This window comes from Podarcis cretensis (genome assembly GCF_951804945.1).
Source record: "Podarcis cretensis genome assembly, chromosome: 10".
NCBI classification, from domain to species: domain Eukaryota; kingdom Metazoa; phylum Chordata; class Lepidosauria; order Squamata; family Lacertidae; genus Podarcis; species Podarcis cretensis.
In genome coordinates, this window is record NC_137179.1 from 21,286,299 (window position 1) to 21,430,477 (window position 144,179).

The following is a 144,179-nucleotide window of genomic DNA, read 5'->3' on the forward strand; positions in this document are numbered from 1 at the left end:
GCCCTGTGGAACTCCCTACCTGTAGAGGTTCAATGAGAACCATCCCTACTTTCTTTCGGATGTCTCTTGAAGACTTCCTTGTCTGGACAGGCCTTTGGACCATGAATTTTCTTTTTAACCCAGTCATAATTCAACAATGTTTTTTAAACTATGTTCTTATGGATATCTTTGCTGGTTTTGTTTTTGTATGTTGTGTTCCACCATATTTTCTCCCGTGTCCCTACCAAACATGCCTATGATGGTGGCAGGGCCCAGAGAAGGGCCTCCTCTGAAGATCTCATAGAATCATAGAATTTTAGAGTTAGAAGGGACCTCAAGGGTCCAACCCTCTGCAGTGGAGGAATAACCTGGGCAGGTTCGTATGAAGGAATAGAGTCTCTCAAATAGCTTGGACCCAAGAATTCTGTACTACATGGGGTTTTGGCCCCTTTGCAATGTGCAAGGAGCAAGACGTCCTGAGATGCACCCATTGCACATACAGTGGTACCTTGGGTTACAAACACTTCGGGTTACAAACACTTCGGGTTACAGACTCCGCTAACCCGGAAGTAGTACCTCAGGTTATGAACTTTACCTAAGGATGAGAACAGAAATAGTGCGCTGGTGGCATGGCGGCAGCAGGAGGCCCCATTAGCTAAAGTGGTATCTCAGGTTAAGAATGGTTTCAGGTTAAGAACGGACCTCCAGAACAAATGAAGATCGTAACCAGAGGTACCACTGTACTGGAGATATGCCGGTGTCTGTATCACACCATTTAGATTACCAGACGAAAACATTCAACTCCACTTGCCATGACACAGTAGTATATCAAAACGGTCATGTCGTCCAGAGACACAATCATTGCCAACTCTCATCATAAGACAGATGTGGGGCTGATTGCCTCTTTGTTTACTGAAAACCGAGGATGGCAGAAGCAATGTTTTGCCATCCAAAACCTATTTCAGGCAGCAGGTGATGATCTCCACCACAAATCAAGTTGTTGTCCCTGGGGAAGCAGGAATTCATACGGAAAATTCATTTCACTGCTATCAGGTATCTGTATGAATTAGTCATCTGGAACAACTTCTCTTGATTTATCATGCACGATTCTTTTAGCTGTAACACTTGGTGCTACGGCCAGGTCCTTCAGTCCCCCTCCACCCCCCGCCCTTTACAGAAAATTTTCAGATGAGAAATTGTAAAGCTGAGGTGTGTTTGCAGCTCAATTTCCTGGTTGCCATTAGACGTTCCCACCAAACTGCTACAGTTTGAAGTAGGAGACCTCCGCTGCTTATTGGATTCCAGATCACTACAAAGGAAGGCAAGAGGGAAGTGGAAGGAGGAGGTTTTTATTTCTCATTCTTAGAAGAGAAGAGAATCGTGTATTTCATTTTTTGCATGGATGCTTCCCTCTCCCCCCTCCCCCCCGCAATTCCTTCCTCAATGCCTGATGGGATTCTTTTTAGTTTCCTTCAAAGTTATTAATGAAAAGTCAGGAAGTTAGCCTGGTCAAATGTAATTTATGACTGGGCTTTACATCTGGAGATAACAGCATGTCCAATTCGATTTGTACAAATGCCATGCACAGACCTCAGACGCCACATTATTCCCTCCTCTGCCTTCAGTTGAGCAGTGTAGGGTCACCGCCCCCCCCCAATCCAAAACAAGCGTGCAAATAGTCAGGAGTATCTGGTGCTTGTTCTCCAAATGCAAAATATTATGTTGCCAATAGGCTACAGTAAGGAAAAAATATAACTCTAAAAGCTCCAGAAATTTGACCTGCTGCAAGAGATTCTGAGACGGGAGGAGGGTTAGAAGAACACATTTTTAAAAATAGAACATCTAAATCAAAACCTTTACAGAGATGATAGATAGATGATAGATATAGATATAGATAGATAGATAGAGATAGATAGATAGATGATAGATAGATAGATGATAGATGATAGATAGATAGATAGATAGATAGATAGATAGATAGATAGATAGATGATTACAATTGATAAGCCAGGACAGAAGCAGCAAACACACCAAACATTTAAAGTGCATGACTTGCCCTAAAGAATCCTGGGGGCTTATGCTACACAGAGTTGCAATTTCAAGCACCCATAGCAAACTACAGCTCCCAGGATTCTTTGGGGCAAGTCATGTGCTTTCATTGCAGCCATAGTTAAAATGTAACTGCCTGCTGGAATGAAGCACCTACAGGTCTATCTTTCTACCTGGATCAACACAACTGCACGTTTTTAGGGTCTCTCTATGGGTGTGAGGCCATTGGAGCTGTCAGGAGGAGCTGGGCGTGCTGGAGCTAGTAATCTAAGCCGCACTCTCAGTGGAAAAGCACACTCTGCTGGAGAGCCACTGCTTCAGGAGTGCCTCCTGCCTGTCTTCTTTTTCTGGCCTAATGGTAAGCAACTGGGTGAGTCATGTACCAGCTATTAAGGTATGTTGGAGATGCCCTGCTTGTTTCCCCAGCCTTAGTTTCTCCTGGGTAAGTGGCAACATGAGGCAGGGATATCTTGGTGGTGGCCCCATGATTATGTGACATTCAGTTGCCCCATGTTGGTATCACTTAGGCATAAGGTAATAACTTTTCCATTTACCCAGGCATTTGGAACGCAACCAACCTTCTTTGATGACTCTGCTACTTTCCCTGTCTTTACTGCTTCTGTGTCGGTCCTGATTTCTTTTCTGGATCTGTTGTACTGTTAACCATTTTGTTAAAAGGACTGCTGTGTATGACATCAGGTGTGGGGCAGGTGAAGACCTAGCTCAGCCCAAAGGGAGTTGCTGTGATTAGCTGATTCACCTACCTGCAAAGGGCACATAGGATATAGCCTGGAAAAGAGAAGACTGAGAGGAGATATGATAGCCATCTTCAAATATCTAAAGGGCCAGCACATGGAAGATGGAGCAAGCTTGTTTCCTCCTGCCCTGAAGGGTAGGACCCATCTGCCATGGGTGGTTTAGCTAAGAGTCCTGCACTGGAGGGGGTTGCACTAGATGACCCCCTTCCAACTCTACAATTATGATTCATTAACTTTCTGCTCTAGAGAAGAAGTGCCCAGAGGTGGTGACTTCAATGTGTTGCACACCTTGTCAAATAGAAAAGGCATGCATGCCTGCCTCTTTAAAATAAAAGGAACCGAGTCAATATGGGAGACATCAAGTGCAAATCTGCCTTGAGTTTCTGTAATACGCTGAGTAGCTGGACTTCTTAGTAAAAGAAAGAAAGGAAAGAATTTTTTTTAAATTTGAGATGCAGAGATTACTTATTAAATGATCCCAGTGGACTAGAACTCCAAACAGCTGTGCAAAAACTTTCCAGCAGCTCTTAACATATTGTTATCTGCATGACTTTTTCTGAAATGAAAGCCAGTGAAATTGCTGTCAAAAGAGCAGGGAGCACAATATAATAATCAAGGGCTTAGCTCTGGGTTTCTGGAGAAGGACTTCGAATTCTCAGTAAGCTTTCCTTGTACACCCATTTAATATAGCCAAAGACATTCTCAAGGCAGCAATACTCTGTCTGACTACATTTTGCAGGTTTTAACCTCTGCAATAAGTCATCATGGCTTAGCTACGCTTTTCCTCGATGTCTCAGGGGAGACTCTTGACGGATCGAAGACCCTGGGCTTTTCAAGCAGATGCATCTTAATAAGGAAATACAATATTAGCTCCTCTTCTTGTCAGTCTTTGGACATGTTTACTGCTAAAAGGCGCAGTGTTTTGAAGATGTGTCTAAATATAAAAGATCCATGTTGACCTGATTGCTAGCCAAAGTGCAGACTGTAGAGAGACAGAGAAAAGAAAAGGGACGGATTTTTATTTAATATCTATTCTGTTTCTATACCACTCTTCATGCGAGGATCACAAGGCAGTTTACAATATAAAAACACAAAAACAGCAGCAATAATAATAACGTAGCAGCAATAATACTAATACTAATACTTATAATAATCGCTTCACAGTTTAAAAGACCGTAGATTGCTTAATCAGCCAAAGTCCTGGGAGAAGAGGAATGCTTTTGCCTGGTGCCTAAAGATATGTAATGAAGGCGCCAGGTGAGCTTTCCTTGGGAGAACATTGCACAAGCAGGGAGCCACCACAGGAAAGGCCCGTTCTAGTGGTGTCACCCTCTGGACCTCTCACAGAGGCAGCTTCACGCTGCAGTAATCTAACCTAGAGGTTATTAGAGCATAGACCACAGAAGTTAGGCTATCTCTGTCCAGATATGGCTGCAGCTAGACCCCCAGCCGTAGCTGATGTCAGGCACATCCTCTGCCACCAAACATAAGCAAATAAATAAATAAATAAATCTGGTTTTCAAATGGATCATGTGATTGTGCTATGCCAAAAATGGCAGAAGTAATGCCAAAGGCACATTTTGGTCTGCCAGCTTGATTTAAAATGGCGGACAGCATCCAAACATCGATGAAGACACTCCTGAAACTTGGGAACTCTTGTGCCAAGTTTGTTAAAGAGATACCCCACATTTTCCTTCTCCAGTTTGTCCCTGTTGCATTTCTCCTTCCCATTCCACAGTGTCTTATTTCCTCTTCCTTTCCATAACTCTTTCAGTGTGAATAGCTTTCTCTTGATGGGCAGACAGATGCCCAGCTTCACAGGAGAGCAGCTGCAGTCTCCAGCCAGCAAGCCTTGCTGTAAAGGTGGAGAGAGGCCGGTCAGCGGAATGGAGAAGCGTTTTGGGGAGGGGGCGAGGAAGTGGCGTCACATGAGCACTTGCCTGAATGGAGGATAGGAAAGGATGTGCATAGATGAAGGAACCACCCCAGGGAGAAGAAAGCATTGTCACAGCAAGCAAGCAGGAAGGAGGCAGGGAGGACAGTCCCAGGATTTGCGAATAAGTCCCCGGACAAATTCCATCCCCGGAATGTCCCCGGATTTCATCTAATGTCCCCAGGAAAAGCAGCAGCGGCAGTCTCAGCAGCCCAGAGCAGTTGGCTCTGGCTGGCTTCACAAGCTGCTCGGAAGTCCCCATATGATGGTGGTGCAGGGGCTCTAAGATGCAGCTTCCGGGCTGCCTCCACCTTCCCTGACCCCAGCAACTAAGCTGTGAAGGGAGGCTTCATGCTGCCTATCGGAGCAGCCTCCCAACTCCTACTTGTATACAAGCAAGAGTGGGGCAGGGATCTCTCCCTTCCCAGCTGAGGGATCCCTGCCCCCTCCTGCTTACACACAAGTAGGAATGGGATTGGGGATGCTCCGATGGCCTCACCGCTGCCGCTCTCGGCCCTCCTTCTCCCCCTTCCATGCCTGACCCACTGTGCACCGCTTCCCCACCGCCGCTACTGAAGAACCAACAACTCAGGGGCTGCCCAGGCTCATGGAGAAAGGAAATAGATGCCTCGGAGGAAGGGGAAACGTGGCAGTTGAGGTCAAGGCGGCGGCTGCCCCTCTGCCACTACCATAGCTGCAGCATCCATGTCCTGAACATGTAGTATTTATTTATTTACTTAAAGTGTCCCCGGATTCATTGAAAAAAAATCTGGTAACCTTACTCTGAGCTGTCAGTCATGTATGGTTTTGCATGAATCTTAGAAAGCAATGCTGTACAGCTGGTCAATAATAACCGATTAATTGAAACACCATAAGCAGACCAAGCTCTTTCATCCAATAAATCTACGTTGGAACAACTATTTCAGAGCAGAAGCTATTCACTGCTTTCGCAAGGGTGCAGGGGGATGTAAGGTTAGACTGAGATCATCCCAGACTTCAAAGAGTCCTTATTGATTGTTTGCAATAAGAACCAAAAGGATTTAAAAGCATGCTTGGAGCAAGACCTTTGCTTGTATATAGTAATGGCACAAAGACACTTTGACAAAGACACTTTGACTAGAAAGCAAAAAAAATAGATTCATGATGTTCATGAACGAAAGCCTGCGAGATGTGATATTCTGCATCAGTGATCCCAGACAGGCAACTGTTTTGGGTAGTATTTCTTTTTGCCATCCAGTGTGATTGCTGTGGGATTGCTACATGGTTTTATTCTAGTCCGCTGAATCCGAGTAGACATCATTTTGACAAAGATGCTTTGAGAGCGCAAAAGAATACAAGGTGGAAATAAGAGTGAGTTCTGGAATGGCTTTGAAGGCCCTTTTAACAGGGCTGCTTCCAAGCGGCTGCTTGAAATTTTGCCAACTTTTGAGAATGTGGCATCTTTTTTTCCAAATTTTGCAATTGTGAATATGGACAGTGTTATGGGATTAGGGGGCTACTCGTGCGTAAGCGTTTAAAGCCTCAAGGCTCTGCAATCAGTTTCTAAACTCTCCCTGTCCGCGGAGCCATGGGTGCATGGCTACCTCAATCGCTGGCAGAATCCGTCAGTGGGCGCTTCCGGAATTTACGCCAACATAAGAGTTCCTTAACGGAAACTCTCCTTCTGGATTCTCTGCGTGACAGTTTCCTGCGCGGAGTAGGCGTCCCCAGCAGAGGTCCTGAGACCTCCCCGCTGTGCTCACTGGAAGTATCTTGGAGCCATTCCTCCGACTGAGTTTCTGCAGGAACTCTCCCTCTCCCCCTGCTGGTTCCTTCCTCAGCATCCGAGGGTCTCCTAGCCTCCTTGAGCCCTTCCACCACCTGACTCTCCAATGGCAGTTCCCTGACATCCACCTCCCCTCCAGGATCCCCCTCACCCCCCGTTTCCCCCTCTTCTCTGGGTGGTGAGGCTGGGAACCCCCTGAAAGACTCCTCCTCATCTTCGGATGACTCGAAAACCGCTCTCCATCTACTACTGTCCCTTCTTCCCGAATACTCTTCCTCATCTGATTCTTCTTCCTCTTCCTGTCCTGATTCTGGGAACCCCTCGAACTCCTCTTCCTCGTCAGTGGTCCCAAAATGTTCCTCCCAGAACCTAGCCAAGGGCTGAGGCTTCCTTGGGAACCGGCGATGAAACGTTTCTACTAATACCTCATCATTGACCATTTCTGCCAGTAACCAGGTATTCTCAGACTCCGGTTCCCCTTCCCATGCCACTAAGTACTCCATCTGTTTACCCTTCCACCAAGAGTCGAGTATTTCTGCTACATGACTGCTGCGCTCCCTCTCTTCCACTTGCGGTGCCGCGGGAACCTCACTATCCCGTCCCAAAAATTCCCGCCCCTCCCGGTATGGTGACAGTAATGACCTATGGAATACTGGGTGCAGTTTCATGTTGTCGGGCAGCCTGAGCCTAAAGGCCACCGGATTGACCTGTTGTATAACCTCGAAGGGTCCCAGTCGTTTCGGTCTCAATTTCTTGCAACCCCCCTTGAATGGCAACCCTTGTGTTGACAACCACACCCGGTCCCCCACCCTTATGGTCTCTCCTTCCCTTCTGCTCCTATCTGCCTGCTTCTTGTATTCTTCCTTGGCCCTATCCAAATTCATCTTGAGCTGTTGATGTATTGCTTCCATTTCTTCCACAAAATGTTCCGCTGCCGGTACACTCCATCCTTCCCCTCCTTCCCCGGGAAAGGCCCTGGGGTGACACCCATAATTGGCCATGAATGGACTCATGCCTGTGGACACATTTTCTGCGTTATTGTAGGCGAATTCGGCCAGGGCCAATTTCTCTACCCAATCATTCCCTCTGTCGTTTACATAACACCTCAGATATTGTTGCAGAATACCGCCTGCCCATTAGTTTCTGGGTGTCTGGCGGTCGAGAAATTGACCTCTACGTGCAGTAGGCTCATGAGCTTCCTCCAGAACCTGGACGTAAATTGTTTCCCTCTGTCTGAGACCACCCTCAAGGGGGCGCCATGCAACCTAAAAATGTGTTTTACAAACAACCTGGCGGTTTCTTCTGCCGTGACCGCATGTGAGCAAGCAATAAAGTGGCACATCTTGGTTAACAGGTCTACCACTACCATTACCGCAGTTTTCCCCTGGGATTTTGGCAAATCCGTCATAAAATCTATGGACACTGCCTCCCATGGCCGTTCGGGGGTGGGTAATGGTTCCAGCAACCCCGCCGGTGCCGCCCTCTGTTCGATCTGGCTGGAAAACATCAAGTCCATTGCGATAAAGAATTTCCTCAAGTCCTTTAAAGCGTCATTATTCAATGCCATCAGGGGCCTCACCCAGTCTCTAGCCCCCCCTTCGAGGTGACCAATCACAAAAGCCACTCTCGATTCTTCATCGGCAAAGTCATCAAACTGCAGATTCAGGGTGTACTGCATCTCTGTTTTAAAGGATTGGTAATTCCGTGGGTCACCCCCGAATTTCTGTACCAACCCCGGTACCTTCCTTGCGATGGGGGTGGGTTTCCCCGTTGCATCCTGAGCTCTCCTTTCCTCGAGCCGCGCCGTGAGCAGTGCCAGCTGGTGTTCCAAAGCCCTGTTTCTCTCCTCCAGACTTGGACCCGCTCCAGCTCCTCCTCCTGCGCCTCCGGCTCCCTCTGGGTTGCTCATGATGCCTCTCTTTCGCACAAGCAGCGTCAAGGACTGACGGATTGCTGTTATGGGATTAGGGGGCTACTTGTGCGTAAGCGTTTAAAGCCTCAAGGCTCTGCAATCAGTTTCTAAACTCTCCCTGTCCGCGGAGCCATGGGTGCATGGCTACCTCAATCGCTGGCAGAATCCGTCAGTGGGCGCTTCCGGAATTTATGCCAACATAAGAGTTCCTTAATGGAAACTCTCCTTCTGGATTCTCTGCGTGACAGTTTCCTGCGCGGAGTAGGCGTCCCCAGCGGAGGTCCTGAGACCTCCCCGCTGTGCTCACTGGAAGTATCTTGGAGCCATTCCTCTGATTGAGTTTCTGCAGGAACTCTCCCTCTCCCCCTGCTGGTTCCTTCCTCAGCATCCGAGGGTCTCCTAGCCTCCTTGAGCCCTTCCACCACCTGACTCTCCGATGGCAGTTCCCTGACAGACAGCGAGATGAATAATGTGGTTTTTGGAGGAGGATGAACAGCAACGGAACAGAAACCATGCTGCATGCAACACATACAGAGCAGAACAGAAAATGAGGGCTTCTGACATCCCTATCAGGACCCAGAGCACAGCCACATCCTCATTTAAAGCATTATTATATCACTTTAACTGTCATGGCTTCCCCACCAGAATCCTGGGAAATGCAGTTCATTAAGGGTGCTGGGAACTGTAACTCTGTGAGCAGTCTCTGAGCATCTCTCGATACTCTTAACGAACTACAGTTCCCAGGATTTTTTGGGGGAAGCCACCACTATGGCGAATGCCCTAAATGTAGGGTGTCAATGTGACTGAAGATTCTGCTTTCATCCTTCCAAGTTTTACTTGGAAGAACCAGACAGTGACACCAGGACAACAACTGGCCCCCAAGAACAGCACTTTGGAGGGGAGAGTCAAGATGGCTCCAAATACAAGAAACACACCTGCAATTCTCATCCCTCAATGGAAACTGTTAAGTTGTGAGTGAACATATCAGACGACACAGCGATTCTCCAAACACCTCTTGTTTATTCACAGGTCGGAACAGAACTGAACTGAAGGGTTCAGCCAGCCTGCTTATATAGAGCTCCAATACAACGTAACTGTAACAACTTTCTGTAACTATCCAATCACTGAACATTACTTTCAATCCCTTATTTGCATATGTGGACCTGAACTATCTACAGTATCCCCCTGCTGGCCCAGGGTAAGAACTTCAGAACATAACACCAACAGCTCACTCAGTTTGGAATCAGGCTTTCACAATACATTTCTGAACTGTCCAATTAAAAACATGTTCTTTATGAAATGGACATTTTGTTTAATGCATTCTCAAGCTACTTTTCCTTGACCTCCCCCCCCCCTCAGTCCTGGTCTACTGTGTCTGCAAATACCGAATATTTTTGCTATCCTGCGCCAACAGATCCACATGTCCACGATGTACAAAACTACAAGTGGGTTGTTTCTTTGAATACAAGGGCATGCTTGCTTCACCAGCTGCAACTTTCCCTGTGGCTCATAATTACGATCCCATCAGAATCCTGTTGTGCATTGTTAACGTCTGCAAAGCTGCCTGCTTCCCTGCAGCCCTTTGCTCTTCCTGTCACGCTTTATTAATTAGAAGTGATTTTTTAATTACTCAGGAGTTATGAGCACATCTGGGTGATCTACACGTCTTTTCTCAAGGTAAGCAACACTGCTGCATACACAACGCATTGCCCAGGAATCAAACTATAGTCTTTTTAAATCTTTTTTTTACAAAAACTTTTTATTTTAAAAACTAAAACAAATGGTGGGTGCGAAAACGATCACAATCTCACTACAAAACAAATATGGTTGCAAAACAAATATGGGTGCCTCTGATCTTGAAGAGTGATATTCCAGTACTTAATAGATAAGATCAGTGTCTGCCAATCTTTTAACAAGGGCTGAGGAACTTTTGAACCTCCAGATGTTGTTTGACTACAACTCCCATAATTTCCAACAAATGGCCATACTGACTAGGGTCAATAGAAGGTAGCATCCAGCAACATCTGGAGAACCATAAGTTCCTCATCTCTGGTACAACATGCCAATTGTCATCCAGAGAGTCTGCTTAAAATGTCACAGTGCAAAGCACTCTCCTGTGGCTGAGGTATCATGAGTATTCCTCAGGGACATCTTCATTCCTAGGGAATGTCATAGAAATCTGACAGAAACCCAAATGGGAGTGGATAGAGCCCAGTGTTCACTGGTTTGCCCCATGTCTGGAACTCAAACCAGTGAATGTGATGGGTATTCACTGCTGTTGCTTTCGGCCTGCAAATGCTATGAAACTGATAATATTTCCCCAATTTGCATTGTGTTTTCTTTGCCATGAAAGGAATCAGATGGAATAACATAATAGCAATGTAATTTACGTTAATTCCATAATTTTGCTACGGCAGACAAATTATGTACTAGTTTGGGCAGAAGACAAACAGAAGTAGAATGGGCGAATACAGGACAAGAATGAACGTAGTTATGATGTATAAAAAGCAACCAAGAAAAATGCTCTTTTTAAAAAATATTTTTTTCTTAACATCAAAAGCAGACAAAAAACGGAAAAAGAAAAATGCACATTAACATCAAAATAATGTAAATACAACATGGAGCTGTTGATGATGGAGTCTAAAAGGCCAAAAAACCTGGAAATGAACTGGAAAAAATTATAAATGGGGTATAAAAACATAACTTGCATTATACAATGAAGGAAATGGGGGAGTGGGGAGAGAAGTTTAGGGAAATTTTTAATGTTTGAAGTTTTATTCTGTTTTTAGTGTTCTGTTTTATTATTATTATTAATAATAATAATAAAGGCCTGGCCTGTTTACAAATGCTGCCATGTAAGACCATATGCTCTTAATTCACTCAGCGGGTCGATTACTCTCTCTCTCAATCTCTTAGTCTACCACAACTCAAAAAGCTGCTCTTCATCAAATTACAGTTTGATGAAAATAGAGACATCCTAAGGATATTCCATAATCAAATCAGAAACTGGGCGGCTACTGTTCCTGGAAAATAAGGACACTCGAAGGGTGTGCCCCCTTGGGCAGCTGCTGGGACCCAAAACTAGTGACACTTGCCCCCCACCACCGCCAGTTAGGGAGGGTTGCCAAACGTCCGGAATTTCCCGGACATATCCGGAATACTGCAGCCACAAGCAGTGTCCGGGCGAAAATCACCAAAATGTCCGGGAAAATCCATATGTATGGCAGCCCATGGCAGCAGTTAGGAGGAACGTCATTTAAATTCCCCACATGTGAGCCTTCCATATCTGGATAGAACCATCCGAATGTTTGTTATCCTCAGTAGCATAGCTCATAGCTCCAAAGATTTTCATGCTGAGCCATACAGGAATGCCGCAAGTTAGATTTCCTCTGGGACATTAAATATGCCAGTCAGAAGTTAAACTGAGCTTTTCAAACATTTCCTGGTTTACTCAAACCCTTCATGATTTTTGCTCTAGCTCTTTAAATCATAAACCTCTCTCCCTTCATTTTCCACCTGGTTTGTCCTTTCCTGCACAGTGTCCCACTTGAATTACATAAATTATGATTGGTAAACTGTTCCCGAAGCCAAAATCTCACCATTTATCAAGCATTATGTGTCCTCGTTTTGTGAATCCAGCTAATTAATTCTGCTACTCAAGTTTCTCAGGGTTTTATGTGCCTTTGCCCTCTGTTTAAATATTTTCACTGGATACGATAGGCAGAAATTAATTTGGGTTTGTAGACCTGGAAGGCAAAAATGGCCTAATCTTGCCGCACTCCTGCTGGCCTCATAATTGCTATTTTTTAAGTGTAATTATATTTTATCCTCCTTCATCTTAATATCAGTATTATTTTAAGCTGTTTTGTAAGCACAGCGAGTTTGCCTTGGGTGATGAGCCTGCTCAAAACCTGCTCCGTGCTTCGGATAAGAAGAGTAAAGCTTTTGCCAGCTTAAGAACAAAGCTCAGCCTGACTTAAATGTCACCTTCGGATGTTAGAAAGGTAGCAGATTATGAAGATAATGAAAAGCTGCAGCCTGTTGCTATGTTACGAGTCACTCAGAACTGACATGTCAGGACAAACAGCAATGAAATGAATTCTTACTTAATAACCCTCCCAGGGCCTCGCGCTTAATATTCAGAGGTGTGTCAAATAAAGAAATAATTAGTTGATGTTTCTTAGAGTATGTAGCTGTAAAAATTTACATCCTCAAAGATTTTCAGTATTTCCTGAAAAAAAGTTCAGATTCAGCCAGTTCTGACAGGCTTTGCCAGTCTGGAACTCTCCAAATGCTTTGGATCACAACTCCCAGAAGCCCTGGCCGCCACCATGATGAATCATCAAGATGACACTTAGCAAAGGTTTAAAGTGACGCCACAGCACTTTTCTGATGGCTTCACCACTTTACTTGGCAAGAACAATACTCAGCTTCTGGTTCTATTACTGATGTGGAGATTTCATATTATGGTTAATTTTCACCTGTGACTCTGAGTGTGCTCGCAAACAGTGTGGATCAAATGCGTATGTACTATACATTGCCCAAATCCAGCTCATCATATTATTTCGTCTGGGAAATTGCCTAGCAATTTTTCTGAGGAAGAAAACATGTTTCTGTACAATTCTGTTGTTGTATAACAACAACAACAACAACAACATATTATTTATACCCCGCCCATCTGGCTGGGTTTCCCCAGCCACTCTGGGCGGCTTCCAGCAAAATATTAAAATACAATAATTCATCAAATATTAAAAGCTTCCCTAAACAGGGCTGCCTTCAGATGTCTTAGAAGAAGTCAGATAGTTGTATGACTGAACAAGAGACATTAGAGTGCTGTTTGGTGTATTAAGCCCTCTTTTTTCATTTTTTTATTATTATTAAAGTTTTCTTGGTTTACAAAGGTATGCGCAATGTCTCTTTTTTCAAGTTACATTTTCCATAGGTCAGTTTCATTTGTTGAGACATTAAGGTTACATTAGTAAGAAGGGGGGGGGGGGAGAGGTGAAGGGGGGAAAGACGAGTGGGGGTGGGGTAGGGAGGCGATGTTTCTAATTTGCTTAATGTATGTGTGGGGTTTTGTGTCAGGCCCTGGGTAAGCATCTGGAAACCCTGGAATCTCCCACACTCAGAGATTGGGGTGACGTGCATCAGTATAAAACCCATACATTGGGTATTAGGAAGTTATTCTGATCCCTGTCCTGCAGGTTTGAATGGAAAGACTGTATCAGTCATTGCAGCACAATTCTATACATCTCTACTCAGAAAGAATTCCTAATATATTCAATGAAGGTAACTTCCAGGTTAAATGGGTATAGGACTGCAGGTTGAAATCCTCTGCTAACTCACCTCCAGCTATAAAAAGGCATAGGATTATAGCATTGTTGTTGTTGTTTTTAAAAAACATATTCTGAGGAGCCAGGCAGGTAGGAGCCAGCTGAAGGCAGACATGTAACATATAAATTCTTCAAGATATATTGAAATAAATCAAGTACAGTCATACCTTGGTTTTTGAACAGCTTAGTTCTCGATTGTTTTGGCTCCCGAATGCCGCAAACCCGGAAGTGACTGTTCTGGTTTGTGAACTGTTTTTGGAAGCTGAACATCCGACGGGGCTTCCACGGCTTCCGATTGGCCTCGGGAGCTTCCTGCAGCCAATCAGAAGCCGCACTTTGGTTTTCAAACATTTTAGAAGTCAAACAGACTTCCGGAACGGTTTCCATTTGACTTCCAAGGTACGACTGTACCATCATCTTTGAAAATACATATCATTTTGTAAAATAGGCTTTGAAGCTAAAATCTGTACTTTTAAAATTATTATTCTTAACAAAATAATTATACCAAACTCTAACTAGCAACTACTGTGTTGTCTATTGTGTATAAATACATGGAATGGACTAATTGCTTCTTCCTATCTGCCCTGTGCCCAAGCAACCTTGAGAGAGCAGGTGCCTTTTTGTCAAAGAGAAAAAGCTTATTATTTAAGATTTATGTCATAAGAGTGGATGCCAAGTACTCTTACACAAGGTCATTCAGAGACCCATTGTTATTCCACACGTGAAAGTGTTAACTGTGCTTCATTAGGAAGGGTTTTCTCTCTCTTTTATTTGGGTTTATTTCCTATTTGCTTTGCAGCAATTAAGTATTGCCTGTCCGACCTGTGCGGAGAGATTTGTCACCCTGAGAACTATTGTGATGGGTTGGCAGGCCATATATAACTTAACAAATAAAATAATAAAACGAAACAGCCAGTAAGAGAGACAAGGCGAGCTACTAAAATTAAATCATAAATCACACCGAGTTGAATTTAGTAGGATGCAACCCAGAGTCGACCTGTTGAAATTAGCAGACATAAGTTAGGCACATCCGTTCATTTCAAGTGCTCTACTCTGAGTAGGACTAACATACTGCTACGACCCACTGTCTCCTTCATAAAACAAGAATTTCTTCAACAATTCTCAGAACACTGTTAAGTCAGCTGCATTTCTTGGGTCAAGGTGTTCTGTCATCTGAGAGCAGCCACTGAGATGGCCTCTTCCTCCTCCTCTTCTGCTCACTTGTGCTTCCGTGATTACAAATACAAAGAAAGGCTTTCCAACAGATCTTTGCAAGCAGGCAACATAATTTGGGAGAAAAGTACCTGGAATCTACGCCATTCAGGGCTTTGAAAAGTGCACACCAACAACTCTGAATTGTTCCCAGAAACAAAATGTTGAAACCTGGGATATATGCTGTTATTGTTTCATTTAGATATTTATAAACTGCACCTTCCTGTAAGCTATCGCAAGACTCAAACCACTACCTTGCAATGAAAGTGTCAGACATCTCAATAAGAGCTAGTTGGCAAAGAATCTCAGGTTCCAAAGGTCTGTCTGAATGATAGTTTTTAGGTGGCATCTGAAAATGGGCATGGATGGACCTCTATTGGCAAGGAGTTCCACAGGGTAGGACCTGCCACACTAAAGGCTCGGTCCCTGGTAAAAGCCAGGGGCCACCAATAAGTGATTTTTTCCCTGACAATTTAATATTTTTTGTTATAGCTGATCAATATGGTTGGAAGTTAAGCAAACTTCATGCTGCTGAAGATGCCTTATACCGCGTCCGGCTGCTGGTCTGTCTAGTTTAGTATTGCCCATATGGCATGGCAGCAAATCTCCAGGATTTCAGTTAGAGGACCCACCCTTTTTGCTCTATCTGGAGACATTGGGAAGTGAACACACTATGCATGCAATGCAGACTATGACTGTTCAGGTAACGATGCTTGTCAGTTAAAGGTCCATTAGGTCCAGTCGTGACCGACTCTGGGGTTGCGGCGCTCATCTCGCTTTATTGGCCGAGGGAGCCGGCGTGCACCTTCTGGGTCATGTGGCCAGCATGACTAAGCTGCTTCTGGCGAACCAGAGCAGCGCACGGAAACACCGTTTACCTTCCCGCCGGAGTGGTACCTATTTATCTATTTGCATTCTAACGTGCTTTCAAACTGCTAGGTGGGCAGGAGCAGGGACCGAGCAACGGGAGCTCACCCCGTCACGGGGATTCAAACCACCGACCTTCTGATTGGCAAGTCCTAGGCTCTGTGGTTTAACCCACAGCGCCACCCGCGTCCCTCGTCAGTCAGTTAAGATGTCACAAAAGAGCTTTTTCCTCCTGTTTGAGAGAGAAGGGCACATGCACCTCTTCTAAGATCATACGTGTCATACGTGTCATCTGTAGTTCTGTGAACGTGTGTGTGTGTGTGTACCAGATTAATCAGCGCACTTGCTTGGTCAATCAAAAGTTTTATATACATACGTCCTGATGAATCCAACTGCTAAGTGCTTAGACGATAACATATTTTGGTTAATAGAAACAGAATGATACCGAGAACACAGGGCTTCACAGTGTGATGAGAAAATTACTCAGGGGCAAGGACTTTGGAAATGTAACTCATGCTGCACAATACAATAAGGCTCATTATAAGCAGAACCCTGAATTGCACAAGGCTGTCGGGTTGTGTTGAGTGCATTTGGAAACCTGCAGTGACTTCGCACCAGGCAGCGAGCGAATGCGAAGCTCTTATGGATGCTGTGCTGCCAAAATAAAATGAAATAAAATAAAATAAAATCACAATTGAAGCCCGCTTGCTTTCATTCCGCTGATACGCAGATCTCAGTTCCCAGCTTGCTGATAATTGTGCCTAGTTTCTGCTGCATCACTAATAAATTTTCATGTTCAGTTTGAGGTTGCCCGGCTACTGTTAAAAAACCACGCACCGCCCATGGTCCCATGCGACTCCAGTGAACAAATTTCAGCCACTTGGATTATGTAGCTACTTTCCAAGCAGTTTTGCAACTTGGAGAGCATCTCCAACAATCCAGACTTGCCTTTGAAGCAGCTATAGAGGTTCCAGACTTTTCAGATCTTCTAGGAAGGCAGCAAAGCTTTGGTGAAGTTGGCTGAGTCACAGTGAGTTGGTTCTTGCAGTAACTTGACAGTATCTGTGCTCCTTTTATGTGATACTTGACTGAATTCTCTGCATCTGATGACTGGCTCTGTGGGGTCCAACATAGCTCTGAGTTGTTTAAAGAAGAATGGGAACCTTTTACATAGTACTTAAAGAAACAGCAAAATGAACTGGACTCCTGAGCAGGTTTTGAATAAATATCCACAAACTTCTTATTGTTAATATATAGATAGATAAATTAAGGATCTTTACAATTTTATAATAAGCAGTAATTAAAATGTGCTGAAAAACCAGAGAAAGGAGCTGAGGAAAGTCTGGGGGATGGGCGGGTTTTTCTTTTTTGGGAGGAGGGAGGGAAAAATGGGGGGGGGGGAATGAGGATGTTATGTTTTTGATAAATTGTTATGTTGAAATTCCTAATAAAAATATTCAAAACAACAACAACATAGCTCTGAATTGTAAAGAAAAAAATTATATCCCCCTTTTGCTGGGGAGGGGCTGCAGCTGAGTGATAGAGCTTCTACATCACATGGAGGAGGAGTTCCTAGGTTCAGTCCCCAGCATCTCCAGGCAGAACTCTTCCTTGAAATCCCAAAGAATCACTGCCAGTCAGTGTTGACAAGAATGAGCTAGATGGACCAATTGTCCAACTCTGCATAAGACAGTTTCCTGTCTTCCTATGGTTCTTCTGCATCAGATATCCACAATTCATGAACCATCTGAGCCAAACGTAGCTGAACTCCATTTTTTCCCAGTCCAAGGCAAGCAGCAAAAATGGAAAGCTTACTAGAGTGCTTTGAGGGCCACATTGAAGGTTCACTCAAGGTCCGCATGCCAGCACCTGCACACACAGTGGAGGGGAGCGCACACAAACATTGGACAGCTCTCCCTTCTGCCATAGGAGATGCTCCTTCTATGATTGGTTTTACACCCATTTATTTGCCCAGGCTTTCTCTGACCATGGAATGTGGTTGCTAAATTTGTATTCCACCCCCCCCCCTCAAAATGATATGTTTAGCAATGCTTCCCCATTGCTGTTATTCTATATTGAGATTTGTATACCGCTTAGAAACTTTGCTTGAATGTTAAGCAGGTTATAAATGAATAAACAAACTCCCCTCTGCCACACACACACACACACACACACACACACTTAGAAGCATTTTTACTTTCTAGGGCAGCGCTGGTGTAGGAAGGTCCAAAAGCAAAGCACCGTTTGTCTTTGCAAAAAGGAATAAACAGAAATCTAGCGTGGTACCATGGCTAGGAGATCTTAGAGCACTTCTTCCTGCTTCCTAAGAAGTACAGTGGTACCTTGGAAGTCAAACGGAATCGGTTCCGGAAGTCCCTTCACCTTCCAAAATGTTCAGAAACCACTCTGTGTAGAAGCCTGTAGAATCATAGAGTCATAGAATCGTAGAATTGGAGAGTTGGGGGGACCACGAGGCTCGTCTAGTCCAAACTCTGCAATGCAGGAGTCTTTTTTACAAGGACCAAACCAGGATGTAGAAACAAAGAATAATCAAGCATATAGGACAAAACATGATAGCTTGGGAAGACCACACATCTCATGCAAGGAAGTCCTTCCCAGGGACTCCTTCTCAGGCCCAGCCCTGCTGTTATGCAGAGTGAGGTAGCTACCTCAGGCAGATTTCGGGTTGCATGAAAAGGCAGGAAATAGTTTGTTTTTATTGTATTTTTCAGCTCATGGAGGGAGACAGCAAACTAAATTTAATTTTTGGCAACCATGAGCGCACACACTCTTCCTTGCTGATCCAATTGTGTGCATAATTGCATTCTCAACTGCTCCCCCCCATCCCCTGCCACAAAGCACAGTTTTAATATGCATGAGCAAAAAAAGTGTGCAGTTAAGCTGGTGGCAGAAAGAAAGAAAAAGTCAGATGAGCAAAATAAATACAAAACTGCCCGTGGCAATACCAAACCGAGAATATGGTACTTCCGAGATCAGTTATTTGCTTTGCACAGCCAGAAGAAAAGCGGTCTCTAGGACTAGTTATGTCACTGAGATGGAGGAGAACAGCGGGGACCAGTCCATTTACTATGTTGGGTCAAGCTGCAGCATCTTTGAAATGCCTGATACTGGATCTTGATGCTGGAGCAATTAAACAAATTGTAGAAGTGTACCACCCTATGCTCATAATGATTTGCTGCTGGAAAAAGGAATCTGCACACCTACCTCAGTAATGCTACATTGCCTAGCAGAGGCATATTGGTTTGTTTTTCTTTATTTTATTTCATTAACTTTATAAGCCACTGAATTGTAAAAACAAACCTCAAAGCGGTTTACAAAAAGACAAGGCAATAAAATCGAAACAGATTTTACAACCCTACTGCAAAACATACAAAAGTTAGAATACTAAAACAGATTAAAATAACCTCAGCTTTCTAAGCATCTGGGTAGGCTTGTCTAAAAGGGAATGTTTTTAGCAGGCACCGAAAAGATTATGGCGAAGGAGCCTGCTTAATCTCAATAGGCAGGGAATTCCAAAGTGCAGGGGCTGCCCAATGATCGAGTTCTTACAAATGTGGAATGAGAATTATGTGGCACCTGTAGTGCCAATTCTGTTGATCCCATCATCCCTGACCACTGGTCCTGTTAGCTAGGGATGATGGGAGTTGTAGTCCCAAAAACATCTGGAGGGCCAAGTTTGCCTATGCCTGATCTAAATGGTCAAGTGGGTACATGTAAGGTGATCTTGCACCTGGAGACATCAGGGATTGAGCCTGGGACTTTTGGCATGCAAAGCAGATGCCCTGCTCCTAAGTTACAGCCCTTCCTCTTAAATAAGGACTGATTTAAACAGGAACGCAAGATCATCTTTGGTTCATCTAGCTAAATATTACACATACTGACTGGCAGTGGGTCTCCAATGTTTCAGAGTGGGTTCTGTCCCATCCCTACCCGGAGATACTGAGACCTTCTGCATTTAAAGCATGTGCTCTACCACTGAGCCTTTCGTCCTTCTCCGCAGTTAAAGGCCAACCTGGATAAATAATTTCATAGGTGTAAGGTGAACATTGCCAATCAAATACCAGCCAAAACCAAAGTATAAAGTGTGGGGGTGGGGTGGGGTGTTTTCAGATGAATACCACCTGAGGAATTTGGAAAAATACCAAATCACTTTGCATAAGACCAGTGAAATTTCCCCAGAGGGATCTGCACATTTGCTAAATAAATCACTTCAGTGATGTGTCGCTGAATACCAGAGTTATTGATCTGCTAGGTTCAAGGAAGCCAGCAGAACAAAGTCTCCTGTTCCAGAATAAACAGAAAGTCTGGTGTGGCTTTGGGAAGGAAAGCACAACATATTTCAGCTGTTATTACACTTTACCATCCATGTATTTGAATTGCAAAACAAACAAAAAAACCCAGAACTTGAAAAAGCTGAACATGTTCCTAATTATTGTGGAGGAATGATTAAACTATTTGCAAAGGGAAACATTGCCATCTAGCTTCCATTGCCCAAAATGTCATTGTGCTAGGTTTATTTACAAAGTTTGCTTATATCAATTACTGAAGGAAATATAAGCATGAAATGAAAGGGGTTGATGGGAGTTGGAGTCCAAAAATTCCTTGAGAGTCACAGGTATATAGCTGGATGGGAAATTGTTCAAATTTGCCCCCTGTAGATTGGAGATTATTACTCCGTTTCTGTGGTCATTAAATGAATAAAGTATCTCTACTGAGAAAAATCCACTAATGTGGGTCTCTGGTGCCATCTTGTGTTTGTTTTGTAAAATTTCATTATTCAACAAACTTGAATGCATTTCTAACAGCTAAGACAAAACATGACCATTTTGATACATGAATCCCGTTTATCAGCTATAATAACAAATAACTTCCTCTGTGCCCTCCATTGACTCATTCAACTTTGTTGAAGTAGCAAGGCTACTTCCATTCAAAAATGGGAGATTTGTGGAATGTAGTGGTGGAACGAAACACACACACACACACACACACTTTATTCTGTCCTCAGCAAAATGGCATTGTTTGTCATTCTACAATTACAAAAAACTTTTATTTTTAACAAGTTCCTTGATTGGGACAGTAAAGCACATTGTTAACAGAAACACACAAACATATAATGACAGTGGTACCTCGGGTTAAGTACAGTACTTAATTCATTCCGGAGGTCCGTTCTTAACCTGAAACTGTTCTTAACCTGAAGCACCACTTTAGCTAATGGGGCCTCCTGCTGCGCCGCTGGAGCACAATTTCTGTTCTCATCCTGAAGCAAAGTTCTTAACCTGAGGTACTATTTCTGGGTTAGCGGAGTCTGTAACCTGAAGTATATGTAACCTGAAGTGTATGTAACCCGAGGTAGCACTGTATAGGATAGATTCTGAAGCTGAGGCTCCAATACTTTGGCCACCTCATGAGAAGAGAAGACTCCCTGGAAAAGACCCTGATATTGGGAAAGATGGAGGGCACAAGGAGAAGGGGACGACAGAGGACGAGATGGTTGGACAGTGTTCTCAAAGCTACCAACATGAGTTTGACCAAAATGCTGGAGGCAGCGGAAGACAGGAGAGCCTGGCGTGCTCTGGTCCATGGGGTCACAAAGAGTCGGACACGGCTAAACAACAACAGATATGCATAGGATTGCATGGCTGCAGTTCTGGTCACCTGGCTTCAAAAGGGCAGTTGTAAGAGTTGGGAAAAGTTCTGAAAATGAACCACCAAACTGATGAAGGCTGGCTCCCTGCTTGTGGAATCCTCTCCCCAGGGAGGCTCACCTGGCACCGTCTTCATTAGGCAGCAGGCAAAAACATTCCTCTTCTCCCAGCCCTTTGGCTAACTAAACCATCTATGGATTTTTAAACTGGTATGTGTGTGCGTATCATTATGATTGTTACTGTTGTGCATTTTTGTGTTTTTATATTGTAGACCTCCCTGTGACCCGCAGGTGGTGGTACTGTTGTTGTTGGTATCCGTCTGTCTCCAGAGGCGATGCCGTGCGCCTCTGGGGGGTGAAGTCAAACCACTGCGCCAGCAGCACCCAAGCAACTCCCTCCCCAGGATGCAAGCCTGGGAATTGCGTGTATGGAGGTCCTGGCCAAGCAACGTAACGGAAGCAGCTCGGTCGGCGCCGCAAACTGAGCTTAGCCAAGCGCCACCTTCGCCGCTGAATCATCAGCCTGCGCGCGCTTCCCTCCCCTCCCGGAGCTACCAGGGCGGAGAAAGGAGGAAGCGAGGCTGCCTAAGGTGCGCGCCGCCGAGAGCAAGCAGCGCCCCGGATAGGGCTCCTGAGAGGCCCGTCTAAAGGCTCAGCCAGTGAGGGAAGCCGGAGTTGGGTTGGGAGGCGGGCACCCGGAAGAGAAGATGCTCTGTGCTGCGCCTGAGGCTCTCCAACTGGAAACGGAGGGGCGGAAAAAGGCGGCTGCGCGCGGGCACCATGTTTCAGTTTTTGGTGAGTCTTTTCTCAGGGGCGCAGAGGCTGGGTTGGCTTGGAGCAGGGATGGGCAGGCGTCAGGATCGAAGGTGCCCTTAGGATCTCTCTCTCTCTCTCTCTCTCTCTCTCTCTCTTTCTATCTCTCTCTCTTGCTCAGATCCCCCAACCAGGGCCGAGCGCAAAAGAGCACATAGTTAGAATGGGCACAGATCCCCGTTTTCCGTTCCAGAACTTGAGCTCAACTCGCGGTGCTTTCAGGGTAAAGTGTCCCTCGGTTAACTGTCTTCCTTTCATTAGTTGGGAAGGTCTCTCTGTCGCTGCCGCTGTAAAACAGAGAGGGAGTCAAGAAACTCTTACCGATTTGCTGTACAGTAGTAGGCCACCCGGATTTCGACCAGTTGATCCCGCGATCTACTGAGGGCAGAGGAAGAGAGGCGAATTTGCAGTCACATTGGGCCTCTAGAAGAGAAAGAGGGTGGTTTGCCTACGAAAGACACCCCCACCTTTTAAATGAGCAGAGGAATAAATTAAGGCATCGAGAGGGGAAGCCTGTAAGTGGGAGTAAACCCCAAGAAAAGCAGTGGGGTAGGTGTGTGTAGGATTGCACCGTAAAACATTTATTTGGGAGTGTGTCCCTCTGACTTCAAACTTCTGAGTAGATACACAAAGAAGGTTGTGTTGTGAGCCTGGAAACTTATACAGTCGTACCTTGGGTTAAGAACTTAATTTCTTCCGGAGGTCCGTTCTTAACCTGAAACTGTTCTTAACCTGAGGTACCGCTTTAGCTAATGGGGCCTCCTGCTGCCGCCGTGCCACTGGAGCACGATTTCTGTTCTCATCCTGAAGCAAAGTTCTTAACCCGAGGTACTATTTCTGGGTTAGCGGAGTCTAACCTAAAGCATCTGTAACCCGAGGTACCACTGTATATCCCTTCCCATGCCCAAGGTCTGTTGTTTATTAAATTTGTTGGTCACTTTTGTCTTGCCCAGGCCAACTCAAAGCAACTTACAAACAAACAGAGACAAAAACAGAGGCGTCTAATGTTTCCCCATCCCAATTGTTCCAAGGATGAAAGCTTTCTCCTGACCCACATTTGTGGCAGCTGACAGCAGCTCAGTAATATGGCATCTATTTGGCAGTGTCTGTAAACTGCTGTTGTAATCACACTGTTCAGTATTTTCTCAGCATCATTTCACATGGGTTAAGTGCTCTTCTGTTCCACTTACGAATCATAAGGGCGGAATAACTGCTCTGAGGAAGGTCTGGCCAGCCTAATGTTTTCTTTCCATTAGTGATGTCTTTGGAAGCTCACAAGCAGGGCATCAAGATAGCAGCCATCTCCCCTTGGCTGTTCCTAGCACCTTCTTGATACATTCCTGGGCTTATTTTGTCTTTTCAAACAAATCAAGCTGCTTTCCCACACAGTCGTCTTTGTATGCCCTCTGCCTTAAGCTATCTATTTCATGCAGCCTGACAACGCTTTTCAGAGGCCGTACAACCCCTTAACATATCTCAGAAAACAACACTGGTTGTTGTTTCAAATAAGGCCATTTAAATGTGTCCTGTATATATTTTGGAACTATTGGACCTGTGGGTCTCCAGATGCTGCTGAACTTCATTTCCCATCAGCCCCAGCCAGCATGGCCAGCAGTGAGGGATGATGGGAGCTGTAGTCCCAACAATGTCTGGAGGGCTATAGATTCCCCACCTCTGCCCTGCTGGTTGCTGCAGTAGGCTAGATCATGCCTGATGTGTTCAATAGCGCATCTCAAAACTGGGTGCTCCACCATTTTAACAGTGCATTCCTCATTATTGGGGACCAACACAATTACTAAGTGCCTGTCAAATTTCCCCTTGGGATTCCCAGGACTATGATCCATTTGGGGGCCTATGCAGTTTCCTTTTAAATTGATGCAACAATATCTTTGCACCAGTTTTGCTTAAGTGTTTTGGTTTAGCGCCTGATATTTGTTAATGCATTTTGACATATTTATCCCTGTGACACAGTGAGGCAGTTTGCTGGGCCAGTGGTTGTTAGTGCCCACAACATACCAGAAGCTCCCAAGCTGTGGGTTTCCTTTTTCTTTTTCTAGCTGTCTCTAGAAAAACAAGATATCCGTACCATATCCAAAGTTCAACTCGTTTCATGCCTGATAAGGTGCATGCCTTCCACTCTTCCCCTGTTTGTTTCACCGAGCTGCTGCTGCTGCAATCCTAGACCCACGTACCTGGGAATAAACCCCATTTGAAATCAGTGGGACTGAACAGCATAATTCTGTGCATGTCGTCTCAAGTCCTTCGGGAGGGGGCTGATGTGCTCTGGTCCTGTTTGCTTGCAGGCTTCCTGCTGGCAACTGGTTGCCCACTGAGAACAGGATGACAGAGTAGATGGACCTGTGGCCAGATCCGGCAGAGTTTTTCTTATGTTTCAACCTGGATGTTGACTTAATGAAACTTCAAATTTCTAAATATTGGTTCAGAAATGTAGTCACACCCTCATGTGGATAGGTAAATCAGCCACATGTATCAGTGCACTGCAAATAATGTACAGTCATACCTTGGCTTACAGACGCTTCAGGTTGTGCGTTTTCGGGTTACGGATGCACCAAAACCCAGAAGTACCGGAACGGGTTATTTCCAGGTTTCGGCGCATGTGCAGAAGCACCAAATCGCAGCCCGCATGTGCACAAACGCGGCGCTGCGGGTTGCGAATGCTGCAGGTTGCAAACGTGCCTCCCGCACGGATCACGTTCGCAACCCGAGTGTCCACTGTATTACATATATATTAGCAAATGCAAATCTTATGCACATTGGTGTTTTCTCTTGCTGTTTTCCGTGATGCATAGTTGCTACCCTATTGCAAAGCAACTACTGCTTGCTCCAGTGCCGTGTTAAAAAGGAAAGGTGGGATGCTGGAGACGGAATGGTTTCTGGCCAGGGCATCTGCACCAAGAGCTGAACAACTTTCCAGCATTTTCAAGTGAAACATTGAGAACTGGAATCACAGACTTGTAGAGTTGGAAGGGACCATGAGGGTCATCTAGACCAACCCCCTGTGATGCAGGAATCTTTTTCCCAACGTGGGGCTGAAACCCATGACCCTGAGATTAAGAGTCTTATGCTCTACCGAATGAGCTATCCATAGTCAGTAGAAGTCTGGATGTCTGCTGGTTGGCCATTATAATCCAGGCAGGCCAGAGATTCCCTTCAATCACCTGATTACTCGCCTCCCTGTCAAGATCTTCTATAATGGCTCAGAATACTAATCCTAGCCACCCTTGAGCTGGCCACATAAGCACTTTAAAGCCATTTCTGTAGGGAGGGGTCAAGCATATGCTTAACTGTCCCATTGAAATGAACTGTCCCATTGAAATGGAAATACGTGCTTTAATTTTCCACTGGATTGTTCCTGCTGTATTCCTGGGACTCCCTTGGGCAGCTTATGACATCCCTGATTCTTACACTTCTTGAAATACAGTGCCACACAGATGTTTGCTTTCTGAGCTTTGGCTATATTTTGATCAGGCATTAGTAAGGTGCATGTAAAGTTCAGAGGTTCACATGTCTCCTTTCCAGTAAACATTAGGCCCATGGTCTCATAAACAGAGCTACTGGGTTTCTTATTGAAAGACATTCTGTGTGCTTGAACACAGATCCTGGAGTACAAGAGGCAATTGAATTGCATTGTTATTCCACCCTTCCTCCTGGGAACTCAGGACACAAAAGGCCATAGGTCAGTGGAAGAGAACATGTTTTGTATTCTGGTCTCTAGTTCAGTCTTTGGCACCTCCACATATGGTTGGGAGATACAGCCGTCTGAAACCATTGAAAGCGACTGCTGGTTAGCATAGATAGACCATACTGAGCTAGATGGACCAGTGCTCTGACTCAGTCTAAGGCAGCGTCCTATGTCCCTGCCACAATCCTGCGAGGTAGATCGGGCTGAGAGTGAGTGACTGGCCCAAGGCAACCATGAGATGAGCCTGCTGGATCAGGCCAGGGGTCCATCTAGTCCACCTTCCTGTTCTCACAGTGGCCAACCAGATGCCCAAGCAACATAATCTCAACATAACCATTAAAAAGGATTCCTGAAAATACAGGGAAGTAGAATAAAATATGTCTTAATCAGCTAAAACAGTCCGGAAATGGGGGTATAGAATGAACAGTTGGTCTGCGCCCTCCAACATCCTCTAAAATGTGCAAGAGTTCCATGGAAGACACATAGGATGGCAAACTGATGCGCAGAAGGTTTTTGAAGTTTGGGCAATCTGTGCTTTGGGTGTGGCGGCACATTCCCTTTGAAATGTGCTCCCAGTGAACATCAGACGAGTACCTACTGTATTTTTCGCTCCATAGGGTGCACCGGACCATAGGGCGCACCTAGTTTTTAGACAGGGAAATCAATAAAAAAAAATCCCTCCCCCAGCCCCAAAGAGCAGTGTACAGGCTGTGCACAACCTCTCCCTGCCTGCATTCGCTCCATAGGATGCACACACATTTCCCCTCAATTTTTGGAGTGGAAAAACTGTGTCCAATAGAGCGAAAAATACGGTAGTTACTGGCATTTAGGCACCTACTTTAAACTCATCTGTTCACCTAGGCTTTCCCTGGGAGGTGATCTTACTATCTTCTTGCAGCACAGTTTGGAAATCACAATCCTACAAATCAGCCCCCAGGCAGCACATCTCTCTGTCCAGTTTTAATAAATTTGCTCTGTGTGGAGGGTCTACATGTTAAAGTTCTGTTTTTTGTTGGGCTTTGTATGTGATGCTCCTGGTGATTGTCGCTCAGAGACATGCTTAGAGAGTCTTGCAACCTTTAAAGCTACTTTCTCTAACCAGATTCCTCCAGATGTTTTTTGGACTGCACTTGAGCATTGGTCAGGCTGGCTGGCTTTGATGAGATCTGTGGTCCCAAACATCTGGAGGATAACCAGACTAGGGAAGGCTGTTGTAAATGGCATCCTGTGTCCATATTTAATTCCAAGTCCAGACTTTTAATTAAATTATTGTGGGTGTTTGTGTAATTTTACAGTAAATCAAACTTTAATTTGTTTTTCTCTTTTATTTATACAGCTACCTAGCTCAGATGCTGATCTTTGTTGAGAGTCGGGCTTTTGTTGTTGTTGCTATTGATTTTCTTTTTTTAATGCTTCACAATCCAAAGCAAAGTCGGAATCGTTCGAAGGACGTCTCTTATTTCTCTGGCTTTGTCTCTTATTCCTTTGACAAAACGACAGATAAGACTCGCAACAGAGAGGGCATCCTTAAGTATTCTTCTTTGATGGAGTAGATGTCTGATGTTCTCTTGCGTTGCAAATCCACAATAAAAATCACTTCTGTAGAAGACTTTCTGATTAGTGTCTGAGAACCGGAAGAATGGAAGAGGGAAAAGCTGACATATTCAGCCTTGCCTTCTCCCCTGTTTTGGTAACATACAGTGTCGGGACTCGGCTCCTTCCTAGTTAAGACTGTTGTAGGCAGATAAAGGGATAATCTCATAAACGGGGCTTTTGTTTTTCAAAGACCAAAGTAACTATGTGCTTTTTTAAAGGACTATGCATAAAATTAGGATAACTGTGGGAAGCCCTATACATTCCAGCCAATGTTTTGCAGTCCTCACTTGGCATGCAAATTGCCGATTGTCAAACGGGCTGCCAGCTTTTTCCCTCCTAAGACTATTTAAATCCACTTGCAGATGCCGCAGCAAGTAAAAAGTACTTTAAAATATTGGAAGATGAGCTGTGTGTAGGCCACAGGGGGAGGGTATTTTGCTTCAGGAACTGACCTTTTATGAACTCCGAAATAAATGTGCCAGAGTACATGGTTGCCACTACCCTAAACTCAGGGTGGGATTCAGTGTTGTGCTGTGATGAACTTTCCATTTGCACAAAGCATCGCAGCTTGCCAAATAGAAACACCACCCCTTTCCCCATCTACATGCTCTGTTACCAGGCTTCACCTGACACAGAATGCCACGGAACACAGAATCAGGATGCAAGATGGCCTTAACAGAATGGAGAACTGGGCCAAAATTAACCACTGGCCTGATCTAGCTTACTATTCTTATGTTCTTAACATAAAGATAAAGGTAAAGGGACCCCTGACCGTGACTGACTCTGGGGTTGCGGTGCTCATCTCGCTTTATTGGCCAAGGGAGACGGCATACAGCTTCCGGGTCACGTGGCCAGCATGACTAAGCTGTTTCTGGCGAACCAGAGCAGCACACGGAAACGCCGTTTACCTTCCCGCCGGAGCGGTTCCTATTTATCTACTTGCACTTTGACATGCTTTCAAACTGCTAGGTGGGCAGGAGCAGGGACAGAGCAACGGGAGCTCACCCTGTCAAGGGGATTCGAACCACCGACCTTCTGATTGGCAAGTCCTAGGCTCTGTGGTTTAACCCACAGCGCCACCCGTGTCCCATCAACATGAAGATAGGTGTGTCCAAATAAACCGGATGTCAATGAACAACAATTCCCCTCTTCCCTGGCTGCTGGGAGTTGTAGTTCAGCCACATCTGGGTGGCCAAAGTTTTCCCCACGACTAAAATAGACAGAGCCAGCTGAGACCATGTTGTTCTCATATAGATATTTGATCTGTGGTTAGCTTTGCCCGTTGACATGTTCCAGCAATTGCCTCAGAGTCAATTTTTCCGACCACCAATCGATGGAATGGTGCCGGTACGCATTTTATGTTCCGTTGGCCTGAAAGCAAAAGAGTTGGGGGGGGAGGGGGAAGGAGGAGTGAGTGGGTGCGGCTTTTGAGATGCAATCTGTTTCCACACCACACCCCTCGATACCCGCAAGTACATGGCAAGCGAAGCAGGACACTGAGGTCCATAAATCTGTTTTCTAAGAGTGGAATGGTAAGCATGACTGTGTTGGAACCAAGATAAATTAGGACAGATGTACTGAAATGCTGGATGGGCAAGGAGCAGCAGTTTGGATTAAGAGTAGGGATATATATATATATATATATATATATATATATATATATGGATGGAGCTGGATCATGAAATGGAAATCTTGTTAGGATGTTAGTTAAAAGAGATACGGTGCCGATGTGAAGCATTTTTTGAGAAGAGTTGGATGCAAATGATGTCTTAGCTTCCAGCTAGACTAAATGTCTCTTGGCCTGTTTCAGGCACTGCACTATTTCAGAGCAAGGAATGCGGCAAATAACTTTGGGGTACACTGTGTGTTTTGTGACTGCACATTCATATGCAGCGGAGTCCAGCAAATCATAAACAAGGCAATGTTCTTTGTTTAATGTGACTGTAAAAAGAAGCCAGTGACTTGAAAAACAACAACCTACCGTATTTTTCGCTCTATAACACACACGTGACCATAACACGCACATAGTTTTACAGGAGGAAAACAAGAAAAAAATATTCTAAACGAAACAGTGGATGTATGATTTTTGTGGTTCATGCTGTGGCCACAGACGTGATCTGACGGTGAGTTTGGGGTAGCCCAATGCAAAAATCCTGAGGATCCATGTGGATCCATGCTTTGTAACCACGTTTTTGCGCCATTGCAGCCCCATGAAACTGGGTGCGTGTGTGTTTTTTGGTGCAGGCTGTAGCCATGGATATGCTATGTGATCTGATGGTGAACTTGGGGTGACCCAGTGCAAAAATCCTGGGCATGTTTTGGAGCGAAAATTACGGTATTTTACTTTTGAAACTCAAGAGTGTTGGTTTTGCTGTATGAAAGAGGATGGCTTTTTTTGTTTGGAAATTGGCCATTGTGTCCTGGACTGTCCTGAGACTGTGATTCGTAAGTGACCACCAGACCATGCAAGCCACTAGGGGTGTTTTTTGAGAGCTGTAGCAGGACAATCAGACTCAAGTTCTGGCACCGTCCTCAAACTGGCTTCATTCATACATATACACGCAGAGCATCTTCAAGGGTAGCAAAAGTCGCATATATGCGTAAAATAACATATTACACAATGGGACACGAGTGGTGATGTGGGTTAAACCACAGAGCCTAGGACTTGCCGATCAGAAGGTCGGCGGTTCGAATCCCCATGACGGGGTGAGCTCCCGTTGCTCGGTCCCTGCTCCTGCCGACCTAGCAGTTTGAAAGCACGTCAAAGTGCAAGTAGATAAATAGGTACCGCTCAGGCGGGAAGGTAAACGGCGTTTCTGTGCGCTGCTCTGGTTCGCCAGAAGCAGCTTAGTCATGCTGGCCACATGACCCGGAAACTGTACGCCGTCTCCCTTGGCCAATAAAGTGAGATGAGTGCCGCAACCCCAGAGTCTATCACGACTGGACTTAACAGTCGGGGGTCCCTTTACCTTTACCATATTACACAAAGTAAAATGGATGTAATACAAACTCATTTTTTAAAAAACAAGGCAGTTTTATAGGAACTTTTATCAAGCACATGGCCATGCAACCTGTTTGTTTGACTTTCAGCACTGAAATGAGTATTAGACCATGTTTATCTTTGTGTAGCGCTGAAATTAGTATTAAATACTGTTTAGCTGCATGTAGCACGTGTTAATTAATTAATATCAAAACACCCACATGGGGGGCGGGGCGGGCAGAAGCTTTGTTAGCTTTTCAAGTAAAATTTAACCCGTACAAGAAAATGCATAACAAGAATGTTGCCTGTTAATGTGCCAATTGACGAAAGTAAGTGCAACGTACCATCCTCCCGAAAAGTCATATCTTAAGTTAATAACTGATGGCATGGAAAAGTGAGCAACCAGTTTTTAATTTTCCATAGAACCTTCTTAATCAAGGTATTTCCCCCAAAAGAATGTGTTTTATGACCATGACAGAAGACGCTGGCTCTCTTTATTATTCTGTTGCGTCCTTGCTGCCTAGTAAGGTAAAGGTAAAGGTACCCCTGCCCGTACGGGCCAGTCTTGACAGACTCTGGGGTTGTGCGCCCATCTCACTTAAGAGGCCAGGGGCCAGCGCTGTCCGGAGACACTTCCGGGTCACGTGGCCAGCGTGACATCGCTGCTCTGGCCAGAGCCAGAGCCAGAGCCGCACACGGAAACGCCGTTTACCTTCCCGCTGGTAAGCGGTCCCTATTTATCTACTTGCACCCGAGGGTGCTTTCGAACTGCTAGGTTGGCAGGCGCTGGGACCGAGCAATGGGAGCGCACCCCGCCGCAGGGATTCGAACCGCCGACCTTTCGATCGGCAAGCCCTAGGCGCTGAGGCTTTAACCCACAGCGCCACCTGCGTCCCTAGTAGCCTGCTGCCTAGTAGCCGGATGTTAATTAGGAAACAAGCCATACTTAATTATTATTTCTTAAAGTTGGCATTCCGATATTGGCACACCAAGCTCCAATCCACAAGCAACTTTATGTGCAAGATTTTAAGGGTTAGGCAGATTGTTTGCTAGCAATCTGACATTTTCAAAATCTGTTCTGCCCTGAGGCATTGTTGGGAGAGGAGGCACACTTCCTGTCCCCTCCCCTTATTTCTCCTCTGACCCAAATCCTGCCTCTTGTTCTTCCACTTCTGCCAAGGACTTGGAGGATGACAATTTCATTCCTTGCTGGAAGAAATGATACTCTAGCAAGGTGGGAAGAAACCCCATTTGAAGGCAGTTTCTCCCAGGACCTAATGGCAGCAGATTAAGAAGTGGTGGCACCAGAATCTCCAGAGGGGAAGCAGCACAATGCAATCCAGTGAATGTGGGCAGAAAGAGAAGTTCCCATCTTCCTCTAGCCTAGCCTTCTCCTTCCACCCACATGTTAAGATGCTATTGCCAACCCCAATCCCTAAAATCTTGAACTAGAAGTGAGTGAGGACTTCACTGCATACTTGTTCTTCTCAGATGATGACTGGAGAGGCATTTAGGTGCCTAGCGTGAGGGTAACATGTATGCTTTATAACCTACAATTTCTTCAAGCCAATCTGGTGTAGTGGTTGAGAGTGTTGGACCAGGACCCAGATGGCCACAATTCAAAACCCCATGCAGCCATGAAGCTTACTGGATGACCTTGGACCAAAAGGGATTGTGAAACTGAGTTTTTCATGGCACACACAATCCGAAATTGGGCTTGCTCTCCTGTTGCAAGCACTAGATTGACTAGCTCCTACAAAGTGTGATATATGAATTCTCAGCTCTTGAAATAGTGTCCCCACATTTCCAAGTTTAATTGTTTAAGGCAATTTTAACTTTACTGTACGTATTTTTTTATTCCACAGCTCTTTCTACACCCAGTGGCAATAAAAATCTGCATTTCTTTTGTGGCTGAAAAATAGATCCTCTTGTGGTTAAACCAGCAACCACAGGCATTGAAATATTTTCACCACTTGGCGACACATTTATTTATCCATTTAACATTGCAAGATTTGAGGACTTTATCATCCAGATGGAGGAGGTTTACAAGGCCCAAGCTCTCAGATGCTGGACTGGGAAAAACAAAAACCCTTTTGCATAGAGTGGTCACTGCTGGGTTAGGATAAACCTTTAGTCTGTCTTAAGTCAGGGTTTTGGAATCTTTTTCAGCCTGAGGTCCACATTTCTTCATGGGTAGTCTTTTGGGGGCCATATACCAGTGGTGGTTGGGAGCGGATGCAAACGTAGAAAGAGAAGTGGATGAAACCACTGTGTGTTTCTACCACACAAAAGTCGATATGTGTACAGACACTTTTCCCCGCCTTCCTTCCAGGAAACCAAGAGACCTTGTTGGTGTTTAGTGGCACATTTCCAGCCAGGCAAAAACACTCAAGGAGGATGTGTCCCGTGAAAGACATGTGCAGCCTGGGGAGAGTTCTGAAGGCCACATTTGGCCTCTGAGTCTGTGGTTCCTCATCCTAGATCTATGACAATTTCATAGTGGGCAGGCAGTCATATTGGATCCAGTATCAGTTGTCAGGGCATGGCATGGTTGGACATCCACCAAGGTCCGTGACCTGGGAAGGGGCCCACCACAGAGACCCTGCCAGCTCTACTCCCCCTCAGTTTAATTATTGGCACCCCTTTGATCGCCTGTGCTCCAGCCCAGAGTGGATGAGTTGGTGAGAGGGAATTGCAGCAAAGAGGAAGCAGCGGCCATTGTTCACTTTCTCCTTTGCAAGCAGCAATGGCAGTAAGGAGAAGGAGGGGAAACCCCCCCCCCAATGCCTTTAGCATGTTACATAACATCACCACTCCCATGAAAAAAATCCCCTGGCGCTTGTGAAGTGCTAGGAAGTGTTTGAAATTTTTACAAAATTCCTGCATTTGTACTGAAAATCATGACTGAAGGAATTAATTACAGTATTTGCTACGTAGCTTAACTTCCGAAGTAAGCATTATGAGCAGCAGAAACCACTTGGCAAAAACCAGCAGCTGAGAATGTGACAAACACTTTAATGAGTATCAGGTTTGTTTTGAAACTGGCAAAAAGTTGTTTTTTTTTTTGTTTTTTTGTTTAAAAAAGCTTAATGGAAAAGAAGTTATATCCTCAAGCACATTCACCAGATGGGAGAAAAGTATAATCCTTGTCTATCCTTTTTATTTCTTCTTTAGGTTGGTTTTGCACTTGGCAATGTAGTTGGGATGTATCTGGCCCAGAACTATGATGTAAGTATTATTTTGCTAGTTTCCTACTGCTGAGCTTCTATTAACATTGTTTATGGGGTTGCAGTTTTATGGTAAGGCAGTTCCATGTTCTGGTTCATACCATTTTCACGTGTTCACTTAGAAATCCACTCTGTCCTGTTTCCTTGTTAATCTGATATATTTTAAAACTCAGTACCAGTTGTCTATCTGCAAATTTTGAAGCGTAAGGAGCCCATCATGACAGACCCTATATCCATACCCCTATGGAGAGTCCAAAAACGGAGTCAGCTGCATTGACTCTTATCTAACACACTTAAAAAGATAAGAAGGGCCTGCTGGATCAGGCCAGTGGTCTATGTAATGTAACATCCTGTTCTCACAGTGGCCAACCAGATGAAGCCCATAAGCAGGACCTAATGTAGGCGCTTCCCGCCTCACACAGTTGATGAAGGAAGGCATGCCCACACCATTTCATTGTGCAGTATCTTTTTCTGCCCTTTTAGAGTTGGCAGCCATTTTGTGTTTGTAGCCTCCACAGCAGCCATTTTGTAACAGGTGCCCACAGCAGTTTCTCAAAATCCCAGTGCTTCCACTGGCCCAAAAAGTTTGGCAATGTCGGACTTCCAGGTTGGCGCCATCGCCGAATGGCGGACTCCCTCCGAGCTCCGGAGGGAGTCTGCTCGGCAGGGGCTGGGTTCTACCGCGCCGGCGACGCGGGGACCCTCAAAAACCATGGGCGCTGAAACCCATGGGCATGGTGACTCGGCGGGCACCGTTTGCGCCCCCCCGACCACGTGAAGGAGCCTTTTTAAAGGCTGCGGAGCGGGTGACGGGGGGTGGTGGTGCTGTGAGTCCTCCGCTTCCCCTGCCGAGCGAAGCCGCATGCCATTTGGCGGAGAGCGCTGACTTCTTCCATTGAAAATCTGGACTTAAAAGAATAACCCGTGAGTAATTGGAACTTGGATTAAAAAGGGGAATAAATTTTTTCTTAAATTCGGAGCGAGCGGGGGAGGTATAAAAAGGAAGTCAACCTCCCCCCTGTTGTAGAGGAGCTAAAGCAAAGGACCTGACAACTAAGATCGAGTGCAACCTTTTTTTTTGATAAAGATATTAATTTCGCGATGGAAAACTATAAGCTGGGCTGGAGGAGAAGAGTGGAATGTGAATTAAAATACACCCCCCCCCCGGAAACCCCGGGAGCGATCCATGAGAGCGCCTGGAGAGGAGAAATAGAGGTTTTGACAGCTGTCAAAGGAGCTGCCAAAACTGAAGAACAAAAAGAGAACTTTGTTACGAGGACTTTGCTGGTTACATTTGTTATAAATTGGATATAAACTGTTTAAAACAAGGAATACTAAGTTACTTTGACTGGTGGGTGAGATCAGGAATGAAACTGAGTTACTATAATCCCTCTAGAGGAGCTGTGGGTTATTACAAGTATCGCTGGCATGGAATTTGAATCGGACTTTTTATCTCCAGGGAAACTGCAGAAATGGAACACTATTTTGTCTACAGAGGTCTACACACTAAAGGAGACAATAACAAAGCCTCTGTAGAGGAATTACAAGCTTTTTGGAATTAGAACATTTGTGCAGGAGAGCAGGGGGGAAAAAAAAAGAGGAGAAGAGAGAACAACAAGAACAACAAGAATAACAAGAACTGGACAAAGTTGGAAGATAGACCCCTTCCAAGATTGGACATTTGAAATTAAAGATGATTAAAAGATGGTAAAGACTATTAAAAAGACGGCAAAGCGGACTGGTGAAGGATTATGGCTTAGATGTGGGAGCTCCAGGAGACAGTAGATATTGATGGACATTGGGAACGCAACCGGGAAAGGGGGGAGGGAAATTTGGAATCCAAAGGGTGTTAAATTATATTTTATTCTTTTTTTAATTTTTTTATCTTAATCTGTATTTTATATTAAAGAGGGGAACTCGTGGAAGGGAACAGGTCGATTTTAGGGGATGGGAAAATATTTTTTAATTTGGGTTAATGATAATAATTTTAAAATTTGGGGTAAGAATTTGCTGAATCTATTTGAAAGAATTGGAATATAAGAGGGGGTGGGGAGGGGGAAGTCCTGGAAAGATGATATTGAAAATAAGGCCTTAAATTTGGATGCTTTTCTTTTTTTGTTATATTTGAAAATCTTTAATAAATATTATTAAAAAAAAAAAAAGGTTGGCAATGTCATTGAAATTCTACTCAACATAATCCAGAGCAGATTCCAACGTATAGTTAGCAGAGTAACAACTTAAACACGTTGCAGGATTCCCCAAAAATAGACCAGAGGCAATTGTATTTCATTCAGTAGAGTTTTACTGCTGCTGAAGGCAAATGAGCATAGTGGTCACAAATTCAATACATTCAGGATTGGCACTGTCCATAAGAAATCCAGTTGCAGCAGACTTAAACTTACAATAACTTATAATAAGTGTAAACCCTAACACTAAGCAAACTATGTATAGAACACCAGAACAAAAGAGAGATGGAAAGAGAGAGCCCTGTTGTAGGGTTTCAGAACCAAACAATAATTCTCTTCCCCCTGCCCACCCGCCAAACACCCAGCCTTTCTTACTACACAGACTGATGAAGATACCGTATTTTTCGCTCTATAAGATGCACCAGACCATAAGACGCACCTAATTTTTGGAGGAAGAAAACAATAAATAAAATATTCTGAATCTCAGAAGCCAGAACAACAAGAGGGATCGCTGCGCAGCGAAAGCAGTGATCCCTCTTGCTGTTCTGCCTTCTGGGATAGCTGTGCAGCCTGCATTCGCTCCATAAGACGCACACACATTTCCCCTTACTTTTTAGGAGGGAAAAAGTGAGTCTTAGAGAGCAAAAAAATACGGTAAATAGAAAGCTTGCTCACTGCATTGTGACATTTTGGTTGGCCTAATGATGGTATCGCCATGCTACAGACGAGGAATTCTGTGAACAGTAGAAGATTCTGATATCCTGTTCTGCTTTCAAATAGGTTCCGAACATTTCAAAGAAGATTGAAGACATCAAGAGAGACGTGGAAGCTAGAAAGAAGCCTCCGAACGACAAATGATGTTTACCTAGCCGTCTCTGTATTAAATGTAGATCATGTAGTTTTGCCACTAGGTCGCAGATGCCAAACCTTCATGTGGCTTTTCTGGATTTCCTCCAGATGTGTAGTCTTGAAAAACCAAGCTGCCCTCAGGCTGAAGTGTCACCACATCCAAGGGACCTTCTAGCACTTTCTGGATATTTGACTTCTTTTTCTTTCTTTCTTTTTACCCCATGTGTAATAAGAAAAACCATGCAGGGAGAGACTGAGAGATTGGACTATTGTTCTCAGTGTTTGTTTTCAATAATATTTTCTATTCAGTATTAATTTGATTTCGGAGTAGAGTAATGAAATTAATTATTCCAATGTGACAATCAGTAATGGTCTGGCTGTAGAAGTGACTCATGAAAGAAATTAAAATGCATCAGGAATTAGCATCCAAAGATTTTTAATGGTATTTTTAAAATTAGTTCAGTATTTTTTTGTACAACCTATTTGTAACATACTAAATAACAGATAAAAATCCTCCTCTCTTTCCCCCCTCTGAAGTGAGAGGCTTTTAAATTTTATTTTAACCTTCTTGATTCTTGTGCTGTGTATTTTCCATGCAAAAGGTCGTGTGAATTATTGAGCAAATCAGAGAACTCTGAAATAGTTTCCGGTCTTGCTTTCACCCGTTTTCTTCTCTCAGGCATTTTGTATGGTTGCTCCTTAGATTCAACATTGGTTGCTTTTTTAAAAGTCTTACGACATGCCCAATAACAAAGTTGTTCCCTGTGAAGAGGACTTGTCTCTCAAACTACTTTGAGAATTGTAACTCTGTGAGGAGAATTTGAGTCTCTTGACGACTCTGAACACTCTTAACAAAGTGCAGCTCCCAGAATGCTTTGGGGGAAGCCATGACTGTTTAAAGTGGCATAACAGTGCTTTAAATGCATGGTGTGAAAGTGGCCTAATTCTTGTTTTGTCCCTGGTCTGCTCTCTGCTGATTTCCATAAGGGAAAAACATTCCATAAGGGAATGTTTTTGCTTCCTTTCCCAGAAATGCAGAGTGTCCATTCTGTATACACTACAAGGAAAAACTGAGGGTTCCCCCTCCCCCAACCTAATTTTTAAGGTTCCTGCTTATTCAGATCTGCCAAGCAATTAACTTTCAGGCAAACAAAGCTGGTTCTAAACAAAGCCAAGAGACATTCTGATGTCAGTACCCATTAATGTGAATTGAGCGGACTTCTTACGTTTCTTTTGAGATCTGCAGTCCTTTGTACATCAGCGGCAATGGCTTTCGAAAGTCACTAATGGGTTTCTGAAGTGCCAGAACTATTTGGGAAGGGCACCCTGGTCCGTGGTGCTGACATAATTATGAAGGTTCAAGTAGTAGCAAACACAGACCAGGATTAGCATAAACCTCCATCTACTTCCATGCCTGCAGGCAGAGATTCTCCCAACCCTTGGTCCATCTAGCTCAATATTGTCTACACTGACTGACAGCAGCTCTCCAGGGTTTCAGGCAGGGGGCATTCCCAGCGCTACCTGGACATGCCAAGAACTGAACCTGGGCTCTATAGAGTAGGTGCTCTTAATGTTATCAGTTTCGTTGAAGAGTGGTTCCACATTGCTCCTCATTGCAAGAAAACAAACAAAATTGTAATACCAGGGATGTTTGTCTACTTAGAAATCCGAAATAGGTATGCTTCTCTTCTAGTCTATTGGCAATGCCCATTTCTATGAAAAGGGAGGCAATGGAGATGTAAAATGTCAGTGCTGAATTTGTGGCTGAAATCACTTATGCATTCAAAGCAAGAAAGGGAGCAGGCAGGGTTGAGGATATGTATGTTGTTATACTTTTTTTAAAAAAAATAAGTGAAGATAATTATAAAATAAAATAAATGTAGGTCGATACGAACACCAGTTTTTCCCATGCTGTGATTTTTCATCTGTGAGGGTCTAGCAAATGTAGCATCTTGAGCAATGCTTGCAAGAGGTATTGATAGATACAGTATTTTATAGCAATACTCAGGACAGCTGTATAATGTAAGAAAAGAGGATACTTGGCTGTATGAAGGTTCTTTTTCTGCTGTCTTTGACCAAGATTCAGGAGTGTATTTGTGAATCCGTAAAATAGCCCACAGTCACTGCTAATGTTGGAAAGGTTCTGGCTCGGTGTGCTTTCTGCGAAGAAGGTTCCAGGTTCAGTTTCTGGCATTTCCAGGTAAGGATGAGAAAGAACTCTGTCTGAAATCCTGAAGAACATCCACTACCAAGAAGTGTAGACATGGCTGACTAGACGGGCCAGTAGTCTAACTCAGGGTATTGGCAACTTCCTATCAGCCTCTGTTCCTAAAACACTGCAAATCCCAGGCCTGAATGCTTCTATCTGTACTGCCATATCCAGGTTACTTCTTTGCATGTTTTATCAATGCATCTGAATGAGGAAAAGATACCAGTGAAGCTGAAGGACTTGGAAGCTGTAGCAAACTGAGGCACTTCAATTCTAGAATTCATGTTAGGAGAAGAAGGTAAAAAGGTAAAGGTACCCCTGCCCGTACGGGCCAGTCTTGACAGACTCTGGGGTTGTGCGCCCATCTCACTTAAGAGGCCAGGGGCCAGCGCTGTCCGGAGACACTTCCGGGTCACGTGGCCAGCGTGACGAAGCGGCTCTGGCCAGAGCCAGAGCCACACACGGAAACGCCGTTTACCTTCCCGCTGGTAAACGGTCCCTATTTATCTACTTGCACTCGGAGGTGCTTTCGAACTGCTAGGTTGGCAGGCGCTGGGATCGAGCAGCGGGAGCGCACCCCGCCGCAGGGATTCGAACCGCCGACCTTTCGATCGGCAAGCCCTATGCGCTGAGGCTTTAACCCACAGCGCCACCTGCGTCCCAAGGAGAAGAAAGAGCAGAGCAAATCAGAGAATTAACTAGCTTATGGGTGGAGAAGTTGTGGCCCCCTAGATGCTGTTGGATGACCATTTCCCCCCCTCATATTAATTGACTCACTGGGGCTGGTGGGAGAGATTCCTTCATCTTTGAACTAAATGGAATGGGATAGATCATCTTGTTCCTGCCGCACTCCAAACATCAGATAAAAACTTGCTGTTTTAATGGAGCTGTGGCGTTCTCTACAATCAATAACTTACAGTTGTCACACTGAAGCTAATTTGGTGCTCAAATTCAGTTTTCTCTCTCTTTTAGCAGAATGGTAAAATTATTTCAGATGCACTTAATAGAACGTATATATTTGGGCAACAATGGTGGCATTCTCTGTCCAGCTGGGACAGGACTTTTGAATCTGGAAATGGTTTGCCCTGGAATTGCCTCTTTAACTTTGGGATAATCAAAACAAGTGTCCTAATAAATTACCCAAGGCAATTCTAATTCAGTTGCTTTCCTGTATATTGCTCAAGACATTACTAGTTTAGCTGTTTTCCATTTTGTTGTTGTTGTTTGTTTGCAACTTGGTCTATATGTGCAGAGAATTTTCTTTGTTGTCAATCATCCACTTAAATTAACAACTCAGTGGGTGACCACTTCTACTTCTCTCATCATGACTGCCAACTCCCTTCTGGTCACAGACATGCCATAGACCAACAGAATGAATCTTACAGCCCCGATTGGGGAACCCTTGACCTACTGAGTGTGCTCATGCCTGAGTGGCCATTTAAACCGGGGTCTCTCTGGTGCTAGTACTACATGCTGCTGGAATAGTGTGGGAAGAAGTCACTGTAGGGGAAGTGGATCCCAAGATGATGAGGTGAAGTGTGAACTGGGTCTCCGTCACTTGCCAAGCCATCCATCTCTACATGTGGAGGCTTGTGGCACTGCTATGTCATCTCCACAGAGGGCCTTAGAGCAGTGCTCCCCCCAAGTGGGTACAAGATGGTACGCAGTACCGGCACCTTTCTTTTTTGTTTTGTTAAAAAGTTTGGCACTTACTGTGTAACAGCTTCACGGTGAATACCGGCACCTATTTTTCTAGGGGGAAAAGCACTGCCGCAGAGTACTCACTCAGGCTTTCAACATCTCCATTAATATGTCTACAGATCACAATAATTTCCGAAGCTTGAATAATTTATTTTATTCACAAGCAATTTCTACAGCATAGACATTTTTATTAGCATCAGAGGAACCCTCCCCCTTTAATAGGGAACCCTTCCCACAAAAAAACTGATCCTAGTACAGTTACTGTGGTTAACAAAGGCTCTATTTATTTCTGTACACATCCAAGAGTTTCTGGTTACATCAGTTATTAAAATAATATGCCTATTGTAGAGGCCTGGTATTTAGTTTGGGAGAGATTCAGGTGTCAAGTGTTCTCTCTGGGAGTCTGGTTTGCCACCTCAAGGCTGCCCCCGTAGTGTAGTGTAGTGGAAGGAGAACAGAGATCTAGGAATGTATATATATTTAGAACAGGAATGATGCATCATCTGCAAGAGTGCCAGGCATCTGAAGGACGCTCCTTGCTCTGGCAAGTGAATGTGGTATTGATGAGGCTTTCAAGTTTTACTTGAAAAAACATCATCTGCCACAGAAGGCAGATAAGCATCAAAGTTGGAGAATGTGGTAAATAATTAGCCAGAGGCTGGATATCTGCCTCCCCAGCTTTCTCTATCACTGGGTTCCTTCTTCATGCTAACAGTTTGGTAACACTCCATTGCAAGAGTGCATAATGCAGCCTGATGCCCTCTGGCTGTTTTTGTTTAATTTATTATAACATTTATGCCCTGCCTTTCTTTCAAGGAGCTCCAGGTGGCCTATATGGTTCTTTCCCCTCTTTGTTTTATCATTGCAGGAACCCTTTTAAGTTAGACCGAGAGACAATGACCGGCCCAAGATTACTCAGTGAGCTTCACAGCTGAGGTGGGATTGGAAGCCTTGTCTACCATGGACCTGGTCTTCTCCCTGGACCAAAGGGCATCTGTGCAGATAACCCTCTGGCCTTGAGCAATTGGCTGATCAAATTGGTTCTTCCTTGTTACCAAATAAATAACTCCACATACAACTTTTTACTTTTTCTTTTTAAAAAATGTTCTATAGATATATACATATAGATACAGTCTTCAAAACACACTTTGGATGTTAGGACTGTAGGCACTGTGATTTATGTATACTTCATCAAGTAAAGAAGACAAATTGACTGAGTGTTTTGTAGAACAAAAATGGGTTTTCTGTGGAAAAGATGGGGGTGGGGGATCAAAGCAATTCCATGGTATTGCTGAAAGACAAGAATAATGCATGCTTTCCCCAACCCCTTCAGTACTAGATGGTGGAGACATGATGATCGTTAGGGAAACCTCCAACAGAGTTACTTCTTACTTAGTTCAGGTTAATGGAACAAATATACACTCAAGTGTTTTCCTTTCTTAACAGCTGTGCAAATATTTTGCTCCCAACTTGCTGTGAGCCAGCAAGTTCTGTGGATGCTGACTATGATGGACCAGTGACATTGCTGGTTGTTGCCCAGTCTGGAAACTTATCCAAGTGAAAGAGTCTAATTCCCCAAGTATTTATTGCCACTGTAACAACCACTAGACCAATCAGATTGACACCAAAGCCAGCTTTGATCTATGAATGAAAAAAACAAGGGAAACAGACCACATTAATTGTCATCAGTTAAGGCAGGACTTCTCCTCTCAAGGTAGCAAGGGGTACAGGTAGACATGCCTTCAATGAAATTATGAGATTAATCATTTTTTAAAAATGTTCTGGACAAAATCCTCAACGTTAGCAAGGGGTGGTGAGATTTCAGTTCATCCTAGAGCAGGTGAGAAATCTCTTTTGTATTGTGGTTGTTTTCCACATTTTAACACAAGCGCATCCACAACCACACCTTCCTTTGGCCCTTCACCATCTGATCCAGTCTGCTTGTAAATTGTGCTATCAACTTCATTGATGAATCTGCTGATAATGGGGCAGGGTAATTCTCTTGGTTTTGCCTTTGTGCCATAGCCAGGTAACTCATTCTACACAACACCTGGCTGAGAACCTGACTCTAATTTTTGCCTTAATTCAGGAAACCTCAGACCCAAGGTAAAAGGTATGCATGCATTTAAACCAACACATGCCTGTCTCTATGCTACTGTTTTTGTTGCTCTCGTAGAAGTGCGTGTTGGCATCATGGGCATGTGGGTTCCGACATACACATGTAACAGAACTGGGATAATATCTGAATGGAGGGTGGAGGGGGGGTGCATGCATAGAAACCTTTGGCACTTGTGTAAAATTATTTACCCTATTGTACAGAGGTAAGAGGCTCTTCCTTGGTCCCCAGTCAAGATTCCTCAAGCACATTCCTTGTGCAATTTACAGAAATGTTGACATCCAATCTGAACTCACAATTGAAATAATAGATGCTATCCAGTTTCAAATTTGGGGGGAAACCATCATTTAAGCACCACAACCAAACAGTTGCAGTGTTAAGTGATTATTATCACTGCCCCTTATCTAACCAATTTGATCACTGATCATTCTGGATGCATCACTCTTGGTACTTACCATATCTTTGATCTGGCAGTGCCCATAATTGAAGACAATGGCATTTGGGGGGTTGCCCACTGGCAGCATCACCGCAAAAGAGATGCACATGGTGACAGGGATCAGGGTGTACAGAGGGTTGATTTGTAGGGTTTCCGACTGGAAAGAGAAAGGGGAGATATGAGCATTTGTAGTCAAAAAAAGTAGTAGACTACCAAAACCTATTCCTTGCAGGAAACCATTGTTTTTCAGAGCCAATGTCAGGTAGTAGATAAAATAAGGTAAAAGGTAAGGGACCCCTGGACGGTCAAAGGCAACTATGGGGTTGTGGTGCTCATCTCGCTTTCAGGCCAAGGGAGCCGGCATTTGTCCACAGACAGCTTTCTGGGTCATGTGGCCAGCATGAGCAAACTGCTTCTGGCGCAATGGAAACCAGAGCGCACAGAAATGTTGTTTAACTTCCTGCCGCAGCAGTACCTATTTATCTACTTGCACTGGTGTGCTTTCGACCTGCTAGGTTGGCAGGAGCTGCGACAGAGCAACGGGAGCTCACCCATCACGGTGATTCGAGCTGCTGACCTTCTGATCGGCAAGCCCAAGAAGCTCAGTGGTTTAGACCACAGCGCCACCCGCATCCCTTAGTGGATAGAGTATTAGATCAAGGCCTCCAAAGTGGCACCTGTAGGCACCACTGCACCCAAGTCGCCTTGTCCTTTCATTTTTAAAATTTGGGCTGGTGGGGGTGCAGGTTCTGATTGTTTGCCCTGGGGGAGGTGTTGCATTAGGTTGGGGGCAGAACATTACTTTTTTTTGGTCTGTGTTTTATTTCTTTTGTGGGAGGGGACTTGGAGTTTTGCCTTCTATTTGGGAGGGGCAGTTGAGCACCATTTATTTTTCTTCTGTGAAATTGATATTTTGTAGTGTCCACAACAGTTTCTGGGTCCTAAAGGGTTGCTGACTCCAGGACTAAGGCAGCAATCTTATATCCATTTACCTGAGAGCGCTTACTTTTAGGTATGCATGTGTAGGATTACTCTGCAGTAATATGTTTGTTTCTGCAAGTTTTAGGGTCTTCGTTTTGTATTGTTTCCAAACTTATTTTCAGTTGCATTTGTACTGCTTTAAAAACCATTTTAGCTGTTTTTAAGACATGTCTGCAAGTTGCCTTGAAACATATCTGTAACTAGGTGATTGATTGATAATAAATTGATCCAAAGTCTGTACTCACCATGCTGCATAAAATAGGTAGGAAGATGGTTATAGTTGCTGGGTTACTGACAAACTCTGTTACTATGGAGACCAGGACGCAGGCCAACAGACTGACAGCCCAAGAGGGAAGGCTACTGAGGGATAACATTTGTCGCCCAATCCATGTGGAAAGGCCGGAAGTCTGTGGGGGAAAGACATTGGGTGAAAAAAACTGGTCGGACATCTCCAGTCCATCAGTATCTTTTCAAGACATCAGTCCCACTACTCTGCAGGAATACAGAATGGGCTGGTCACTACACTGAGCTGAGCACACATAACTGAATACAGTGGTACCTCGGGTTACAGATGCTTCAGGTTACAGACACTTAAGGTTACAGACTCTGCTAACCCAGAAATAGTACCTCGGGTTAAGAAGTTTACTTCAGGATGAGAACAGAAATCGTGCAGCGGCGGCGTGGCGGCAGCAGGAGGTTCCATTAGCTAAAGTGGTACTTCAGGTTAAGAACGTTTTCAGGTTAAGAATAGACCTCCAAAATGAATTAAGTTATTAACCCGAGGTACCACTGTACCAAGCTGGGCTATGTGGCCTGGGTTCAGCTAAATTAGCAGAAGATAGCACAAGGACCCTCAATAACACAATGGGGCTTTCCCTCATCTCTGCCCCCACCTTCCAAATGCCCTGCTTGGAGATACTTTCTCCGACATCTTCCTGTCACGGAGCAGGTGGAGGCAGTGGGCTTGATGTGTGGTGGAGAAACTTCAGAGAGTTTACATGGGCCAGAAGCCAGAGAAAAGACATTGGTTACTATAGTTTTCTTAATAATTGCAGCAATGATTATATTTAGATTAAAATGCTCACAAGAACTTTTGTTCCCTAAGTAGGTTTTCCTCATAAATTTAAGATGACCCTACAATTCTGATTTGGCAATCCCTGTACAGTAATCAATTTCTGCAAAACTGTATGTGTGTTCTTAGTATAGTGCACTCTTGCATTTTTTATTTTTAAAAAAGTGGTTCAGAATAGTGAGTGGGGGATCTCTCATCCTAACGGGAGATTGCTGAAAGAAATGATCTTCATGTTGCTTCCACTTCAGTATGCTTATGTTAACCTTGCCTTCAGAGTAGAGTAGGGAAGCGGGGGGTTTTGTTTTGCTGTTTAGTTTTAGCTATTTACTTGTTTTTATCCTGTATTTTATTCTGTGAATCGCCCTAAGATCGTATGATGGGTGGTATATAAATCTAATAAGTAAAATAAAGAATAAATAAAAATAAAACTAAGGATTGAGCCTGGGGCCTTCCTGCAGCCACCAGGAATTCTTTGGCTTCATGCTTTTGATCTATTGTGATTTTACTAACTGGGTTGCATTAACATTCATTTATAATTTTTGCTCAATGCATTTTTATGTATTGCTGGAAACCATCCTGGAGATCAGGTCAACATGGTGAAGGACAGTCTACAAATTAATAGAAATAAATCAATGTTTTTGACCCACTCCTAAATTCAGGAGGGACCGAGGGTCTCAGAATGGGGTGAGGGTTTCTAGCTGCAGGGAATTCTCTGCAATGCTGAATTCACTTCATCTCTAACTTTGACTAGGCCCCAATATTACAATGAAAGTCATCCAGCCATCAGTCTTCAGAGTATAATTTCAGTCCAGTGTCATGGGGACATGTGTAGAACAGGAAGGAGAAAAAGAGAGAGGGAGGAAGCTCAAGGAATAGTAACTTAGGGGGCACCAGAGAGAGTGAAACTGAGTGAATAGGGTGTGTGTGACCTGAGATAAAACAGCATTCTCTTGAAGAGAGATGCATCATTGTTAAAGAGCTCTGACATGTGCGGATCCCAGTTTTATAGCACAGGGGGTTATCTGGGGATAATGGTGTTACCTTGCATCCAGCTGCTAAAGCATAACCTCCTCCAACCAAGACCACAATCTCCCAGGGCATGGTTTTCTCAAAGTCCTTCCAGGTGATTATTGGTTCCCCTGCGTTAACATTGGTGGAATTTGGAACATCTCCTGCATCAAAGAAAAACACACATAGAAAAATAAAACTGTCATTTCCCCAGGTTCCTTTGCAAACTCAGATTGGCGTGGAACACATTGTCAGGAAATGTTCACAAAGAAACACAGAGTCCTGGAACAGGACTGGCAGGAATGAAGACATCCTCCCTCTGCATTGGTTGCTTGCTCTGAACTTTTTTTAAAAAAAACAAAACCCACAAATCTTGTTAGAAACTGAAGCCTATATGAATCATAGAATCATAGAGTTGGAAGAGACCACAAGGGCCATCGAGTCCAACCCCCTGCCAAGCAGGAAACACCATCAGAGCACTCCTGACATATGGTTGTCAAGCCTCTGCTTAAAGACCTCCAAAGAAGGAGACTCCACCACACTCCTTGGCAGCAAATTCCACTGTCGAACAGCTCTTACTGTCAGGAAGTTCTTCCTAATGTTTAGGTGGAATCTTCTTTCTTGTAGTTTGGAACCATTGCTCCGTGTCCACTTCTCTGGAGCAGCAGAAAACAACCTTTCTCCCTCCTCTATGTGACATCCTTTTATATATTTGAACATGGCTATCATATCACCCCTTAACCTCCTCTTCTCCAGGCTAAACATGCCCAGCTCCCTTAGCCGTTCCTCATAAGGCATCGTTTCCAGGCCTTTGACCATTTTGGTTGCCCTCCTCTGGACACGTTCCAGTTTGTCAGTGTCCTTCTTGAACTGTGGTGCCCAGAACTGGACACAGTACTCCAGGTGAGGTCTGACCAGAGCAGAATACAGTGGCACTATTACTTCCCTTGATCTAGATGCTATACTCCTATTGATGCAGCCCAGAATTGCATTGGCTTTTTTAGCTGCCGCGTCACACTGTTGGCTCATGTGAAGTTTGTGGCCAACCAAGACTCCTAGATCCTTTTCACATGTACTGCTCTCAAGCCAGGTGTCACATGAAACCACTTACACTGAGGATGTGCCGAAAAAGAAGGCTTGGGTTAAAAGTAGTCTCACTTAGCAGTCGCAAAAGGCCAACATTTTCTTTCGAGGGGCAAATTGTTGTCCCTGTTCTGCTTTTAATTTGTTGAAGTGAGTGTGTGAAGCAAACTGTGATCATGCCCAGTTGAAACAAGCCTAGAGAATGAGGTAAGGAAGAGGCAGCCCCTAAATTGTGGAATCTCCCCCCACCACCAAAAGGTTTGTTTAGACATTTAGCTTCTGCAATATGCTGAAGATACACCTCTTTAACCTGGCCTTTGATGCTATATATTGGGAAGGGAGGTTGATGGGAGAAAAGAGCTGAGAAAATGGAAGCTGACCCCAGCCAGAGTCTAGTGAAAAGAAAAGCTTCAGGGAAAGAAGTCTGGCCCTCCTATAAAAAGTAAGAATTTATTAATCTAGCAGAAGACCATTGCCTTCTTTTACAGCAGCCTTACCCAACGTTTTGGACTACAACTCCCATATAGCTTAGCCAGCATGGTTGTGTGATGCTGGGGTTGATGGGAGTTGTAGTCCCAAACATAAGGAGGGCATCATCTTAGGGAAGGCCAGTTTACAGGAAAGCCTCAGATTTCACAAGCAAACTGGAATGTGAACGGCTGGAATTGCCCACATGTGGTAAATCATCGTACAGTGGTACCTCGGGTTAAGCACTTAATTCATTCCAGAGGTCCGTTCTTAACCTGAAACTGTTCTTAACCTGAAGCACCACTTTAGCTAATGGGGCCTCCCGCTGCCGCCGCGCCGCCAGAACACAATTTCTGTTGTCATCCTGAAGCAAAGTTCTTAACCCAAGGTACTATTTCTGGGTTAGCGGAGTCTGTAACCTGAAGCGTATATAACCTGAAGCATATGTAACTCGAGGTGCCACTGTACATCATTGCCTCCTACCTATGTATGTTATGCAAATGCTCCCAATGGAAGCCAGTCTGGAAACAAGCATTATCTGAAGCTCACTGTTGTGACTGATTTGAATGTGTGAACTCCTCTGCAGGTACTTTGTGTGTGGCTGGAGACCAAAAGGAGCTAATACAAGATGTGTCGAGTGCTCTTATGTTTGAGTCCCTCATACCTTTCCCCTTCTTTCCAAAGCATGGCTTCTTTGCTGGAATCAAGAAGAGGAGGAACCCAAGGAAAACAGAGACTGTGGCATCGGTCCGATAGCCTTTCCTAGGGAAGAGACATGGGAGTTGTTTTATAGAAGGAAGGCAAAACAGGCAGCAGAGATCTGTGTGGCTCCTCCTGTTTCCTCTTAATGGCTTGTTGCAAGTTCTACTGGCATGCTGCTCATGTTCTTCCAGTTCTTAGACTCCATGTTACATCCCCAAAACACCATGCCATATTTGTTATACATGTTATAGGAACAGTAACACCAGGGTGGGTCCTAATATATATCTCAAGTGTCAAAGGCCATAACAAAGAGATGTGTCTTCAAAATGCTAGGAAAACTACAAAATGAAGGTGCCAAATCTACCTCTGTGGGGAGGGGATTCTACAGAATGGGGGCAGCCGCAGAACTTGCCCTCTCCTGAGTTGTCATCCCTCAAATCTCTGAAGGTGGTACAACAACAAAGGTGGTCTCAAATCTTACAACCTGAGAGGGTCTGGAGGGAAGGAGATGGTCCTTCAGATATTTGGGGCTGAAGCTTCACATATGTATCCTCAGAGAAAACTGAAAAACTAAAACTATGCTTGTAAACTGTGGCAGCGCATTTATCACTATAAATGGCTTAAGTGTAGCACAGACAGAAGGACTTGCTCACAAATTTATTGACAGCTGCACACATTATTATAGCTGGGAAGTGGAAGGGCCAAGCATAATTTAAATGGAAGAATGGCATCCCAAGGGGTGTGGGATATAGCTACTGATGATAAATTAACATGTGCCATTAAGGCAGGCCTCCTCAACCTTGGCCCTCCAGATTTTTTTGGCCTACAACTCCCTTAGTCAGGGATGATGGGAATTGTAGTCTCAAAACATCTGTAGTTCCGAGGTTGAGGAAGCCTGCATTAAGGTAAGATGGGGAATATGCAGGAGAAATGATTTTGAGGTGATATGAAGTTATGGAGGCTGCTTGTAAAATTTCTACTATTAAAATGGAAAGGGGTCAAACCATCACAAGAGGTGTTGAAATTTTGGGAGGTTGGATAGTTACAATGGAATGGTCTCAGTGGTGGTGGGGCGTTCGCCTGACATCAGATGTGGCGCAGGAGGCCTCATTGACATTTCAGTATTAAATATGGTGCCAAATATCACACAGGTCCTTCTCGCCCACTCTGCCCCTCCCAACTCCACTTGGAAAAGTTATTGCTACGAACTAGGAACTTACTTTCCAAAGAAGGATGACCAGCCTGGGACAAATCCAGGCTCCCTTGTAAACCAGAGCAAAGTCATCAAGATGAAAAAGAACGCTGTCACCCACTCTGGATAACTAGAAAGGAAATGGGACAAGGGGAAGCATTTAATACTAGAGAGGTCAATAAAGAAAAGTTTTACCGATTAGCAGTTAGCTCTTTTTTTTTAATTTAGTTTTTTTTTAAAAAAAACCTCAGCTCCTCGGTTGACAGCTGTGCATGAGTAGCAATGGGCAATTTTTCCATCCTCTCAGTTTCTCATCTTCCCAATCTTAAATTCTCCACATTTGTTTATGATTTTTTCAAAGTAAAGAGCCTGCCTGAAAATTCACCAGAATTTATTCTAATATGCGCCTTTTTGTAAGCAATTCTTTTCTAGTATGATTGTTTCTGCAAAGCAGGTTCCCCTAATATAATGCCTTTTTGTATGTCATGTTCACTAACATTTATTATATGCATTTCTAGGTGCACTCTAACTTGATATATGCATTTCTGCTCGGCTGGAGAACTGTACTGCAAAATTCAGAGAAGCGTGAATTTCAAAGAACATCTGAGTTTCGCTTCATGCAATGTTCTAGAAAGTACGAATTATGTAACTTTGCCTTTGAATGCAAATTGAATCAAATCCTCCCATGCCTATGCGTGAGAAGCAAAACCTATACATTTCTTCAAATATTTAAAGGACTAGAAGACGGAACAGAGGCAGTTTCTGTATACCTAGCCAGACCATTGGTTCATTGAACACAGTATTTTCTACGCTACTTGGCAATGGCTTTCCAAGGTTCCAAACAAGGAAAATGCTCAGTCCTACCTAGAGATGCTGGGGATTGAACCTGGGACCTTCTGCATGCAAAGCAGGTGCTTTACCACTGAGCTACAGCCCTTCCCCTTGGGTGGAAAGGGAAGGGAAGCAGATTATGGCTGAAGCTCAAGAGAAACTTCCTACTGATAGGAGCTGTTTGACAGACTGACTCGGGAGGTGGTGGATCTCTCCTTTGCTGTAGGTATTTAAGCAGAAACTTGACAGGATGCTGTGAGTGCTGAACTTGGTGATGTTTAATGTCCCTTCCAAAGCTATGATTTTACCTAATATTTCCCAGTTTCTCATATTCTTCCTGGATTCTCTTCTCAGACATCTCTTCCCGTCTGGTCTTCTTCTTCTTGCTTAGTGAACATGTCTCTTTAAAACTGAAAATAACGTGAGGCATGGAAACAGAAAGCAATTAGAAGCTTGGTTTGCACAAAATATTCTCTATTTTCATTACTCAACTTGAAACCCATATACTGGATACAGATGAGCCAATTATAATCCCTCTCCCCAACCTACCCTTGGTTTTGTACCATTTTTGGGTGATAGTGAAAATAAACAGGAGTAGATCCTTCTGCATAAGTTTCCACTGAAATGTGGTTTCTCTTCACAGGTGGGGAACCAGTGGCCTTCCAGAAGTTGCTGGACTACAACTCCCATCAGCCTTAGCCAATGTGCCCAAAAGTCAGGGATCATGGGCATGTAAGGAAAAACTGTAACTGTAAGTAAACTAAGAAAATCTCCTGCAGATATCCCACAGAAATAAATGGGATTTGCAGAGCAGTGTGCAATATACAGTGTACATTTACACAAAGACTATCACATCCCCAAAGTGAAACATGGATGACAACACTTCTGTAGCTCATCTGCACAAAATAAGGCAGGGGTTTTTGCTGCTAGCAAACTTTAATTTGTTTGTTTGCTCATTCCCAATATTTCAGGGCAAGCCCTCCTGATGTATCTCTCACACGTGATGAAAAACATAAAATACACCTAAAATCATATTTTAACAATTACAAATCTAAAACAGAAGTCTGTAGACCAGCATAATAAAACTGATTTGAAAAAATTAAAACAGAGATAACCATTTAAACCAGGGGTAGTCAATGTGTTGCCTTTCAGATGTTTTTGGACTCCCAGCTCTCAGCCAGTCTGACCAAAGGTTAGGAATAATGGGAGTTGTGGTCCAGCATGACCAATCCAGCCCCTTATATTACATGTATTTGCATGACTAGCAACCAAAGGATGATGGGAGTTGTAGTTCAACAACATCTAACAGGCACCATGTTGGCTATCAATAATTTAAGTCAGGCTTCCTCAACCTCGGCCCTCCAGATGTTTTGAGACTACAATTCCCATCGTCCCTGACCACTGGTCCTGCTAGCTAGGGATCATGGGAGTTGTAGGCCAAAAACATCTGGAGGGCCAAGATTGAAAAAGCCCGATTTAAGTGATTAAAATACCCAGTCCAGCATCTTAACTAAAAGCAAACCGAAACAGAGATGGCTTTTCAGATGTTTTTGGAGTCCAGCTCCCACCAGCTGCCGACACAGCTGCCGATAGTCAGCAATGAAGGCAGTGCATCCAATATCATCTGGAGGGCCAGAGATTCCTCACCTCTGAGCTAAAATGAGCTGGCCCCTACATCTCTACCACCTGTGTTTTACAAGAAATGGTTCTGAATACAGCATGAAAAGCTGGTGCAATCTGCACCTGAGCAAAGAGCATATCACTGTAAGCGCCACAGCACTCAGGTCAGGACTCTAGCAACAAGACTCTACCGCAGCAGTAGCAGCTTATCGGATGAAAGTACATCAAGCCAACTGGCTGACGTTCTTGAATACTGCTGGTGCAGCTGGCCAAAAGGCAGAACTTCAAACATAATGCTGCTGTTATTCTCCAAACTCCACTGACTCAGCAATCGGTCAGATGGCTCACGGAATCGACAATGCTTCTCCATTCATGATAAACCTGTTCCTGCTCTTTAGCCTCCTCAGGAAAGGGGCAGCTCAGTAGCAGGGCACATGTTTTGCATGCAGAAACCCCCCAAGTTTGATTTCCACTTAAATGGTCAGGGAGCAGACAATGAGAAGGACCCTCAAGAGCCACTGCTGGTCAGAGCAAACAGCAAAGGGCTAGAGCAGGGATAGCCAACATGGTCCTTCCCAGAAACTGTCAGACTCCAACTGCCATTAGCCTCAGCCAGCATAGTCAATGGTCAGAGATGATGGGAGTTGCAGTCCATCTGTCTGGAGGAAACCATGTTGGCTACCACTGAGCAACAACTTGGGATGACACAGCTTCATGTGTCCTTCTTTCTGAGCGCACAACTTATTGGGAAACAAGGCATCCTTTGGGAGAGCCAAGACATTCTATCTCCCAGCCTCTGACTCACTCACCCTCAGTCAGTGAGTCTGTCATCACAGCCAGAAAATATATATTCATTTCTCTGAATCAACAGCACCAGGGAATCAAGTCTTGGCTAGTTCTGAAGCTTCAATGGAGCGACCGTCTTTACAGGGTAGCTTCCTCCTCTGGCGCTTCTTTGTTTTTGTACTTCTCCAAGCAGGAGAAGCTCCTGCTCCTCCATGCTGCAAAGAGCAGCTGGAACCAAGGAAAAGTTGCCCTTGATGCAGCCTCCCACAAAGTTGCCTAATTTTGTGGAACCAAGTGCTGACATCCAGTTACACAAAGTACCTGGGGACAAGGACACAGGAACATAAAAAGAAGCTGCTGGATCAGACTATGGGCCAATCTAGTTCAGCATCCTGTTCTCACAGTGATCCACCAGATACCCTAATGTGCAAGCAGGAAGCGAGCACAACAGGGCTCTCTTCACCTGTGATTCCCAGGAAATGGTACCCAGAGGCCTACTGCGTCCAACAATGGAAGCAGAACCTAGCCATCATGTCTAGTAGACTCCAGTAGCCTTATCCTCCATGAATTTGTCTAATCCTTTTTTAAAATTACCCAAGTTGGTGGCCATTACATATCACTTATAGGTGCAAAATCTGTAGTTTAATTATGTGGTTCTCAGCAGGGTGAGTGACCTACTCAAATGGGGCTCATCATCTTCAATTTTGGGCATTGCCATGCAAGGTTCAGGTTTCTTCTTTCTTTCTCTGGGTGCCAGGTGAATCAAGCAGGGCATCCCAGCCTTCTTTCTCCTAACCTGCCTAGCCTGACTTCTTCTTGTGCTGCATTCACTCTCTCTTGCCTCCTGCTCTTCAGTATCCCTTTCCTCTTTAAGGGGGTCTGGCCCCACCTCTGGCTCTGCCTCATCCTTGTCTACATCCTTGTGACAATTCCAAAGCCTCTTGTTGTTATCAAAGTCAATCTGAGGTAGGAATGAGCGGATCTGTCAATTCTGGTTTCACTCAGTTTCTCATTTTCCTAGCCTTAAATTTAGTTTTCCCCATGAGTTTGCAAATTCTTTTTTTTAAAGTTCTCCTGAAGAGTTATACACATTTCTTCTCCTAGACACATTTTTTGCAAGCAATTTCCCTTAATATAATGCACATTTGTACATATGCACAATTTTTTATACCCAGTTTACCCAGCATATGCATTTTTGTATATGTGTACCTGACTGGAGAACTGCATTGCAATATTCAGAGAAGGGCAAATTTTTAAGGATGACTATGAAATAGGTCGATTCACATTTGAATGTGAACTGGATTGAATTTCTTCCCCATCCCTGGTCTGCGTATGATGTCACTCATAAATGACAGTGCCCACAGCCACACTGAGTTGATGCTGGCAATGCCAGGATGGCAGAGGGGCATCTCACCAAACCCTAACACTGTCACGATAAGAATCAAGCTTCTGCTCAAACAAACCCTGTTCCAGAGGACCTTCTTGTCCCCATCTTCTCCCTTGCTTTGTCCTACACATTTGACCCACTTGTCTAGGTCAGAAAGAACAGTCTTTGGTGTCTTCACATATTCCCTCCTCTTGGACTATTGCAGCATCAGGTTTCCAGGGGAATATATTCCTGAATGAACTGCAGTAAGCAGGAGTCAGAGATTAATGAGCCTCAGAATCCACTAATGTTTCATAATAGGTTGCTAACGCTTTAATTCTCTTACGGATTTTTTAAAAAACCAACCCTTGTTAGAAAGAATATTTGGAACTGTAATGTGGAATGCAAATGCTCTTTGTGAAAGAACTGTGGATCATGTTAGGACTTGTCGTAGGATTATAAATTATTTCTGATTTACTATAGCCTCCCCCCTTTTTTGCTAGGGAACAGACAACTTATGGGACTGAATGGTAAAGCACATGGAACAGATTCATATTTAATGCCAGAAAAAGCCAGTGGCAACCAGAGGTTTTTAACATCTTCCAGCTATTCATGTACTAGCATGAAAACTATTTCTTTATTTAGCATAGTTTTCAGTGTGACTTGAAGAACAGAAGGCTCTGGTTTTTTTTTTAAATAAAACCTCCAAATATAATTGATTAATAAACTCAGGGTCATGAGCCCCACACTGGGCAAAAGATTCCTCAATTGCAGGGGCCTCGTGGTCCCTTCCAACTCTACAAATGCTATGGTTCTATGGGAAATCTTCACCTGCCAGCAACATAAGGACATTGAAGTTGCTAGGTAGATATCCCTTGGCAAAGAATTTCAAAGAGTGGGTGCCAAAGCAGACAAGGTCCTACCTTAGATGCTATCCAATCTTTCATCTGAGGAGTAAGGATGCATGAGCATCTCAAGAGTCAACCAGAACAAAGCTGCACTTTTGCAAGCACATGGTGCCCATGGAAAGCCCACAAGCAGGACCTGGGAACAACAGCATGCTTCCCTCCTGCGATTCCTAGCAACTGGTATTTAGAGGCATACTGTCTCTGACAGTGGACCAGAGCTTAGCCTCCATCATGGCTAGTAGCCATCAAAAGCCCTCTCCTCCATGAATTTGTCTAATCCTCTTTTAAAGCAAGCTAAGTTAGTGGCAGGGACGCAGGTGGCGCTGTGGGTTAAAGCCTCAGCGCCTAGGACTTGCCGATCGAAAGGTCGGCGGTTCGAACCCCTGCGGCGGGGTGCGCTCCCGCTGCTCGGTCCCAGCGCCTGCCAACCTAGCAGTTCGAAAGCACCTCCGGGTGCAAGTAGATAAATAGGGACCGCTTACCAGCGGGAAGGTAAACGGCGTTTCCGTGTGCGGCTCTGGCTCGCCAGATGCGGCTTTGTCACGCTGGCCACGTGACCCGGAAGTGTCTCCGGACAGCGCTGGCCCCTGGCCTCTTGAGTGAGATGGGCGCACAACCCCAGAGTCTGTCAAGACTGGCCCGTACAGGCAGGGGTACCTTTACCTTTACCTTTAAGTTAGTGGCTGTCATGGGCCAGGAGTCACCTTCACCTGCTGAGCAGCAGCTTGAAGGAGCAGAAGGCAAAGTGACTCCACCTGCTACTGATCAGCCTTCTTGCTCCTGATATTATTATTATTATTATTATTATTATTATTACTACTATTATTATTATTATTATTATTTATTTTTATACCCCGCCCTCCCCAGCCAAGGCCGGGCTCAGAGCGGCTTACAAGCAATAATAAAAACAAGTTGAATGATTGCAACTTAAAAACAAAATTAAAATACAACATTAAAATACTGAAAGATTAAAATATTAAAATGTAGCCTCATCGCAGGAGGAGAAGGAAAAGAAAAAAGAAAGAGAGGGAGGGAATCAAATTGGCTCCAAGCCAAAGGCCAGGCAGAACAACTCTGTCTTACAGGCCCTGCGGAAAGAAATCAGATCCTGCAGGGCCCTGGTCTCATGAGGCAGAGCGTTCCACCAGGCCGGAGCAAGAGTTGAAAAGCCCCTGGCTCTGGTTGAAGCCAATCTAACTTCCTTAGGGCCCGGGACCTCTAGGGTGTTGCTATTTATGGACCTTGAGGCTCTCCATGGGGCATACTGGGAGAGGCGGTCCCGTAGGTACAAGGGTCCTAGGCCGTGAAGGGCTTTAAAGGTCTAAAGCAGCAACTTAAATCTGACCCTGTACCCCACCGGGAGCCAGTGCAGCTTGAAAAGCACTGGGTGAATATGCTCCCATGACAGAGACCCCGTGAGGAGCCTCGCTGCAGTATTCTGCACCCGCTGGAGTTTCTGGGACAGCTTCAAGGGCAGCCCTGCGTAGAGCGAATTACAGTAGTCAAGCCTGGAGATGACCGTCGCATGGATCACTGTGGCCAGGTCGGGGCGGGAAAGGTAAGGGACCAACTGCTTGATGCAGCAAAGATGGAAAAATGTCGCCTTGGCTGTTGCTGTAACTTGCGCCTCCATGGAAAGGGAGGCGTCAAAGATTACACCCAAACTCTTAATGGAAGGCAATGGCACTAATTGGGCCCCCGCAAGAGAAGGGAGTTGGTCCCTCATTCCCATGCCATCCCGACCCAGCCATAGGACCTCTGTCTTCAAAGGATTTAGTTTCAATCAGCTCCCACCCGCTGGCTCCAGCTTTCTTAAGCAGGTTTTCCAGCCTCTGTCAGTTGCTGAAAACAACATTTGTCATTACTGGCCAAACCTTGCTGCTTCTTGCTTCTCGTGACCTTGGACCCTCGGCTTTCTTGACCCCTGGACTACATCAGCCTTTTTCAACCTGTGGGTCCCCAGATGTTGTTGAACTACAACTCCCATCACCCCTAGCTAGCAAGGGCAGAGCTCAGGGATGATAGGAGTTGTAGTCCAACAACATCTGGGGACCCACAGGTTGAGAACCACTGGACTACATGAATTGAGATACTCCTGACCTTAGGACTGGACTGGACCTTGTATACGGACTCTGCCTTCAGGCAAGTTCCCCCCAGAGACTCAGATGGTCGGCTGGTTTCTCTCTCCACTGAGCTCTGCCGTGGCTGGCAGCACAGGACTACGACGGTGGCTATTACTGCCTCCTGTGGGAGTGAGTTCCATGGTTTAAGTATGCATGAATCTCCCAACATTCAGCTCCGTTAGATGTCTTCCCATGACAAAAGTATTGGACATCCAATGATGCAAAATGGTGGATGTTTCTGTGAGCTTCTGCATGCAAAACATATTCTCTACTGCTGAGCTGTGCTGAGCTCTTATGAAGATCTTGCAGACCCCACTTACTTGCATCCAAGGAAAAGCCAATGCATCCAAAACCAGGTCAGCACCAGCATGATGAGGGAGATGGGTAAGCTGAGTAAGAACCAGGTTCCAAAATTCACCACTTCAGCATTGGGATAATGGCTGTAAGGAAATAAAAAACAGGTCTCTCACAGCCACTTTGTAGGATGCTTTTTCAGGCAGCATCAGAGACCTATATGATGCTTTTCCCTTTTCAAGTTCACCTTGTGTACTGCCTGCTTCAGGATGCCCTTAAAAAACCAAGTAAACGAATGACCCCCACAAAAAGATTAGTATAGCTCAGTTGGTTAGAGCATGGTGCTAATAGCACCAAGGTTGCAGGTTTGATTCCCATATGGGACAGCTGCATTGCAGGGGGTCGGACTAGGCGATCCTCAGGGTCCCTTCCCACTCTACAATTCTATTATGCTATGAAAAGTCTTCACCTGCCAGCATCAGAAGGATCAGGATGTTGCTATGCAGAACTCCCTTGACATAAGTTCTATGATAGACAAGTCAGAGCATTAGTTAATTTTGCTCCGTATTGGTGACCCTGACTCTCCACAAATCTTTCCCAGTCCTACCTGGATTGAACCTGGCTCCTTTTGCATGCCAAGCATGGGCCATAACACCGAGTTTCAGCCTTGGATGTGTAATCTGTGAAATGGCCTTCAGGGTAACCTGAGAGATAGCAAGTTTTGGCTCTTTGGTTGGCTGAGCAAACACAATGGGTTCTATTGTGGAGATCTTGAGGGGGCGGGGGGAATTCAGAGCACCGTCCTTAAATTCTGTTTTCCCCTCTCAGGCATTTTATTCCCTCCCCCTCTCTCCCTCCCCTCTTGCTAATCGTTAAACAGTAAATTTGCATGAAAATATTCATAAAATCAGATCGTTTTTCTTTTGAAGTAGTTTAGGCATGCCTTTGGCTTCATTAATTTCCCATCTATTGTTAACATAATTTGCTACATTAAAAAGCATAATGATGTTGCACTTGGAAGATTATTACTTTGCAGGGGGAACAAATCACTAGAACAGATGGAGCCGTCCCAGAAACAAAAAGATTCCCCCCTCCCTGCCGCCACCTCCCCTTCAATTCCAGAGCCTGTAGTGATAAAGAATTAGAGAAGAGCGTAAATAGAAATGAAAAAAGAAGCCTGTTCTGTCTAGGGTACGGTTAAAAAAGCGGTGACAAAGTCCGCCGGTTCAAATGTGTACTTCAGCGAGAACTCACTCTCTCTTGAGGAGCCTGAAGCAGGTCACTATTTCTCAGTCTTTGCTCACCATCTGTTATACGAGGACTGTCTTTGCTTCCTTTCAGGGCTCTTATAAGGGTCACCAGGAACCAGCTCCATGGTGAAGGAATGACCGCTGGGTGTGGAGCACACTTCCATCCGCAGACAAGCCATAGCTGTCTGAACACCATGCCCTCTATTTAACCTTTGCTCTTTTGGTGGTCTGCCATGCCCTGTCTGTGAGCTTTGTCTCCTTCATCATACATTGTTCAAGGGGAAAATGACGCAGTGGAAACAGGTGCCAAAATAACTTTGTACCACCCCACGATCTCGGGATTGGAAGATGTGTAAAGGTCACAGTCCAAAATGTATCTGACTGGTTTTGCATATTGTGCTAATAAAAAGAGCCTCAGCAGAGCTAGCTGGCAGCTTGCTTGTGCACAGCTCACCTGCATTACCAACTCCTGCCATTCACTTCACATGGCTTGTAACCACACCAGGTTACCAGGTCTTTACACTGGTCTTGCTAAATGTGCACTGCACATGCATTACTCACTTGTTGAAATACTCCAGGAAGATGAGGTTTGTGGAGGTGCCGATGATGGTTGTGAGTCCCCCAATGGTTGCCGCATAGGAGATGCTCAACGAGAGGCACTTGCAGACCATCTGATCATGCTTGGTTGGGTACCGAGGCTTACTGCTTAGGTCTAAACTTTGAGGCTGAGGTGGCAGAACAAGGATCTGAGCCTGTAAAGAAACCACATCATTTAACACATGTCTGTATGTTGTAATTCTTGGGTGTTGTAAGCTGCTTTGAGACCTACACCGTGAAAAGCAGGGTGTAAATTTTAAAATTGAAAGCAAAATGCAGGGCGGTCCACACCAACCAGCACTGCAGAAAATCACAGGGCAGATATTGTTAAGCATAAATGGTTTAATTCACACTGAAATGGGAATGGCTATGAGTATTGGTGAAAGGGTTTAACTGGAAGTTTCTACTGAAGCTAAGTTAAGAGCAGAAAGGGCTCTCTGAGCTTCATTGATGGGTTGATAAATATGCTTTCTGTGTACCAGGATGCCTGTGTTCTGCAGGCAGCTTATTTTCTCTAAGAACTAGAAAGATTCAGAACAGGTGTCTTCTCCAGTTCCCTGAAAACTGCTTCGTCAGTGACAGAAATAAAGGCTCAACAGTAATCAGGCTGCTGAGCCACATGCAGCCTTGCGGGAAAGATTCAGTTCAGACAGGTTTTGTTAGGAGCTCATAATCCTCAAATCACGTGAGAAGTCCAGGGCAATAGTTGGCAGACTTTCCGCCTCAAATTAATCATGTCTGGAATGGTCTAGGGCAAATTGCTCTCTCATTCTCTCAATCTAACATTCATCTCTCAAATGGGACGCAATCCAAGCCTAGCCTAGCGCCACATGAGCCTCAACACTTGAGCAGGGGCTGGCATTGAAATGGGTCTCCTTTAAAATATTTTAGTCTGGTCAACACTGGGTGACCAAGTCTTTCAGCTGCCATTTTAGTTCTCCGCAACACTTAAGAGTGACACTATAGTATATGAGAGAAAAATCATCTGGTGTTGATGACTAATTAGGAACAGTGTTGCGGCCATGACGTAAGTCAAAGAAGGGTGGGGTTATCAACACAGGAGAACCCTGCAACAGGGCACTTTGTCAAGTCGGGATCCAGCACTACACACTGAGGGAAATATCACTTTATGATAGACTGTTTAATATAAAAAAATAGTAGGAGTATTATGCATATGAAAAGTAGTGGCATATCGCACCACTTTCCTGGTGGGATCAGACCAGAAATGAATGAAACTTAGGACAAGGAGCTTAGTGCTTGCCAGGGTCAAAGGGAGTCAGCAGACACCAAGAGCCCTTCCAATATCATCACCCAGGGCGGTGTCCTGCTTGAGGATACTGTCAGATGCTGGGTGTGATCTTTTTGATGTATTTCTATTCCTCTTTGGTTTTAATGTATTTATGTGGGGGGTTGTTGTCTGTTTGCTTGTTTAGAAGTCGCTTTGGGTTGCCTTGGGCAAGATAAAGTGACTAACTACTTTAAAAAATAATAATAGGGTTGGAAGAAGCAAGTTGCCCCCACTGGTTTCATCACCCTGCTTCGTACCCTGCAGGATCACCCCGAGGTCCAGAGGTCCAGGGGAAGGAAAAGAGCTGGAGAACAGAGCTGGAAGCACAGTGCTTCTCTGGCAGCATCTCAAACATTCCCGAGTCTTATGCATGAGGAGGAAGCAGGGCTCTAAAGGCACATGTTCTGGATCAGGACTCTGAAGATCATAGCTGTCAACGTTTTCCTTTTTTTAAGGGAAATTCCCTTATTTTGAATAGAATTCTTTGCAAGAAAAGGGAAAAGTTGACAGCTATGCTGAAGATAGGTCAGGTAAGGTAGGGCCACAATACAATTAAGCTGCCCAGGCACAGCCGAAGCATCGCTGAAACAACATCTGTCTTGCTGTGCTCCCTGGGGCTCTGCACTGGACAGCTCCCATGCTAAGCTGAATGTTCTTATCCTGGACCCCTGGGGACAGCTTTCGAACTGCCTAGCTGCAGTGGCAGGAACAGAGCAAGTAGGCCACAAACACAAACAGTGCCTGTCATCAAATGTTCTGCTTTTTCCAAGCAATGGTGATAAATGAACCTGGGGTTATTTATTGTCTCTCTCAATAGCGGAGAATGTTCTTACCTGAGGCAGATGCTGCCCATTGGTTTTGGAGCTCACAGTTCCAATTGTGTTGGCAATCATGTGTACGCCGTTCATGTTCTATATATAGGAAGAGAAATCCCCCTTCATTAGAAAACAACTCTTTCAGGGCCATTCCAGGACACCAGTTGGATGGAAGCCAGTTTGAAATTCCTGTGTGGATATTTCATGTTATCGGAAATATTCTGTGCAATTCACTGGTGGAGGAACGGAGGAACAGGGGTGGGGGTGGGGGAACGCACTGCCCCCTGCACCATCAGGGAGGGGGGTACCATCGCGGCCACCCCCTGGACACGTGCCACGCAGCCCCCCACTGCGCCAGGTGCCACACCCCCGGGAAGCACGCCACACCCCCTAGGACACACACCAGCCACACACCAGCCTGCTCTCTGCCCCCGGTGCTAGAGCATGCAGCTTCGCCACTGGTGCAATTACAGAAACACTATCAAAGTTGCTGCCTTATCCAGTAAAAAAATAAGTTTTGATGTAGAGTAGGTCTTTTCAAGTCAAGACAACACTTACCAAACAATTAGGGCCAAATAAAATGTTATTCTTAATGCACACCATGCAGCCACATTGACCAGGAAGTCAGTGGGTGAATCAAAGTGCATGAGAAGAGGAGGGATTGTGTGAGCGCAATAATTTTATGTAATGCATGGGTTGGCAAGACATCCCATGCTTCTGAAGGGGGCATTTTTCTCTCAGGTGTGGACAGGGCATGAGACAGCCAACATCAGAACATCCTTTCTCCACTTTTGCCCGAAATAGAAAAGGTACAAAGAAACTGACTGCTCTTCAAAAATTACTTCCTTTGCCATGCTTCAGGAGATATGTTTGCATTTTGTATTAAAATTCTACATGTGGGTTTAAATTATAACCTAAGCAGGCATCTCTACTTTTAAGCACCAAGGGATCTAGAAATGGAGTGCTAATGGGGACAGGATTAAGCCACCTTCAAGTGTTTGCTCATACAATTCTTTCGAAAATCAGCTTTTGCCAGCCCCCTCACAGAACCACTGCTTATGTAGTCACCTAATACCCAATGTTAAGTATTGTAATTATCAGGTAGTCACTTGATCATCTGAAACCTTAAACACCTGGTGACTCACAACAAGAGAGGTTCCCCTGCCCACCTCCATCTCCAAAGAGCAATCACTGCCTATGAGAAAGGAAAATGCTTCCATTTGTGGATGGTTTGGTTAGTGGATTAAAAGGATTGTTAACACATTCCCTGTACATTAGGATCAGAGGTTCAGGAGGAATCGGATTCAGGTCCCTGACCACTGGTAAATCAATCTACCCACACATTAATGCACACTGCTTGACCCAAAGGATGGGGGCATATGAAAGGTGTTACTCCCAAGTGAATGCAATGTTAGCCGGCCCAATAAAAACATTGTATAACTGGCTTTATCTCTCAAGCTTTGTGGTACCTGAAGGCTTGCTAATGAGAGCGTTTACATAACCTCAAACACGATAAATTTCAATGGGGGTAATTCGTATATTCATCTGGTAATTCATTAAGTACTAAGAGATCAAGTTTTGTATGTGAACATGGGAATTGGAAACCACCAACACATTCTAACTCCACAATGGTAGTAACACCCCATTAATCAGTTGATGCCCCCCGACCTAAAGTAAAACTGTAGCACAACCTGGGGAAGATATCAAAGCACCTAAGAAATTGCGTTAGACCAAGTCAGGTCACTGATCCTTACGGGAGGCCAGGTATGTCAGTTTTGTTCTCAAATCAAGTTGTTTCTCCCTAAAAGGCAAACAAATATCTTCTTCACCATCCCTCTCGGCCCATCTTGCTTGGTATTTTTTCCTCTATACTGATTGGCAGTCACTTTTCAGGGCTTTGGGCAGGGGTCTTTCGCAGCTCTGCCTGGAGACGATGGCGACTGCACCTGGGAGCTTTTGAATGCCAAGCAAGTGGATTCTACCATTGACCTCTGGTCTCCCCCTGATTCACACTACAGGCCTGCGCTGTGCATGCAGCCACATCAGACCTCTGTAAGCAGAGCAGAAGTGCAGCAATCCTCTAAGCATAGAATGTTGTGCTCCTCCAGACACATTAAAGGGAAGAAAACCATGCAATCCTGTGTTGCTTTCTGTAGAATCAACTTGTTATTTTACAGAGTGGATTCAGCCTACAAAAATATACCTTCGAATGCATCAGAGAGCTGAGGTCAGCAGTTGTAGCACTGCAAAAAAAAAAGAAGAGGATAATTAATGTTGATTTGCCGCTGTATAATTACATACCATGCAAATGAAATATGGCATTCTAGATGGGGTCATCCAATTCTATGCTTACAACTACCCAGTAAAGAAGGCTAGGCTGACAATAATTGGCCCAAAGGAGTTTCCTGGCAGAGTAGAAACTTGGTTCAAGCCAGATCACCACTGTGGTTCACCCAAGTGTTGTCCAGTTCTGAGAAGGTACAATGCTGGAATGGGAAACCAGTTGCTTCATGTGGAGTGGGGCTTCCAATGTTGCTGGACATGGCAGGAAGGAGTTGCCCTGCACCAGTTTCCCCACCACTGAGACTAACATCATAATAAACCCTTATACCATAGTTCCCAGGGTTCTTTGCAGAAGACCATAGCTTTATATGAACTTCCTTAGATTGGTAGGTTAGAGATATGTCCATGGCACCACCTCTTTCTTTTACAGGAAAGTCACAGGTTGAAATACAAGAGATGCCATAGCTTTGCTTCTGTTTGCCTAGCTCTGGTTCTTAGCCTGCTGCACAGAACCAGTACAGTGAGCGAGGAGCTTGCCTGGGCAAGAGAAAGGGAGAAAGGAGGACTGGTTTCATTTCTTCATTCTTCTCCTGGGCTTTCAGTGTTCCGTACGCTGATTGGTAAGTCATCTTTAAAGAGAATGGGAGAGTGGGCTTTTGGAATCAAGATAAGGCCCCTGGGAAGGGGAACCAGTGAGCTAGTACTTAGCTTCTGTGCATCTCTCAGGATTCCAACCTCCCATCTTTGGCAATCATCTGTGAGAGGTTTTAGTCCAATTGACAATTGTCCCTGTGCTCAGAGAAGCTTGACTGCAAACTGCTTCATTCTATAAGCAAACTGAGCCCTCCAAGTCATCCCACCAGCCCAGCCAATTGGTGTTTGCCACCACAAACACATAATGTATATACTGACTGTAGGCATTCATATGTATGCATTCACCACCCTGGGACCTTCTGGCAATGGGCAGACTAGAAAAGCTCGCAAATGATGTGAAAGAAAAGCAAATTACTTGGCTGCATCCACACTATACCTTTAAAGCACATTGGAAGCACATTTCCCTCCCTCAAAGAAGTCTGAGGTTTGTTAAGGGTTGCTGGGAATTGTAACTTTGTGAGGGGTGAATTACAGGGCCCAGAATGATTGTTTGGGGTGTGTGCTTTGAATGTGCTTTAAAAGTATAGTGTGTACACAGCCTTAATTTCCACTTGAAATAATAATAATAATAATAATAATAATAATAATAATAATAATAATAATTTTTGCTGTTGATTAAATGTCTATATCACCCTTCATCCAAGCATCACAGGGTGGTTTACAATACAATAAATAAAATAAAATAAAATAAAATAAAATAAAATAAAATAAAATAAAATAAAATAAAATAAAATAAAATGCATAAGGTAGTAACATACAAAAATGATACCCCCCCCCCACCCCAGTCTGAAATGCCATAGATTGTTTAATTAGCCAAAGGCTGGGGAAAAGGGGAGTGTTTTCACCTGGTGCCTAAATATATGTAACAAATGAAATGCCACTCTGCCCACAAAATTCCAGCCACCACCACTACCATGAACCATTCCTAAGTGTGTCTGCTTCATGTTATACATCCCATTATATATTCCCTTAACATCTAAAACCCCTTAAAATAAAATAAAATCTTTGTGATCATGCCATTTGCTGGTCCTGCTTTTATATTTTATCTCATTGTGACCTGAAAGGGTTCAAATGCCCATTAGAGCTGGACGGGCTTCATTCTTACTCCTCGTTGATGAAAAAGAGCTCCAGGGACGTTTGCCCGCGCTTTTCGCCGAGACCTGTAGCAGGAGAAAAAGGGGTGGAGTGGTGGCGTCTGTTTCTCCTATATGCATTTCAGAATTTTTGTACGCTAGGATTGGACTTAGCCTTCAACCCTTCCCTCCCTGCTTAAAAATGCATTTAAATAAGATAAATATAATTATGAGTTACTAAAAAAATCAAATCAAATCAAATGAACAAGAGAGTGTTAAATTATTTCAAAGATTGCTTATCCTTATATAGACCTGTTCGTTCATTTAGTTCATCTAGGGAAATTATACTCATGGCACTACACCCTACAGAATATCACAGAGTGGTGACCCCAAAATGAGCATTTCCTGCTGTTGCCCCTGCACTGTGAAATGCCCTTCCCTCTGCCATATGTGGAACAGCTCCAGACATCTTATAAAGACTTGACTTTTTGCCTGGGCTTTCCCAATTTGGATCCAGTTTTACAAGTCTCGAATCCTCTGAATTTCTGTTCTGTTTGCTTTTGTGTGGGTGTTTTTATACTGCCATTTCATTAGTTTTGCGCAGTAACACAGGAAGCTGCCTTATACCGAGTCGGACCATTGGACCACCTAGCTGAGTATCGCCCACATTGATTGGCAGAGGCCGTCCAGGGCTTCAGTCCAGGTTGTCCCTCAGCCCTACCTGGAGAGTCAGAGGGCTGAGCTTCTTGCATGGAAAACAGATGCGATGGCCCTCCCTTTGGTTGCATTATTGTTTCTGTTATAATAATATATTGCTTGTTTTTTAGACCGGCCACACACTGACTGCTTAGAGATTTTTGGAACGTGAAGCGAATTGTAAATGCTTATAAATAAATGAACAGAAGTGGGTGTCACCATCATGTACCTATAGTCTCCCGTTCTTCCAGGATGGTGTTGCCAGCGGTACCATTCATCTCGCGGTCATCTTCAGCATTCACTAACTCCTGCAGCACTGCTTCTACAATGGGCATCACCATGGCTGTGGTGGACGTGTTGGAAAGCCACATGGACAAGACAGTTGTGCAGCACATGAAGCAAAGGAGCAGCCTAGAGAACGGGAAAGGAAAGCCCTTTGGGGGAAACTGCAGATTCATGAAGGAAAGCCTAGTTTAGATGCATGTGACTTAGAATGAAATGGGGGTGGGTGGGGATTTCCGGAAGCTCTGAGTGCAATCATGCACTTTTGAACTTGCCCTGCACAACTTAAAGAGGTGTCGAAGAGGAAAGAGGCCAGGGTGGGTAGCCCTGTCCAAGTTAAGGGTTGCCCTCCCTTGTGGGTCATCCTTCGGGGGGCAAACCCAAGGGTGGGATGGGCCATAGCTAAAAGTGGTTGCAGCAACAGTTGTGGCTCTTTCCTTTGCACAGTAGGCTACACTTGAGCCATGCAAAAGTTGGAGGTCTGACACACACATCACACAAATACACGTCTCTCCATTCAGGGAAGCAAGGGACATTATCACACAGTTCAAGGGGAGCGTGGCCTGGAAAGAGTCCTGAGGGCCAGAAAGGGGAGTCTGAGGGACTACATATGACCTATGGGCTAGAAACATCATCATCTTCATCATCATCATCATCATTATTATTATTACCCTCCCCAACTGGCTGGGTTGCCCCACTCACCCTGATCTAAATGAACTGAGAGCAGAAATTAAACCAGAATCAACAAAGCAATAAGATGACGGACCAAAGAGAGAAGAAGTTGGCAGGAAGAGGAAGGGAAGGATATTTTCATCCTGTTGAAGCAGACTCCACACTTGTCCTAGTGATGTATCTGGAAACCTAGTGACTTATTTATTAAGTGTGCGCCTTGCATTCTGTCAGCCCACTGGGCTCCTGAAGCAGTGCTCTCGCTGGCTAATAAGCACCACTTGACACTTTAATGACAGTGCTGTGTCTTTCTGTTCAACTGCTCTCCCTCCCTCTCCCTCTTTGTGTCATGGGCCAGGAGTCGGCTTCACCCGCTGAGCAGCAGCCTGAAGGAGCAGAAGGCGAAGTGACTCCACCTGCTGCTGGAGGGCCCGTGACACTCTTCCTCTTTCCCTCCATGCTGTGAAAAAGCAGGTTCACTCACATGCCTGGTTTCGCTCCGGCCATCATCACCATGCGCAAGGCGATCCGTTTGTGCAGATTCCATTTCTCAACAGAGGCTGCTACACAAATTACACCCATGAGGAGCAAGGTGGTGTTCTTGATGTATTCAGCAGCCACCTGCAGAAAAGATGAGGTAAGGGTTGATAAACCTCTAGGGAGAGCTGACTGCTGGCAGAGAAACATCCCAGGAGCAGGTGTAGAAACAGCTAGAAAAAGCTTTTTCCTGTCCCTGCCTAGACTTTCAATCATTTTTATTTCCCCCCTGTCGCCTATGTCCCCTGTTCAGTCTGATTCATAAACCACAGCAGAATTAGACTTCTGTCTAGAGCTGGAGAAATCTCCTGGTTTGGGTATCTTTCAATTTCTCATTCTTCCAGTCTTAAAATCAGCTCTCCATGTTTCTGCAACAATTTCTGATTTAATTTTTTAAAGAAATCCTCAAGAAACAGGCCCCAAAGTGACCTTTATAGTCTGAATAAGCTTCCAACCCCAACCCCAATATCTAAAATGCTGCCTTTCTCCATATAAACCTGCCCAAACCCTGAAATCATCATCTGAAGCCCTTCTCTGTGAGTCACCACAAAGGGCCGTTGAAGAGAACAGGCCTTTTCTTTGGTAGCCCCCGATTTATGGAATTCTCTCTTCGGGAAGGCCTACCCAGTGCCAACTTTGTCATCATTTCGGTGCCAGCAAATATTTTTTTAATATGCATTTTCATTCCTGTATTACATTCTTGGAAACTGCTTTAGGACTTATGGAAAGTCATCCGTAAATCCAATCAGCAAATCTGCAGAGCCACCCATGCCCCAGGGACGCCCAGGCCATTGCTGGCAACGTGTGAACTGGCTACCAAATAAGGATGCTTACAATGTGTTGGCAGCTTCCCCCCCCAAAAAAAAAACTGAGGCTGCGTACACACTACACATGTAAAGTACATTGCATCCCCACACAAGAATCCTGGGACCTATTGTTTACCCCTCAGAGAGTTCCAATTCCCAGCATCCTTGTCAAACTACAGTTCCCAAGATTCTGGGGGGAAGCCATGTGCTTTAAATGTGCTCTGAAGGAAAGGTGTGGATCCAGCCTCAGCAGCCTCAGCACATGGCAGTTCCGGAAAATCAGGGCCAAGTCACTATGGTAAAATGGAAAGCATGACGAAGGTTTTCTCCCCATTCAAGCTGGAGAAACCTGCTGCCTATTGCACAGAGCCTTGTGCTTGTTAGAACATTAGTCTTTGTATCTGCCACGCTGCAAAGAAGTATGAAAGGGATAAAGTGGAATAATAAAGGCTTTTGTGCTTCTGGTTGACATGGATTCTTTTCTTTCCATTCAAGAGTACGCTTATTAAAACAATGGTTGCATGTGCTAACCAGGGGTTGGGGTGGAGGTCGGAGAGAAAGGTTATGATGCAGACACAAGCCAAGAAGAGAGAGAAAAGAACATGAAAGTGTCTGTGAGGAACCTTTTCAACTCTATTTTCATGTTGCATTTGCACATATTTTTTAAAGGAAACTCTACTCTGAGAACTTGTTGTTAATGGGAAGCATAAACATGATGTAAATAATGAATGAAGTGTTCTTTGCTCCGTCCAAAAATACAGATTAGTCAAGGAGCATGAATTTTGCAGTGCACATTACTTAGTCGTAAAAGCAGGTGTTATGTGCCGAAAAGCGACATGTGCGTGTCTGCTGCTCCCCAGTCCTAGGGAGAAAGTAATACAGTTGGCCCCAACCTTCAAATACAAAGTCACGGAATGATCCGACATAATAGAATCACAGCATTAAAGAGATCAATTAACCCAGCTCCCATGCTCAGTGCAAGATCTGCAATGCAGACTACAGGCTCAGTATTTCTACTCCCTGGTCAATGTTTAAATACCTGCAGCAGACAGCTCTTTCTCTTCCTCCTGAGGCAATTTGTTGCCCTGCCAGATAACTCAGAACATTAGGGGGTTGCTCCTAATGTTTAGCCAAAATCTGATTCCTTGCCATTTCTGCCCACTGGTTCTATCCCTGCCCAAAAGAGAGCACAGCATCTTCCTTATGTCCGCCCTGCAATTATTTGAAGGACCTGCATGCACAGGTGACTCAGGCCCCAGTAGCATGGATAAGAAAAGTACACGTAAAGTCTGACCTCGCTGGATTTCATGACTCCAAACAGTGGATAGAGGAAAGCAGGAACAAGGGCTGCTGCCCCAAGTGGCACTGCCTCTGAAACCCAGTACACTGCCGTCACGATCAGCACATAGCCACACGAGGCTTCCTGAAAGAAAGAAAGAAAGAAAGAAAGAAAGAAAGAAAGAAAGGGAGGAGCAATTGAGCTGCAGGGAAGCAATGGCATTCTCTCTCACAAAGTACAGTGATGGCTTACGCAACTTCATGGAGGAAAAGGCTATCAGTGGAAGCTAGACATGGTTTATTGATTGGTTGATTTCCAATATTTATAGAATGCTTTTCGCTATACAGTGGTACCTTGGTTCTCAAATTTAATCCCTTTTGGGAGTCCGTTCGACTCCTGAAATGGTTCAAAAATCAAGGTGCGGTTTCTGTTTGGCTATAGGAGCTTCTTGCACTCAATCAGAAGCCGTGGAAGCTGCTTCGGAGATTTGGCTTCCAAAAAACGTTCGCAAACCGGAACACCCACATCCAGGTTTGTGGTGTTTGGGAGCCAATTTGTTCTGGAGCCAAGCTGTTCAACTACCAAGGTACCACTGTAGATGGTTGCAAGTCAGTTTACACAGCAATCGATAGAATAATCCGCCAATCCAAATTATACAGTGTTTAAAAGAAACAGAAACTGCAGGTCCAAACGCAAGGACAATAAATAGACATTGCACAACCAACTGAGAGCATCCTCTAATTTATTGCTACAAGGCATTCCTATCTACTTACTCGGCATGTTTAGGGGAGTTACTTACCAGGCAAATTATTCAGGGCTGATGGTGCTGTGGATGGAAGAAGGACTGAAGATCTGTTGCAGGCAAATTGCTCAGGGGTTTTATTGTTTATTTATTTAGGTCAGTGATGGCCAAACTTGGCCCTCCAGCTGTTTTGGGACTAGAATTCCCACCATCCCTGACCACTGGTCCTGTTAGCTAGGGATGATGGGAGTTCTAGTCCCAAAACAGCTGGAGGGCCAAGTTTGGCCATCACTGATTAGGTGATTTAAATCCTGCCCCTCATCACTCAGACTTCAGGGTGGGTCACACCAATGTCAAACCCAATAAACTTGAACATCTCCATCTATTCAGTATATAACTCAAGTATCTCTTGGGCTTGGAACTGCCCACACAGAAGACCAGGTGGAAGAAGACAGTCTTCATTTGGTTGCCAAAAAGAATATACAACCTAAGTGCAGTGGGGTGTGTATTTGATAAAGGTAAAGGTACCCCTGCCCGTACGGGCCAGTCGTGTCCGACTCTAGGGTTGTGCGCTCATCTCACTTAAGAGGCCGGGAGCCAGCGCTGTCCGAAGACACTTCCGGGTCACGTGGCCAGCGTGACGAAGCTGCTCTGGTGAGCCAGCACCAGCGCAGCACACGGAAACGCCGTTTACCTTCCCGCTATAAAGCGGTACCTATTTATATACTTGCACTTAGGGGTGCTTTCGAACTGCTAGGTGGGCAGGAGCTGGGACCGAAAGACGGGAGCTCACCCCGCCGCGGGGATTCGAACCGCCAACCATACAATCGGCAAGTCCTAGGCACTGAGGTTTTACCCACAGCGCCACCCACGTCCCTTGGGTATTTGATAACTGGCTGCTATTGCTGAGAAGACCCTCCATTGAGTTACAGTTCCTTCTATGCCAGCATTGCTGAAAGATCTTCCCAAACCAACTTGAAAGCCCTGGCAGGATTATATAGGGAGAGATGCTCCTTCAGTCTGCATTGATGCAACTGTGTAGAAAGGAGAGATTCTGGTGTGCAATCCACTTGCTAAGGGGAGCCCATCTCTCCCAACATCACCACCACCTTTATCCTGGTCCAGACAGAAGAAACTGGCTTCATCGCTTGTGTAGATGAAAAACCAGGCCAGGCTGCTCTAGTGGCTGCAGCTTTAGACATGCACACAGCCACTCTTGGAAAGGTAGTATAATCTTCCATCTGTAACTTTGTTTTGGTACTTAGCCATTATGTAACTCTGATTCAAACGGTTAAGCTCTCCAGCACAGGGTCCATTATTATTCCTTCGTTAGGGGATCTGACTGTATTAAAGAACAGAGGCCATTTCTCAAGTGCCTGTAGAAGCAGAAGCAATCAGAATTGGCAGCTGCTGTGACCCAAAGCTCTGATATGCATGCATGAAATAAAAGCGTGTGAAAATCATGGGTTGCCCCCTTTTCCCCAGTTTAAGAGAATGCAGTCAATGGGCCAAACGCAATGGATGTTTAATAAACTGGCAGGAATGCCTTCTACTGATTCAGGTTATTTGTCCACTAGTCCACTATTGTTTGCTCTGACTGGCAGCTTCCCACCAGCTTGAAGCTGATCATTTGTGGACATTGTAAATAAATTGCTGTTTATTCTGTGTATTGGATGTTTTTGTTGGTTTTAGGTGTGCTTTCCTCTGCCAGCTTTTGGTAATTTTCTAGTAGTTTTGCTTTATATTTTGCAGCTGTTGGCCACCTTGAGCACCGCTTGCTGGAAATAATAATAATAATAATAATAATAATAATAATAATAATAATAATACTCTGCACATTTGGCTGGGTTTCCCCAGTCACTCTGGGGAGCTTACAGCATATATAAAAACATAGGGAGGATGGAAATTGAACAAATGAATAGGATTGTACTCAAAGTAAGGCTACGGAAATCATTCCATAACTTGGGAGTCCAAAAGTATTTGGAGGGCACCAATTTGGGAAAGGCTGATTTAAACAATTGCCATTTCACTCCAGGGCACCTGACTCTATCCTTACGGAATGCTAACCAAGGTAAGGATGTGCAGAGCATCCCTAAGATATTTCACTAGTGTCACTGAAATCCTTCCCCCCACTTTGTCTCAATAATCCTCAGAAGTTTCACAACCAAGCAGGAAATTCCAAATCCCAAATCTGCCTCACAGTTGGGCTTCAGGGCAAAACTTAGGTGGAATCTACACACGTATTTAAAAACGCTGTGAAAATGCTATATATATATGTTTTGAATTATATATTGTATTTGCCATAGCTAACCATCGCCATCTAGCGTCACATTTGTATATTGCACTTTACAATACACTTAAAATGTTTGATTTGCAGCTGTATAGCTGAGTCCTTAGTGACCATCAAGGAGCTACAGGATTCTTTCCTACTGCCCTCAAGACATTTTGCTGTTTAAGTGTCTTTGTTTCCCTCAGATTTTTCATCTGAACAGGAACCTTCAAGTCAGGGATGGGCAAGCAGTGCCCTGCCAGTATGGTCAATAGTCCGAAATGATGGGAGTCGTAGCTCAGCAGTATCTGAGAAGAGTGTGCTGGCCCATCTAGTCCAGCATTCTGTTCTCACAGTGGCCAAACTGTTGCCCTTTGCCCTCCTGCGATTTCCAGCAACTGGTATTCAGAGGCATTTCTGCCCTCAAGCACGGAGACAGGGCACAGCCACCATGACTAGTAGCCACCATTATCCTTTATCCTCCATGAATTTGTCTAATCCTCTTTTAAAGCTATCCATGTTTTCCATTTCTGGTTTAAGTGAAATTCAGTGGGAACTCCCGCTACATGTCCACAACTGATGGTGATGATACGCCATCAATGTACATCTGATGAAGATTATCCCCAAAACACACAGCAGGGAATATAAATTATTTGCTGCAGACATTTCTTCCTCTGATCTTTTGAACTCACTGCTAGCATTGATGACTTGGTTATGTGGCAGGATATTTACACTGGCTGCGATTCAGGAAAGCACATGGCTTAGAGCTGTGGATGCCACAGAATATTCTGCTTGTTTTCCAAACAGCACTCTCTGACTCTTCTGCAAAAAATTGAAATCGGAGAGGGGCTCCAGAGCAATTTGTCATATGGAGTTGAGCGATGGGATGGAGGTTCGCTGTTTGAAGAGTGAAAAAGGAAAACAAAAGAGGAACACAAAAATCTGGCCGAAGGAGCACAAGCTGACCTTAAGGCAAGCGGAAAGATATTTTGAATGTAAACAGCTTTATTCAAAAATATTCACAAGCCACCTTTGCACTGTGCAAACCGCACTAAATCAAAGCATGAAGACCAACAATGAATCAGAAGCAGGGAAGCATCTGGACCACTAGATGACAAGGGAGTGAAGGGTGTGCTAAAATAGGGCAGGGAGATTGCAGAGGAGCTGAATGAATTCTCTGCAGTTATAGTGCTGATTCTAGGAGGTGGGTGTGCATCAATACTGTGTGTCCCTCAAATAATGAGGCAAATCTGGGTGCTTCTGGGCAAACACTCACATTGCTCAGTTAGGTGGTACTGTTAGCTAGAACCATTTTGGAGGATCAGAGATTCCCCATCTTTCAAGACAATATTATTATTATTACGACAAATTAAATTCATCAGTTGCTTTTTCGCCAGAATGGACTTACAACAGATAAACAAACACATACATTGAAACTGACATAAAAGAAAAATATATAAAAGACAATCCTTTTGTTTAAAGACAGGATTAAAACATCCCACCCCCACCAGGCCATAGATAATTAAGAGCCAAAGGCCTGGCAATAAAGAAACATTTTCATGCATGGCCTCAAGCTATGTAATGATGGTGCCAGGCGAGTCTCCCCAGGGAGAACATTCCACAAGCAGGAAGCTACCACTGAGAAGGCCTTTTGTCATGTTGCCACCCTCCTGACTTTCCAAGGCATATGATACACATATGATGATTGTAAGGTCTTGGTTGGTTCACATGGGGAGAGGTGATCCTCGAAGTCTTGAATGTTGCCTCATCTCATCCCCTCACCTCCTTCTTTTCTGGGAAATGAAACTAAACTGAGTGGGGAAACGTCTAGAACTTGAGAGCAGAGGGGTGCAAAGGTGAAGGATCCATTCTCCTGCCACGCTGTTGCGGAAGCACGCCCCTGCCCCCCCCCACCCCAAAGAGGGAGGATAAGGTTGGAGGTTGAATGTGACAGAGAATGGATCAAGGGGCTCAATAAGTGGCAACAGATAATCAGGGGAGGGGAAAGATTCATTCAGCCAATGTTAATTCAGGAAAGACTTTGCAGACAAGGATTTTAAGAACAGATTTAAATGAGACTTAATGTATGCATCTTTCGTATGTAAAGAATGGATATTCTACTAGCAAAGCAGCTTATGAATGTCAAAAATGAAACAATAAACCAAAGCAAGTATCAAAGTGGCTAAACATAAGAAGACCCCTACTACCGTACTATCCAGCATAAAGTAGGGCTGCCATAGGTCCAGGATTTCAAAGGCAAAATTGACATATGGGGGGGGGTGATTTCTGAAAGGCGGTGCTTTGTCCTGGATTTTAGGCAAGTCCATTGAAAAATCTTGCTTTTTTTTTGGTGTTTTTGTAATTAATATGGCAACCCCAGCATAAAGATTCAAAACTTTTTCTATTGGTCGCCAGACGTCTAGTGATAGTATCACTGGAAATCCCAGGTGGAGCTACTTCTTGAGATGTGATTCAATAATATTTGGGATCTGGCTAGTTCAGAATGACTAACTGGGCTTAGAAGAATCGTGAATTGAAGAAACCTGGTCTTCCTTCCTTCTTTTCATAGGTAAGGGAAGAAGAAAGCAAAGCTCTCTCACCAGACTCACAAACCTGTCTGTAGAGAACCTATATGGACTGCGGGTGTTTTAAGATCATGTAAAATGACATTTGCCTGACACCTGCTTCGTATAATATAGGCAGGTGGTTTAAAGAGCTACATTTTCTCAGGTTTTAATCAACACATTGTGGCTGGTTTTTTGAGCAGCTTTAGAACTGCTATGGTTAAAGGTAACAACAACAACAACAACAACAACAACAACAACAACAACAACAACAACGAACCCTCTTACAGGGAAGGACTGAAGCTCAGTGGTAGAGTGGTCTTGCATGCAGAAGGTCCCTGGTTCTGGCACCTCCAGATTTGGGTAGGACAATTGGGAAGGACTCCTGCCTGAAACCTGGGGAAGCTGCAGTCCATCAACATAGACAATACTAGATGTGCCAGTGGTTTGACTCTGTATAAGGCAGCTTCCTACATACCTACATCAGACCAAACCATTGACCATCTCATTCCCACAGCATCTAATCAGGTTTTTCCAGGAAGCTCACAGTCAGGGCATGAGGACAATAAACCTCTCCCAGTGTCTCTTCACAGCAGCAGCTGTCCACTGCCACACTACTTTTGGACCTCAAGATGCCATGCAGACATGATGACTAACAGCCAAGGGCTGACTGGCAAGCCGTCAGGAAGAAAAGTGATTCACAACAGCCGTTTTATTAATCTCAGCTAAACCATAATCGGCCTCCGTGGGGCTATTTAATGATCAAGTAACTAGGCTATCGGATAACTGGGCTATTTAATGAAGAAGTGCTTAGAAGCCAGCTTGTCGTGAGTAGGCACTCTGTGCTAATTTCTTTCCATTCCACTTGATCCACCGAGAAAGACCGCAGGGTTTTCTTTCTGATTGAGTTACACAATGTTAAATTATTGTCTGTGCTTCGATTCTTCGTGCAGAACACAAAAGGATCAGTTTGATTAGTCATTCTAAACTGCAGCTTATGATCCTCCAGAGGGAGGGGAGCACTGCAGCTGTGTTTCGCTTCTAAAGATGGTGTTTTGGAAACCAGTGGACACATGGGATACTTGGGTGCTGGTTCGATGCCTTATCATTCGGCATGAGTGAATCTGCCGATTTCATAGAACTGTAGAGTTGGAAGGGAACCTAGTCCAACTCCCTACCATGCAGGACTCTCAACTAACGAACCCAGGGCAGATGGCCATCTGTTCATTTCAGTTTTTTCATTTCTCCCAAGTTCAGCTCTCAACATTTCTGCATCATTCTGCATTTTGTTTATTGTTTTTGTTTGTTACTATGTTGTGTATTTTTGTGTTTTTATGTTGTCAACTGCCCTGTGGTCTTTGGGTGAAATTTAATAAATAATAATACGGTAAGCAATTTCCCCTAATATACACATTTTTGCAAATCTACATAACCCCTAAGATAACACATAATATAACAGTAAGCCCTGCAGTTTATCTGGGAATTACATTCTGGGGATTGTGCCTAAAGCCAAAATCGCATATCATCAAAACATATTGGGTTCAATAATGGGTGGGATTGCCAAAGTCGTTGGCAGCCTCCTCCCCTTTAATCTTTTTTTTTTTGCCAAGCATGTAAAGCTGAATGCACACGAATTAAAGGCACGTAAGTTGTGGGTTTACTGTATATTATATTATTTATATTGTATCATCCTTTTTCCAAAGAGCATGGGACAGTTCACAACATAAAAATACAAGATAGGAACACACTGTCTCTGCCCTGCAACTTTCTCAAGTGTGTTTGTTTGGCTGGAATGTGTCCTTGAAGTATAATAATATCTCTTGCATGTCTGGATGGAGATATGAGTGGAGCTTGTAGAAAGCTCTGAGAGCAAAGCGTGCAAACATCCATCTTGTGTTTTGCTCTGTGCAAGAGAGACATGCATGGAGAAAACTGGAGAAAAACCAGGAATGGTTTAATTGAATTTTTAGGCTTTTACAAAAGAATTAAAGTGAGCAGGGAGTGAGAAAGAGAGGTACCAATGCCTATAGTTGAATTGAATCAGATCAAGCACATTTAATAGCATGATGTTTCTGACTTGAGTTACGGTTCCCAATCCTAAGGCCACCTTTTCCAACCTGGTGCCCTTCCACTCTCATCGGCACAGCTTCAGACAATTCCATGAATTCACAAAACCACAGAGAAGAGGTTTATTACCACTTCTCTGCATTGATAGCCAAAGAGAACTTCTATCTGCAGGGGCACTATATCCCTGACAACCAACTGCTGCAGCCAAAGAACAAGGGGAGGCTGAGCATTGAGCACCTCAGCCCAGAAACCTGCACTGGTTGCCAATCTGCTGCTGGGCCAAATTCAAAGGTGTTACTGCTAATATATGAAGCCTGTCACAGTTTACCTGCAGGATTGCTTTACTCCATGCATGCCCACTCAAACCCCTTTGGCACTGTTACAGGTTTCACATAATACTCATTCAGCAATTGGAAGAAATCTCTCTTTTGGTGTGGCTGCACCTGCACTTTGGAAACTGAGGCAGGCACCTTCACTGTAATCTTTTCAGCACCCGCTAAAAGCAATTATGTTTCGGCAAATCTATCCTGGCATGTGGAATGTTGGCATGTGCTTTAAGCTGGTTTTCAGCTTGTGGCTGATTTTAACTATTCTTTGAGTGTTTCAAACAGCCGTTTCCCCGCTGATCTAAAATTGTGATTTTAAGCTGTATGTGGGGCATCATGAGTGATTCGTGGGCATTAGAAGGGAAGCGTATAAATGTTTCCATGAAATAAATATATGGAATTTCCTGTTCTGTGCCTCTACGGACTAAGGTGCAGATCAGCCCATAGCAATCCACTTGATTTTGCATTTATCCAAATTTTGTGATGCAGTTCTCGGAGGTTTAAATATAGCAAAATATGCATTTAAGTCATGGTGGCCCTGTAGGCCTCTGCCTCTGTCCCTCGTAACTCTCCCAAGGCCACCAACCCCCTCTCTCTGGGCCATCCAACTTATTAGCTCTGCTTTGCACCCTGAAAGCTTTTGCCAGGCTGGAATGTGCCCTTAAGCACTGGTAATGCCCACTGCTTGTTCAGGTGGAGGAGATAGAGGGCTGGGTGAAACTAGCCTACTGTGCAAAGGTAAAATTTTCCCTGCTTGCCCCACCCACTTTTTCCTCTGGCCCCGCCTACCACTCATATGTGGCCCTCAGAACATTGCCCAGGAGGGAATGCAGCCCTTGAGCTGAAAAGGGTTTGCCACTCCCAATTTCAAAAGATATTTTCAGAGGAAAATACACATTTAAATATGAATATGAAATGCAGATTAATGCAGGAATGGAACAGAATTGTGGGCAAAAGCATGCAAAAGTAAAATGGACTGGAAGCAGACTTGCCCATCCCTTATTTAGTTCTATATTAAGTAACTACCTGCTGGCTAATTTGATTTTTTAAATTCATCATGCCGTCATCCCATCTTCATCATCGCACCAGGTCTGTAAGCTTGTAATTGCTTAACTCTTGTCAGCTCAAGAGAGGCAAAAGGAAAGGAAAAAAACCTCATTTATCTTCCTTTGCCTCGCTCTTCGTTTACTTGTTTAATGAGGTTGAAATTTGTTTTAGCTGACTTCGACTTTGCCTAATTTGCCAATTTGTTCATTTGTTCACTCCAACCCTGATAAACAAGGGGACACCATTAATTAAACAAGTTGCAAACAAATTAATCAAAAGGTGCAACTCGACTTCATTAAAACAAACACCGCCAAGTTAGCGACGCTGCCTTCCTAGAGAGCATTTGCGGCAGTGCAAATTCATTTGCAAAAGGAAACTCGTCTCCAAAATTAATGAGGAAATTTCATCTGCCTTTTCCTTCAGTTCAAATGATAATGCAACTCAGCTTCATTCTTTGATTAAGATTATCACAGGAGACCAAGGAGAACTGTTTCCCTCTCCTCATGTATTTTTGCACTCACAGCTGCATATTTAAATCTAGAATCCAAGACTGTAAACAGGACTTAATTGGAAAAAGGCACATGGCAGCTCAGTCCTGCATGTAATCACAGCATGTTTCTGGGCATGTACAGAGCACATTTTTTCTCATTACAAGTGAGTATCAGTATTGGATCTGAAATGGTTTTTATATATTTGTTTTAGCTTGTAGATGATAGATAAATAGATAGGCTGGCAGACAATGAAAGCATCAAACAACACGTCAAGCAAGTTTGCTGAACACTTCTGAGAAGCTACGGATAATGCAACAGATCCAACAACGTGGGACACATTAACACCACATGGCCTCAACCTTGAGCAGCCTTTCTCAACCTTGGGTCCCAGATGTTGTTGGACTACAACTCCCATCATCCCTGCTAGCTAGGGATGGTGGGAGTTGTAGTCCAACAACATCTGGGGAACCAAGGCTGAGAAAGGCTGGCCTAGATTATAGTACAAGCATCGCTTAGCTTCAGCGACTGAAGACCTCCTGAGCATTCCATCCTCAAAGCTCTATAACGTCTTCAAATATCTGAAGGGCTGTCACATGGATGATGGAGTAAGCTTGTTTTCTGCTTCTCCAAAGGACCTGAACCAATGGATCCAAATTACAAGAAAGGAGATTCTGACTAAACATTAGGAAGAATTTTCTGACTGTAAGAGCTGTTTGGCAGTGGAACGGACTGCCTCCTTCATTGGAGGATTCTAAACAAAGCTTGGATAGTCATCTGTCAAGGGTTCTTTGAGCCCCTTCCAACTTTACATTTCTGTGAGTCCACCCTGGAAACAGCATCATTTTCATTGGAGTAAAGCTGGAATCCAGAACAATTTGCTATAAGAATTTAATTTATATATTTAACACTGTTTTTAATTGTTTTATCTTTGCAACTGTTTTAACTCCTTTTGCACACACAATTGTCTTAGAGATGTTTTTGTTGCATTGCGAAGTTGCTTCGAGAAGTGATTCCTCAATGAAATAAATAATCAAGGCTGAGTAGCGTCCTATGGAGATCCCATGCAACGGAGGCAAAGGGGCTGCCACCTTAATGTTGCATTCAAACCCCACTTATTCAATAGGGCTTACTTCTGAGTAGAGGATTGCACCGCAACTCTCCCTGCTCGCCTGCATACACCTTCCTGGCCGCTTCCCAAGAATGCTTTGCCTAGTTGGCCTGCTAACTCTTGAGCACATTAATTTATTTATCACAGTTATAACCCACCTTTCCTACAAGAAGCTCAAGGTGGCATAAATAGTTCTCCTCTTCCCTGTTTTATCCTCAACACAACCCTGTGAAGGTAGGCTAGGCTGAGCTTGAGTGACTGGCTCCCAGGTCACCCAGTGAGTTTCATGGCTAAGAGGAAATGGGATGAATCCTGGTTCTGGTCCAGCACTCTAACCACTATACCAGGCTGGCTCCCAATCCAGTTATGGTGAAAATGAGAGGGTGGGGAAGCAAAGTACTTACACTGCTGGGATATAAGAGAGGCAAAGGAAGCAACAAGAGTGGAATCAGGATAACCAGCAACAGGTTTCTGGCACGGAGCAGCTCCTTGACTACTGTCATCCTTCTGTTCCTGGTGTATCTCCTTGATGACCCAATGGGAATCCTCAGGGTCTTCCTCCAGCCCTGGGAAAATGGTTCCTTCCTTCTACGGAAGAGTTATTGGCAGCTCTTGCTTCTTTTCTCCTTTAAGGGAACGTTGCAAAATGCATTGGAGAGTCTCTGCCTTTATGTAGGACTGACCAGTGCCTCCTCATGACCATCACACCATAAGTGTCTGAGGAACATAATGTTCTTGCTTCTGACCACCACCAGGAAAATCACCAGGCGGCCTCCGTGGAGTCCATTTTCTTTTCGCCTCGCATCACGTTTGTTTGCTTGGAGTATGAATCAGGTAGGCAGAAACCCAAATGTTTTCTTGAGCCTCGGTTTCTTCTTCTTGCAGGTATGCCCACTTTCAGGTGCACCTCAACTAAAGAGTTAGCATTCAGTTTAGCACAAATTAAAATAGGGAAGAAAATCCACAGCTTAAAAAAAAAAACTATTTTCTCTCCCTCGCTCTCCCTTTATGCTTTTTGCATTCTTTCCTGTAACATTTCTCAACTGCTTAAAGATTATCTTTCTGCTCCTTTCCCTCCCTACCCTCAGATCAGCAGTTCTCAGGGAATGCACAGAGAAGCAATTCTTACACAGATTACCTTCATCTTGAGATAAAAACTTGAGAGGAAGTCCCGACCTATTGCAGCTCACCAATGGGAGGGATGGAAAGGAGCCCAACTCCGCCTGCTAAGAGGATGGCATTGGAGGAAACCAATATCCTTCCAAGACAAGTGCTATTCCCTCCCTCCCCCCAACCCCTGGCTCCACCACCCACCTCAGCTGCTGGGCAGTGTGACTGCTTCAAGGCCAAGGAACGGCTGTGAAAAAATAAACTCCCCACTGGCAATACGAAATGATTCACTTTTTACCTCACGTTGTTCGCCAGTTGCAACTTTAGCCATTAAAACCGATAAAGCAGGCCTGTGCAAACAGTGGTGCCCATAATATTAGTCAGGGGCCGTGTCGTTCTGTAACCTTTGGCCCCTGCCTCATGTTCTCAAGCAGTTCAGTCTCTGTGGGAGATGATTATAGTAGAGAAATATTTGACGAAGGGCCACAACTCAGTGGTAGAGCACCTGCTTTCAGACCCTATTTTCCAGGGACATCCCTGATTTAGAGAAGCCATCCCAGTTTCTGATTTGATCCCGGAATGTCCCACTTTTCCTTAGGACATCCCTATTTTCATTGGAGAAATGTTGGAGGGTATGGAGTTATCTGATGCCCGAGCCATCTGAAGGCAATCCTGTACAGTGGTAGAAGAAGAAGAGGAAGAGTTTGGATTTGATATCCCGCCTTTCACTCCCCTTCAGGAGTCTCAAAGCGGCTAACATTCTCCTTTCCCTTCCTTCCCCACAACAAACACTGTGAGGTGAATGGGGCTGAGAGACTTCAGAGAAGTGTGACTGGCCCAAGGTCACCCAGCAGCTGCATGTGGAGGAGCGGAGACGCGAACCCGGTTCCCCAGATTACAAGACTACCGCTCTTAACCACTACACCACACTGGTACCTTGGGTTAAGTACTTAATTCGTTCTGGAGGTCCGTTCTTAACCTGAAACTGTTCTTAACCTGAAGCACCACTTTAGCTAATGGGGCCTCCTGCTGCTGCCGTGCCGCCGGAGCACGATTTCTGTTCTCATCCTGAAGCAAAGTTCTTAACCTGAAGCACTATTTCTGGGTTAGCGGAGTCTGTAACCTGAAGCGTATGTAACCTGAAGCGTATGTAACCCGAGGTACTACTGCATAGGGAGGTGTTTTTTAAATGGTTAATGTTTTATTATGTTTTTCTATATGTTGAAAGCTGCCCAGAGTGGCTGGGGCAAAGACGTGTGGGGTATAAATAGTAAAATTATCATTATGGAATGGGACATCCCTATTTTCAGCGGAGAAATGTTGGAGGGTGTAATGAGATAAGGGGTTGCTTGTGCGTAAGCGCTAGAACGCTCCCAGTTTTGTAGTTAGTTTTAAACTCTCCCTAACCGGACAGCCATAAGTGCGTGGCTGCCTTAATCACTGGCAGAATCCGTCAGTGGGCATTTCCTGAATTTCTTCCAACATAAAAGTTCTTTGACAGAAAGTCTCCTCCTTGATTCCCTGCGCGACAGCTTTCTGCGCAGAGTGGGCGTTCCAAGGGGAGGTCCTGAGCTCTCACCACTGGTCTCGCTTGAAACGTCTCTGAGCCTCACCTCCGACGCTGTCTCCTCCTTCCCTCCTTCTTCGGCGGAAACTCTCCCTCTCCCCCTGCTGGTTCCCTCCTCAGCATCCGAGGGTCTCCCAGCATCCGAGAGCCTCTCCACCACCCTGAGCTCCGATGGCAGTTCCCTGACAGAGGGTATGTGCTTTTGCAGGTTCATTCCCCGACATTTCCAGGTTGGGCTGGAAATGTGCCCAGCATGAAACCTTGGAGAACTGCTGCCAGCCTGTGTAGACAATACTGATCTAGATAGACCAGTGGTCTGACTCAGTATGAGAGCTTCCTATATTCCGATGGGCTTGAAAGTACGCTGAACCCTGGGGCATGGAGTCAACTGCAGTTCACCCCTTGAGGGATGGGTTTGCCTTCCTTCCAGAGCTTGAGTCCTGTTTACAAATGCTTAGTAATGCTACTGAAAAAGGCTAGCTAGCTTTTATTTTTTATTTATTTATTGGCCACACCACACTTTGCCTGTTACTCTGAAATTTACTCATTCCTAGCCTAGGTGTGGGGTGTAGGCCGGGATGGAGGAGAAATTCAATTCAGTTCACATGCAAAGGTGAATCTACCTGATTCTCTCTTTCTCTCTTTTAGAAACATAATGTGAACCGAAACACAGTCCCTGATCAAAATTTGAACTTTTCTGAATTTTGCAGGAAGACTATGCCTAGGAGAAATGTGTATATTAGAGAAAATTGCATGCAGAAATGTGTATGTGATGAGAAATTTCCACAGAAATGCTGGTGAATTTTCTTGAGAACTTTTTCTTTTTCTTTTTCTTTTTAAAAAAGCAAACTGATGTAACAAGGTGAAGAATGGAATTGAAGATTGGAAAAGTGAGAGAGTGAGAGAAACCAAAAGTGACAGATTTGCCCAGCCCTACTTGAGGGCACTTGCCATCAAAGGTCCATATAGTAAAAGCTATGGTTTTCCCAGTAGTGATGTATGGAAGTGAGAGCTGGACCATAAAGAAGGCTGATCGCCGAAGAATTGATGCTTTTGAATTATGGTGCTGGAGGAGACTCTTGAGAGTCCCATGGACTGCAAGAAGATCAAACCTATCCATTCTTTAGGAAATCAGCCCTGAGTGCTCACTGGAAGGACAGATCGTGAAGCTGAGGCTCCAAGACTTTGGCCACCTCATGAGAAGAGAAGACTCCCTGGAAAAGACCCTGATGTTGGGAAAGATGGAGGGCACAAGGAGAAGGGGACAACAGAGGATGAGATGGTTGGACAGTGTTCTCAAAGCTACCAGCATGAGTTTGACTAAACTGTGGGAGGCAGTGGAAGACAGGAGTGCCTGGCGTGCTCTGGTCCATGGGGTCACGAAGAGTCGGACACGACTAAACGACTAAACAACAACAACAACTTGAGGGCAATGACTTTCCACCTCTGGGAGCCTTTTCTGGCTGGAGAGTGGGATAAAAAATCATGTAAACAAATGCATTTATTAAATGTATAGATGCATAAATGAGACTTGCGACTCCCTTAATGGCTTCCTTCTTTGTTCATGTGCCAGAGGTTTTTAATGTACCGAAGAAGAAAGGTTTAAAAAAACAGTTCATAGCAAAAAGATGTGAAGTGGTAAACCTCCCCATTCCAAAGAGGAAAAGTACCAATATATTTTGAAAGTGGCTCCCCCACTCCCAAGCAATGAGTAGATGAGTTCATAGAGGACTGGCATTTAGTTAGAAATCAGTGAAACTTGAAATTAGGGTTGTTTTCCACTGACTGGAATTAAAAATAAAATAAAATGCTGGATGAGCTTTCTTGGTTCTGTGCTTGCTGCCAGAATTATGTGTGCAACTGCATTAATGGCCAGAATCTGGGGCACGTTGCCAATGTGTTGTTGTTTTTGAGTAAAATCGGCATCTTTTGACTGAAGGTCAGCTGCATCATTGTCATCTTGTGTGCATGCTTCTTCTCAAAGTAGGAAATCCAGAGGAACCTCCCTGAAGACCTCCAGCACTGGACAGCTCATCATCCCTCTAGGTCAGTAGTCTTTGGCCTTTTCTGACCTGGGATCCACTTTTAACCCTGAAATGCATTTGGGGATAGGGAGAGAGATGCTGCTGTTGCAACACGCCTTAGATCAGGCCATGATCTGTTAGTGGATCCACCCACTAGTCTAAGACCAATGCTTTAGATAGTCAGTTCCATTGTCAAGTGACTCTTACCATCAAGTATCTTACAACATTCAGCTGACATCTACCTTTCTGTAACTTAAGCATGCTAATGCCATTTCTGGATTTTGGACAAGATGGGCTCTGTGGAATTCCCTTCCCTAAGTTCTATATTCCCAGACCCTCCAAGTGTCCCTATTTTCCAGGGACATCCCTGATTTAGAGAAGATGTTTCTGGTTGGATTCCAGAATGTCCCACTTTTCCTTAGGACATCCCTATTTTCATTGGAGAAATGTTGGACGGGATGGAGTTATTCAACTCCTGAGCCATCTGAAGGCAATCCTGTGTAGGGAATGTTTCCCCCCCAATATTTAATATTTTGTCATGTTTTTATATATATTGGAAACTGCCCAGAGTGGCTGTGGAAACCCAATCAGTTGTGTGGGGTATAAATAGTAAAATTATCATTATGGAATGGGACTCCCCTATTTTAATTGGAGAAATGTTGGAGGGTATGCCTGCATTCCTGCTCTAAGGATATGCTTGGCGACCAGTTCATTATCTTCTGGTTGCCTCTCTAGCTTTCCTGAGCACCTGGAAAGACTTTTCTTTTAAAAAGAAAACTAAATTAGATGGTGGTGATAAGGGCTTTTAAATACCTTGTGTGCACTTTCTGCCAGCCTTGTTGCTTATCTCCACTGATAAATGTACCTTGAATCCAAGCATGCCTCAAAGCACGGGTGTTTTACATCTTCGTTAGAGATGCTTTAGTAAATAAAATAGACCTTTATGGATGTCATTCCCATATTTTGTGCTTCTGACATTACCCAGGGTAAAAGAGGAGAGTGGAAGCCAACAAAGCTCTTTTTTACAAGCAAGTAGCAGAGGGTTGTAAGAGTTATTTCTAAGGTTCATTGATCCACTGGGAGCCCGAGGGTGTTTTATGCTTTGTTTGTATATGTATTATTCAGAGAGCTAGCAACTCCGGCTCTTAAATCAACAACACTCCATTTTGACTGCGGGAGAAATCCCACTGTGCTGGGAAATGTGCTTTAGAGTTTAACAATGGCTTTCTATATAAAGAAGGGGTGATGAAGCCCAGGCCTGAAGGCCAGATGCCTCTCTCTGGACCTTGGCACTCTCCCCCTTCTTTGCCCCCCCCCCCAAGTGTTTTTGCTCAGCTGGAATGTGTCCTGGAACTTTGATAATGCCTCTTGCTTTCCTCGATGGGGGATAGAGGGGTTGTATGAGTTTAAAATATACATGTGTTGCTCGGTCTACCTTTGGCTCTGGCCCTGCCCACCACTGGCATGTGACTCCCTGTAAGATTGCCTAGAAGGGAATGGTGCTTCGCAGCCAAGGAATACACATGGCAGAGAGTTAGCTCTTTATTGTCAATGGGAACACTTGCAGTCATTTCGACACCTCTGAATTCCTACGCACAACAATCTGGCATCTAGGCAGCTAATCCCAGGTCTATGGAGCAGTTTCAGCAGAGTCAGCACCCTAGTGGTGGCGATTCTTGTATTCTGCTGACCTGGGCTGTCTGTCTCTCCTAACTGCCTTCTTCCAATGCACCACAGACAGCATGTTTAGGTAGGGCTGTTATATGTCTGGGATTTCCCAGACATTACCAGGATTTCAAAGGGGAAAGTGACACCCAGGGGGAATTTCTATTATTATTATTATTATTATTATTATTATTATTATTATTATTATTATTCAGTTTTACATTTAACATTTGCATTCACATGTAGATCATAATTATATACAAATAGGATTCTCTGAATCCCTAGACTTCCCTCTATTTCCCCTCCATGGGTTCCATAGTTATTTTCCAACTGCATCGTATGAACTCAATTCCTACCATAGTTCTTGTTAGATTGCAAGTGGTTTTTTTTAAAAAATCCTGCCAATGTTTTTCATTGCTTACAGTCTTCTTTTAAGTGACTTATAAATTTTTCCCATTCTTTATTAAATTTATTATCTGCTTGGTTTCTGATCTCCTGGTTACTTTCACCATTTCTCTGTTATCCATCCTTCTCTGGTAATCCAGTGAGAATTTCCAGAAGGCAGTGGTTTGTCCTGGATCTTCGGGAAGTAAACCGAGAAACCAAGGTGGTTTGGTGTGGTTTTTTTTGGCGTTTTTGTAAAGAAAAGCTCAACAATTTGGGTGGTTTCCTGGTTTTCACTTTTTGAAATAGGTTTAGGAAAGACCCCCCTAACCAAGTGGGCAGACAGAGGCACAATTATCCCTGGCAGGCTGTACATTCCAGCAGGCGATGTGTGAACAGCTGCATTAGTCTACTCCAGGCACATCCAAATCTATAGAGATGCGATCTACTCCCAGTACAGTGGTACCTCGGGTTAAGTACTTAATTCGTTCCGGAGGTCCGTTCTTAACCTGAAACTGTTCTTAACCTGAAGCACCACTTTAGCTAATGGGGCCTCCTGCTGCCGCTGTGCCGCCAGAGCACGATTTCTGTTCTCATCCTGAAGCAAAGTTCTTAACCTGAAGCACTATTTCTGGGTTAGTGGAGTCTGTAACCTGAAGCGTATGTAACCCGAGGTACCACTGTACAGTGGTACCTCTGGTTGCGAACGGGATCTGTTCCAGAGGCCCCTTTGCAACATGAAAAGAATGCCACCCTCAGCGGTGCGTTTGCACATGCGCAGGTTGCGACTCCTCGCTTCTGCGCATGTGCGTGACATCATTTTGCACCTCTGCGCATGCGCAAGCAGCGAAACTCAGAAGTAACCCTTTCTGATACTTCTGGGTCACTGCGGGACGTAACCTGAAAGAACGTAACATGAAGCAGACGTAACATGAGGTATGACTGTATAATAAAACTGGCAGTGATCTACCCATTGTCATTGCTCAGAGTTGTTGAGCTTTATTTAAGAAAGGGTTGCATAAAATCACTCACCAAGTAGTCCACAACCATCCCTCCTTCCCCCACTCTACCACAGATGAGGGGAATACAAGTGGCGCCAATGAAACATGGCACTGGGGGCGGGGCACGTCACGATCGCTCAGGAGCAACCAGACAATCTCTTTTTTCACTCCCACGATGGATCTGGAGAACCCTGGCGATCTACCTGGTGACCACAGTCAACTGGTTCGACATTGCTGGCCTATTCGGTGTGACACATGGTGGCAATGGCTTGTTGTTGCATTAGTTTGAGTCGACGTTAAACAGAAGCTGGTCAGAGTGGTGATGAGGGATGAGGAGTGAGAGGGCAGAGCTGTTTCTGCCTGGCACCTCCAAACTGGTATTTTACTCTCTGAGATTCATCACTGGAGTCCCGTGGCACAGATGTGGTCCTGCTACACACATGTAGTCAGATTCCTTTCCCCGCTGCATGTCAAACAAGATGAGCTGCCCGCTGTTGGTTCTCTGACTGGCTGACCAAATGCGACCTAAACTAAACTATTCATTCTGCAGGGGATGCAGCAAAATTATGACTCACACCACAGAGTTACTCAATCACAGGACAGGAACAGCCAGGAATGGTGTAATTACACAGCTAGTAGAATCTTTGATCTGCCATTGCTGAACAGATGTCTGAGCCCACACAGAGTCAGCTCTAGGCTTGGAGCCATACCAGGACGTTGACGCTGCTTGGGCCCTTTCAGTCTGACTGCGAGTGCTCTGTTTTTGGAGATATATATAAATATTAGTGTTCCTAGAAAATAAATGCTGACTCTCCACCATTTCTGTGCAAAGGGGCTTCAAAAGCCACTGTTGCTAAGGTTCCTCTTTTAATTTGCAGAAATTGTGGGATTATCTCCCCATTCCTTTAATATCATCTCCAATCGCTAAGGAAAGTGAGATCTGGATAACTCAGTCTTCATCTCTTACAGTGGGTAACTGCAAATATAATTGTGTCATCATCTCTTAACCAAGCTAAACCAAAAGTACAGTGGTGCCTCGCAAGACAAAATTAATTCATTCCGCGAGTTGCTTCGTCTTGCGATTTTTTCGTCTTGCGGAGCACGGATTCCCCGGGTATTAACGGCTTTAAGAAAAAGGAAGCAAACCCGCAAGACGTTTTCGTCTTGCAAAGCAAGCCCATAGGGAAATTCGTCTTGCGAAGCAACTCAAGAAACGAAAAACCCTTTCGTCTTGCGCGTTTTTCGTCTAGCGAGGCATTCGTCTTGCGGGGCACCACTGTATGTTCTAGGCATGTGAAGCAACCACAATATTCATTTTGTATCTGTATCTAGCAATGCGAAGGAGCCTGATCTGTTTCAGATCTGCTCTGTGTTGTTCTGGTTTGACATTTGGGTCCATATCTGACCTGTTAAGTCCAAAGCTCTGTTTAGCCCCCATTGACTAGAATGGGAAATCTAAAAGCAGCTATGACTTCTTTTCACACAAGTGGATGTAATTTGTAGGCCAAATAGCCCTTGCAGAATGGATCAAGTCTGCCAAAGTTCAAACAGATCCATCCAGGGGTTTCCATGCAGGGAACATTTCAGGTGGTTTGTTGTTTGTTTGTTGTCTGAAAGAAATAAAGTATTTAACTGTTTTATTTTATTCCAGGAGTGGATGCAAATTGCAGGCACAGTTCCCACTTCTGAAGGAACAAATACTGCCAAATTTCTGACAGCAGTTTTCCTACAAGGTCAGACTACCATTTTCAGGTGGGAAAACAAAAAAGGATCACATTCCCTCCCTTAATTTGATTCTCAATCCATTTGAGAAATGGGGACACAAGGACAGTTAAGTAACCTGTCAAAGTTCGGACAGATAGGTCCAGGGGCTATCATACTAGGTGATTTTATCTTGTTATAACAAAATGGAAAAGTCACTGTTTTTTCTCCCCACTCCTCACTTCCTAGAAGTACCCCCCTTGAAGAAAAAAGAGAGGGCACTATGATTTCTGATGGTTTGTTAGGAAAAGGGATTATTTTCTTAGACCCCAGTAGTCTAACCCTACTACTTATGCCCTGTTCTTGCAGCCAGAATATGGAGGAGAAAGGCAGACCGCATGTTTACTTCAACATTCCTCCTCTAAATCACTGACAGTGAAGTGCACTGGGAAAATAATTCACTGATTAAAAGATAATCAAAATGTCCATCAAAATGAAAGATCTCTCATCTCCCCTCTCCTATATATTCCCTCTCCTCTCAAGTGCTAGACATTTTACCATTCAACTTGATTTTATTTTTCAGGAAAGGAAAGGAAAGGAAAGGAAGGTCATGCACAGAACTTTTTTGGGATGGGGGAACCGAGGCAACTGAACTACTTCCCTGGAGATTCCCTAATTCACCTGTTAATAGCCTGATCTAACTCAGGAGCATGATACTGGGACCTGAATCACCCCAATTTGCCTCATTACTTGAGGTGCACACAGAACCAATGCATAACCCTATTATTCCCTGCTGAAAAGCTAATGAATTCATCAATGAGAATTTTATTGAATGGGTATTTTCTCCACCGTGGATCCCAAACATTCACCAGTTTTCAAGTCAGGGAAAAAAAAAATAAGGCTGCAATTCTATGCACACTTATGAGGGGCAAAGACCCATAAAATACAACAGGATGATCCTGAATAGACATGCTTAAAAATGCCCTGCAATGCTGTTTGCACAAACAACTCTGAGGCCTTTTGACCCTGGATGTATGTGTATCAAAGCAACTGCCACACTTTGTATGCACATTCACATAAACCTAGAGGGAGTAACAAGAGGGAATATCAAAGATCCAATGAGTCATTCACTTAAAGTAAAATGAAGGTACCCTAAAAGTTAACTGATCTCGATGTATAAGTCTATGGATATTAATTTTCCCTATACCGATTTTGCATGGTTTATACTGATTCCACGTGCCAGTGAGCGGGAGAGAAAATGCGTGCTGTGGTGTTTTGGGCTTTGTGGCTACCATAGTATCTGAAAACAAAGGGGCATGTTGGGTGCCAGAGAACTGTCCTTGGTTCTCTATATAAATTAATGTCAGCTGGGATGGACAGATTGGTGCATCTGTCCATTTTGGTTTCTCCCACTTTCTCAACTGCCCAATTTTAAGGGCAGTTTGGTGCATCGTTTCAGAAAATGTGAACCAGGCAGGCTTGCATTAAAATAAGAAACAAACTGAAGCAGGCCTAGCCTGGGATGGGACTCCAGGATATTAGCACTCTACAGAGAAGTAATATGTGAAGAAGGTTGGGGAGGGAACAAGGAAACAGAGCAATATTCCCTTCTCTCCTATGCCCTCCCCATTTGGTCACTGATTGTCAGACAAAGAAAATGAAGTGTGTCTGGGGGTTGAGGTCAGCTTGCAAGGAGAGTTTTGGGAGACAGCAGGCTGGCAGGACTGAGATGAGGTGTTTTGAGTCCTCAGACTGGCTCTGCAAAAAAAGAAGAAGTAAGGTGTCTCATTTTTCCTTCTGGGAGAACTCAGTTAATTTCCAAACTAATCTGAGTGGAGCTTTGGGGAAATCACTTATCTCCATGAAAGGCTGTGGAAAACTCTGCATTCACTGTGCTTCATACAAAATTCGGATGATTTAAAGGAGAAAAGAATAAGAAAGGAGGATTCTTAACTCATTGGTTCCATTTCAGAAGCAGGCACAGGCAATTTGTAACTCCCATAATCCAGGGAGAAATTCAGACAAGGAGAAATTTCAGAAGCACGTAAAAGATTTTTCAACAGGTGCCCTCTAGGAGGAGCTAGAGAATAAAGAATCTTTCCACGCCTGCAGTCCTAAACTTTTTATATATACAAAAACAAAGCAAAGAGGCAGATGTGCTTCCTATTAAAGTAAATTTCTGGACTACAAAGTCCGTTGAGATGAGGACGTCTGGCTGGTTGAGAATGTCAAGTCGTGCTTCAGGGCCTTGTAGAGACCCACAAAGGATTCAGCCCACGTGTCTTTCTGGTGACCTTGGGACTGAGCTGCCCTATAGGCTGTGTAGACCATGGTCAACACTGTCCTTTCGAAATCTTCTTTCTTCAGCACCCCAGGGTGGCCCAGCAGCCTGGCATTCAGTCGGCGAATGTCCGTGATGCTTTTAGGGATGACATCATTGCAGAGAGTGTCAAATGCAGTCGCCTTCCTCATTGAAGCCAGCTCCTCATCTTTGACAGAGATCTTCAGGTCGTCGTTGATCTGCAGCTCACTTAGAAGAAGCTGGGGTAGAAACACACAGAGGAGGAATGAGGCGAAGTTGTCCCAAAAGATGGCAGGGCAACCGTATTTTGGAGTGGTACCTTCCAAACAAAACTTGGCTCATTTGCTGTTTGGGAGAGCCCAGCCAGCCTTCCACAGGAACAATGCATAACATTTAGGTTAAATTTAGATTGTTTTTATTGGAACATAAAGCAGACAAAGGGACTGATTAGTTTAAAAATAAAATGGCAGGAGGCAGGTCAGCAGCCCTTACAGCTGTAGTCCATCACTCAGCTGTGTCTGAGACCACATTCTTCTGAAGCCAGCATCTAACCCACCATCTACTTGGTCTACGATTTCTGTTAAAATATTGCTCTGGGACAGGGCTGTGGAACCTGTAGCTTTCTACATGTTGTTGGACTTCAGTTCCCATCAGCCCCTGCCAGCATAGCCAATAGCCAGGGGTGCATACCCATCAACATCTTGGAATCCCACTGTATTTGATTGCTTGTATTGATTATATGTTGTTCTTATATTCAACTAATAAAATATTCAAAACAACAACAACAACATGGAATCCCAAGATGTGTGTCTTCCCACACATGCTCCTGTAAGAGTCACGGCACCCAAAATGGTTGCCATGCTCTCGCGTGAGAAAATGGGATGTCCTGTTTTTTCCAGGACATTTGCAGGCTGTGAGGGACGATGGTTCCCCATTCCTGCTTTATGGTGACAACTTTAAGCATGCTTACTGGATTCAGCAATGAAGCTGCGGATTGACAGTGACAACTCTACACTTCTATGATTCTGTGATTCTATATTTGATGTGGGAGAGAGCCTTTCCATATATCCCTAATCACAGTAAACTGATTCTTCAGGGTTTTTTCCCTAATGCCCGTAACTTTATTTCAGCAGGGTGGATGGCTGCTCTTAAACATGAGAGCAAAAGCCTGCAAAAAAATGCAATGACATCTCTCCTCCAGTAGCATAGAGCATGGTAGGGCAGAGGCACTCACCTCCCCTTTGAGCAGGTGAGTCACTGAGGAGGAGGATGGGTGAGACAACAGGAAGGCAGCATGGTGCAAACACACTGGTGGGAGCACCAGGTTGGCTTTGCCAGTGCATATGTGCTGTGCTGCCTGCCCTGCCACCTCACCCCTCCCCTTCGTAAACAGCAGTGAGTCAACAAGTGCTTCTGTCCCATCAGGCTATCTGATACCGCTCTGCACCAAGCTCCTTATTCTCTGTGCTGCCTTGAAGGTATTGTTATATCTGGAATATTTCTACACAGAAAGATGGTTCTCTGGTGTATACTGAACCTCGAACAGAAGGTCCACATCATCCTGAGACTTCTGAAGCACTGGGTTGAGGAGAGCTGCCGAAGACCTCTTCACTCGCTGAGCGGATGGGAAGAGCATCGCTGGGGAGGAAGGGAGAGATAAGAAAGAAGCTGTTGCGCTTACTGTGCAGCTGCCCCCCCCCACCCACCGCAGCCTGGCAGGGCTGCTGTTTTTCAGAGCTGCTGCTCCTCAGGCAGAAATGCAGCCTTTCATTTAAACCATACCTTTTGAACTTCTGCCCGGCATTGATAATAAATCTGGTATCGGAGCTCTGACAAGCCTTGGCTCAAACTGAAATAATTACGGTACTCTCTTTTTAAACATTCTGTTCCTTCCTTCTAACACCATATTCCAAGACTTTCCTTCTTGTTCTAATGGGGAAGATTATTCAGTCTGAGGCCCAAATTCCTCTCTGAGCACAAGGCATTATGGGAGTTCAAGGACACATTCCTGCCAGGCAAAAACACTTGGGGTGTGTAACAAGAGGCATAGAGGGGTGTGCTTGAGGAGAGGGGGTGTGGCGGGTGGAGAATTCTGAGGGCCAGATGGAGAAGGCAGGGGGCCGCATTCACTTCATCCAGGCCTGAGGTTCCTCACCCCTGCTAATGGGAGCACCGTAAGAACATATGAACATAATGTTCTGCTGGATCAGGCCAATGGCCCATCTAGTCTAGCATCTTGTTCTCACAGTGGCCAACCAGATGCCTGTAGGAAGCCCACATGCAGGACCTGAGCGAAAGAGCACTCTCTTCCACCCAGCGGTTTCAAACAGCTGGCATTCAGAAGCATGACTGCCTTTCAGCATGGAGGCAGAGCGTGGCCATCAGGACTACTGGCTAACAACAACCTTATCCTCCATGAATTTCTCCAATCCTCTTTTAGAGCTGTTGTGGGTTAAACCACAGAGCCTAGGACTTGCCGATAGAAGGTCGGCGGTTCGAATCCTCACAACGGGGTGAGCTCCCATTGCTCTGTCCCTGCTCCTGCCAACCTAGCAGTTCGAAAGCACGTCAAAGTGCAAGTAGATAAATAGGTACTGCCCCAGCGGGAAGGTAAAGAGCATTTCTGTGTGCTGCTCTGATTCGCCAGAAGTGGCTTAGTCATGCTGGCCACATGACCTGGAAGCTGTACGCCGGCTCCCTCAGCCAATAAAGCGAGATGAGCGCCGCAACCCCAGAGTTGGCCATGACTGGACCTAATGGTCAGGGGTCCCTTTACTTTTACCTTAAATTGATGGCCATCTCTATCTCCTGAGGGAGATAAAGATTTTGCCCATTGTTTCAACCCTTTGGACTCACTCTATGGGGCTGAGATCTTTAAATCAGAAGTCCTTTTTTATTATTCTTTATATACCTGGTTGGCCACTGCGAAAACAGGATGCTGGACTAGAAAGAATTGAGGCTGATCAATGTCCATCCGTCCCCCACACCGTGTCATCCTCACAATGTCCCTGTGAGGAAGGGGGTTGCAATCCAGGCCTCCATTTCTCCTCCTCCTCCTCCTCCTCCTCCTCCTCCTCCTCCTCCATTCCTTTTAGGATCTGCTCTCCTTTGCATTCCCTTCCCTCCTGCCTAAGCTGCAGCACCTCTCGCACAATGTTCTGCCTTGAAATCTTGAAGTGTTAATTGCTTAGTAATTAAAACTTCAATCACCCAGCAGTTACAATGTTTATTTGCTAAACAACCGCTGGCAGGGATCCAGGCTACAATGATCAAATTAATAACTTTTAAAGCACCGTTCTTTGGGGAACATAGCTCATGGAAAGGTCTGTTCCCGAGGGATAGATGAATTAATCCATTGCAAAACGACTAAGGGCTCACACAGATTTCCTTTCATGCCACCGTTTCTGGACCCTCTAAGTGTCTCTATTTTCCAGGGACAGTCCCGGATTTACAGAAGCCATCCCAGTTTCTGATTTGATCCCAGAATTGTTGGGTATTCCCTGGCTCTCTAATTATTTATGGCTTTTATTTTATGGCTGCCGAAAGGCGATCTTGAAAACCTCATGCCCTTCCATCCCAGGCCACTGGGCAAGTTAAGACTTCTATCTCCTCCCATTTATGCACGTGGTTTCTTGTTTTGTTAGCTTGCTCTTCTTTAGGCTTTACTCAGTAAATGCATCATCACCAATTGCCAGTGATTCATTTTGCAAATTGCTCAAAAACAAAAACAGTCTTGAGATGGAGAAACATGTGCCGCCAGTATTTGGCCCAGTGTTTACAAAACCATGCAGAAACTTTTCTGCTGACTCGGCTTCCCCCTACACCAACGCAGAGCTGTGACACTTGTTCCGTATCAGAGAATAGGATGGCAGGATTAATGCAATTTGCCATCTCCATCTTCTTCCCCTGGAGGAGTTTATGTAAAACAATTATTTCATCTCAACATGCACTAATTTATTTTAATGATGCCTCCGACTCACATAATGTACAGTAATTGTGACTGCTTGGGAGACAGGAGATCCCTGATCCAGCATAGGACTGGATTTCAAAATACACCGAATTAGGAAACTCTCAGCACAATTAATGCCCTGCTTTGCTTTGGACCACATCAGTGAGTCCGGGTGTGTGTGTGTGTGTCCTTGCTGTCTGGGCAGCCCAAGAACTCCACACATGATGCCCAAGATTGCGTCCTAGAGAGGTCACATCAGTGCTGGTCACTTTAGTGCTGCTATTGCAGCAAAAACAATGTGGGAGGCAGCAGTCACTTTGACTTGCAATGGCTTCCTGGGATCTCCAGCATATAGTCTTTCCCATCACCAGCTGCGAATCCCTGTGTTAATTGGGGAGGGCAGGGACTGAACCTGGCTGTGCCCCGTGGCTTCTTGGTGGTTTTCTTACTGTTCTAATATTTTAACCAGATGTGTGACCCTCCAGGTATTGTTGCTATCTGGAACTGATGGGGTTTGGAGTTCAAGAGCATCCAGATAGCCATAGGTTCCACATCCATACTATAAGGAATGTCTGCCTGTAGGCAAATCGAACAAGCCCGCTAAAGTAGGGATGGGGAACCAGTGGTTATCCTTACACTGGTGGACTCCAACTTCCATCAATCCCATCCAACATGGCCAATGACCAGGGCTGATAGGATTTAGAGTCTAGCAACATCAGGTGCAGCTTGCACAATAACCTAGACCAGCTCTGCTGGTTCTGGTTTGTTTCTTTTTACTATGGAAGCAGATGGTCAGTGGGCGAAGGCATGGTGGGTGCTTTAAATTCGGAAACAAGCCAGCACTTCATCCTGCTGCAGCCACTGCCAGGCCGCTGCTGTGCTGTGCACCATGTGAATCCTCAAATGGCCCTGGGAAATTGCTTAATTCAAGGTGCACTAGCTTTGCTGCCTGCCAGGCACGCAGCGAAAGAAGACAAGCAGTGGGAAACCAGCTTGAAAGAGGACAACTGGCCACTCTTCCTGGTGGGCATCACATGGAGATGCTGGTTGCATCAGACAGTACTTTCAGGTGGGGGCTGTTGACATGGCCTCCACTATTTGTGTTGGCACGGTGACAGTATCTGACCATTGCAAATTCCAATGCGAACTGCTTTTAACTGCACCTCCTGGAGGAGAATATAAGCATCCACTGGATTTTCCACATCTCTAAATGTTGCAGTATGGCATCCCAAAATACATCCTTTTTCTTATATGGGAGAAAGGACAGTTGATTTTCACTCCCATGGGGAAGATAAATCTACCTTCCACTCTTAGCACTAGGTGGTCAGCACCCTGACCGTGATCTCACTGGTATTATGTCATAGATTATAGGCATTTTGCTGGGGTGCCTCTAGACTGTTACTATTTTGCAGGAAGGATTCATCCACACACCAAAACTTTAGTTTTCCACACTCAAAATAAATTAAATTGCTCTCTTGCTCTAGCACAACAAATCTACTTTCAAAAAGAATCAGGCTTCTTTGCAGTTTGGAGAATGACAGGGGCATGCACTGAAAAGTGTGGAATGACTGAATGACCAACAGGCATAAACACTTTGCAAACAAATCAAAATGAATGAAGGACAAATGCTCATTGCCATATAACCACTCAGCAAACAAATCAGAACAAATGCTCAATAAATACTGCATATAATCTCATCTCTGCTTAAGCTTTGCGCAAGCAAATTGGAATGAATGCTCGATGAACAGGTTGTCTGGAGCGGGAAGCTAGTCATATATTTTTAAAAGGCAATTGTTTTGCTTAGAAGTTAATGCTTCTAAGAAACAGAATGCAAGAACTGGTCCTGACTAGCAAAAATGTGTTTATATGTCTGCTGATGCTGCCAGGGCAGGATTTGGGGGCACAAGCCCAGGAACCCAGTCAGCAGAATGGGCAAGAGGGTCCACTGAATGCAACAGGGCTGGTGTGCCACATTTTGAAGGAAGTGATGTAATGCAGCAGTGGCCAGGGACTGTAGTCCAGCAAGATCTGGAGGGCCATGGGTTCCCCATCCTGAATCTAAAGAGAGGCCATTAAGCCCAGAGTCTCAAATTACCTAAGTACACCTAAGTTGCTATTAGATGAAGTGATCATGCAATATCCCTTCAAAGGACGGAGAATGGAAGATTGAATTCCTTAATTCAATCACAGCTGCAATTTGTAGAATGCTTTAAAATCTGAAGATGCAGATTTAAAGATGAGGCCCCAACTCCACTTACCTGGGCCTAAGCCCGACTGAATTACGTAGGATTGTGCTGCAAATCCTTTGAAACAGCACAGTTGTATGCAAAATTATTTCACTGTAAGGAATCCATTCCAAGCAGGTCATTGACATCATGGGGCAGTTTGGCTCAGCAGATGAGCCCCACCATCATGGAATTAAGGGTGGGGTGCCCCCATTTTCCAGGAAGTCTAGGAAGGAAAACCAAACTCCACCAAATGATCTCTTCAGAAAACATGACATAAAGCCAGACTCCAGACAGAGAACAAGCGATCTCTCCAAATGCCACTCTCATTACAATGTTCTCTGCTCTCTTCCTCTTAAAGAAGGTGAGGCCCTGGCAATGAGCCTAATGGCTAAGAGCCCCCAGGCTCTTGTGCGTCTGGCAAAAATTACCCTTAGGTGGGTTTGAGAAAGGGAGTAGTCAGCAGCCTAGGCTATTGCGTGTGGAATCACTCCCTCTTCTCCCTCTAGAAGGAGGAGGAGCAGATTTTATGCCGCAAAAGGAGTCTACTGTCCAGCTGTTTATATGAATTCAGCTCTTTCATAATCTTAGAAAGCAGTACTCTTATTTAAAAATGAATCGGAATAATAGCTGGTCTGTGGAACTTTGCTTAGTGCCAATTCTATCTGGGCATGATTTGTTTTTATTCTTGGGGCAGAGCTGTGGAAAAGATAACCATGACCTCAGGCAAGCCAAAAGTGTGACCCTGTAGACAAGAAGCTTCTGTAAGTGTCTGTGAATATTTGCATTTATGTGGAATTAGAGGTATTGGGTTTGATCCAGACTGATCTGGGGTTAGATCCAGACTAAAAGTGCAGGCCTAACTCTGTCCACTCAGAGGTATTTCCTACTGAATTCAGTGGGATGGGTGATCTTATTCCCAGGTGGTTTTAAAGCAGAGATTGGATGGCCATCTGTCATGGATGCTTTAGTTGAGATTTCTGCATTGCAGGGGGTTGGGCTAGATGACCCTCAGGGTCCCCTACAACTCTAAAAAATTGTGATTCTATGATTCAGGTAGGGATGAGTAAATTGACAATCGTCTTGCCACATAAAGATGGGCAAATCTGACAGTTTGGGTTGCTCCCTGGCTCTTCTTTTTCTAATCATAAATTCAGCCCTCCACATTTCCACATCAGTTTGCAATTTAAAAGAAAAAACCTTTGTGAAAATTCATCCGCATTTTAGTGCAAACCTAGTCCAAATATACACTGCTTTGACTGCATTTTTGCCTAATGTAACCTTTTTGCAAAGCTTCAGGATACCTGAACCAGCTGAATGGTTGGTTGGGATAGAGATGGCCTGAGAAAAAACAGCTTGAGATTTTGTTCCTTTTCCTAGGGACACTGAGAAGGAGGCTAAAACCTTGACATTTGGCAACCCTAGCCAGGATTGGCAGACAAGTCGTTCCAAAAATATCTACCACATCTCTGTGGTTATTTCATGCTGCACTTATTCACAATGAACCCTAAATGTTAATAATTATCTGTCTTTGCCGTGTGCAAGCAACCCATTTTTTCAGATGTCACTGACCGCATAGTCCTCATTCCATGGAGAATGCTGCATATGGCTCATTACAGACATCTGTCCTTAATATATCCTGCCCTGATTCAACTGACAATGGATAATTATTGTTCGTTTACAGCTTCTTGGGGAGGGGGGGAGCCACACAGAGGAAGAAGTACATTTTTTAAGTGTTCAAATTAGTGCTGCACCAAATTTTGGCCACTAAAAATATGGGGGGTAATAATATCCCACCCACCCCTACCCAACACTGCACTACAACCAAGCCATGATGTCTCATTGATTCAGCAACAAGCTTGGAATAAATAAGGGCACTGTACTTTGAGAAGGACATAGAGCAGGGGCTGATGGGAGAGGTAATCCAATAACATCTGGGGGTTACAAGCTCCCCATCTTTGATGTAGAAAAAGTGGTCCAAAGGAGGTCAACAAAGATGGAAATTGGAAAAGAAATCCTGTGAAGAGGGAAAGGAGGGAAAGGAGCTCAGTATGTTTAACCTGGAGAAGTGGAGCAGGGTGAGGTGGAACTGTTAGAATTCCTGCTCCATGATTGCAGTCATGGGATTTTTGTCTATCACATGACGGTATATGTTTTGACTCCACAAAGTGGAAAGTGACAGAGACAGGATGTTTGTGTTACTGTGTTCTGTGAAGTGGGACTAGTGTTCTTTGTCTTTTTTCTCTCTGCTGTCTGATGCTAGAAAGAGAGGGGGCCATGTTGCAGTGCTCCGTGTGTGTTTATATGTAAATAAACTAGATTAGCCAAAATGCTGAGTTGCTGATGTCTGTCACGCAATGCTGCAAAAACTCTGCGGATCCTTAAGTGTGCCTGTGTCAGTTGGCATTGGTCGCTGAGATGCTCAGGCTGAAGAAAGCTTTTGAAGCTCCCGAACGAAAGACCAGGAGGGAGAGAACATGCCAGTCGGGCATGTGTCTCTGCCAGGGTCCTACTCGTGTGTAGGCACTTTGGATACCTGAATCATAGAATCATAGAGTTGGAAGGGATCCCTAAGGATCATTTAGTCCCAACCCTCCAAAGGATTCCACCTAGAAAGAGGGCAAAGACTTGTTTGTTCTCCGTTGCCCCAAGGAACAGAGCATGATCTAAGGAGCTTAAATTCCAGGATGACAGATTTCAGCTGAACAGTAAGATAACAGCAAAAAAGCAGTATGGACAATGGAAACAATTACCCAGAAAGTTCACAGGGGAAAGTGCATACAAAAATGTTTATATTAGGAGAAATTTGCACGGAAAAGGTGAAGGGTTTTCATGAGGACTAAATCCGCCCCCCGCCCCCACCCCACAAAGTGATATGGAAGTTCAGAGAACTGAATTTTGAGATTGGAAAAATGAAAAAACGAGGGGGAAATGAAGTTGACAGAGTCGCCCATCTCTAGCTAGCGAGTGAATGAGTGTGTGGACTCTCTCATTGGAGGTCTTCAAGTGGAATGGCGCTGGGCAGCGGTTGTGGTCCTCTAGATGTTATTGGACTCCAACTTTCACAAGTCCCAACCAGCACAACCAATGGACAAGAGTGATGGAAGTTGCCATCTTGTGACACCTAAAGGGTGTCATCTCTCTATCTCTGGGTTTCCCGCAACAAGCAGGGAGTTGGACTAGTTGACCTACGATACCCCATAAAACTGTATAATTCTATGGACAGATTTGTTTCAAAATATCCAAATCAGGCAAAGGCTTTCTCTCTTTTAATTAAAAAAAATTACAAATTAAACTTGTGCTGTAAGACAAAGTTCTCTCGAAAACCTGTGGATTTTGGGGCAGTCCCAACAATCTTGGATAAGAAGTGTTTTTCTTCTCCATTACAGACAGTGCAATCAAAGCAAATACAGACCCAGTGCCAAATAACAGCAGAGAGATCAAACAGGTTTGGACATTATTACAGACTTCTTCTTTTTTTTCATTTTAGCCACAATGACCTCAAAGTAACCCATGAACTTAACTTTCCCTATTACCTAGCGGTGCTTAAAGGACTCCTGGCAAAATGCCATCTAGAATATGCTAATTTACAAGCATAGATGCCTTTGGGCACCTTAAGGAAACTGGGGTCTCTATGGCCTTGAAGTCTGCATGGTGATCAGTTGCCCTGTAAGCAACATTTTACTTTAAAAAGTGGGGAAGGGCAAGCAATCTGGGTCCTGGCCACCCCTTAACAATGCCTCCACTATTAATCACCAGCAAAATGAACCAGATATTGCCATATTCCATACCAAGCTCTAAACATTTCCAGGGAGCTTTTTCGAACGCAGCGGAACATTTTGATCCCAGCAGAAATGAAAAGGGAAACTCCCGTTAGTTAAATATCCAGTTCTCTAAGGGGGATCTGAGGACACAGAAGCACATCCAGCTGAAAGTCATCTGCTTCCCAATCTACGTCTCCGGATGTGCCTTTTCATGCAGACGGGGTCAGGCATTCCTATTTGGGGCCATTAGTTCTTGCACGTGAGTAGAGATGGATCCGGCCCCCTGTATATGAGCAAGATGATTATTGCAAGTGCTCGTCTGCCTGCCTCCATAAACAGTGCAACACACAAATAAGTTACCATGCTTGTTTTTTTCTAAATGATGCTCACAAATCCTCAATAACCCTAAGAAATGAACGTGTACGGTACCCCAACACTGGAAGTGATATGGAGTGACAATTGAAGGGGTCCTGCTAATATTCCTTAGAGACAAGCAGAGGCAGGCTTTTAGCCCCTGCCACTGAATGAGAGGCCCAGTGTGCTTGCCAGATGGTGGTGCAGTGGTTAGAGTGTTGAACTAGGACTTGGGAAACCAGGGTTCAAATTACCACACTGCCAAGAAGCTCGCTGGGTGATCCTGGGCCTGTCATTCTCAGGCTAATCTACCTCATAGGGTTGTTGTGAGGATAAAATGGGGAGGAAGAAAATTATGCATTCCCCCTTGAGCTTTTTGGAGAAAAGGTGAGATATGAATGTATTAAATATAAAAATAAAGAATATACTTTATCACCATGCAGGAGGGCAACTGCCAAGCGCACCACAACTCTTGTGAAGGCCACCCATGCCATCATTGCTGTGCACTCAGGAAGGGAAGTAGGATCTCAGTTCCAGGGGGCAAATGTGGCCCTTGGGAGTCTCCCCAGCACATACACATCAGTGCCCCGACTCTGCATCCTCCTTGAGATTGTGGGGAGCGGTTGGCCTGACCAGCCCGTGACCTTGGACTCTGATCCTGCTTTTGGCTTAACTGGATGGCAAACCCTCCAACATCTCACTGATCAAAACCAGGATGCTCATATTTTTTTTGCCCCCCTGAGTTCTCACGGGAGCCAGCTGACTTGCACCAGAGCGCTGGACCAAAAACCCGGGACATTCCGGGATCCAATCAGAAGCCAGGATGGCTCCTGTAATTCTGAGATGTCTGGCTCAAGTCAAGATGGTTGAGGGGTACGGGATGGTGTGGTGGGTGTAGAAACCAGCCTGTGGTACAAAGGGGAAACTGACCTTTGTCGCCCTGCCCACTTTTGCATCTGGCCCCACCCACCAACAGCATGGTTCCCTGGAAAAATGCCCAGAAAGGAATGCAGCCCATAGGCTGAAAATGGTTTCCCATCCCTGTACTCAAGTGTGAGAGCCCCAACTGCTGGATCTCCTTCCTCCGTTCAGAATTTCTTGGCAAAAAAACTGTCTGTCTGTCAGTGAGTCACCAGAAGAGCCATTGATGGAGCCAAAGCTAACCAGGCTAGCCCCCAGCAGGCTCTCCAAATTGGTTCATGGTCACCCAACTGGCACGGAGAACACTGACTCATGTGTGTTAAGCAGCATGGCTCCTGCATATCACTTATTCACCTTCTACACATGTGTCTGGCCTGACTGATTTCTGGATAACCTAGAAAGGAATGTAGATCTCTGTGTTGCTACAGATTTATTTTTTTACAGGTATGTGATGGTAACAACCCAGGCTGAACCTGGATTAAGTAAAAAGTTCTCATTCCGACATCTCCACTTTTAAAAGTAAAAAAGTTTTATCCATTTTTAAACTCCCATTGGCTTTTAAAATTCCCAGAAGGACTCCAGAAGCTTTCTATTCTATAGTTGATCATTTTAAGGTGCGACGTATCAGTGCCATGAGAAATTGTTATGCGGCAGATGAATGGACGCACAGAGGCAGGGCTGGGGAGGTTGCACACCATAACCAAGAGTCATTTTGGCTACCTGGAGCAAATGTCTTTGGCACTATGCTATCACCTTCAGAAGTAAGTCAACTTTTCTTATCGGAACTGATAGCAACAAGCAACACAGCAGGATAAGCTTTGAGAAGCATTGAATGATTCTGTTGGTTCGCCGGCATACAATGCATTTTGTACCACCACTTTGCATGTAAGTATTCTGGGGCAGATTCATGTCCCACCTGATCCCAATTATACAGGACTGCAGCAGCATCCTAATAATATGTCAATCAACCTTCCCCCCAACTAGTCCATGCCGTATGTTCTGCAAATAATGGTCATTGGCGACTGAGGCTGGTGGGAGTTCTAGTCCATAGTATCTGCAGGGCACCAGGTTGAGAAAAATGGAAGATTATGTCAGGGGAGTTGTATGGCTCTATCCCAATTTAGCCTTGCCTTTTTTCTGCGCTCACACCTAGGTGGTTACATCTCCACTTTCAATAGTGAAAAAGTATTATCCATTTTTAAACTCCCTTTTTAAATTCCCAGAAGAACTCCAGAAGCTTTCTGGAGTCCTCCTTTGGGACAGCCCAAGTACATCAGCAAGTGAATGTATTAGATGGAGTACAAGGTTTGCCACAACAGCACAGTTTTTGCAACCAGCACCCACAACAGAAGCCAATCTGGAGTATTGCTCTGGTGTCATCAAATGGAGCAATGCTATAGTCGGTCATTTTAAGGTGCAATGTATCAGGGCCATTGCCTGCCTTTCTGTGCTCACACCTAGGTGGTGACATAGGATGAAGCTATAGGAAAGTTGCTTCTAAGCTGCTGCGGTATTATATGAATAGAGGTGGATGAATAATATACACTCCTCTTTTAAGAAATGTTGCTACTTAGCTTTCCTAAGATAAGATGAGGCCCAGAGCTGGGTTTAAAGGCACATGGCCCTTGCTGAAGCTAAGCGGTTCTGGCTCTGGTTTTGCAAGCTTCTTTGAGATCAATAAAAGAATGGTGATATACATATAATAAATATACATATAATAAATAATGGTGGCAGCTGGGCGCATGTGAAGTTAAGCTGAAATAAAAGAGGCACGCCAACATTTCTTTAAAAGAGGAATCAACCATTCTTCCTTAATTTCCCTTTACATTGCGAGTAAAAGCAGAGCTCAAGATAGGATTCCACCGCAATGTGTTTAAAATCAATCAGACTCAAATGCACAGCTGCATGTGGTTGAGCGTAGCAAAAAAAATTCAGTTCAGGTCTTTGGCTTGCAGGGTTTCTGTTTGTGTGAACAGGGTCCATTTAAAAACATATGAGACCAATTAGTAGTGTTCGTTTACAGGACTGAATTCCAGATAGGGACCCTGTGGTTTCAATGTCCACCTTTTACAGCTGGAAGAGAATCTATGTTAAAGTTAATTTTTTGCAAGAAAGAAAACAGGGGGCTGTTGTATGAAGTGGATGGGAATAGACGAACATAAGCAAACAAACAAATATGCAGACCACTCTCAAGAGCTGGTAGAGGGAGATGGGGAGAGGGAGCCCTCAATTGATCTCTCCTGTGCAACACCTCTGTTTCTCTGCTGTAAGCAATTTATATTTATAACTCTTACCTCGGTTCCACCTGGGAGGCACAGTGGCATGAGCATTGTAATATAACAATAGCAGCAGCACCGTCTTCAAGTGCATCCTTGACTGTCCAAAAATAGTGCCCTAGCAGAGCCTATAGGTTAGGCCTTTCTTCCCAACCTTCTCCTTGTATCTGTAACAGCCAGCAAATTCTTCTCCTCTTCCCTCCTGGTAGCAGGAAAAACTTGCTGAGCGCAATTTTTTTCCTGACAAACTAGCGGCACCTCGCCTTAAACCAAGTCTCTTTGGGATCAGGGAATTCATTTGCACAGACGGGCTCTGTTTTATATCCACATCTGGAATGACTCATGACGCATGTGAGTTTGCTGGCAGCTGTGGGGGTATATAAATATCATTACATTTTTGTATTTCAGTTCCATTCAGTAGTCAGGCCAGTTGGAATTTCCCTGTGTCAACAGACACAAGTAGCTGTATTAAGGAGCACTATTAAATCTTTAGGGTTGCAGTCTGCTATACGCATGTCCTCGTGATCAAAGCCTGAGCTCTTGGAGTGACATATTGGATGCATAAATGAGGGAGTGGGTCGCGCTCATTGAGAGAATGTTCTGTTTTTCTCTGTGCCAATTTATTTTACAGAGAACATTGGAAAAGACTTCAGCCAATCAGGTCACTACTGGGTGGAAGGTGTGTAGAAGTCAATCCTTGACTTGGATTGATGCTCTTGTAAAACAATATTTAATACATCTTTATGGAAGATGTAGTGAGCTTTTAGTGAGACCACATTCATATTCTCACAGCATGCAGTTTGAAGAATGAGCATGATCCAGCCAAAGTTAAGTGCTTTAAAGGTTTGCTGTTTTTGATGACACATCTTTAAGCAAGGCTTAATTCTCTCCCATGGAATTCATAGCACCCTCTGGATTTTTGGGTGTGTGTGTTGAACTACAATTTCCATTGTAGTTCTGTCCATTGGCCATGCTGACTAGGGATAATGGGAACTGTATTCCAACAACTTTTGGTGGGCACTTCATTGGTAACCCAGGGCTAGATTGCTCCAAATCTTAAGTGCCATTATGAAAATGGATTTTGACACCTCCTGCAGATTTTTGGCGAATTCTATAGGAAATAATAAGCCCCCATTCTCTAGTTCACTCCTCCTCAGCCTCTGATGGTGCAGCATCTCTGAGAACTCAGTCTGCCATCTTGATGTCGTTCACAGCACCATGAGTCAGGGGCCTAGTGAACTGCTGCATGACAACAGCCGTACATGTTTATTATACACATGAAACAGAGGGAGGTTGCTTTCCTTGTGATTACCTTGTGGCATAATTTTTCTTTCCTTTTCAGTGCAGAGTACAAACAGTGTCTGGATCTTAGCCAATTTTTGTAGAGGCAGTTGTAAAGATTGATGACATGCTGTTCAGAGTGTAGCCGGGCAGAACGTAGATTGGGATCTACTGGTAAAACTCTGGGTGATGTTTGTTAGATTGGCAAGGCCTTCTGACTCCCTATTCTCTAACAACAGCAACAAACCAAAACTCCCCACACCTTTTCCCCCAGATTAGATTGCTGGGGAAAGTATACTGTTTACTGTATACTGTTTACTGCCCTGATCACAAATTCCCTGGGTGAGTATGTATTCAGAGGCACCCTCACCCTTCCTTCTTAATAAGAACCATCCGTGGAGTAGACCCACTGAAATTAATAGCCAAGAGTAATGTTGCTCCATTAATTTCAGTGGGTTCACTCTGAGTAGCAGTCAAATGCAACCCAGCTGAGCCACAATTTTGCATTTGACTCCGGTTGATTGGCCTCATGGTTCTAGTAAGAGCCAAAGCAGATGCCACAAATCTGAATTGTGTTGGTGCCTACTCCTGGTCTGCCATCCTTCTACAGAGATTCAGCTGAGGAGGGTGCCCTATGCTGGCTACTGAAAAGCGTTGTGCTGCTGCTGTTGTCCCAAGCAGCAGTCTAGCTACATTTTTCCCCTGTTAAAAAACAGGGACGGAAAGGGGAAGCCACCACTGCTCACCACTATTTCATTTAGCACAGGCATAGGCAAACTCTGGCCCTCCAGATGTTTGGGACTACAATTCCCATCATCCCTAGTGGTCAGGGATGATGGGAATTGTAGTCCCAAACATCTGGAGGGCCAGTTTGACTGTGCCTGATTTAGCACTTATGTGCCGTTTAAGATAAAAGATAAGATAAAAACACCGAAACACCATACAGTATAAGAATATACCACAACAATCAATATAAAATTTAATCAGTGGAACATACAGCTGTGGTCACCCCCATCTTTCCCTCCAAGCAGCTCAAGGTGCAACGCATGGTTCTCCCCATTTTCATTTTCACCTCACAAGAATCCTGTGAGCTAGACGAAGAGATAGTGACTGGCCCAAGGTCACCCCATGAGTTTCACAGCTGAGCGGGGAGCTGAACCCCAGTCTCCCAGGTCCTAGTTGGGCCCTCTAACACTATGCTGTGGATACCTGGCATTCACACAAAAAATGCCTTGTACATGAAAAAAGCTCCTGCCTTCACCAAGCCTCCAGCACATGCTGCGCACGTAGCTTGATCGGTGTTGGCAGCACCATGTAAACAGGCGAAACCATCCTTGGGCCAAGAGCTACTTTGGAAACACCCTCTGGTGAATGAGCCTTCAGTCTCTTGATGCAGCCGTTGCCTGGCGACTCCGCTTAGCATATAGTCTCGCGGCCCTGTTCTATTTGGGGAATCCTCAACGAGGTGTGTACATTTTAATGAAGGGAATGCAGCTCTGGAAGCATGAAGTCATCACAGCTAAAAATACAAGAAGGGGAACGTTTCCTTTTGCATGGAGCCAGTGTAAATATACGTGTGTGAATGCATCAATGGTCCCAGCAAGCCACGTGATGCTAGTGCAGTTCGTTCCAGGTCACACCCATAAGACATACCTTTTAAGAACCATCAGGTTAAAAAATGGTCCATAGGCACTTGGTGTAGTTCTATGGCTGCAGTTAACCAGGTTTGGCTCTTCTACCTTCCTGGATGCCACTTTGAGCTCCTTGCAAATAGGATTGCTTTTAGTTATATTAAATCAGACTATTTGCCTGTTTTGGTCCAGCACTGCCTATTCCCCGGGGTCTTAAGCAGAGGTCTTTCTCATCAATTGCTGCCTGATCTCTCTCTTTTTTTTAACTTGAGACACTGAGGGTTGAATCTTGGACCTTCTACTTGCAAAAATCACCTGCTCCACCACTGAGCTATGGCCTCTCCTCATCTTCTTGGAGCTCTTGGGAAACAAGCAAGGCACCTTCCTTAGTTATGAGGAAAGCAGCAACGCTTGCAATAAGTTACCTGAACCAATTGGGGGCAATAGACAGAAAGGTGGCCTCTCCTTTTCTTGTAGATTCTTCCTTAAAGAACTACTTGTTGATATGTGGCCTTCTCAGGCTTCCTTCCTTCCTACTTCTTCTCCAAGTCCATTGGTGTTAGCAAGCGTTAGTGTTAACCTATTGACTCCATATTGGCCACCTGTAAGCTTATGCACAGAATTACTTTGTTTGCCATGAGGAATAGATCTTCTTTATTCTTCAGCCAACACTCTTACTAGACTCTCTATTTCTGCACTCTACTGTGATGATATATACCAAACCCCAACATTCTTTACCTGTTGCTTTTCAGAAGTGAGTGTGTCTTTGTTCTTTTGTCAGAACAAGTGGGTAGGTTGGTACACTGGTGTACTTGGTCATAGATGAATTTCATTTCCAGTTCATGTCTCCAGGCTCATCTGCCATTTTCAATTTCATCTTCTTCCCATTGTGTCTCCATGCCTCCAGTGTGTTCTCAGTTGCATTCTTTAATCAAAGGCCTCTTAAATATCTTAATGGTATGAACTTGCACTCAATCCTTTGCATTCCTGGTCAAGTTGCATCATGGGCTTTGTGGTTTTAAGGCTGCATAAACAATAGTTAGCAGCACCTTGGAAGGAAGCCTCTAATTCTTCAATTCCTCTGTGGCTCTTTAATTGCTAAGTATAGACCACTTTGGAGTGTCAGTGTAACTGGAACACATTTAATAGTACCAGCTACTTGTACATAAGAAAGTACACCCTAAATCCAGGCTGACAATCTCTTGGATGCTGGTGATAAATTTTTGAGATGCCTCCAGAAGTCCCTTCCATAAGAGGTTTGATCCAACCTCCCAAAGACAGAACTCATCTCTGCTTAGCACACTGAACTCTTTCCCAGATGTTTGGAAATATTCTGTGAGCTGACCAAGTTACAGAAGCAAAAAACAGTCATTTGCTTGTTGAAAAGCTGTATAGGTTGTTTGGAGTACAAACAACCTTCTCCTAGTTCAAGAAGGTTCATTCCGATATGGAACAAACCCAGACCCTTTCAAATTTAGGCCTGGCCCATATTGGGGTTCACCTGTCATTGCTGCAAGCCTGCTTCTCTCAAATCCATCTGGAGGCCAAGACACCAGTGGGGAATCAGAAAGGTGTCTTTGGAAACTGGTGGGATAACTCTCCCTCCCTGGTAACTAGATTGCTGTTTCAGCATTACTAAAGGGCTACTAACCCTGATGGCCTGCCTTTATCATTGGAGGCAGCATCCTTCTGAATACCATTTGCTGGAAACTGCAGGAGGGGTCCTGCATATGGGCTTCCCACAGGCATCTGACTGGCCATTGTGAGAACAAGATACTAGACTAGATGGGCTATTGGCTTGATCCAGAAGGCTCTTTCTATGTTCCTAGCAGTGTTCAGTCATCAGAGAACCTGGGAAAGGTAGTTCTCTAAGGCATCTCAGTCTAGACCAGCTTTCTCAGCCTTGGGTCCCTACAACTCCCATGATCCCTAGTCAGCATGGACAGTGGCCAGGGATGATGTACTTCAGGAACTTCAAGAACCCAAGGTTAAGAAAGGCTGGTCTAGACTAAGGTCTTATATTATGGACCCAGATGCTTCCTGGTTACTCTCACATCTGGGATGCTATCCGTGAGATTACTCAGTGCATTCCCTTCAGTAAAATGGTTTTGTTTAGGCTCGACATGACCTCAGAGCCCTATTATTCCTCCTGGAAAAAGTTGAGGACTCTTCTTACTATAGGGCACTGCCACTTATCAAGCACAGTGTTTTAACTTACAGAAGCCCTTACAATTCCACTCCTCTAATTATGGAGTTAACTTCAGTCCTCTTATCAGTTAAGCACATTCCCCACTTGAAATCAGTTTCCCTTTTCCATGGTGGTTCATGGGTCTGGTATGCTTCTGTCTCTAGGCATCAAGGTCAGTTGCTCTCAGCTGTGTGTTCAGCCTCCTCCAGCTGCACCCTCTCCTTATATGCCGCTGGGGGAGAACAGAGTAATGACATGCCTCAGACAGCATCTCATACTATCTCGGCATGAGAGGAGGAGGAGGAGGAAGTGAGATCTCACATGGGTTTCTCAGAGAGACTTTGCTGCTTCCTGCTGCTGCCCGGAATGTTTTGGCACACAATATTGAAACAAGGAAGTCCTCTGTGTAGGAGATCTTGTCCTGCTCTGTGTAGGAGATCTTGTCCTGCATGGCTAAGCCCGTGCTGAATGGGACACTGGAAGGGTTTGTGTCTTAGGGAGAGTGCTGGTGAGGAAGATTGGGCCTGCAGATCAAAAGCCCGCTGTGCCTTATTTAGATGGTTAAGAGCTATAGCAAAGGTGTCTTGGTCAGATTGTGCCACTGTACAATTCTGGACTCACATTTTGCATCAACAACAGAACATAGGAACTCTTATGCTGAGTTAGTCTGTTGGTCCATCAAACTCAATACCGTACTGACTGGCAGCAACTGCCCAGGGTTTCAAGCAGGGGACATCTGAAGTTGCTGGATACTGAACCTGAGACCTAAAACTGGGCATAATCTCCAGGTGCTACCTTGGACAAGGTTCTTCTCCTGGCTCTACCAGTGTCAAATATAAGCTGGGTGCAGTGCAAAGCATCACTGAATTCTCAGGAATGCAGGCTGCTGAAAAAAGGGGTCAGTTGCCCCTAACCATCATTAAACTTAACTATGGCTTTATCTGGGTCAGATATGGTTGGTACTGTGTTAATTACATCACTCTGATTAGAGGGTATGCTTGTCTGAATGACTTTCAGGAAAACATACAACCCAAGTGGTTGGACAATCAAGTAGACTCCAAAGGCTTCTTACAAAAGTCAAATGGTCAGCTGAACATAAGAACATCCCCAGTGGATCAGGACCAATGTCTGCATAGTCTAGTCCAGCTTCTTGATCTCACAGTGGCCGGCCAGATGCCTATGGGTTAGTTGGTTGGTAGGCAGCTGTCTGTCTCAGGAGTCCCTTTGGGGGTGAAGTCAAACTGTTGGAAGGTTGTGGCACCTGCTGTGGCAGTAGAGACTGATACAGGAGAGACATGTTTAGTTGTAGCTGGGGCAGATGAAGGTGTCTGATTTTGCTGCTGTAGATGCAAGATTGCATGTCCTTTCTCTGCGCTCCCCACAATCAAATCATTTATGACAGGCTTCCTCAAACTCAGACCTCCAGATGTTTTGAGACTACAATTCCCATCATCCCTGACCACTGGTCCTACTAGCTAAGGATCATGGGAGTTGTAGGCCAAAAACATCTGGAGGGCTGAGTTTGAGGAAGCCTGATTTATGATAATGACTTTGCAAAGCTGGGGAGAGAAAACACTAAGGCCCAGGGGTCCAAATGCACCCCTCTGGGCTTCTCTCACTGGCCTCACTTTGAGCTCTCTCATAGAATCATTGAATTGTAGAGTTGGAAGTGACCCCAAAGCTCATCAAGTCCAACTCCCTGCAATGCTGGAATTTCAGCTAAAGCATCCATGACAGTGTTAAGTTCAGGCTCCCAACTTGCCACCCAACTTGAGCTTAAAAACATCCAAGGAAGGAGAGTCCACTACCTCCCACAGGAGACCATTCTCAAAGCCTTCTCCACAAGCTACTCCTTCTCTCCAGAGGCCACAACCTTCACTGGTCTTGATCCTCCTCTGCACCTCTCAAGCGGTTTGACATACTGAAATGTGTTATTGAGTTGCATTAATGCCTCTTGCCTGCCTGGATGAAAGCCGGAGAGGTGTGTGTGGAAGTCCACCTACACCACCCACTGCCTATGGAAGACTAGAAAATGCAGGCCTTGCGATGAACTATGTTCCCAGCCTCTGAGATTAAGCCAGGACTCAAACCCAAGACTCCTGCGTTTTTGCACTGGCTTGATTAGCTGTACCTCTTCCAGCAGCATCAGCTTGGCTGAATCAACAACGGGAAGAGGATCCCCACCCCCTCCAGATGCCTTTAATCAGCCCAAAGGCAACTTTTCACCCCTTAAAAGGATGGCTCACAGACTTCCAAGGAAACGTTACTTGAAAAACAGATGATTGGCAGCTGAAGCTCATTAGTAACCAGGGGTTCTTGGGATTTTTTTGGTCTCGGCCTAAAGTTGCTCATAATAAGTGTTTATATGTTGAGGGAGAAGCTTGTACAAGAACTCCTAAGAAGCTGAAGGGCTCAGAACACCCTTTGAACATTTCTCGTTTTGTATCCTTGTTGGGACAGTTCTTCAATATGTAGGGAAGATTCTTCAAAGCACCTTGATGGCCCACAAACTCCAGTTAGCTGGGAGTTTCTGTGCAGTGGTCACACATATGTCAGCCAGGTTGCCATCACTGGGAAGTGGAACATAGGAATGCAGGATGCTGCCTTATGTGGTGGCAAACAATTGGTCTATCTAGCTCTGTATCGTCTACACTGACTAGCAGTGGCTCTCCATGGGTTCAGGCAGGACATCCAGTTGGGAAAGTCTGGCTAAGACACGGACTGCCGCTTGTGTCTTGCATCCTGTGAAGATCACTCCCGTCTCTGTATCCACTGGGACGATGGCAGTCCCCCTTGTTTTTGTGTATGGAGGTTTCTAAGTTCTGAAGTGCAAATCTGCTACTTAGGATCCTCCACCACAGCCCCCTAGCAAGAATCCAGTGGCCAAGAGCCAATCCAAACTTTGAGGCCACAACCCATCACTAAATAAAAGAGAAGGCTGCTAGGGATATTATGGAAGGAACATGTTCCAAAACAAATCAGACGATAGCTCCATGCCACAAAATGCTGCTAGAATCATAAAGGAAGGTCAACAATGTGAAGAATTTCCTGCCTTGCAGCTTGCAAAGTCAACAACCAGCACTCCAAATGTTCACAGATGAAGGATTTATGATTAATTCTTCAGAAGAGCACCAGCGTGTCTTTTCAGTAAATGCTATCAAGCAGGGTTTTTTATTATCATTTAAAAGAATCCAAAGAAAGGAGGTCGGACCCTTAAAAGTGAATGGGATTTGATACTGTAAAGACATACTAAGTCGTGCCTTTTCTGCAGCAGTGAAACCAGGTTGAACAGCAGCAGCAGCCTGTGGCCAGAATATCAACGATTAGGTTGCTTAGTTTGACTTTTTCAGCCTCAAGGGGAAAATAGCAACAACAACAACAACAACAACAGGAGATGCTAAGTGTACGGATGGGGAAGATGGTGCCAGGGTTGAAGCAAATGCCTTGAATAGTACTGCCAAAGGGTGTTTCACAGAGCTCAGAAACAGCATGGTGGCTGCGCCAGAGAATTTACAGTCTACACTAGATTGAGATTGTTCTGTGATACACCCAAATAAACAGTTGTCACACTCTCAGCATAGAGCAGTAATTCTTCAGAGGGTTTACCAGGGCATGCTAGTTTGCCACAAGAAAATTTGATTGACTGGTTGATTGCATTTATATCTCACCTTTTTCTCCCACGAGTCCACAGTGACCTAAATGGTTCACCCCTTCCTCATTCAATACCAGCAGCAACTCCATGAAGGACGTTAGGCTGAGAGGTGGTGATGGGCCCAAGGTCACCCAGCGATCTTCATGGCTGGGTGGAAATTGAAACCTTGACTTCCCAGGATCTAGTCTGACAGTCTAACCACTGGCTCTCAGTTACATGGACTGTAATGATTTGGGTCTTCCAGAAGCCTGAAACCAATTGCAGAGATATATGTAAATGATTGAAGCTATGTATTTCAACTGTATGTGCATATGTACAAATACAAACCCTACAGTCTAGAATACGAGCAGCAAATTCTTTGCACAGTCTTATTGGGGGAAAGCTCGTCCTTTGTGGAACTTGAAATATGTGTGGCTTAGTATGCTCACTCTAACACAGGGTTGGGCAGCCTGTGGCTACCATGACTAATGGTCAAGGTCAAGGATGGTAGGGTTTCAACAACACCGAGATGACCACAGGTTCTCCATCTCTGCTTTAAGGTTACCGTAACATTTTCAGGAGCTATACATTAAACTCTCAGAGAAGATTTACTCATTTGGGTATTGGTTAGAAGAGTGAATGAACGAGTGTTCGTTGGGTGTTGCTACATATTTTTTTTGGCAGGACACTAAAATACCTTTTACATTTCAGGGGTGTGTCCACATGATCATTTTTCTTAATATACATCCTCTCTGTCTGCTCTCCCAGCCTTTTCCAGCCTGGCCTTTCCAAAGCAATGGAAAGAAGAGAAAATGCCTGCCTTGTTTTTGTCCCTGCATTATGCACATACGTAGCTGGATGGAACACTGCTAACGTCCACACCCTTTGTGGTAGCTAAAGGCATCCTTGAACATGTCAAACATGGAAGGACACATCTTGTCTGACCTGCTTCGTCTTCTCTGCTGCTTCTTTTCATTTTTTATCTTTTCTTTGCATGCTTTCAGCACTCATCTCGGATTTAGACATTCTGCTGAAATGCCAGCATTTCAATATTAGATTTTGGCTATGGGTGATGTGGCAGGCAGGACTGGGTGGGTTCTGCTGTTCTCCACAACTGTACTCTGCAAGTTCAGGATGTGATATTTAAGGAGAGAATGCAGCATTCTTTCATGCTCTCATTTAACCATAAAACAAAATAAAATGCATTTTTTTTTAAAAAAAAAAGCTAATTGTGAGAAGTGGCCATATATTAGTGGCTAAGCACATAGTTTGCATGCATAAGATCACAGGTTCAATCCCGGCAATCTCAAGGAAGGATTGGGAATGTTATCTACCTGGAACCCAAGGGCCAGGCAGAAAGATGTAGAGACATCTAATTTGTGTGCCTAAGGTTCCCTACCCCATCCTAGATGTCAGAATTTAAGAAGAGTTACATCTGGCTCTGTTTTCATCAGCATCCAAACAGCAGGCATTATGGCTGCTCTGCCTTTCACTTTCTTACAACTGTTTGCACAAACCTTTCCTTGGAAGCAAGTGAAGAAGAATTAAAGCTACAACGTTCCGTCTTCTACCTTTCAAGAATGGATGTCTATATTTTATTTAAAGGGGGGGGGGGCAGAGAACGTGAGAGAGGGATTACGCTACAGCAGATGCCAGCTATTCTGAAAAGTGAGATTAACTATAAACATTAGCAAACCGAGAAAGGAAAGGGAATTTAACATAATCCTTTTTGAAATTATAAATTAAAGAAGGATGATCCCTTCTTTCCTCCCTCCCATTCTATTTCATCTCCTATCTTGCCTTCTTATTTTTATTTTGACAGTAAGCCCAGCGGAAAACACCAACAGCTGAGCTACTTCTCCATTGCAAGAGGGTGGAGGAGCCCAGCATTTAGAAGGGCACTTTGCAAGATTCACAGGTTATGCATCCAAAACAATGGGTTCTTTTGTCCTGTCCTTGCCATGAAGAGTGTGTCTATTCTCCTGTCTTTAATAGCTAGAAACGGGAAAGAACTTGAGAGATAAAATAGGCACAAGCATATGTTCCGGCAAGATAATACTTCTGAAGTTCCAATTTTCTCCCAGACAAACTATGGGCTGCTGTCACTGAAACCTTTTATACAGCACAAGCGCTCTTACTGATGGGAACAACCTACTGGGAGGACGGCATAAATGGAGCTGATCAACCAAGAGAAAATGATGCTACTTCAGAGTAGAGTGCTGGGGACACAAGGAGAAGGCTGAAATAAAGAGCCTGTGCTCTCCCAAGCTGCAAAATGGAATAAAGCAACGTAAAAGCACGCAGGTTGCATATGAATTTGCACTACGCAGAAGTACCTTTTTTTTTAAAAAAAGAAATAAATCAGAATTTGTCCTTACCATGGAAAAGCCAACAGTACTTTGTTAAGGGTGTTGGGAATTGTAGTTCTATGAAGGGTGAACTACAGTTCCCAGAATTCTTTGGGAGGAAGCCACGTACTTTAAATGTGCTTTAAATGTATAGAGTGTATACAGCCCAGGAAAGTGTGTATGGGACAGCAGCCTTGGTGTACAGCCATAGAGAATATTCAATAATAGCAGCAATAGGTGCTAACATAATCATTTTAGCCTAGCTAAATGTTTTAACGTATGTGGCAGGACAGGAAACCCATTGTCTCTATTGAGACCCCAGTGAATGGACCCAAACTCAATTACTAAAACTAGTTGAAATTAAGATTTGGAAAATGCACATCTCCTTTTAAAATGGCTGGTGTGGAATCATTTTGAGCAATAATAATACAGTGGTACCTCAGGTTAAGAACTTAATTCGTTCTGGAGGTCCGTTCTTAACCTGAAACTGTTCTTAACCTGAGGTACCATTTTAGCTAATGGGGCCTCCCACTGCTGCTGCACCTCCACCGTGCAATTTCTGTTCTCATCCTGAAGCAAAGTTCTTAACCCGAGGTACTATTTCTGGGTTAGCGGAGTCTGTAACCTGAAGCGTCTGTAACCTGAAGTGCTTGTAACCCGAGGTACCACTGTACATTGGTATGTTTTAAATGGTTTATATATGTATGTAGTTTAATTCTATCAATGTTTAATTGTATTTTAATGATCAGTTTTCCTGTTTTTAGCAGTTCTTGTTTTTATTTGTAAGTTGCCTTACAAATCAGGGAGAAAGGAGGGGAGAAAGTAAATAAATAATAATTATAATTTTAGGGGAGGGGATATTCCTGCTCAGACCACCCAAAGAACATTTTTTTTGCAATTTACTGAAAACCTCTGAAACAACTGGATTCCACAAACATGTTATAATTCACAATGAATACGTAGCATTTCCTGAACTTCAGCAGTTTTGTTTAGCTGGAAAGCATGAGTTGCCCTTTGTCATTCAGGATGCCGGAGAACAAATGACTGCAGCAAAATTTATCTTATCCCTTTGACAAGAAGTCACCTTAAAGTGCACTCTGGTGAGACAAGACCATGGTGAAGAGAATGAATTATTTGTCTGTTGTCTGGAACTTCGTAAACTCCCTAAATTTTAGTGCTCACAATGAGTAGGAAGAATGCACTTGTTTAAAAACTAATTAAGACGCCCATATAAAGGAGGTTTCACTCCTTTATTTTCTGGAGGGCTCATTTTCTCTCTGCACAGGGCTCCCTACAGTATGAAGGAAGCTGCCTTACTGAGTCAGAGCTCTGGTTCATCTCAGTCAGGATTGTCCACAGAACTGCTAGGAGAATCTCTGGCCCTCCAGATGTGGCGGAACTTTCATCATCCCTGGCTGAGGCTGCTGGGAGTTGCAGTGCAGTGATATCTGAATTTATCTTAATGCTGCCAATGTTTTCAAATGTACACAATTTCCCCCCATATATTCAATAAACCTTTTCCAATCTTCTTTAAATGTATGTTCTTATTGTTCTCTTATTCTATGTGTTAGGTCTGCACGCTGTGCATATTCCATCAGTTTAAGTTGCCATTCTTCTTTGGTTGAGACCTCACTCATTTTCCATTTTTGGGCTAATGAAACACGGGCCGCAGTAGTGGCATACAGTGGTACTTCGGGTTACAGATGCTTCAGGTTACAGATGCTTCAGGTTACAGACTCCGCTAACCCAGAAATAGTACCTTGGGTTAAGAACTTTTCTTCAGGATGAGAACAGAAATTGGGTGGCAGCGGCGCGCTGGTAGTGGAAGCCCCATTAGCTAAAGTGGTGCTTCAGGTTAAGAACAGTTTCAGGTTAAGAATCGATCTCCAGAATGAATTAAGTTCTTAACCTGAGGTACCACTGTACATAAATAACCTTTTTTTGACACCTGGGAATTATCCCCAACAGAAAGGACTCTGGGTATTGTTTTGTTTGGAAAAGTGCTTTTAAACATTTTTTTCAATTCATTATAAATTATTTCCCAATACTCTTTTACCCTTTTACAGGTCCACCACATATGAAACCAAGGGTTCAGGCAGGAGTCTCTTTTAGAGAATTGAACCTGGGACCATCTGCATGCGAAGTAGTTGCTCTACCCCTGAGCTGCTTCCCCTCCCAAAGCAGGATGTGATGTCACAGCAGTGAAGAAAAGCAATAGCACACACTGAGAAAACTTCATGCGGCAGCTGCTTAGACAGGTACAAGTATCCACTATCAGCCCCACCAAGCAGGAAAGGAATGGTAGCAAAGGTTGGCATGATTGAGGCCCACACTCCAGTAAGGGGCCCACTGCCAACTATTACAGAAGTCTCCTGGCCCTTCTTCTGCTCTTTCCTCTTGCTGTTGCTGCATGTTTAACTGTCATTTCTGAGCAAGAAAGCAGGCACAGTAAAAAAGAGAAATAATAATAACCTCCACTTTTCTTCAGTGGTGTAACAAGGTCAGGTGGTACCCAGTGCGAAAAATTTCTTGTCACCCCCCTCCACATTGAAATTTTATTTATTTTTACCTGTAAAAATGTTTTGACTTTATTTCATTGGGGGGGGGGCAGAGCTGTTGAGCTTTGTTTTGCAGAGATCACATGCCTTGCAACGAGGAGTCTGCCGGCTGCCCTACAGCTGAGGGGGTGCCGGCAGGAGGACCGTTTGGGCAGCAGGTAGCCTGCACATGCCCCTTCATGGATCACTGCCTTGCCGTGGCGAAGGGGCTTGCATAACTCAGAGAAGCTATGAACTATGCCGAGCAGGGAACCCAAGATGGACAGGTCATAGTGGAGAGTTTTGACCAAATGTGATCCACCTAGAGCAGGAATTGGCAAGCCACTCCAGTATGGAAGTGAGAGCTGGACCATAAAGAAGGCTGATCTCCGAAGAATTGATGCTTTTGAATTACGGTGCTGGAGGAGACTCTTGAGAGTCCCATGGACTGCAAGAAGATCAAACCTCTCCATTCTGAAGGAAATCAGCCCTGAGTGCTTAATGGAAGGACAGATCCTGAAGCTGAGACTCCAATACTTTGGCCACCTCATGAGAAGAGAAGACTCCCTGGAAAAGATCCTGATGTTGGGAAAGATGGAGGGCACAAGGAGAAGGGGATGACAGAGGATGAGATGGTTGGACAGTGTTCTCAAAGCTACCAGCATGAGTTTGACCAAACTGCGGGAGGCAGTGGAAGACAGGAGTGCCTGGCGTGCTCTGGTCCATGGGGTCACGAAGAGTCGGACACGACTAAATGACTAAACAATAACAACAAAAGCCTTCACATGCCAAAGCCACAGCGTCTCTCACAGATGTTGAGTGCTGCACAGCATTTTTTCACCCCCTCGGAGGTGACACCTGGGGTGGACCTCACCCACCGCACCCACCTTCCTCTGCCCCTGCTTTTCTTATCCTGCTTTCCCCAAGAAGTATTGCTGCTTGAATCCAGAAAAAATCTGCAAGTGACTTGGCAGCATCCCCTCCAATGTGAAAATGATTTGCCTGTTTTTACGAGCTTGGACTTGCGGACTCAAATTGTCAAAGACTTGGAGGAGCTAGCGACGGTCCTTCCTGCCACGACCATATTTTGGTCGCAGCTCCTGGGAAGGCGCACATGGCACAAGAGTTCATGCCCAGCTGCTATGGACAGAGCCAGAAGGCGTGTTGATCGCACTGCTTTTCGGAGGGTGCTTGCTTTGGATGGCAGGCTGATTCCGCACCCAGCAATTGCTTTCAGAAACGCGGCCCTGTTTCCGGCAGATGGTGTGCGCCTGTCGGATGGCGGTAGTGATGTATGGCTCACTGGAATTGTAAAAAGTCTATTAGATTGGTTGTGGGAGTGAGGGTATTGGCATCGAGCGATTGGCTCGTGTGGCGGTTAGGCATTGGCTTATGGTGAATGGGGGAGGGGAGGTCGGCCCCTCCATTTTCAAAGGTATTCTGTTAAAGGAAGCCGGGGCCTGGTTCCTGTCCGAAGTCCGCTTGAGGGTGAGGGCAATGGCAGGCCTCTGGGAACACCAGGGGAGATGCAGGCGGGTTCCCCCGAAGCAATTTCCCTTTGGGTGGTTTACCCTTACAGACTTCCTGCAAAGGGGTCAGGGGTCAGATATAGTCTTGCCAATGCCTAAGCCAATACCACTCTCATTCCTGTAATCAGTAAAGTTGTGGCCAAAATATTGCCCAAAAACCTTAAACAAAATATCTGTGTCTGTGTGAATTTATTTACCCTAATGGGGGGTCGGCTTGAGGGTCTTGCCACGCAACTACGAAAGCCATCCTGGCTTCTGATTTCATCCCAGAATGTCTCTATTTTCCCCACCAGTGCTGCCACCGCCACCGAGCTTGGAGAAGAGGATGAGGCGGCACTTCTCCCCTAGCAGCGGTGGCAAGGGAGCATTCTGTGGCCTCTCCATGGCTTCCACTGCAGGCCTTCTCCCTTGGGCAGCTCATAGTGGCTGCTGTTTAGCGGGTGAGGAGGAAGAGAAGCTGCTGCCATGGCCCAGCCTGACATGATGCCCCGGTTTTGAGATGCAGGCAGAGGGCAGGGCACCCTGGGGTGGAAGAAAGAGGGGAGTGGAGCGGAGCACAAGGAGTCTTGATCTTTTTCATGGTTTGTGCAACTGCAACTAATCTTGCCCCTTTCTAAATTTCTTTTTATTGGTGTGTGTTTTTCTTTTTGTAAATTAGAAGATTTACAAAACGATTTAGAAGAAGAAAATAAAATAACATTGGGATTGAAATCGGGATTTCTCTGGACAGTGGAGGGCATGTGTGCTGTGCCCCATTGGTATAGTGGTGGTGAGACTTGCCCATCTTCTGATAGGAAATGCTCTGCTGGAGGCAGGGGCAAAAAAATGGGAGGTCAAGGTGGGCCAATTTTTGGGGAGTGAGAAATGCCCCTATTTTCATATGAGGAATGTTGGAAGGTATGGAGAAGAAAGTGGGCCAACTATGGGATGAGCGACATTGAACGCATGTTGCCCAAGAGCACAAGGCAGTAGACGTTTAGGATCAGAGTTTTCCTTCTCCTAGATGGGCAACCTTCCCAGGTTGATGAGCCCCATCTCATCATCATCATCATCATCATAATATGCTAACAAGTACTAAAACCCAGCAGCAAGCATTTAGTGTCACTAAAAGTGGTAACAACAATATTATTGAACACAGAAGTGAAAATCTCCAGTGCGAGTCCCAAGTTTTCATCTTTACATGCCCTTTTATTTAAGAACCCACTGTGAAGACATTCATTTCCAGTTGCTTGGAAACCTTCTGCCTGGGGATCGCTAAATGAAGTCTGGCCTCTGACCCAAAGAGAACCTTGTCAAAGCAACAGCGGAAGCACCTCGCAGCTGAAAAGACTTTCAACGGACAGCATAGCAGCATTTAATCTGGTGTTTGCTCAGCGCCCCTAAACACATTTTAATCTCTCACATTAGTTAACAACTGGGCTATGCAAAGGAGCCGAAGGCCAACTTTTATTTACACTGCATCCCCATTAAAGGAGAAGTTGAACTTTGGCGCGCATTTCTAGTATATTAGGACTGGTGAAATAATGCTGGCGATTTAATTTGTTTGTTTGTTTAAAAGAGGGAAGAGTTTAGCGGCGAGTCAAGGCAATTTGCTAAGCAAACTCTGCAGCAGGGGGTGGATGGTTGGAAAGCCTTGTAAAACGAGTCTTGAACAAGGTTCAAGGGAAGATCATCCTAAACAAGACAAAATAGGGCTTTATTTTTATTTTTTTCAAAAAAAATATTATTGGTTTTCCAAAATTTTTGAACAAACAAACATACATCTTAACTGTACTTGATCCAATTTTAGTAACATTGTTAAGTGACTTCCTCAAATCCCCCTGGCTGAATTTCAATGTATATCATTGTAACAGTTTTCCAAAACCAATTTTCTCATAAAATTAACTTAATCACTTAACATCTTACTTTGTTTTCATTTTGACTTTAAACATATTATTCTCTAACATCACATAATTAAATCCTAAGCCTATCTGGTATTTGCAAGTTTTTCCAATTAAGTTATCTTAGCATATTTAACTAAATAGTCTTTGAATTTCATCCATTCCTCCTGGTACTCCTCCTCTTTCTGGTCGCGGACTCTTCCAGTAAGGTCGGCTTGCTCCGAAAAGTCCATCATCTTCATCTGCCATTCCTCCACTGTCGGGACTTCTTGTGATTTCCAATGCTTAGCTAACAAAATTCTAGCTGCAGTTGTGGCATACAAAAACAATCTAACATCTTTTTTTGGCAATTCCAAACCTACTATTCCAAGAAGAAAGGCTTCTGGTTTCTTAATAAATGTATATTTCAACATTTTTTTCCAATTCATTATAAATCTTCTCCCAGACGTCTTTCACCTTGGGACAGGTCCACCACATATGATAAAAGGTACCCTCTTTTTCTTTACATTTCCAGCATAGATTGTCACTATTATGATATATATTGGCTAGTTTCAAGGCGTCAAGTACCATCTATACATCATTTTCATAATATTTTCCTTTAACACCGTACATACAGTGAACTTGATTCCTTTCCTTCACAACCTTTCCCAGTCTTCAAACATTATATTATGTCCCACATCTCTTGCCCAGTCTATCATCACAGATTTAACTTGTTCATCCTTTGTATGCCATTCCAATAATAAATTATACATTTTAGACAGATGTTTAACTTTAGAGTCCAACAGCTCCATTTCCAACTTAGTTTTTTCTGAGGCAAAACCGTTTTTCTTACCTAATTTATACAGTTCATTAATCTGGTAATGTAGCCAATTTATTTTATCTTTAATTTGATCAAATAGTTTTAATTCTTAAACCTTAATGGTTTATATCCTTCCTTATCTTCCAGTAACAGATCATAGTTTCTCAACCACTTGGTTTCCATGTTTGATTTTTTCTGGGCCTTTGCCTCCATTGGCGAAAGCCATCTGGTTGTTTTCCTCTCTAAGAGATCTTTATATTTTATCCAAACATTATATAAAGATTTTCTAATTACCTGATTTTTAAAACCATTATGGGCCTTTACCTTGCCATACCATAAATAAGCATGCCATCCAAACAGTTTGTCAAATCCTTCTAAGTCTAAAACATCAAAATTCATCTAGTTGTATCCATTCCTTAACCCAGCAAAGAGCTGCTGCTTCAAAATAAATCTTCAAATCTGGCAGGGAGAATCCCCCTCTTTCTTTTGAATCCGTTAGTAATTTATATTTAATTTTGGGTTTTTTTCCCCTGCCAGATAAATCTAGATAAAGCTTTCTGCCATTCTTTAAAACATTTCACATTATCAATAATTGGGAGGGCTTGAAACAAAAACAACATCTTTGGCAATACATTCTTATTAACCACAGAAATCCGGCCCATTAATGACAATTTTAAATTCGACCATATCTCTAAATCTCTCTTAATTTCATTCCATAATTTCTCATAATTATCTTTATATAAATTCAAGTTTTTCACCGACAGATTAACCCCAAGATATTTAACTTTCTTCACAAAGAGTAGGCCCGTCTTTTCTTGTAGTGATTTCCTTTCCTCATTCTCCAGATTTTTCTCTAATACTTTGGTTTTGCTCTTATTTAGCTTACCGTATTTTTCGTCCCATAGGACGCTCCGTCCCATAGGATGCACCTAGTTTTTTGGGGGGGAAATAAAGGAAAAAATTTCCCCTTTATTTCCCCCCCCCAAACCAGGTCGGGGAAACCGAACCAGGTCGAGGAACAGCGGGATGGCGGTGCTGCGCCTCCTTGCTGTCCCCCGAGCTTGTGGGGCTGGCCGATGTCTGTCCCACGGGCGGGGCGCTCTGCTTCAGGGCGCCCCTCGCGCTGGGCGGCAGACTGCTATCCGCAGTGTAGGGTGCCCTGCGGGAGTTCCGGCAGGGCTCCCCACGCTCCGGATGTCTGTCCGGCATGCGGGGAGCTCTGCTTCAGGGTGCCATTCGCGCCGGGCGGCAGGCTGCTATCCGCAGCGTGGGGAGCCCTGCGGGGAACTCCTGCAGGGCTCCAACACGCTGCGGATGTCTGTCCCGCGTGCGGGGTGCTCTGCTTCAGGGCGCCCCTTGCGCCGGGCGGCAGGCTGCTATCCACAGCGTGGGGAGCCCTGCAGGGAACTCCCGCAGGGCTCCAACACGCTGTGGATGTCTGTCCGGTGGGCAGGGCGCATTGCTTCAGGGCGCCCTTCGCGCCGGGCGGCAGGTTGCTATCCACAGTGTAGGGAGCTGCCTAGGCTGCGGATGTGTTCCCGAAGTGCCGGGCGATGCTCCGGGAAGCAGGCTGCTATCCGCAGCATAGACAGCCCTGTGGGACCTCCTGCAGGGCTGCCTAGGCTGCGGATGTGTTCCTGAAGCCTGGAGAGTGAGAGGGGTCGGTGTGCACCGACCCCTCTCACTCTCCAAGCTTCAGCGAAAGCCTGCATTCGCCCCATAGGACGCACCCAGATTTCCCCTTCATTTTTGGAGGGGAAAAAGTGTGTCCTATAGGGTGAAAAATACGGTAAATCCTGCTACCTGTCCGAACTCCTGTATCGTCTCCAGTGCTTTTACTGCACTGGAGTCTGGATCTTGTAATGTCAACACCAAATCATCTGCAAATGCTTTTAATTTATACTGTTTGGATCCTACTACTATACCTTTAATTTGTTCATCTTTCCTTATCATACTTAACAAGACCTCTAGGACCGAAATAAAAAGCAGGGGGGAAAGTGGGCACCCTTGCCTGGTACCCTTCTCTTCTCAATTCTAATTTCCTCTGATACCACATTATTTACTTTGATTTTAGCTTTTTGTTCATGATAGATCGCATTAATACCATTTAGAAACTCTTGACCAACCCCAATACTTTCTAAATTGTATGTCATAAAACTCCAAGATACATTTTCAAAGGCCTTCTCCGCATCAATAAACATTAACATTGCTTTGCAATTTTTTCTTGCTTCCAACTTTTCCAAAATATCTACAATATTCCTAATATTATCTTTCATATGTCTTCCAGGCAGAAAACCTGCCTGGTCCTTATGGATATATTCTGACATAACCTTCTTCAGCCTGTCAGCCAATATATTAGCAAAAATTTTATAATCCACATTAAGTAGAGAGATTGGTCTATGATTTTTTACATTTGATCTATCTTGATCTAAGACCAAATAGGGTTTTATGCTCTTTTGACCAGGGGCTGGGCTGCTTGCATTTTTTGATCAATACCTTATCAAAGTCAAAGCTAACTGAGAACAATCCTCTTACGTCCATGCAGGCCTCCTTGTAAAGTTGCCAAGCTGAGACCTGAATAACATGCATCTCTAGTTAAATCAATGATGGGAAGTCAGCAGAGGTCTTTCCCCCTACCTAGTCCTTTTTAACTGGTAATGACAGGGCTTGAACCTGGGACCTTCCATATGAAAGCAGGTGTTTTACCACAAAGCTATGGTCCCTCAGCTATCTTTCTGCATTGGCCGTGCAGCATACCTGAGCCTCTGTCAGTATGAGAGAAGGCAGACCACGATTGGGGTGAGGGAGACACTTGGGCCCTTGGGACCCTAGCATTAGGAAAAATTAACTATTATCTTGACCCATATAGGACTGGGCCTTAAATGGGTTGGCAGCATCTATGCTCTAGATATAACATACTTCCTCACAGTCCGTTGAAAACATTATGATCAAGAGACAATACTGCTGTGGCTGTAGCATCTGTGTGCCATTGGCACCACTGGAGCATTTAGGAGAGCGATCGCCATGACTGTTTTACAACGTGTGAGTCTCATGAATCATTGGATTCTGAGCATTTTTCAGAAGCTCCAGAAGATGTTCCCATTTGGTCTAGCTGGTACCAGATGTGGATATGATGGTAGGGAGCTATTTGGTTTGTTTGTTTGTTGCATTTATATCCCACCTTCCATCTGCCATGGAACCCCATGTGGCAAGCAGGCAGTTCCCTTTGTGGTCAGCCAGCCAGCCACTGACCAGACCCGCTTAGCTTCAGCAAGGTGATGGCCCTATGTTCCTTCAAGCCATGACCTGAGACCAGCTTACTGTTTCTGAAATGAAACCTCGCAGAAGCAGATAAGATGCATGAATTTTGTACAAATCAATACTGCTTCTCCCCTACCCTCTCTACATTTATGTTTACCCTATCCCCCAACAAAATGGCTGCTGGAGCTATTTTAGCAACCAGCACACTCTTTGAAATGAACATCGTGGCAAGTTTCAAAGAAACACAAGGGAGAGCATGGCAAATATGCCACAATCTGTTTGCTTCTGGCAGCCAAAGCTATTTATATTATGGTAGCGCCTTGTCCCCTCAAGCACTCTTTTACTTCTTGTGTTTTAAATGGAAGCTGCAGAGTCCCCCTCTGGCCTGCTGCTTTGCTCTTTGATATGGCAGAAAGACTGAGATTCTCAACGGAGCCTTTTCCTTTTTCTTCTTCCAAATCTCTCTGGTAAGTCCCATCCACATTCCATAGTCTTGTCATTCCCATATTTCATTTAAAGTGCAGCTTTATCTAGATAATACAAAGTGGCGAAAGGAATCGCTGAGCAGTGAAGAAAGATTCAAATGCCACTTAGGCTTCTCTTGTCATAATGCTTATTTCAGAGTAGCTCTTTTAGGGACGCGAGACATTCAGAAGTACTGCCAGCCTTCAGGGTAGGTTGGGGAGGTTTCTTCAGCTCAAGGTCTGCATTTCTTACTGGGCAACCTTCCGTGCGAGAGGCTAGTTTCTACACATGCTCACATACCTGCCTCATCCAGGTAAGCACATTCTGATACCCTCCAACATTTCTCCTATGAAAATAGGAACGTCCTATTATATAATATAATAATGTTGTTACAGTCGTGCCTTGGTTCTTGAACGCCTTGGTACACATACGTTTTGACTCCTGAACGCCAAGAACCCTAAAGTAAGTGTTCTGGTTTCCGAACGTTCTTTGGAAGCCAAACGTCCGACGCTGTTTCTGTGGCTTCTGACTGAGTGCAGGAAACTCCTGCAGCCAATCGGAAGCTGCGCCTTGGTTTTCTAATGGTTCCAGGAGTCAAATGGACTCCCGGCACAGATTAAGTTTGACAACCAAGGTACCACTGTATTTATATCCCGCCGATCTGACTGGTTTGCCTCAGCCAATCTAGGTGGCTTCCAACATATATAAAAACATAACAAAACATTAAACATTAAAAAAAAATACTTCCCTATACAGGGCTGCCTTCAGATGTCTTCTAAAAGTTGTATAGTTACTTATCTCCTTGGCTCGGGGATCACATAACTCCATACCCTCTAATGAAAATAGGGACGTCCTAAGGAAAAGCGGGACATTCTGGGATCAAATCAGAAACTGGTACGGCTTCTGTAAATCTGTCCCTGGAAAATAGGGGCACTTGGAGGGTTTGCATTCCAGCCATGCAAAAGCATTCAAGGAGGGTGCAAAGCAGAACTGGTGAGGGATGTGGTTTGGGCCTGGATAGAGTCTCAAGGGCCAGATAAACAGGCCTGGAGGCCCAGATTGGATCTCTGGCTTACTTAAGAATGCAAGAAGAGCCTTGTTGGAACAACAGGCCAAAGACCCATCTAGTCAATCATCTTGTTCTCACAGTGGCCAACCAGACACCTGTGGGAAGCTTACAAGCAGGACCTGAGTGTGATAGCAACCAGTGAGGCAGCACAGGTAGGGCAATGTTGCTCTCCCAGCTTCCCAACTGGGGCTTACTGGGAGAGAGGAGTGAGGCACAGAGGGCTTAATCTGGTGTGGCATGTGATGGCATAGTCAATCCAATGCTTTTGGATTGGATTGAGGGTGTTGTTGGGGGAGATTTGCTGTTATTGATACTAATTTTTTGTATCTTTATTTTAGATCTTACAATTTACTGTATTTTTCCGTGTATAACACGACCCCATGTATAAGACGACCCCTATTTTGGGGAGCCCAAAATTACTCTTCCTAAGTCGAGAAGAGCAAGCAAGCAGCCTCCTCGCCGATGTTCCCTGCTCCCACCATGGCTGCAGGCCTCACTTACTTACCATATTAACCTGTGTATAACACGACTCCCAATTTATCACAGGGGGAGAAAGGTTGTCTTATACATGGAAAAATATGGTACATGGAGATTCTTCAATTTGGTTGTGGTTTTTTGATGTTTCACTTTTTGTTTATGACTTCTTTTGCTTTGTTGCAATTATGAACTGTTTTCATGGTGTGAGCTGCCTTGAGCATAGTTTGAACTATGGAAAGGTGACGTGCAAATAAAATGATGTATGTATACATGTGCTCCCATTGCCATGAAACACACTGGGCCTCACCCTTCCCCTCTCTCTTGACAAGCGCTAGTGACCTATTAGGTTGGGAAGCTGGGAGGGCAATGGTGCTACACTGGCAACATCTTACCAGCTACTACACTTCTTACTTTTGATTCCCAGCAATTCAGAAGTTTACTGCCTCTGATAGTCGATGGCATAGTAGCCATGATTAGCCTCACCCTCCATGAATCTGTCTAATTCCTCTTTAAAGCCATCTAAGTTGGTGGTTTAGCTATGTGCTATGTGAAGAGGGACTTTCTTCTGTCTGTCTCGAATCTTCCAACATTCAGCTTCATTGCATGTCCACAAGTTCTAGGCTGAATCTAGACATATATAAAAATCGCTGTGAAAATGATTTTTTTTTAAAAAAAACACCAACGCTTTAAAATATATATGGAATTTCCCATTAGCTTACCATCGCCATCTAGTGTTACATTTGATTTATGCACTTAAAACACACTCAAAACGTTATATTTGCAGATGTATAGCTGAGTCCCTAGCGTTATGAGGGAGAAAAACTTTTCTGTATCCACTTTCTCCTCAACATGCAGAATTCTATACATTTCTATCATGTCACTTCTTAATCTATTAATGGATTGATCTGTAATTAGTTTATTATCGATTAAAGTTTGCACTTCTTGGAACTGGGAAAAATAACAACTGAAATATTTAAGCCAGAAGTTATGGGAATCGCTGTTGTCTTGGGTAGCTGTTAGCATATCAGAATCACACCAGCTGCAGTTATTTTAGTGCCAGCACATAAACAAGACAAAAATGTAATCTACAGTGAGCAGAAGATATCACTGCACCAGGAAAGGCAAAACTTTATTATGATCTAAAACATTTATACAAAAAGTGTTGCTAAGAATTTAAAATGCAGCCTTAATTGAGAAATGCAAAATCAGCTATTCGCATGCATTTTTTGTGTTACAGTATTTATCCCGTCTTCCACAATACCATAATCTCCAGATGTTAACGCATATTTTGATCGTAAGAGAAACAAGAAATATGAGCTTTCCAAACTTCTGTCGCAAACCAGCATATGGTCACAATCCTTTAACTACTTAGAAGCTTGTTAAGTCACACCAAAGAAAATAAGAGCAGCTGATAAATAGGTCCCCAAGTCTCCTAACATGTATCTATTTAAAAGTAGGAACATCTGTAAAAATGAAGCTTGAATTTGTGAAGGAGCAAGTTGGTCCATGACTTTCTCATAATTCTGAATAGTGCCAAAACTGATTCCCAAGATAATAAAGCAAAGAAGTGCTGGCTAATGAATGTTGTTGTTGTTGTTGTTGTTGTTGTTGTTTAGTCATTTAGTCGTGTCCGACTCTTCGTGACCCCATGGACCAGCGCACGCCAAGCACTCCTGTCTTCCACTGCCTCCCGCAGTTTGGTCAAACTCATGCTGGTAGCTTCGAGAACACTATCCAACCATCTTGTCCTCTGTCGTCCCCTTCTCCTTGTGCCCTCCATCTTTCCCAACATCAGGGTCTTTTCCAGGGAGTCTTCTCTTTTCATGAGGTGGCCAAAGTATTGGAGCCTCAGCTTCATGATCTGTCCTTCCAGTGAGCACTCAGGGCTGATTTCCTTCAGAATGGATAGGTTTGATCTTCTTGCAGTCCATGGGACTCTCAAGAGTCTCCTCCAGCACCAAAATTCAAAAGCATCAATTCTTCGGCGATCAGCCTTCTTTATGGTCCAGCTTTCACTTCCATACATCACTACTGGTAAAACCATAGCTTTTACTATATGGACCTTTGTTGGCAAGGTGATGCTTTCTAGGTTTCTCATTGCTTTTCTCCCAAGAAGCAGGCGTCTTTTAATTTCATGGCTGCTGTCACCATCTGCAGTGATCATGGAGCCCAAGAAAGTAAAATCTCTCACTGCCTCCATTTCTTCCCCTTCTATTTGCCAGGAGGTGATGGGACCAGTGGCCATGATCTTCATTTTTTTATGTTGAGCTTCAGACCATATTTTGCACTCTCCTCAATAAAAGGTTCTTTAATTCCTCCTCACTTTCTGCCATCAAGGTTGTGTCATCTGCATATCTGAGGTTGTTGATATTTCTTCCGGCAATCTTAATTCCGGCTATGGATTCATCGAGCCCAGCCTTTCACATGATGAATTCTGCATATAAGTTAAATAAGCAGGGAGACAATATACAGCCTTGTCGTACTCCTTCCCCAATTTTGAACTAATCAGTTGTTCCATATCCAGTTCTAACTGTAGCTTCTTGTCCCACATAGAGATTTCTCAGGAGACAGATGAGGTGATCAGGCACTCCCATTTCTTTAAGAACTTGCCATAGTTTGCTGTGGTCGACACAGTCAAAGGCTTTTGCATAGTCAATGAAGCAGAAGTAGATGTCTTTCTGGAACTCTCTAGCTTTCTCCATAATCTAGCACATGTTTGCAATTTGATCTCTGGTTCCTGCCTAATGAATACCTGTGTGGTAATAATTAGTGAAGGTGTCAAAATCTGGAATTAGGGAAGAAACAATAAATGCCCTTCAATTCAGAAAATAATCTTCGCAGTCCTTAGTCCTCTTTCTTCGTGGGCCACCCTCCCACCAGCCTGATAATTTAGGGTTCTAGAATCAGAGTTAAGAACCCATGCAGGATTCTGAGCTATTCAGAGATCAAACATAAGTAGAGCAGACTCCCCATTGCAGAAGTTCAGCTTGAAAACATGGAGACCTGCAGAGATAGGCCTCTGAGAACACAATGAAGGGGCAGGACCAAAGTTTGACACCCCCTGACAATTGGAATTGCATGAGAGGGAATGATTGAATAGGGCTTATAAAGAATGAACGTTATGTTCCAGCACATGTGGTGGACGTGCAAGATAACAAATGCATTGTTGGAAATGATTTACAATGAGTTGGAAAAAGGGGTTTGGGGAAAAACCAGAGGCTTTTCTACTAGGTATTTTAGCTGCAGAGATTCTGAAGGAGCAGAAATTACTATTTTTGTACACAACGACAGCAGCGCAAATACTAGTGGCCCAAAGGTGGAAAGATGATAAAGTTCTGACCAGAGACGAATGGCTGATGAAGATGATGGACCATGCCGAAATTCCGAAATTGACTGGAAAAATCAGAAACCAGGAAGAGAAGAACTTTAAGATGGAATGGGACAAACTTACAATATACTTAAGACAACACTGTAAACAACTAAAAACTTTGGCAGGATTTGAGTAATGCTTGTAATATACGAAGAACTATTGGTAAAAATGGATTATTTGTTTAAAAAAATAGAGGAAATAAGGGAGGCAGTTGGAAAAAAAGATTGATAATGGTAACCATGGAAGGGTGGATGGGAGTCAAAGGACTCAGGGAATCCTAAATGATTATGTTGATGTGTAATGTTTGAATTCAAATTTGTTACGTAAAACCCAATAAAAATATATTTAAAAATTAAAAATTAAAAAATTAAGAATGAACATTTCATTCTTCTATATAATGAAACATTTGTGATGATAGAAGATGGCTGAAGCTCGCTAGAATGTAACGGGATTGTGTTAATGCCATAAGCAAGGCATAACTAATTTTCTCCAGAGTAGAAAACAGTGGCTTTCCCCTTGTGATAATAAAACCCAGATGAGAGAACATGCCAATTGTGTGCCCACTTCTTGAATGCCTTAAATGATTTGGTATGATCTGAGTAGCTTTGGTACTCGTTTTGAAGGTAATTCACATATTTTAAAAAGTTCAGTAGTCTGACACTCTTGGCATAATCTCAAAAATCAATTTGAACTTCTATTTTCTTTTATCATTATTCATGTAAAATTAATTCAACAGCACCAAATCCAAGAGCAAGCTAATAATTTTTGTTCTGTCTGATCAAACATTTTCTTTATAGCTTTTTTAATGAGTTTAGATAAATCTGCTTATTTACCGATGGGCTGATTAGTTAATTTATCACATACCTTATTCATTTTTGTCGTATGGAAGGAGTAGCGATTTTCTAGTTTCTTCGCAATCTTCAAAGGGTTACCTGGGGTGGGCTCTTCCTTTCACAAATGAAACAGGTAAGGAAAGCTGGAGCAGCATCTCAGGTTGCAATAAGGCTTGCTCATTGGTAAATTCAAGATGATATTGCAAAAATGTGTTCTGGAGAGCAATCCTGATGCTCTGATGTTGCCTGATGGAGCGGGGTAAGGATATGATAGAAGGACTCATCTGTCATTGGGGGGTGGGACTGTCTACAACTGAAGATGCCCCTGCTGTGCCCACAGAGAACTTGGCAAGGTGGACAATTTGGCAAGACTAACCACAGTTTTTGCCCCAGCCAGAATGATCTGGCAGGCTTCTAGATGTGTCAGTAGCTCCTGATCCTACTTAGAATTGCTCTGTTTGAGTGCAGTCCTCTGCATGGCTATCCAGAAGGAGAGAGGTATGAATCTCAGTTTCTCAGCATTCACCCAAGCTTAAATTTAGTTCACCACATTGGCAAGTAAGATGTGATGTTTTAAGGATTGCTTGGCTTGCCCTGTTCCCATCCACCCCCTGAAATGTCACTACGTTTTACAAAGAAAGGCTTCTCCCCATTCGGATAAGAGTCTTCAGTCTTCTCGAGATGTTTTGCTTGTTTTATGAGTGGAAGCAGAAAATAAAAATGTAAAAAGATACCTTGCCCACTCTATAGCTGATTCAAATAGACAGGGAACAGTTACAGCTCTTCTATATGGAGATCATTCTGTGTGTGTGTTTCTGTGACAGTAAACCTGTGACTCTACTAGTTGGGTGGCAGGCAGAAATTTAAAAGATGCATCTTGTCCTCATCACTGCATTGTCATGCTGGGAAAATCTGGGCCTGTTAAAACTGCTTCCTGTGATGCAGTTACTAATTTATCAAGCGGCATGGGAGCCCTGCCACGCTTCCAAAAGATGACAACCATGTGGCTTTATTATATCAGACACTGATTCGACATTTGCAGTCCTTAGGCAACTGCCAAGGGCTACAAGGCTGCCCCCACTGCAGGCGTCTGTCCCCTGTTCCCCCTTTATTTATTTTATTTTCCTGCTCAGGGACTCCAGGCAGCACCAGGCAGCTGGATCTACCCATCTTTTTAAAATTCACAGTCCTGCTCCTGTCTTAGCATTGCTCTGGGGCATTGTGGGAAATTCAAGTGTGGCAGATGATCTATGTTTATGCATGCGAGTTTGCGATGAGATGTTTGTTTAATGTTTCTGTTTTGGATTTCACATATTTCATGAGGCTAGTTTAGCCTGAGGAAAGCAGGAGATTAGCAAATGTTAAGTTGTCACGGGTGAGGCAGTTTTGGGCGCGCATGGCAACTGTTGCTAAGGGGTTTGGAATGCTGGGAAAGTTGGGGAATCTAGCCAGAGAGAGCAAAGAGATGGAGGGATTGTTGTGAATGTATGGAGTGCATCTGGTGAAGCACTATGGCATCATGCAGGATGCGCTATTGGCATCAAATGTTGCACCAGCCCCTCATGCGCCCATGTGAAATGACTCACAGTGCAGAACTTATCACCTCAGAAACAGAGAAACAGCTCTAGCCTAACATTCTAGGGGATGATTTTTCAAGCTTGTTGAGGGGTTACGCCTTGATCCCTTGGCCGCCATTCCTCTGAGTGGCTGTTACAGATTTGGGAGCTGTTTCGAATTAACACCTTGATAAAAAAAGATTCAGGCTGCTGGCGTACGCTCTAGACTTAAGTTCAGCAGGTATTCAAAACAAGATAGTGTTTTGCTAGCTACGAAGACCGGGACGAAGGCAATGTTTGGAACATTCCAGTTATTGCTGATGGCCAAGACAAAGATCCAGAAGACATTGTGAGATGTTGAAGAAAGTGTCAAAGGGTTTGTTTTTCTGCTCGTCTGTGTAGACAGTGTTTTGGATTCTCAGCTGCAGTTCTAGATATGATGCTTGTCCCTTGCAAAGCTGTAAAGCAGAGAGTTGTGGCATCTGGTGCTGATTTTGCCAGTCGCCTTTTGCCCACTCATGCTGTAAGCAGGATTTCTGTTTTGATCCACAACAAATAGGTAAAGGAAGGTATGCTGGCACCAGTAGTATGGGGCTGTGTGTGCACTGTACCTTTGGAACACAGTCTTTCCCTCAAAGAATTCTGGGCACTGCATATTGTTTAGGGTTGCTGGAATTGTAACATTGAGGGGTAAACTACAGGGTCCAGAATTCTTTGGCAGAGAGAATAAGTTTGGAATGTGTTTTAAAGGTATAGTAGCTGCTGCTACTGCTGCTGTTATTGTTAGACTTTATATAATGCCCTATACCCAAAGGTCTCAGGGCAGTTCACAGAACAAAACCAAAATATAAAACCATTATAATTTGTTTAAGAGACCACTGTAAGCAGATGAAAACATTAGCAGGATTTTAATCTCACTTGTAATGTAACAAATACTATGCACAATATAGATAGATATAAAACATAGACTATGAAATAACATGCAGTTGGAAATGTTGACAATAGAGGGGATGGGGGGGGGGGAAATCTCGAGATTCAGAGAAATCTCATTTTATAGATATGTATTTGGTATTGTAATTAATTTACATTTGTAAAATCAAATAAAAATGATTTCAAAATATAAAACCACAAAATATATAATCAAAATAAAAACACCAACCCAATAACCCCCCCCCCAAAAAAAGAACCAAATTTTGCACGGGCATAAGATGTACATCACCCGGAAGTGCCGTCTTTCTGATTGCCAGATGGACAGGTAGCAATGGCTTTGGTTTGTGGTACCCACTAATATATATTTGATCAAGTCTAGGAATGAGAAACCTGGTTCCCCATGTTAGAATATAGTTCCATTCCACCTTAAATGGGTCAGGCATGACTGTTGTGTATCACATGCCTGTTTACTCTAGCACAGTCTGCTGGGAACTTCCGTTGTATGTTGCTTTTGCTATACTGCTGTTTTTTGCTGGAGACGAAGGAAAGCAGACACCGGCTGCCGGCTGGTGGCTCCCTGATGCCTGCCTGATGCCCCCCACCTTCCTGGCAGTATCCCAACAACAGGGTTATGGGCCCAGCATGCTTCCGCTGCGCCACTCTGCTCGCATCATCATCATCATTATTTGACACCCCACAGATCCTTGCCTTGTGCTCTTGTGGTGCTTGCCTTGTCTTCTTCACACAGCACATAGTTAAACGATGCAACTTCCTCACGCAGGAGGTATTGATGGCCATCAACCTAGATGGCTTCAAAAGAGGAGAAGACAATTTAATGGAGGAGAGGACTATTGATGGTCATTAGCTATGGTGGCTATCCTCTGCCTCAACAGTTGGAGGCAGCAGTGCTTCTGAATACTAGTTGCTGGAAACCAGAGGAGGGGAGAGTGCTCTTGGGCTCGAATCCTGCTTGAGTGTTTACTAGGGGCATCTGGCTGGCCCCAGTGAGAACCCACCAGGCTCATCTTGTGTTTATGAAGTGTGAGTGAGGAGTTCCTCCTGTTGCTCAGTCTCACTTCAGTCTAAGCCCATCCCTCCTAAGACTTCATGCTTCTGATCTTGTGGGGGGGAGAGGGGAGAAAATAAGGATTGAAACAGTGACACTGCATGTGTCACCAAGGAATGACTATATGTCTTTTGGTGCTCTCTCAGCAAGGATGGGAAGGGGGGGGGGCTGCAGGTGAATAGAGTGCCGGAAGTGAAATAATCCCAAAGTGCAGGTAGGAAGTGGAAGGCAGGACATGGGATTACACACACCCTGCTGATGCCAGAGATTTAGGAGCAAACATTTCCTTTGTACACACCTGGGATTCATCACACACTGATGAAGCAGACAGTTTTCAAATCAGAATGAACCTATTTTGAGGGGGAACCACATCAGAATGCAGAAACTCTCAGATACGTGTGGATCTTGGCTAACATCATGTTTTGTTGTTGTTGTTTAGTCGTTTAGTCGTGTCCGACTCTTCATGACCCCATGCACCAGAGCACTCCAGGCACTCCTGTCTTCCACTGCCTCCCGCAGTTTGGCCAAACTCCTGTAGCTACTCCTGTAGCTTTGTGAACACTGTCCAACCATCACTTCCTCTGTCGTCCCCTTCTCCTTGTGCCCTCCATCTTTCCCAACATCAGGGTCATGTTTACATCATGTTTACATCGACTCAAAAACCAGCAGTGGGAATGTCAGGTTAACCACTAGTGTGTATACAGCCTAAGTACTTGGAAAGCATAAATTGAAAGGTTTTACGTTTTTCCAAGTTGAAAACTGAAGTCTCACCCCAACTTCTCCCGCTGTTAAAAAGTTCCAAATCCTAAATCTATCCCTCCCAAGCTGAAGGCTTGGGAGAGAGAAATTGGAACAGTGTCTCTTTTTGTCCTCAGGAAACCTACTGCAGAAAACAATCTCCGCTGATCTCCCTTTCCGCACAGTACACAATAGCTCATAGTCAGGAAAAGGCACATCATTATCAGTGCTGTGCTCTGAGGAATGCCTCCTACAGTGTGGCGCTGGCTGGTGAGAGCTGATGGGAATGAAAACAACGCTGCCTCCTTTTTTTCTCACACCAAGATCAACTCCTGATCATACATTTGCAAGTAAAATAAAAATAAAAATCCTCACACACCAAACATTCCCAGTTCATCTTCTTACCTTCACTTTGCTGTGCAGTATTACAGTAGTACCTCGGGTTAAGAACTTAATTCATTCCGGAGGTCCATTCTTAACCTGAAACTGTTCTTAACCTGAGGTAGCACTTTAGCTAATGGGGCCTCCTGCTGCTGCTGCGCTGCCGCCACATGATTTCTGTTCTCATCCTCAAGCAAAGTTCTTAACCCAAGGTACTATTTCTGGGTTAGCGGAGTCTGTAACCTGAAGCATCTGTAATCTGAAGCATCTGTAACCCAAGGTAGCACTGTATTATTATTATTAGTAGTAGTAGTTAATTTTGTATACCATCCCTCATCTCATAGATCTCAGAGCAGTTCACAACATAAACATACGAGATATAAATACAAAATGCATTCACAAACCAAACCAAACCAAACCAAACCAAAACATCAATCCCCTTCCCCATTTCCTGGTTTCCGCATAATTCTCTCCTTTTGTCAGAGCTGCAGGTGAAGGCGCACAGTTTTGTCCCCAGCCTAAAATCCCTCAGGTCATCAGGTCAAAATTCACTGTAGTTCAAACCCTGGAACTTGAGACATTCTGAGTTTTATAGCTGAGTATCACCAGTAGGAGAAAAGCAATGACAAACCTAGACAGCATCTTAAAAAGTAAAGACATCACCTTGCCAACAAAGGTCTGTATAGTAAAAGCTATGGTTTTCCCAGTAGTGATGTATGGAAGTGAGAGCTGGACCATAAGGAAGGCTGATCGCCAAAGAATGGATGCTTTTGAATTATGGTGCTGGAGGAGACTCTTGAGAGTCCCATGGACTGCAAGAAGATCAAACCTATCCATTCTTAAGGAAATCAACCCTGAGTGCTCACTGGAAGGACAGATCATGAAGCTGAGGCTCCAATACTTTGGCCACCTCATGAGAAGAGAAGACTCCCTGGAAAAGACCCTGATGTTGGGAAAGATGGAGGGCACCAGGAGAAGGGGACAACAGAGGACGAGATGGTTGGATAGTGTTCTCGAAGCTACCAGCATGAGTTTGACCAAACTGAGGGGGGCAGTGGAAGACACAAGTGCCTGGTGTGCTCTGGTCCATGGGGTCATGAAGAGTCGGACACGACTAAACGACTAAACAACAACAAATCACCGGTTGGTAGGTAACAGTGACATTTAGGGCATACCAGGTGAAGACCTAATCCTAATTCATAGGAACACAGCATACACAAAGTCAGATTATTTGTCCACCTAGGCTGGTCTAAGGCACAGGTCATTCCCATCATCTGCTACCACCTTCCATCTGATATTTGAAGATGGCTATCATGGTATCTCCTCTCAGCCTCCTCTTATCCAGGTTGAAGATGCCAAACTCCCTCAACTGTTCCTAGTAGGACTTGGTTTCCAGATGATCCTTGATCATCTTGGTTGCCCTCCTCCACGCACGTTCCAGCTTGTATATCCTTCTTAAATAGTGGCACCCAGAACTGGACACAGGATTTCAGGTGTGGCCTGAGACTAGAAAGGGCTAGAGAAGATTAAAGCCCTAGATCAGGGATGGAGAACCCTCAGATGTTGTTGCACTCCAACTCCCACCCATCTCACTTAGTGTGGTCAGTAGTCGTGGATGGGGGGAGCTATAGTTCAGCCCTTTCCTTGTCCCAGACAACATCCACCAGTCACTGTACGCTGGGCTAGGTTGTCCAACTATCTGGCCCGGGGGAAAGGCAGCTTTTTGTGCTCTTAAAATTAAATATCCTACTGAAAACCTTGTTCTTTAGGCATTACATCCCCAAATATATATTCTTCAAATCCACATGGAAAGGGAGTGTGACTTTGACACTTTATCTCTGCTTAGAGGAGGTCTGTCAGTGCTGTCAAGTTCTGTGCTGAGTTCTGTACATTTTTCTAATAGGCAAGGTTATAAAAATAAATTCCCTCGAAAGGATTTTAATGTTGACTGATACCCGCAACCTGCAATTATTCTCAATGCATTTTGCGCAACATAATTAAATGTTAACCTGGGGGCAAGCAGATCAAATGAGGCATGCGACAGAATAAATCAGAAGGCTGAGGCTCTTTGTCCTCCACGAGATGGCACACTTTTCTTAGGTTAACAGGAGAGTCTGGATGGAAGCTGGTCACTTGCTCTGTTAGAAACATTACATGCTTAACATGACTTTTGTTGAGTGATTTCACAGCTGCATTGGAAAGCCAGATCTTCGCAGAATGTGCTGTGGTTGGAGGAACCCAAAAACTAAAGGAAGCACTCCTGCAGTCCATGGGAATGGTCATAAGGATCCATTTGAACTTACCTCATCTTTGTCCTGCGTGGGCTACTGTCACAAAGGCAGGGGTGACAGACATCACCCCTCATTTCACCTCCCTGGAGTTTTCCTCCACAGAGCTACAGTTCCTAGAGTTCCCTGGGAACAGGGGTCTCCTAACAATTCTTGGCACCCTTAGCAAACTACAGTTCCCAGGATTCTTTGGGGGGAAGCCATGACCGTTTAAGTGGTATGAGAATGTGAAGTACAGATAGGGTCATTGCTTTTGTTAATTCAAGCTTGCTACTTGATCAGTTTTTCACAGCACAGTCTTATGCAAGTACCAATCCTATACCCACTGAGTGTCCTATACCCTTGGAAATGTATGCCCACTTACCTGGGAGTGAGCCCCACTGAATTCAATAGGCATGTATAGGACTGAACCATAAGAATGCTGCATTCAAAAATATAACAATCAGCAGGAATGCCTTTCCTTCAGGACTATTTGCATCGCTCAAAATGTTTAGAAAGTAAAGCACAGATAAGTTGAATTCCATTAGGAACAAAGGAACAATGATCTATGGGAGAAATCAGTCCTTGAAGTTACAGGAAACCATGACTGAAAATGTGATTGAGTACTCTAATCATTCTGATTCACCCTAAATGAAGGTATGAAAATTATATTCAATTGAATTCAAGAAATAAGAATGGGAAGGCTCACTTAAGCATCTTAGATAATTTCTCTAATTGCTCGTAATTGCAGATGAAGGTAAAATTGCTCATTTATTAATCTGTTATGACAGTTTGCTACTAAAGTCCTTGCAGTAAATTTCTTGGGAAATATTTATTCCCGAGTTGGTAGTGGTATAACTGCCTTGCTCTGATCCACCATCTGGGATTTAAGGGAAGAGTTTACAGATCAGATAATCAGGTTTCTACAGGGCTGGATTTAGGTTTGATGAAGCCCTAAGCTACTGAAGGTAATGGGGCCCTTTGTATGTCCAGCTGTCCTTTGTCAACAACAAATTGTCACTGTTTTTTGTGTTGAATATGCTATATGCTAATTTATGGACCTAATTTATGGGTGTGGGTGGCGCTGTGGTCTAAACCACTGAGCCTCTTGGGCTTGCAATCAGAAGGTTGGCAGTTTGAATCCCCATGATGGGGTAAGCTCCCGTTGCTCTGTCCCAGCTCCTGCCAACCTAGCAGTTCGAAAGCACGCTAGTGCAAGTAGATAAATAGGTACCGCTGTGGTGGGCAGGTAAACAGTGTTTCTATGCACTCTGGCTTCCATCACTATGTCCCATTGTGCCAGAAGCGGTTTGGTCATGCTGGCCACATGACCCGGAAAGCTGTCTGTCGACAAACGCCGGCTCCCTTGGCCTGAAAGTGAGATGAGTGCCACAACCCCATTGTTGCCTTTGACTGGACTTAACCATCCAGGGATCCTTTACCTTTTTACCTTTACCTTTATGGACCTAATAGGTATCTAAAGCCATTTGCACATAACAAAATATGTATTTTATTAAAGTAATTGTTAAGAAGAAGTATATTAATAGTGAAATAATTATTAAGCTCTAACTTAAAATGATTTTTTATTCATAACAAACTTAATAATGCAAAAACTTTATTCCTTTAATTTTTGGGGGGGCCCCCAAGAGAGTGGGGACCTAAGCTATAGCTTGTTTAGCTTATACGTAAATCCGGCACTGGGTTTCTAACCAGGTTTGAGAATGACTTCAGCATGGAAGACTCCTACTACTTTCTTGTTGTTCTCTCTCCCCTTTTGTGAGAGGGTGTTGCCATGTCCACACTGCACAAAGCATTGTTTGTAATGTAGCAATTTTAGTTGCGTTTACATCCATACCAGGGGGGAGAGCATGTTGGAACATGCCTGTCCCATACATGCTTAGACATTCCCTTTTCTCCCTGCTTCCCATCCACTCACAGCTCCATCTTTCTAAGCATATGCACAATCACGGAGCACATTTTTAAATCCTTCATCCACAGGAGGCCTGTCTCTTTCTGCACGGCCGGGATCAGGAGTTCCTCAGGGATTTAAAACCAATGTACCCATATGCCCAACAAGGAAATAAAACCCTATCCCTGAAAGTGCTAAGACAACACACTCCCTCCAAATAATATAAAACAATACAAGCTGGGAAGCAAAATTTCCCTGTCATTTCTAATACTATTTCAGGTGTAAGTGGGAAGAAGGAGAAACTTTCCATGGGAACCGTTTTCTGGGGAGCTGTACACAGAAATCAAGTTGGTCCTTGCCCAAGAAGAAGAAGGATGTTTGATTGCCTTTCGTTGATATGCAGGTTTTGTTTCCCTTATCTCTGATGAGTCTCCATTTGGCTGCAGCGTTTATGCAGTTAGTGTAATAACCACAGATTTCAGAATGATAAAGCTCATGTGCTTCTGTGTGACTGATGTCCACTGCCACCCCTTTTACCTTGATGGAGATTAGCATCCCTTTAGAATGCAAGCGGAAAGACAAGATTGCAAGAACCTGCTTGAGAGTGGAAAAAAGAAACTTCCCAGGGTCTGGCTTCTCTCTAGATTCTCCTACTTTGCCAACATGGATATACTTTAACAGACATTTAAGTGAACATATGCACATTTTATGCAAATCAGCTGCCTCTTTTTGTCCTCTTTTGTGTGATGCACTCTTTTTTTGTAATGTGTGAGTGCCCCCCCCCCCGTGTTTCTCAAAGGGTTTTCACGCCTTCTTCCACTGGCAGAGCAGCAGGACAATTAGCAGAGCCGGCTCTGCCATTTGACAGGGTGAGGTTGCAGCCTCAAGCAGCTGGTTTGGGGTGTTACGAAAGGGCAGAAAATGGTTATATTATATTATGATTGTTTATTATATTTTTACTATTGGGGGGACACACATGTGGGATTTTCTGCCTCATGTCCAGCACTAATAATAATAATAATAATAATAATAATAATAATAATAATAATTTTATTATGTGTACCCTGCCCATCTGATTGGGCTGTCCCAGCCACTCTGGGAGGCCTCCAGCATATACAAAAACATCATAAAACATTAAAAGCTGCCTTCAGATGTCTTCTAAAGGTTGCACAGTTCCTTATCTCCTTGACATCTGATGGGAGGGCATTCCGCAGGGTGGGTGCCACTACCAAGAAGGCCCTCTGCCTGGTTCGCTGTAACCTCACTTCTCACCGTAAGGGAACCACCAGAAGGCCCTTGGAGCTGGACCTCCATGTCTGGGCTGAATGACAGTCACTTGGCTGGCCTTGAACACTACAGTGGTACCTCGGACCACTTAATCTGTTCCGGAAGTCCGTTCTTAAACCAAAACCATTCTTAAACTGAGGCACGTTTTCCCTAATGAGGCCTCTTGCTGCCGGTGCCCTTCCACCATTCGGATTCTGTTCTTAGACTGAGGCAAAGTTCTCAAACCAGGACACTACTTCCGGTTTTGCAGAGTTCATAAACCGAATTGTTTGTAAACAGAACAGTTCTTAAACCGAGGTACCACGGTATGCACTTTTCTTAAACCAAGGTATAGGGGGAAGGGAAGTTCCACCTGCAGCAAAATGACTTGGGTCAGCCCTGACAATTAGGAATGCTGAGGATTTATTTATTTATTTGGTGGGGGGAGCAACTTTGTGTAGGTTCTAAAGCAGTGGTTAATTTTCAAAGAAACATCAAACCTGCCAGCCAGGCATGACTCTGGTCTGGAATGTTAAGTATACTTGTTTATTTGTGCATTGGAATGGGAAAAAACCTCTGTATGTGTATTGCTAAAGGTTTAACATTGGAAAATTCCATTGAAACTAAGCAGGAGCAGCAGAGTACCTAAGAAGTTTATAATTAACCAAGAATGTATCTCTGCTGCTCTCTCATGACGTATTTAGCTTATATCATGTGGGATATTCAGTTGTGAATCTTCGTTTTGTGTGAGTTGGTCTTTGTTTTCTCTCTGAGGCACTGGAGAAGAAAGGATGTGCAAATGATTCTCTCCAGGAACACAGCCTCAGGCTTCTAATGGAGGCTGTGAGAGAGACAGAGCTTTGATTTCAGTTCCAGATAAAACTATCTTCTATTTCTAAGATGCAGTACCTGTGCTTGGATAAACACATAACATTATGTAACTATTTGGATGTAACAC

At 44.3% G+C, this 144,179-nt stretch overlaps 2 protein-coding genes and 3 long non-coding RNA genes across 7 annotated transcripts; 2 read left to right on the forward strand and 3 right to left on the reverse strand.

Moving 5' to 3' along the window:
- Positions 1-22,092: 22,092 nt before the first annotated feature.
- On the forward strand, positions 22,093-37,363 carry LOC307225298. Its single transcript, XR_013842827.1, has 3 exons — positions 22,093-22,268; positions 33,740-33,793; positions 36,759-37,363. It is a non-coding gene; the product is annotated as an uncharacterized lncRNA (long non-coding RNA).
- A 3,503-nt stretch (positions 37,364-40,866) lies between these two features.
- Positions 40,867-81,726, reverse strand: SLC13A4 (solute carrier family 13 member 4). 2 transcript variants are annotated; one of them, XM_079992577.1, is made up of 16 exons: positions 80,971-81,726; positions 69,968-70,096; positions 67,815-67,951; positions 66,609-66,790; positions 65,716-65,770; positions 63,877-63,916; positions 61,692-61,769; positions 59,535-59,725; positions 57,750-57,869; positions 50,935-51,036; positions 49,824-49,925; positions 48,566-48,663; positions 46,384-46,514; positions 44,516-44,677; positions 43,309-43,446; positions 40,867-42,378 (listed from the first exon to the last, which is right to left on the reverse strand). In XM_079992577.1, exons 1-16 carry the CDS (start codon positions 81,067-81,069, stop codon positions 42,241-42,243), a joined length of 1,902 nt encoding a protein of 633 aa, XP_079848703.1. In that variant the 5' UTR covers positions 81,070-81,726; the 3' UTR covers positions 40,867-42,240. The 2 variants fall into 2 exon arrangements, with proteins under 2 accessions (XP_079848703.1, XP_079848704.1); XM_079992578.1 differs by having other exon boundaries at positions 81,705-81,725.
- LOC307225438 lies at positions 81,320-89,987 on the forward strand. Its single transcript, XR_013843011.1, has 3 exons — positions 81,320-81,400; positions 85,231-85,289; positions 89,969-89,987. It is a non-coding gene; the product is annotated as an uncharacterized lncRNA (long non-coding RNA).
- An 836-nt stretch (positions 89,988-90,823) lies between these two features.
- Positions 90,824-106,128, reverse strand: FAM180A (family with sequence similarity 180 member A). Of its 2 annotated transcripts, XR_013842810.1 has the most exons (4): positions 105,828-106,128; positions 93,858-93,958; positions 91,973-92,559; positions 90,824-91,776 (listed from the first exon to the last, which is right to left on the reverse strand). XR_013842810.1 is itself a non-coding variant. In XM_079993155.1 (3 exons), exons 1-3 carry the CDS (start codon positions 105,901-105,903, stop codon positions 92,203-92,205), a joined length of 534 nt encoding a protein of 177 aa, XP_079849281.1. In that variant the 5' UTR covers positions 105,904-106,128; the 3' UTR covers positions 90,824-92,202. The 2 variants fall into 2 exon arrangements, 1 of the variants encoding a protein (XP_079849281.1); XM_079993155.1 differs by having other exon boundaries at positions 90,824-92,559.
- Positions 106,129-122,677: 16,549 nt separating this feature from the next.
- On the reverse strand, positions 122,678-126,793 carry LOC307225380. Its single transcript, XR_013842954.1, has 2 exons — positions 125,422-126,793; positions 122,678-124,514 (listed from the first exon to the last, which is right to left on the reverse strand). It is a non-coding gene; the product is annotated as an uncharacterized lncRNA (long non-coding RNA).
- Positions 126,794-144,179: the final 17,386 nt, after the last annotated feature.

Coding starts and splice junctions, on each gene's coding strand:
- SLC13A4 (XM_079992577.1), bottom strand. CDS start 81,069: ATGACAGTAGTCAAGGAGCTGCTCCGTGCCAGAAACCTGTTGCTGGTT. Junction 67,952..69,967: donor GAGTCATGAAATCCAGCGAG/GTCAGACTTTAC, acceptor TCTTTTCTGCAG/GTGGCTGCTGAATACATCAA. Junction 44,678..46,383: donor CTTTAGCAGCTGGATGCAAG/GTAACACCATTA, acceptor TTTCCCCCACAG/ACTTCCGGCCTTTCCACATG.
- FAM180A (XM_079993155.1), bottom strand. CDS start 105,903: ATGCACTTGAAGACGGTGCTGCTGCTATTGTTATATTACAATGCTCAT. Junction 93,959..105,827: donor GCCTCCCAGGTGGAACCGAG/GTAAGAGTTATA, acceptor CTTCCTCCCCAG/CGATGCTCTTCCCATCCGCT. Junction 92,560..93,857: donor ATGTGGACCTTCTGTTCGAG/GTTCAGTATACA, acceptor TTTCTACCCCAG/CTTCTTCTAAGTGAGCTGCA.